Source organism: Mirounga leonina, unplaced genomic scaffold (genome assembly GCF_011800145.1).
Source record: "Mirounga leonina isolate KUSES-001 unplaced genomic scaffold, KU_Mleo_1.0 Mir_92, whole genome shotgun sequence".
Taxonomy (NCBI): Eukaryota; Metazoa; Chordata; class Mammalia; order Carnivora; family Phocidae; genus Mirounga; species Mirounga leonina.
Genome location: NW_023270852.1, coordinates 22,692,590 through 22,821,235, shown reverse-complemented (window position 1 = coordinate 22,821,235; position 128,646 = coordinate 22,692,590). Strand labels below are relative to the sequence as shown.

At 38.9% G+C, this 128,646-nt stretch overlaps 2 protein-coding genes across 5 annotated transcripts; one reads left to right on the top strand and one right to left on the bottom strand.

The window, feature by feature from the left end:
* Window positions 1-11,974: 11,974 nt before the first annotated feature.
* DDIAS (DNA damage induced apoptosis suppressor) lies at window positions 11,975-34,190 on the bottom strand. The gene is made up of 5 exons (XM_034995012.1): window positions 34,104-34,190; window positions 24,144-24,272; window positions 16,961-17,122; window positions 15,997-16,114; window positions 11,975-14,701 (listed from the first exon to the last, which is right to left on the bottom strand). Exons 2-5 carry the CDS (start codon window positions 24,254-24,256, stop codon window positions 12,203-12,205), a joined length of 2,892 nt encoding a protein of 963 aa, XP_034850903.1. The 5' UTR covers window positions 24,257-24,272; window positions 34,104-34,190; the 3' UTR covers window positions 11,975-12,202.
* Window positions 34,191-34,267: 77 nt separating this feature from the next.
* Window positions 34,268-107,478, top strand: PRCP (prolylcarboxypeptidase). Of its 4 annotated transcripts, none has more exons than XM_034995565.1 (10): window positions 34,268-34,294; window positions 35,370-35,552; window positions 73,836-73,976; window positions 77,552-77,653; window positions 82,759-82,940; window positions 83,172-83,329; window positions 83,898-84,070; window positions 94,234-94,398; window positions 95,124-95,311; window positions 107,048-107,478. In XM_034995565.1, the coding sequence occupies exons 2-10, from the start codon at window positions 35,385-35,387 to the stop codon at window positions 107,277-107,279; spliced, it is 1,509 nt and encodes a 502-aa protein (XP_034851456.1). In that variant the 5' UTR covers window positions 34,268-34,294; window positions 35,370-35,384; the 3' UTR covers window positions 107,280-107,478. The 4 variants fall into 4 exon arrangements, with proteins under 4 accessions (XP_034851456.1, XP_034851457.1, XP_034851455.1 ...); XM_034995566.1 differs by lacking the exon at window positions 34,268-34,294 and adding an exon at window positions 34,313-34,330; XM_034995564.1 differs by lacking the exon at window positions 34,268-34,294 and adding an exon at window positions 34,864-34,959.
* The last annotated feature ends 21,168 nt before the right edge of the window (window positions 107,479-128,646 follow it).

The following is a 128,646-nucleotide window of genomic DNA, read 5'->3' as shown; positions in this document are numbered from 1 at the left end:
GAGAATGCAACTTACAATCTTAGGTCAATTGGTCAGTTAGGGGACCCTGAATAATGGCTAACTTCCCAATATGTCCATAGGAATCTTTCTATGAGCCTACCATTTATATATGATAATCAATTTCATGAAGACTGTCTTGTAGAAATTGAGCTGTCATCACATAGAGAATTTCTAAAGTTCTCTGCATTGTTTCAAGGGATAGCTACAAACCATGTTGGAAAGGAGTACTCATTCAATCTTCTAAGATTCAATGAAGGAGCACTTTTAATATATACTTTCCTTTACATATTGACTGTCTTTAAAGTTTGGATTTTCCATCTTGAAAAAAGATTGTCAAATCGCCAAACCACCTGACTGTCCATTGTAGCTTAAGTTTTTATTAAGAAATAATTCATACTGAGAGTAAAAGTAAAAAGAATGTATTTTGTGTGCAAAGGATGAATGTATTAATACTTTTTATTTGTAAAAATTTTTTAAAAAGATGAATGGAAATTGCTTTCTCATGTACTTGTATATAAATAAACATTTCCTGTTACCCACATGTGGAGTATCATACGCTATCAAAGTAGGTAAAAGCAAATAAGCTTTAAGTACATGAATGTCCTTCAGCATGAGGTGGATTGTGCTCTGAATTTGGGCACCTGAGTTTGTTTATGCTCTAATTGGCTCTCCTCTGTATAATAAGGGACTAGATTAAATAATTTTAAGGCCTTCTGATTATAATACTAAATAAGGCTACTCTGCTACATTCAGGATATGAAAGTTACATGCTAATTATTTCTAATGGCAAGAAAGATGCTTTATCTGAAGATAATAGTGGAAGGAGTATTACACTGAGAAGCAAGAGACATAAATTCTAGTCCCAGTTCTGACACGGACAAGCTGTGTGACTTTGGGCTAATCATTTAATTTCAAGCCTTTATTTTCTCAACTACAAAATACACAGTAGATTAGATATCTTTAAGATCACTTCATCTAAAACACATTATATGGTTCTATATTCTTTAGAGACATCACTTAAGATCTTATCTTTCACAATTAGGAATGAAACTACTTACTTATCACTAATAAGGTATTTGTTCATTCACCCATTCATTTATTCACAATTTACTAGCATATGCTATAGGGCAGGTGTAGGAATCTATCCCCACATGTACGGCAGGAGTCATGGATTTGTTCTTTTTCTTGAAATTCATCCCCTCTCCAATCCTTTCCTCTTATCCTCTGTGTTGGGACATGCACTTGAAAAATGAGTGTCTTGGATTAAGAGTGAGTACAGTGGGTCATGGAACATGGTAGAGTTAAGAAGATAATGAATCAAATCTGATTTTGGGCTCCCTGACAAGTGTTCTGAGCATAGGCAATCTGTAATCTTACTTGACATTATCATTTAGTGTTTATAAAGTATTGAGCTTTACAAAATCACTTACTATAATTTTATGTTATTATCTAATTACAGCTTTTCTACAGTTGGTATGAGACTCTTATTTTTGCTATTTTAGCACCTTCATTAAAAAGATGTTTTGTTTTTGAATTTCTCTCCTGAATATACATGCTGTTTTAAGTATTCTATTATTAATTTGAACCGTATGAAATTTGTAAGTTAAAACCAGTCAGATATGACAATTTCATATCATTCTAATATGACCTAGTATGCTGTCAACTGCAAAGCTTGAGAGGCAAACACTACTAGCTAGAGGAGAAATTTTGACTCATGTGTTTATGGTTTTTTTTTTTAAGATTTTATTTATTTTATTTGACAGAGAGACAGCAGAGAGGGAACACAAGCAGGGGCAGTGGGAGAGGGAGAAGCAGGCCTCCCGCAGAGCAGGGAGCCTGATGCAGGGCTCGAACCCAGGACCTTGGGATCATGACCTGAGCCGAAGGCAGATGCTTGACGACTGAGCCACCCAGGCGACCCTCTTATGTGTTTTCATTCTATTTTGCTTTTTCCCACTAAGGAAATTTGGACAAGTTATTTCACCTTGAACATCGTTTTTTCCCATTAGTTCAATGGGATAAATTGCAAATTTGAATAGGATTTTAAAATACGTGTGCATGTACAAATAATCAGATCATTTTAAGTATGAATGTGGTTTATTCTCCAAATATCTAAATGCTTAGATCATTGTGCTTCTCATTTGGGGAATGTAATGCTTCAGGTACAGAATTCCTTGGCAAACTGAAAGTGGTGTTTTGAAAAACTTTGAGGATAACTATCCTTAATTGACTCAATTAGTCCACATCTGCTAACAGGCAGACTGTACCTCATATAAGCTATCTATATACCCCAAAACACATCTGCAGCCGAGAGATGAAACGGGGAGCTATGTTTAAACCACAGTCATGTGCTTGTACTTTTGGCCAGGTGCTCACCTCAGAATATTTCAATAACTGAAATATCTTATTTCCATTACTTACTTGCAGGAAACCACATGTTATTAACATAAGACAGCCTATCTAAATTTTCATACTTGGAATTTATTCAGGTTTCCTAGAAAATAGTTATATTTTCACATCTAGATAAAAATAAGCTTGAAGAAACAGGCTAGTCTGACTTTGATCTTAGAGATGAAACCACAAGAACTAACAACTATATGTGGCCTGACATTCTACAAAGTTTAATGATGCTCATATTCACATTTAATCCTCATGGTAACCTTGTGAAGTACTTTCTGCAGCTGGAGTAGAAAGTACACAAGTTCTGATGGAAGATAAATGTTAAGACCCTGGTTTGAACATGGGAAGCATTCCAAACAAGAGGAATGAAGAGGAGAAAAGCTTTAAGTCAAAGTATCTGTATTGCTTGGGGCAAGTTACTTAGCCTCTTTTTATCTTGCTTTCCTCATTATAAAATGAGGATCTCAATGCTTCAATTATTTGTCAAGCACCTGCTATGTGCCAAGAAATGTTCTAGTCACTGAAACTATAGCAGTGAACAAAATATAAAAACTTACTTTAATGGAAATTATAGCATGGGAAGAATAGAAAATAAAGAAATACATAGTAATGTCAGATGGTGATAATTACTGAGAAGAAAATAAACCAGAGCAAGGGAGAGAAGCAGTGATGGTGGAGTGTCACTCTTTTATACAAGGTGGTTAAGGAGAGATCTCAACGATAATGTCATTTGAAAATAGAGCTGAAGGAAAAGAGGGAATGGTGTGTCTATTTTGGTGGAAGTGTTCTAGGCAGAGGGAAGAGAAAATATAAAGGCCTCAAGGTGAGAGAATTCTTGTATGGCTAAAGCACAATGAATGAGTGAGGGTCAAGGGGAGATGAGGTTTGAGGGGAGTGGTGATATGGATCATAGCAGCCTTTGGAAGGTTTTGAGTAGAATAGTGATTTGATTTATATTTTAACAGGACCACACTGCTGCTGTGTTAAGAGTGGATTATATAAGGGTAAAGGTAGAAGCAAGGAAACCATTTGGAAGATGATTGGTATAATCCAGGAAAAGAAGATGACTTGGGCCATAGGAGTAGATGTGGAGATTGTGGGAAGTGTTCATATTCTGACTATATTCTATTTAACTGTTTTCGTCAATTGAGGTATAATTGACATATAACATTAGTTTCAGGTGTACAACATAATATTTGATATATGTAGATATTGTGAAATGAATACCACAATAAGCCTAGTTAATATCCTAAACACACATAGTTAACATTTTTTTTTTGGTTGTGATGAGAACTATGGGATTTTTTATTATAGAAAATACCAAACGTAAAGTAGAAGAGTAATGAACCTCCATGGACATACACATCACCCACCTTCAACAATCATCAGCTCATGGTCAATCGTGTTTCTTCTATATCCCCACTCATTGTCTCCATTCTATATTATCTTGAGGCAGGGCCCATACATTATATAATTTCATCTAGAAATATTTCCATAATTAAAATATGTGTTTCAAAAACAATCACAATATCATAATCATATCTAAAAAGTTTTCTTTGAAGATTTATTTATTTTAGAGTGGAGTGAGCAAGCAAGCGTCGGGGGAGAGGAGGGGCAGAGGGAGAAAGAATCCAAGCACACTCAGAGCTCAGTGTGGAGCCCATCTCAGGGCTCGACCTCACGACCCTGAGATAATGACCTGAGCTGAAACCAAGAGTCAGAGGCTGAACCGACTGTGCCACCCAGGCACCCCAATATCTAATAAATTTTAAATAGTTTTTAAAAATACTTAAATATGGATTCTGTATGTACTTGAAAGATCGAGACTATAGGTCTCGCTCAAGGTTTAAATGTAAAGAAAGAAGAGTCAAGCATGACTGCAAAGTTTTTGGCTTAAGCTGCTGGGAGTGTTTCATTGACATTTGCTCACATGAAAAACACTGCAGGAGGAGCAGTTTGGGTGGGTAGGGTGAACCAGGAGTTTGGTTCAGGATGTGTTAAGTTTGAGATGTCTATTAGATATCCAAATAAGAGATATTAAGTTGGTAGTTGTAGATATGTGCCTGAAATTTGGGGAGAGATTAGGCTGGAGATAGAAATTTGGGAGTCAGTAATACGGAGATAGTATTGAATGCCTTAAAATGACATCATCAAAGAAGTTAGTGTAAGTGAAGAGACCTGAGGACTGAACCCTGGGACACTCCAACATTTAGTTAGGGATAGGAAAGAACCAAGAATCAGCAAGGGCAATAGAATGTATGACCAGTGAAATAGGGAGAAGAGCAGTGTTCTGAAAATATTCCAAGGAGCTGTGGTCAACTGTGTCAAATGCTGCTGATCCGTTGAGAAAGATGAAGAGTAGGAGATGACCATGGATTTAGTAACCTGAAATTCACTGGTGACATTCACTATTATTTTAGTGGAGTGATGGGGATGAAAGAATGCCTTGCATGAGTTCAGGAGAGAAAGAAGAGAGGAAAAGGACAGTGACTATGGAATAAACTCTTTTAAGGAGTTTTTGCTGAATAAGGGGTGTTGAGGAATGTGAGGCAAAAAAAGTTTTGTTTTTAAAGCAGGATATATTAGTGCTGATGGGAATGATGATGGAATGATTCATGATATAGGAGAGGAAGATAGTATCTGGAGAGGTGTCCCTGAGTGCACAAGGGGAAGAATTAACTTTGAGTCATCACAAGACACTTCATATGAATGAGCAGGAAGGAATGCAGGGTCTCTGGGCACCTAGGTTGTATGAGTGAGACAGTGAGAATGTGAGATAATACACATGAGTACCTAACACATAGGAGGCATACAAACGTCAGTTCTCTTCACTTGGGCTTTTTTTTTTTTTTTTTTTAAGATTTTATTTATTTGACAGAGAGAGAGTGTGTACAAGCAGGAGGAGCAGCAGAGGGAGAGGGAGAAGCAGACTCTCCGCTAAGCAGGGAACCTGATGGGCTTGATCTCAGGACTCTGGGATCATGACCTTAGCTGAAGGCAGACACTTAACGACTGAGCCACCCAGGTGCCCCTCGGGGGCCTTTTTTTTTTTTTTTAAGAGTTAATGCTAACAACCTAGAGCCACAGATAGCTGTTTTTACTAATTAATGGGTCATGGAGAACAGAATTAGGTAGCTTTAAAAAATTATGAAAGGCAAAATGTAGGTGTAATACTGATACATATGGCATATTGGTTAGGATTACTTGGCTATATACAATTAAAAAAAGAAAGAAAAAACAAGACAGGGTTTCTTTTTCTCATGTGAAGTAAGTCTAGAGCTTGGCAGCCTGGGGCTAGTACTGTGGTTTCATGGTGTTGTCAGGGGGTATCTCTCAACTCTGGCCTCTATAATTTCAAGACAATGTATTGTCCAAGATGGCTGCTAGAGCCCTAGCCATCATGTCCCTGTCCCAGCAATGGGAAGGAAGGAGGAAGAAGGGCTTGATCCCTTCATTCCATGGAGATTTCTTGGAAGTACCATGCAACACTTCTATTTATAGCTCTCTGGCCAGAACTTGGCCTGCAAGGAAGGCCGAGAAACAGTCTTTCAACAGAGTATATTGCTCCCTTAGTAAAATAGGGGTTTTATTACAAAGGAGGAAGCAGAGAACTGATATCAGGGTAGACAAGAGCATGGTTTTAGGTGATTCCTGTTTGAACTCTAGCTCTACCATATACTGATTATGACCTTGAACAAGTTACTTTATCCCTGTGCCTCAGTTTTCTCTTCTCTAAAACTGAGCCAATACCACCTACTAAATGCTATTCTGAGGATTAAATGAATAATACAAGTAATGTGCCATAGTGTTTGGCATAATAATAGGCACATAATAAGTGATACTACCATGAAATAAAAAAATTAGTCAACTAGCAGGCCTCTAAGAGATACGGTCTTAGTCTTTTCAGGTCGCTTTAACAAAATACCATAGACTGAGTGGTGTATAAAAACCAAGAATTAAAGATTTCATTTTTAAGTAATTTCTTCAGCTAACATGGGGCTCGAACCCACAACCCCAAGATCAAGAGTCACATGCTCCACCAACCCAGCCAGCCAGTGCCCCAACACCAGAAATTTCTCACAGTTCTGGAGGCCAGGAAGCCCAAGATCAGGGTGCTTGTAGATTCCATGTCTGGTGAGGCCTTGTTTCCTGGTTCATAGATGGCTGTCTTTTTACTGTGGCATGACAGAAGTGAGGGAGCTCTCTGTGATCTCTTTTATAAGGTTACTAATCCCATTCATGAGGTCTCTACTCACCCGACCTCATCACTTCCCCAAAGCTCCACCTCCAAATACAATCACACTGGGGATTAGGTTTCAACATATGAACTGAATATTAGGGAGGGCAAGTGTTGTGATGAGCACTTGATGTTACACGCAACTAATGAATCGTTGAACACTATATCAAAAACTAATGGTATACTATATGCTGGCTAACTGAACATAATTAAAAAAAAGAAATAAAAATATCACATAAATTATGGGCACCTGGGTTGCTCAGTTGGTTAAGCAACTGCCTTCGGCTCAGGTCATGATCCTGGAGTTCCGGGACCAAGTCCCGCATCGGGCTCCCTGCTCGGCAGGGAGTCTGCTTCTCCCTCTGACCCTCCCCCCTCTTGTGCTCTTTCTCTCTCAAATAAATAAATAAAATCTTTAAAAATAAAAAAAAAAATCACATAAATTAAAAAAAAAAGAAACCTAATTCAATCTATAGCAGATGCTGAAGAGTTCAGGTTGTTGGCTGCTCAGTTACAGTTTTAATGTTAGAGGAACTGTATCAACTTCAAGGAGAGTTGGAACACACTGTCAAAGGCATTTGTTGACTCCAGTTAATGGACTGAAAATGACTTACGGTCTTTGGGAAAGGATTATAAGCATTGATTAGCTTTATACTTTTATAAACTAAGGGTGCATGGTGTAATTCCTAGGGTATAAACAAAAAGAAACAGCATTTAATTTCCAAACCTAGAAGAAAAACAGGAATGATAAAAAACAAAAAACAAAACAAAACAACAACAACAAAAACCAACCAGAAAAGAGAGAAGGAAAGAAACAATGAACAGGCAGGATAAATAGGAAGTATGAAAGAAGATAAACCCAAATGTATTTTGGTTACATTGCTAATGGACTAAATGTTCAGTTAGAGGACAAAGATTCTCAAACTGGACAACAATACAAAACCCAACTAAGAGTTTTATAGGATACACATCTAAGACATAAAGATACTGGGAGATCAAAAAGAAATGGAGAATAAACAAAGCCCCAAAACCTCTTGCAAATACTAACCAAAACAAAGCTAATGTAGTATAGTAATAACAAGTGGATATTAGCACATAAAAGCGTTCATGGTGGGGCACCTGGCTGGCTGTCCATAGAGCATGCAACTGGTGATCTTGGGGTGTGGGTTCAAGTCTCATGTTGGGTGCAGAGATTACTTAAAAAAAAAGTATTCATGGTGATGAGATGAGCTTTTCCAGATAGACTTTTCAGTCTATCGGGAAGATACAAAATTGAATTTGGTGCCTAATAATGCAATCTCAAAAAAAAAAAAAAACCACTAAAATGCAAAACACATTCACAATCATAGAGGGAGATTTAAAAATACCTTCTTCGATAATTGATAGAATGGGGGAAAAATCAGTACAAATAACTTGAACATAATTAACATATCTAGTATATACATACAAAATACTGTGTCCAGAAACTGCAGGATACATGTTCTTCTCAAACATACATGGAACCTTTACAAAAACTGACTATAGATGGGGCCACAAAACAACTCTCAACAAATTTCAAAGGACTGAAGTAATATAAAGTAAATTTTCTGACCACAGTGTATTTAGGTAGAAGTCATTCATAAAGAGACAACTAGAAAAAAAACCTTATGCTTGAAAACTAAGAAACACATTTGTATAAAACTCATGGGTCAAAGAAACCACATGTAGATTATTAAACATTTTGAACTGAATGATAACAAAAATACTAACATACAAGTGTGATCTCAGGAGAAAGTCTAGATAGACAGACTTTGGATTAAACAGCCTATGGGTGGTAACCATAGATAAGTGGATGAATTCAACCAGAGTACATGTAGAAGGGCCAATAACAGAACACTGACAGGCACCATCTTTTAAAGTGTAGGCAAATAAAAAGGCAAAGACAATAAGGGGAGATGATCAGACAATACTTCCAAGACCTGAGTATACAGGGATCCTGCCCCAGCACCCACGCTTCAGGGAGACTGGTGCTTTAGAGTGCCTTCCTCAAGATTTTCTAAGTTCTCCAGTTCCTGGAAGTAAGCAAGACACCCTGAGCCCAGATCTGGTCCCACATGGGATCTGGTTGCCGGAAGTACCTCTTAAAATTTTCCAAATTTCACTTTGGTGCCTGGCATAGGTATCATTTCTCCCCTTTGAGGTACTCTCCAACCCTCTAACTCATGCTAGGTGTGGAACACATGCCCCGAGGAGTCATGGGTCTTGTACCTCTGAAACTGCCTTGGGTCTGAAACAGTAGGCCATTCCTGCTGACTGAAGCAATATTTCTTTCCCATGACACTATGTGATTGGGCTGCAAGAATAGTGCTTTGTTTAGGTGATTCTCCTATTGGACAAACGAATTCCAGGTTCTGGGCTACCAAATGTCACCACTGACCGTTAGGATTGAGGTGTGTGTGGGGGGGGGGGGGGGGGGGGGCCCGTGCATTGGTTCTCACCCGTCTGTTTCACCTGTGGTGCCGTCTCTGGTCTGTAGACCCCAGGCTTGTGAGGGTGGTGGCGGTTGTTCTTCACTCTGTTCACCTCCTGCCTTTAGCACTAGGGAGATCACCTTACGCCTTTGCAGGTTCTGCACCTTGTGTCAGTCCAGGCCCTTCTCATCTGAGGCCTTTTAGGACTGTTGCTCACAATGCCAATTGTCCTTCTAATCAATGTCCTCTCTTGTTTCTTTTCTAAGATTTTATTTATTTATTTGACAGAGACACAATGAGAGAGGGAACACAAGCAGGGGGAGTGGGAGAGGAAGCAGGCTTCCCGCCAAGCAGGGAGCCCGATGCAGGACTTGATCCCAGAACCCTGGGATCATGACCTGAGCCAAAGGCAGACGCTTAACAGCTGAGCCACCCAGGCGCCCCTCCTCTCGTTTCAATTGATAATGACACTGTGCTCTTCAGGTTTGGACTTAAAGCCATGCTGATGAAGGAATGGACATTCCTTGCACAAATGAAACCACTCTTCTTGCTCCACCCCTGGGCCTCTTGCCTATTATTCCTGGGTGTGACCAAGAGATCACAGTCTAGGAATGCAGTAATTATAGCCTAAAAAGTTTAAGAGAAGACATGGTTGGAATATGTATTCTATGTTTATGCTATAGTAGTCCAAATGGTAAATATGACCAGAAAATGTATTATTACTCATTTTATATAAAGAATATATAAAGAAGATATAAAGAATCTTCACATGTACTGACTGAGCAATAAACATGTACTCTTTCTCTTATCATTTATTCTAAATCTTTATTGACAAAACACTCTACCTTATGTGGGCTCATGAATTTTTCAATTTACTTTAAAATCAAACTGTTATATAGACAAAGGCCTTGCAAAAAAAAATCTGCCCTGTAGGCAGCCATGATCAAAGAGGAGCAGAAACTAGGCAAAACCAGGAACCATGAGAATAGTAACTTGGAAAAGGAAGAAGGGCAAAGAGATCAAATAACGTAAGAAATGACAAATCCACTGGATTTCAGGGTTAGAAAACCACTGACACTATAGCCACTGGAGGTAGGAAAGACAGACTGCAGCAGGCTGAACAGTGAAAAAGTTGATAGTGACCATTTTTTAAAGGAGACTGGCTATGAATAAGAGTAACTAGCAGGGACGTAGCAAGTAGTATATAATACAGAGTGTCAAAAAGAATGAGTGCAATTGAATAAAAAAAAGGTACTTTTACAATAGTGAGATCTGGTAGGCAACAAATGAACCAGGCAATCTAATTTATTATCACTAATAGACAGTGACCCTGTCTCCTAATGTGATTCAATATGAAGTACACAACGTAACTCAGGACATATCTCTGCCAATACCTGGAAACTAATCAAGTCTTCAGGCTTTTCTTATAGGAAATACTGGGGGACAGAGTCAAGGTACTGATATTATAAAGAAGAAAACATACAAATCTAAGAAGTGGGACATTCTATAACACAATGGTCTGAATTCTTCAAAAAAGTCAATGTGGTGAAAAATAAAAGGTAAAGTTCTAGGAAAAAAAACCCCAAGAAACACAATGAAACACCATGGATGAAACTTAAATCCTGCTTAAACTCATCAACAATTATAAGACAATCTAGGGCAAGTAGAAAAATTTGAGTATTAGATGATGTTGGACAACGACTGTTATTTTTCTTTGGTATGATAATGATGCAATTATATAGAAGAAAAAACCCTTACTTTAAGGAAACTCAGGTTAAAGTATTTGGGAGTGAAATGTCCTATCTCTAGCTTATCTTCAAACAGTTTATCAAAAACAACTATGTATCTATCTATACAGATACAGTAAAAGCAAATACACACATATACAAAAGGCAAAGTGTTAAAAATGATTCAATCTAAGTGGTATGTATAGATGTTATATCATTTTACTATTCTTCCAACCTTTCTTTATTTGTAAATTTTCTAAAATAAAAAGTTGGAGACAGGGGAGAGAGCCAAAAAGTCCGTAGTAAGAAAGCAAAGATGGGTGTAATAATCAACAGCCCCAAGAGATTAGCACTAAATAGAAGGTGTGCATCACTTTCTGAGATTAAAGAAGCTGTGGATGATCTCAATCTTCTCCATGATGCATGAGGCAAGGAGAGTAGTATAGGTTGGAGGTATGAAGAGTAAAGATTTGGAATAGCTGCTGTGGCAAATGGCAAGACATAAAACATTTTATATTTTACATATGTAAAAGATTTCACAGGGTGCAGCTTAGATGCTGCTAAGGAGAGTCTAGACACTTGTTTTTGCTCCTCTAAGCTCTTCAAGCTTATCTCCTATCATAGAGCTTACCAGATGCTTACTGTTTACACTACTAGGCCAGGAGTTTCTTGAAGGAATGGGCTTGACTTTCATTTTTGAGTTCCTAGTACCTAGCCCAGTGCCTGGTATGCAGTAACCATTCAATAATTACTTACTAAATAAAATAATGACAGTTTCACATTTAACTCTAAACAGTAAGTATTTATTGACCTTTCTTGTCCCCAGCCCATAGATGTTGCTGGGTTAATTGATTCTCTACCATGCTCCCATAGCAACATAAATGTTTTAGTACCCATTAAAAACCTCTATCATTACATTTACTGCATTGTACTGAAACTGTCTATTATGTCTGTCTTACCCAGCAGACTAAAATCTTTTGAGATTACGGATCTTGTAGCTTTGTATCACAAACTCAGTACAGTAGTTAGCCCTAATACATAGCAGGCATTTTCTGAGCTGGGCAGAACAATTAAGACTTTAAGTTTTGGTTTGCAAAAGCTTTATTTCTGAATGTACATGTGATCACTTTTTAACAAGCAAAATTAACAATATTACTAAAGGACAATCAACAATAAGATAAAGTGCCAAAGTATTTGAACAAGGGTATTCTGGATAAAACACTGGGAAAAATAACGGCTTTACATTTTAAAAAACACAACAGTGCCTATTTTCTATTTGCTTCTGTTCGAGTTTTCAAAATTCCAGATTGCTTTCCATACTACAGGAGGCAAAAATTTCTAAACAGACTTACCTTTAAAAGCTTAACAATTGGGTTCAGGTTGACTTTTTATGAAAATAATTCAGGAGACCAATTGCTTTTAGTCTCAGGCACGGAAGGTGGCCAATTTTCTGAAAATGGAAAGCAACACTGGACTTCTGAACAAGATTCAAGTCCCAAAACTGACTCTTTGGATAGCCAGCCTGAACTTGTTGTTCGTTTGACACATTTCAGTTTTTTTCTTGGTAACTCTTTTTTATCAGGACAATCACAGGCAGCAGAGCATTTCCTTAGACCCACGGCTTGGAATCCAAGCATTTCTGAAGGAAATACTTTTTTTGTGGTAGGGGGGACCCACTCATTATCAGTTTCAGGACACTCAGCAATAGGACTGTTGTTGAAAATCTCTGGTTGTGTAATACCAGATTTAATAGGGCTTCTGAATTTCTGGCTGGGTGTCTTTACATTGTTTGGACAGCTAGGGATGGCTTGCTGCGCATCATTTTCAGAGGAAATCCTTTTTTTAGAGTTAACATCAAGCTCCGAATAAAAGGCAAGTAAATTTTTGAAAGCTCCTTTCATCCCATGAGTTGTTTGGTGGAATCCTGCAACTGGAGTTGACTGTGAACATGGAACAAAGTCTTGGCTATCTCCAAACTCATATTCTGAATCTGCCTGAAAATGAGGTGGAGAAGAACATGTTCTTGGACACACAGAGGCAGATATGCTTTGCAAAGATAACTTTTGTGAAAACTGGCTGGAATTCTCAGGAAGTGATCTCAGGGAGAAGTCTGATTCTGTATGATGACTTTCTGTCAAAGATTTTCCCCACTGTAACAAAATATCCAGTGACTTTTTGGTAGTTTCTGTTGTAATGTCCATTTCTTTAGCACTATCATCAAAGAGATCAGCAGAAGCATTGTAGCTACCTTCATGACCAGTAGAATAGTTCTGTGTTAAGTTATTGTTGATATGTCCACAAGGCATTTCTTTCAGTGTATTTGTACTTCTATTTGGACTACTGCAAAGTGCTTCTAAAGGATATGTAAGTTTCCTGCAGACTGTATAACTGTCACCTTGGTTCTTTGGCCACCTACAATGTTGTTGATTTTCTAAGTTGCAAAGGTCAGAAATACTATTATATCTCCTTGAACACAAAGTTACCAACTTTTCACTCATTTCTGAAAGTGATTTTCCTCCACATCTTTTGAAATATTTGCTATTGAGATAAGAATGGTCACTCTCTGAAGTATTGCACTTAAGTGAAATTTCAGCCCTATGCGGTGGAATTCTGGTAGACTTAAGAGTACCTGTTGTTCCTAAACACTTTGAAGATGGAAACAGAGCTGACAGATAAGCATTTGGTGGAAAATATTCAGAAATATCACTTCCATTACTACTTGTAGAGACAGCCTCTGCTGTGTTATTTGACTGTGACTCCTTCTGAACACTAGGACTTGGATTTGCTTCACAGCGGGAAAGGAAGTTATCTTTGCTACAGCTTGCTTTGACAGTTGCTTGAGATGATCTTAAAGCTATAGGCAGTGCATGCACGGCTCCAGTAGTTCTCTGGGAAGTCACAGATAACCTGCTGTGGTCTGCATGTAATCTATCAATGTCATTATCTAGATGACATTTCCTACTACTGGCATGTGTTTGGGTTATAGCAATTTCACTTTCAATAACTGCTAGAAACTCATTCAGGCTTTCAGAGAATGGCAGATCATCCCAAATCTCAGGGTCACAGTTCTGGGAACCACCAGCTATCTCTTCAAGTCTGAGTGATGAAGGTGGACAACATGTAGATCTCTCCTGAAGGCTATCGGCGTTATCTAAATCATGATACTGGTGACATGTTAGCTCCCGTGGGGAGAAATTTTTAATTTCCACTGCACTGTAGAAGGATTTTTTATTACTTGACTCCAGGGGTTCTTGCATTTTCAAAGGGAAAAAATTAGAGTCAGTAACTCTGATTTCCTGACTGCTATGGACTGCAGTGGGCTGATAAGCTTGTAAGCCAAATTCTTCACCCAACTTCTGTGCTGTACTCTTTTTATCCATGTATGAAACAAGGCTCCAAGAACCCTGAAAGGCATCGTGGCAGCTGCTGGAACCAGTGGCGTCTGCAAAAGAGATGCACTTTCTGTTCTGGTAAAGAGTACCAATGGCCTTGCTTTGTTCTGAAGCTGAAAAATCATCATTTGTTAGGTGTGGAAGAGTGGAACTGAGTTCAAGTGATGTCTGCCAGAATCTTGAAAAATTGTCTCTGCTATGGCACTTGAAAAAACAAGAACTGCTGTCAGGGCCACAGATGTTGCTGAGATCACTATTTGTGTGTTCTGAAGCAAGTAAGTGGCTATTTGATGCCTGAGAGCCACCATCAAGTTTCCTGAAATCAGAAATCTGCAAAAGCTGATGGAAGTAGTCAATGACAGTGAAGCCTGCAATACCTGGGTCTGGTAGAACAATCTGGCAAGCGACTAATGCTTTAACTTCTCTCCTGTGGTCAGAGCATTGCTTTAAGAAGTTACTGGAATCTGAACCTTGTCCATGTCGGTTTCCAAAATTCTGTGAAAGAAGTAAATGAATTTAAATGAGAACAAAAATTTCTTCCTTTGACTCAAAGGTGAAACAAGGGTGTAACATTAAAATAGACACAATTATAAGTCCTACCCCTATAATTTCAATTCCTAATAGGAGTGTTATAGGCAGAGTAGCATAAGTAATAGAAATAAACCTTGGAATAAAGGTTTTACTAGTGTTGGGGCTTTGGACAAATTATTTAAATTCTCTGAACCTTAGTTCTCTCATGTATAATATAAGGATAAATATGCAGAACTATTGTATTATTAATAACACAAGGAAAACTGCAGTGCTAAGCAAATAGTAGTTGCTCAGTAGTACCTACTATTATATTTCTCATTAGATTCCAGAAACTTTGAATGTTTAAGGGAAAGTTCTCACTCATTAAAAAAAAGAAATGAGGGGTGCCTGGGTGGCTCAGTCATTAAGTGTCTGCCTTCCGCTCAGGTCATGATCCCAGGGTCCCAGGATCAAGCCCTGCATTGGGCTCCCTGCTCAGCGGGAAACCTGCTTCTCCTTCACCCTCTCCCCCTGCTTGTGTTCCCTCTCTCTGTCAAATAAATAAATAAAATCTTAAAAAAAAAAAAAAAAGAAAGAAATGAACAAAAACCATCCCTAAGATTTTAACAACAAAAAGTTCTGTAGCTCCTGATTTCACTGTTACTTTGAGTTTTTCTCAATGTTCAGCTGTGGAATGCTCTATTCCCTCTTTTGAAACCTTGATTCAAGGGTGGGCAAAATTTCCATTTGTTCCCTTTAGCATAGATAAGACAGAAAACGATTATTCCTTCAGAGTCAGTATATTCTTATAACTTCTACAATCACTTTTGTAATTATTTTTGAAGACCATCCTTCCCACCTGTTCTTAGAGTAACCAATACTCAGATACTTTCCTTTCCATGTTAGTTCTCTCCTCCTTTTACAGATAATAGAATCAAACCGGTAAGAGTTGATAAAAGTTTTACTACAGAATTTAAACAAATTTTGGAGAGTGAAATAAACACCAAATATCAAAACAAAATATCTAACTATTCTGACTTTAAAATTAATTTAGATTTTTTAAGCTCTGAAAGCATTTTAACTGGGCTCTTCTGACTTTTGAAAGAGGAAGCTGTCACACATGGTGTTTTAACAGATCATGGTTAGTCTATTTTTACAGTTTAAAGGGCTTCTACAGACTTTCACATTTATGACTCCTAAAGCCTATTCAGAAAATTCAAATTATTTTAGTACAATGGAAACATTAGCAGAATACTAAAAAGAAAGCTAGTCTCAATTACCGTCACTCCAAAAATAAAGCTTTGTCCAACAAAGCAAATTTCAACTGCTTTAGTTAATAGGTTCCGAACTGCATCACTGTCCAGTGTTTCTGAAATTTCATTAGGATCCTGAATGTACCTTGATTGGAAAGAAAAGTAAAAACGTGAAGATAAAAGCTTTGAAATTTTAACTTGCCATAAAAAAATACAATTAGTTTGAAATGCAGCATAAACCTTTTGAATTACATATGGAAAAAAAAAAAACGACTATAAAAATAGGCATTTTGCTCCCTCTAGTTTCCATAGTTTAGAAAGTAAAAAAATGATCAAGTGTGTATAAAGTACATGCCTTCCTAGTAATCAGGCCCAGCATTTATTCCAAAAGTGGCAGTAGGAGTAGTAGTGGGATCTCTAGCCCTCAAAGCAGAGGGAAGTCTTTCCTCCTTTGGGTGACTAGGGGAGGAGAGTAGAAGATGGAACGGAAGAAAAAGCTTTAATTGCTTATATCATTCTTACATCTCAGGACACCTCAACAGGTCAAACTATGCAGGTGAAGTTGCAGTGCAAGTGAGAGAAATGACAATTTTCAACCTCTGATATGCAAATATTCCCTCAATGGCTTCTTTCATCTTAAAGGACTTTAGCTACTTGAATGCTAACCTCAGTCTGGATAATCCTTTAGTCTGAAACAATTTTACCTTCTTATCTTATATTCCTCTAATCTCGATTAGAGTATTGTAAACTGATATTTTTACGACAGCTAAATTGCCCTGAATAAAAGGAGCTTGGTTTAACATCAATCACAATATGTAATCAGGAAATAAATACCTTTTTATTTATTTGATTATCTTTTAAAGGAACTGATGAACTGAGGTCAAGTGATTATCTTTCAACTAAATGCATATTACCTTAAAAACACGTATCTTCAAATTCTACTGATTACTAAAAGAGTAGCTAGGGAAAAAAATGCTTTAAATATTCTTACCTGTGCAAACCAGTGGCTGTAAGACCAAAAAATGCATCTAAGCAGCTTCCAAATACAGTAATGCCAAACAATTTGTTTGATTCTGCAACTTTTAAGGAAAGTTTGTATCTGTAACTGGCATTTTCAGCTTCACCAGTAGAGCCACATTTTGGACAATGAGACCTGGAGGAGTGGAGGAAAAAAAGTATAGAGATGTTCACTAATTTTTTTTTATACTATGGAAAACAAATCTGGAAACATAAAGATTAAAAATAATATTTTGTGTACAAATGTACTTACATAACTTAAACGATTTTAGGTCAGCATCTTTTCAATTTCTCTATTCATAACAACTACTTTTACTGACTTAAATTAAGTAGCAGCAAATTGATAGAAAACTGAAGGAGTGCCTGGCTGGCTCAGTTGGTAGAGCATGCGACTCTAGATCTCAGGGTAGTGAGTTTGAGCCTCACACTGGATATGGCGCCTACTTAAAAAAAGGAAAATAAATAATGAGGAAAAACTGTGTGCGTGAGAGGAGAGAGAGAGAAAAGAAGAGGGAGAGGGAGGATAAGGAGGAGGGGATGAAGAAAGATATTCTTATTAGCTAGCTAAATTACCATTAACAAATTGAGGCATATATTAGTGTGGAATTGGGGGGCAAAGTAAACAATGAAATGAGGACCACACCAACAGAAGACCTGATGTTTAATGTATATCTTTTGTTAAGAGAACAATATCTGTTAAGAGAATGATAATCTTGAAACCTTTAATATTGATAATACAAAGCACCTAGTTTTCTTTTTCTCACCAATATAAGAATAACCTGTACTTTCTTAATTCTTTGGAATATGCTGAGAATTTATTAGGTTACCAAAATTAGGTGTGAAACATCTTTTTAAAGTTTTTTTTTTAATTTGAGAGAGAGGGAGATAGCGACAGAGATTGTGAGAGAGAGCATGAGCAGGGAGGAGAGGGAGAAGCAGGCTTCCTGCCAAGCAGTGAGCCTGATGTGGGGCTCGATCCCAGGACCCTGGGATCATGATCTGAGCCGAAGGCAGACGCTTAATCGACTGAGCCACCCAGGCGCCCCTTTAAAGTTGTTTTTAAGGCAATATATATTTATGGCCAAAGGCTTTCTTGGCAAAAACTACTGTGGTCAACTGTAACTCTACTGTTACATATGTACTAGTGGTCTGGTCTTGGGACACTTATGAAGTACTTAAACCTTGATTTTCTAATCTATAAGAAAAACGGGGTTGAAGAATAAAATGTGACAAAGTATAAGAAAGAAAATAAAGAGTGGCACCTGGGTGGCTCAGTCAATTGAGCATGGGACTCTTGATTTCAGCTCAGGCTATGATCACTGGGTGGTGAGATCCAGCCCCAGGTCCAGCTCCAGGCTCAGCCCGGAGTCTGAGATTTTCTCTTTCCCTCTCCCTTTGTCCTTCCCACCACTTGTGTGCACACGCTTGCATGCGTGCGTGCTCTCTCTCTCTCAATAAACTCTTAAAAAAAAAAAAAAAGTAAGGAAAGGATCTAGTGCAGATCTTGCCAAATTAGTAAGTGTCAGTCTGCTTCTTCTTCGGAATTACATTAAATACTGTGATGATTAATGTCATTTCTACCTAGTGTTTCCCTTTCTAGTTGTCTGCAATGTCTTTTAACTCTGATAGTCATCTTTCATGTTAATTTAGCAAACTGACCTCTTAATACATCTTATGGTAATGTTAATCCTAGGACTTTATTCTTCCTTCATGTCCCTAATGATCTGGCTTAAAAATGAGTGGCAAAATGCAAATAGAAAATAATGTTAGAGATAGTTGTGTAATTTTGATTACCGCCAGAAAGCCACTAGGGGGAGCTTAAAATCCATAGCTCACAAGGTGACTATTTTGAACAAAGATTAATCCTTTGTATAAGTTACTGATTCACCATCACTAGATCCATGCTAATTATTATTTTTTTTGCCACACTGAACATGGATCCATGCCAATCCATTCATCTAACCTTACCCTTATGTATTAATAATGCATTCAGGTCTAATGTAAAGCTCTTAGCAAATCTTAGAAAAATATGTATCAGCATTTTACAGTTTACAAATGTTTTTAAGCAACCCAGGGATTTCTATGCATATTAAAGTTTAAAAAGCTCTAGTCTATTACTCCATACTAACATTTATTTATTTTAATCCAGATTTATTCCTCTTGGATTATACATATTTATGTTAAATATTATAATGATAATATAAATATATTAAAGTATATATAAGTTAGTGTGCATGCATTAGTACTAATAAACCTAGTTTTTGTTAGACTATCATTGGTACTCTCTACTTGCAAGATAGTTCATCATTAGCCTTATAGTTCTTACAGTTATCATAAGACATCTTTGAGGGAAAAACTTCAGGCTAGGAATTGAAATCCTGAGATTTGGGTCATAAAATTCACCTCAATTGCTCCATTTGTAAATGGGGGTAAATACCTTGTTTACTTTGTTAAAATAAAGATTCTGATTCATTAAGTTTGGGACAAGGCCCAAGATTCTGCATTTCAAATAAGCTCCCAGATGCTGCTGATACAGCTGTTCTCAGACCGCGTTTTGAGAAGCAAGGGTAGAGACAACACATTCAAATCATAGTCCCCTGATTTAACTTCTAGAGGCACCCCTATTTTCCAAAATGTCATTTGTTACGGAATAGCAGTCTTCAAATTTTTTGGTCTCAGGACTCTATATTCTTTTTTTTTTTTTTTTTTAAAGATTTTATTTATTTGAGAGAGAGAGAATGAGAGAGAGCACATGAGAGGGGGGAGGGTCAGAGGGAGAAGCAGACTCCCTGCAGAGCAGGGAGCCTGATGCCGAACTCGATCCAGGGACTCCAGGATCATGACCTGAGCCGAAGGCAGTCGCTTAACCAACTGAGCCACCCAGGCGCCCAGGACTCTTTATATTCTTAAAAACTACTGAGAACACCAAAGAGCTTTTGTCTATGTGGCTAATATCTACCTATATTTTTAACTGAATGAGAAATTAAATGAAAATAAGAAGTTAAAATTGAGAAATCTAAAAAAATATTAATTCACTCACATAATAGATCCATTGCATGGTTAACTAAAAAAACTTATTTTTATGAAAAATAACTATGTGGGGCACCTGGGTGGCTCAGTTGTTAAGCGTCTGCTTTCGGCTCAGGTCATGATCCCAGGGTTTTGGGATCGAGTCCCACATGGGGCTCCCTGCTTGGCGGGAAGCCTGTTTCTCCCTCTCCCACTCCCCCTGCTTGTGTTCCTGCTCTCGCTATCTCTTTCTGTCAAATAAATAAATAAAATCTTAAAAAAAAAAAAAAAGAAAAAGAACTATGTGTTCCAAAATAAAAAAATTAGTGTCAAGAGAGTGGCTTTGTTTTATAGTTTGCAAATTTCTTTAAAGTCTGACTTAATAACTACAGCTGGATCCTCATATTTCCTTCTCTGCTCAATCTGTTGTGTACCTAAACAGTTCAGTCAGAGCTCCCTTACCCAGGGCATCTTAAGCTCTGGGAAAGAGAGGGGGCAGTGATGTCATTCTGGATACAAATTCCACTGCTAATGTGAAGGTAATATAATGATTATGAATGTAGACAGAGGGCAAATTGTTTAGGCTTGAATATGTTTCTTTTTTTTTAAAAAAAAGATTTTATTTATTTGCCAGAGAGATAGAGAGTACAAGTAGGCAGAGAGGCAGGCAGAGGGAGAAGCAGGCTCCCCGCCCAGCAGGGAGCCCAATGTGGGACTCGATCCCAGGACCATGGGGATCATGACCTGAGCCGAAGGCAGCCGCTTAACCGACTGAGCCACCCAGGCGCCCCTTGAATATGTTTCTGCCACTAACTAGCTAGCTGTGTGATTTGGGACATGTTACTTAACTTTTCTAAGCTTTAATTTTCTCCTTTGAAGGCTAGCATTAACAATAGCCATCACTCATAGGGCTACTGTATTAAAAGATATGCTTATAAAGCTCCCAGCATAGTGCTTAGCATATGATGAACATTCATTAATGTTATCTATTGTTATTACCAGGCTGAAGAGTCAACAATGGCAATATTGTTCAACAATATTGGAGTGGAGCTCTGAACTCCACCTGTAGGCTTTCCCACATTTTTACATATAAAAGATTTCTCTCCACTGTGAATTCTTAGATGCTGACTTAGATATGAACTGACTGAAGGTCTTCCCAGCGTTATTTTGTTGCAGATTATCTTGATAAGAAATGACTTGGTAAAAAACAAACAAAACAGTTTTAAAAATATTTCACATGTACTGACTACTGATTATTATTACAGAAATTCTAAGCATTTCATGTATATTAACTCATTAGATCTGTATATAACAACACTATGAGACAGATATTACCGTCCCCATTTTGAAGCCCAGATAATTCAAGTGACAGGGTTGGGAGTTTAGCTCCAGAGAATTATGCTTTTTAATCACCATGATATACTGTAGTAAGTATACTTATAAACACTACCATATTGTCATTTATTCATTCACTTAACAAACATTTTCTGTGTATTTTCTATGAACTAGGCCTTTAGGCTGGATGCTGAGGATTTAATGATGAATAACGAAACAGGGTGTTTCTGAGTTTACAAATGAATGCTTGAGAGAATGGCTCAATAAAAGAACAGTGATAACTACTAGAAGGATCCCTTAGTCTAGATAGGGGTTGGAACTGCTAATCCTTCCCCATTAAATGCTAACTTGACTATTTAAGAATATTGCTGGCATACTATTCTTACTTACATACTACCAAGTACTTACTGTATATTCTCTCCTCTAGGCAGAAAGTATTCTTTAAAAAAAAAAAAATTATTTATTTGAGAGAGAGTGCACGTGCCAGCAAGTGAGGGGAGGGACAGAGGGGGAGAGAAGAACTCAAGTAGACTCCCTGCATGACCTGAGCTGAAACCAAGAGTTGGACACTTAACTTACTGAGCCACTGAGGTGCCCCAAGTATTCTTTTATCTATTTATTTATTTGAGAGAAAGAGAGAGAGAGACAGCAAGCACCTGAGCACAATTGGGGGACGGGGGGGGGGGAAGGGGCAGAGGGACAAGCAAAATCCCCATTGAGCATCGTAGGGCTCCATCAGGACCCTGAGATCATGACCTGAATCGAAGGCAAATGCTTAACTGACTGAGCCACCCAGGCACCCCAGAGAGAAAATATTCTTAAGGAACTCCAACCCTAACCCTGACTTGTACTTTAAAAATCAAAGAACCTTAGACTTTCAGGTATAGTTGGCCTGCATCTTAGCACCACAATAAAGGATTATGTGTCAAGCTGCTGAAAGGTAGAGATTTCTCTAACAGTCCCTGTTTCTCGTAACAGTCCTGTTATGAAGGAATTTATTTATTTAAAAAAATAATCTACGGGGGTGCCTGGGTGGCTCAGTCGTTAAGGGTCTGCCTTCAGCTTAGGTCATGTGGGATTGAGACCTGAGACCTGCATTGGGCTCCCTGCTCAGCGGGAAGCCTGCTTCTCCCTCTCCCACTCCCCCTGCTTGTGTTCCCTCTCTCACGGTCTTTCTGTCAAATAAATAAAATCTCTAAAAAATAAAAAATAATCTAGGTATCAAGTGAAAATAAATAAATAATAAAAAAACAAAAAAACCCTACACCATTCCAGGGATATCCCATAAGTGGAATAAGTTTTTGCATCAGGATTGGATTTACTCTCAAGAAGTTATTTTTCTCTTCTAAAGCAGGTACTTAGCAAAGGCTTGGAGGTAACTTGAAACCTCCCTTTGGCACGAGAGTATTACCAGACAATTCTGTTCTGGATTTAAAGAACCAACTCAAGAGAATCTGTCCTGGTATATGGTGATTTTTTTTTTTTAAGGAATTTATAACTTTTATGTGATCTAGCTCTACAACTGATTAAACAAAAGTACAATTCTGTTTAGAGGTGTTTTCACTTTCAGCCCATTGGGCAGGCTCTTCTTTGCAATGAATTTTCTGATGTCTTAAGGAGCTCTGAACTCCACCTGTAGGCTTTCCCACATTTTTACATATAAAAGATTTCTCTCCACTGTGAATTCTTAGATGCTGACTTAGATATGAACTGACTGAAGGTCTTCCCAGCATTATTACACTTACAAGGCTTCTCTTCTCAATGAATTCTCTGATGCTGAACATGATGAGCACTCCACCTGAAGGACTTCCTATACTCATGACATTTGTAGGGTTTTTCTCCTGTATGAATCCTGATGCTGAATGAGGTTTGAGCTCTGGTTGAAGGTTTTCCCACAGTTGCTGCACTTAAAGGGTTTTTTCCCAGAATGAATTCTCTGGTGGATTATAAGGCATGAGTTATAAATGAAGACTTTGCCACATTCACTGTATTTATGGTCTTCCTTCCCTGTGGGAGTTATCTTATGGGTGACAATCACCTGCCTGAAATGTTTCCCCTGGGCAGGGGACTGCCTCAGTCTTTCCACTTTGGGATCTCTCTGTTGCTGCTCTAAAGTGCCCTCAACTTCAGAGGTAGCTTCAAATGTAGAGGTGCTAGTGGAGAGTTTTTCTGAGAACATCTGTGATTCCACTTCAGTAATGAGTGGTTGTGATGGTGATCCTTTGTCCCCAGACTCTGGGTCATCTTCACTCTCTGGGAAAGGCTGGGTCTCCTGAGATGCACACTTGAGCTAGGCCTCCACACTTGGTGCCTCCTCCTCCCACGGTTCTTCCTGTGCAGGTGCATGTGTAGGACCTGGGACCTGGAGGTGATCAGGCACCACCAGGTCTGTGTGGAACCAAAACTTCCAAGGAGACTTAGAGACTCTCTTCAGGGTCAGCACAAGATGAAGGAAGAGTAGCTAGAGTCTTGTTCGGGGTTTAAGGGTAGAAAAGACAGAGATAGAAACATACACTAACTGCTCTATCTTGCCTCAGAGAGATCTGAACTTGGCAACTCCCCCTATTGCTGTCCCTCTGTCCAGCCTAAAAGCCAGTGCTCTGGCTCCCACAACAGATCACGTGTCCCCTTCCCACCTGTAGTCCTGGTTCAAATAAGTCCTTTCCCTAAACACTCCAGCAGAGTTAGTCTCCTTTCCATTCTTGGGATGATGTCTGGAATGGTGAATTTAATCCTTATTTGCTGTTGAGCTGTAGGAAATCTACAGTGTACACATGTATTTCCTCTCTCATGCTTACAGACTTTACTTTTACCTTTTGGAGACCAGGATTATCCGAGAGAAGCACTTCTGACATGAAGGATATATAAAACTGGAATTCTGGAGAGCAAGAACTGAGGCCAGAAGAAATTTTCTTTCTCTATTCATATGTTCTCACCGTGGCCTGCAAAACAAAATAGTCACGGGATGAATGGCAAATGTTTAACTGTATGTATGTAATTCATTTCTCAGGAAAACAACTTAGTCTCCACTGTAAAGTGAATAGATGTCTTTTGTGGTAAGTGTCAAGGTATTGGAAAACTCATTTTATTTTTCTGCCTAATTAAAAATATTAATAGTAAGAAAATAAGATTTAAAACAGAGTAGCTCAAACAAATATTCTGTTTTTGAATAAATGCTGCATCCCTGTAATTTAGGAATGATATCATTTAGCCCTTTTCACATCTTTAGAAGAGGTATAAGAACTTGTTCCTTCCGTTAACAGGAAGGAACTTAAATAAACTTATGTGATTCTTTTAAAGAACCTAAATTGGGTAATGGTTCTTTTAGGCTGAAAAAAAAATCACTTTATTAGATTTCATTGTATATATTTTTATACAACTTAAAGAAAAAAAGACAATTCTGATTCTGCAAACAGAAAAATAAAAACATCACATGATCAAAAGAGTACAAAGTGCTTTAAGATCCTTGTATAAAACACTGAGAAGTAAAATAGCAATGTTCTCCTCTTTTTAACTTTCTTTTTAAAAATTCAAATGTTGGTTTATCAAAATTTAAAAAATTGATTAGTTTACTTATAGCATAATATAAATGTTCTGAAATAAGTCTCTGTATATGTTCAAGGTAGAACTATATCAATAAATTTTTCATTTGTAAACACATGGCAAAGGTTTCAATTTCTGAAAATGGGTGGAACTGTTTCTGTGACTGCCATCAGCAAAATCAGACAAAACGGAAGTTAGTTTAAAAATCATAAAAGAATCTTTTAGATATAGCTCTTCCTAAGGATGACCATAAATGTAGAAATGTGGTGACTATGGAAGGGAAATCTAAAGTGATACCAATTCTGTCAATCAAAACATTTCTGTGAAAATAAAATCTTGCTACCTAAAGCAATAAGATGAAAATTTGCAAAGATGAAACATAAAAGAACGTATATAAACCACTGACCTATGTTATTAAAGGGAACATAGAAAAAAATCAAAAGTCTAATTCTAATTCTTTGTTGTCATCTTTGTTTTAGGACCCTTAGGATACATGACTAGTAAGGTTCTACCATAAGAAGATATGTATTCCAGGGGCGCCTGGGTGGCTCAGTCATAAGCACCTGCCTTTGGCTTAGGTCATAGTCCCAGGGTCCTGGGATCGAGCCCTGTCTCGGGCTCCCTGCTCCACGGGAAGCCTGCTTCTCCCTACCCCCCTGCTTGTGTTCCCTCTCTCGCTCTGTCAAATAATTAAAAAAAAAAAAAAAAAAGATATTTATTCCAAGATTTGGTTGTCATCTAGGTCACATGGCAATCTCTAAGGACAAAGTAGAGGAGGTGAATGGAATACAAGGGGAAGACAGGAAGGCCACAAAATACTGCATTAGTGCTCCTAACCTCAAGTTTCTTTCCAACACAACAAATGATAGAAATGTAGGTCAGCAAAGGCATCTTCCCTCCCTCTACCATCTCCTCTAAAATCCAGTTTGGGGAAGGGTATAACATGGCGGTACACCTTCCTATGAGCTTTGGGAGATAAAGTATGGCAAAGCTCCCTAATGAAAAATGTCATTTCTTACCGGCTTAAAATTCTGCTATTTAGAATGAAGCCTCAGTTCCTTACAAGGGCGATGAGGCTCTTGGTCATCTAGCCCCACCTTCTTACCTCACCCTATAACACTCTCCTGCTTAATCTCTGCACTTCAATCCATGCTAGCCTTCTTTCTGCTCCTCAAACACATCAATTTCTCTTCTCAGGCTTTTGTGCCTTTCTCTGCCTAGAGTGTTCTTCAAATAGTTGGCTCATTCTCATCCTTCAATCTATAACTCTAATACAACCCCTCAGAGAGCCCCACTTAATCTCAAGTGGACACACCTTCCTCTTAGTTTTATGACATCACCCATTTTATTCCTTCATAGTACTAATCCTGCTTGTGATATATCCAACCATGAAAATGCATATATCATCTTATTTTTGCTTGTTCTACCCCTACTAGTCTGAAAGTTCCGGGGCGCCTAGGTGGCTCAGTCGTTAAGCATCTGCCTTCAGCTCAGGTCATGATCCCAGGGTCCTGGGATCAAGCCCCGCATTAGGCTCCTTGCTCAGCGGGAAGCCTGCTTCTCCCTCTCCCACTCCCCCTGCTTGTGTTCCCTCTCTGTCAAATAAATAAATAAAATCTAAAAAAAAAAAAAAAAGAAAGTTCCTTGAAGAAAGGGATGTGGTCTATCTTGTGTTCTACTATATATCCCAGTGCTTAGCACAGAGTATGTTCTTAATCAATACTGACTGAATAAAAAACTATAAGCAGCAGAATTTTGCAATTTAAGAAAAATTTTTATGAGTAGGTATATGCAACATAATAGGATTTCCTTCCTTTTTAATTTAAAGGTTCCTTTAAAAAGTCTTCCACTATTAACAAAGAGGTCTGACCATTTGTTTTCTTTATCTAGTCATTTCTATTTGGTTTTATTCTCCTTAATTCCTTTTTTCTTGGTTCTCTTGTTCTTTATGTGTTAGTAATTTATGCTAAAGAGAACACACAAAAATCATCTGAGTTGCATCCCTTGTTCTCTTCCCTACCCCCCCAACACTCCCCTACTACAATATGTTTTACATTTCTCTGCCTTTGCTTCTTCTTCCTCTGTCTAAAATTTTTTCACTTTCCTGGCTAATGCTTATTCTTCTTTAAGAAGTCTTCTTAGAGGCCTTCTCCAGGATGCTTTCCCAGGTAAAGGACCCTACTTTTTATTTATTTTTTTTTTTAAAGATTTTATTATTTATTTGACATCAAGACAGAGACACAGCAAGAGAGGGAACACAAGCAGAGGGAGTGAGAGAGGGAGAAACAGGCTTCCCATTGAGCAGGGAGCCCAATGTGGAGCTCGATCCCAGGACCCTGGGATTATGACCTGAGCCGAAAGCAGACGCTTAACGACTGAGCCACCCAAGTGCCCCAGGACCCTACTTTTTAATTTGCTACTTATCACATTCTATTCAGCTTAGCTGTTTAATGCTTTCTCCTGGAACCAGAGTAAGATCTTAGAAGGACCATCGCATTATATCCCCAGGGCCAAGCTCAAAAACCATCCATCTGAACTTCAGCTGTTAACTTCTTTCCTGATTTTCAGTTTGCTTCTTCCTAAGCCAATTTTATCATATACCATAAATATAAAACACAATTTTACCAAATCACAAAATAATCTTATATTTGTATATACATCAGAGGGTACAGAGTAGTTTCATATATAGTACCTTATTTGAAACTTATTTTAATCATTTGCATTATATCCTCATTTCCATTTTCCCCCCTTAATTGCGGTCATATAATGCGCAGAAACTATCTTCTTTAGGGCTCTAAAATAAAATTTTATTTTGTACCACAACTATATGGGCACTTATGTCAAATCATATTCTTCACACAACTGTTATCAAATTCAAACTTTAGGAAATGGATTAAACCTTAAAGATAACTAGGATATTGTGCTAAATGTTGTAGAGGAAACAATGAAAAATAAGATGCTTACTGTCTAATTGGACAGACAGCTCACCAAAAAATGAAAAACACAAGCAGAAATATTTGGGATTTTCTAAATTAATTGTGCAAGCACTAATTGCGATATTTTTAAGTAAAGGTGGTTAAATTGTCTTTATTTAAGGGTCTATTGCCCTCTAGTGCATCAAATAAGTATGTCTAAAAATACTACAGTATTTACAACTTAATGGCAAATTTGAGAACTAAAATGAAAAAGGTCAGTTAACTATTTTTACTATTTGTGTTTCACCTGGTAAGCTCCAGAAAATGGCAAAAAGTCTTCTCATTAATTGTCTAGAGGACAAAAATCCAGTAAGATCCTTTCAGGCAGTCACTGTTACTCTTTTTGCTGTTTTCATAGTATTTCCTTTATGACACTTGTGATCTAGTTTATCTCTTTCTCTACTGCTTGACTTGTAGTGTGGTGAATTCATGTTTGATGGAGAACTGAATGAAGCATCAGGAACAAGTAAATACCAAAGTTATGAAAACCTTATAATGGACTTGGGAACGATTTCATATGTAGTATCTCTTGCAATTTATTTTTCTTCTTGATTTTACTGGGTAGGATGGTGATAAAGCATTAATTTCTTTCAGCTCCATCACAGCCAGAAAATCATATTCCAATTCAATTTATCAGTTATCTGCTGTGCAGCTGCTAAATACCAGGTATTGGGGATAAGTGATGGGCAAAATGGACAATAATCACATAAAAAATTTAACTGATGTGCCAAATTCTATAAAAGAAATGTACATAACGCCATGAGAAAATATAATAAAGGGACTAATCTAGTCTTAGCTGGGAGGAGGGAGAATAGTTAGACAAATACATAATCTTTTTTTGAAAACTATTTTCTCAGAGTTGTCAGATTAAAGGTGATTTTTATTTTCTTTATATGTTTAAAGTATTTTGAAAATGTATTACATTTATACTTTAAAAAATCAATAAATATAAAAATACTAGGTAGAGAACTTAGAAATAACATACAAAGAAAACCCTGGATCCTCTCAGTCCCTCACACATAAAAGTAAAAACAAGGAGACTGAGATAGAAGGGGAGAAAAATATATGTTAGGATAGGTTGATGGGAACTAACTAGGGCCTCAGTTGGCTTTTGTTTTGAAGTCCCAGAAGATTTCCCAGGAATGTCCAAGAATGAAAAAGACTGACTTAGATTTATTAAAATACGTGGGGTCCAGTATTTAACACGGAATACTTACTTTCTTTCTACTCAAGCTATATGGGGATCTAAACCATATCCAAAGATGCTTTACTAATTTACCATGAAAAATTACAGTCACAGGGAAGGGACACATCTTAAACCCACATTTTCTTTTGGGTATAACTATGTTAAACGAAATTATAAAGAGAAAGTTGCTTGAAAAAGGGGCATTAGGTGAATTGAGTATTTTAATGGAATCAGGCTAATATAGCTGATGTGTTCTTTTTTTTTTTTTTTTAAAGATTTTATTTATTTATTCATGAGAGATAGAGAGAGAGAGAGAGGCAGAGGCAGAGGGAGAAGCAGGCTCCCCGCGGAGCAGGGAGCCCGATGCGGGACTCGATCCCAGGACCCTGGGATCATGACCTGAGCTGAAGGCAGACGCTTAACCGACTGAGCCACCCAGGCGTCCCAGCTGATGTGTTCTTTTCTCACTAGAGATGGTTTTGTCAATGGGCCCAGATACATAACTCATTAATTACCATCCATTTTCATACTAGCCAAGTGGTTCTCAAACTTCAGTGTACATCAAAATCACCAGGAGGGCCTGATAAAACGGATTTCTGGGCCCCAACTTGAGTTTGATTCAGTAAGTCTGGGATGAGGGCCAGAGAATTTGCATGTCTCACAAGTTCCCAGATAATGCTTACGGCGCCCACACTTGAAAATCACTGGCCTAGCTACTGAGGCTGTCTGATGGTAAACAACACTTGTGACTGTGGTTATAGTTAAATCATAAAGCCTGAGAGCATTACAGTCCCTTTCACATGACTTTATAAATCTTTGCTCTTTTTTTTTTTTTAAAGATTTTATTTATTTGACAGAGAGAGAGAGAGCACAAGCAGGGGGAGCAAGCAGGCAGAGGGAGAAGCAGGCTTCCCGGGGAGCAGGGAGCCCGATGCGGGGCTTGATCTCAGGACCCCGGGATCGAGTCCCATGTCGGGCTCCCCAGGGAGTTTGCTTCTCCCTCTGCCCCTCCCCCCACTCATTCTCTCCTTCACTCTCGCTCTCGTGCTCTCTCTCAAATAAATAAATAAAATCTTAAAAAACAAAAACAAAAACCATGCCCCTAAATGCACACACACTGACGTAATTTTTTTCTTCTTTGGGCTAGACTAGAAAATCTAGAATAATTTTTATTAAATGTTAGATCATGCAGAAAAGTTTAATTGTTTAACGTTATTGAGGACATGAATTCCTGTCCTCTTCAAGGTCCTTTTAGCTGCACTAAGAATCAAAATGACATGAGACAGATTAACAAGAAAATCAAATTTAGTTGCATGCATACATGCAGGGAATCCAGACAGACCTGAAAATTCCAGTCAGGCAAAATAAGGTACATACAACACCTCGAACTAAGTAGAAGTGGGTAGGGGTCCAGGACTTCCAAGGGAAGGCATGCAATCCTCAGAAAAAATAAAAAAGGAAAAATAAATAAATAAATAAATAAAAAATAAAAAAGGGTAAACATTTGGCAAACAAATGTTTGCTGGGCCACTCAGAAACAATGGGAATTAGAGAGGACTTTGATCAAACAGGCCTTGCTGGGTTTCTCCTTTCTACCATACTTTACTATATATCATAATGTAGATCTCTGTGGTGATAGTTCTCTTCTTGGATGAGGTCCTCTATCTAAATTCTTTTTAGGCAGTTATGGGGGGAAGTAAAGAGCTTTTCCCGAATCTGCTGGGTTTTGATTGCTTTTTAATTCAAAATAATCTTCATGCCAGAGTGGCCCATCTTGGGGTGTTCTCTATACTCCCAAAACTGTTCTTGCTGTGCAAGAAGATCTGTCACCTTGTTGCTCTCAGATTACCTGTTTCATGTTATACAGGCCGAGAGGCCTCAGCTACTTTGAGTTGTTCACTTAAAACTACCTAATGGTCACCCTCAAGGTGCATACTTTGTCTAATTTTTCTAAAAGTAGTCATAACAAGTCCTTGAGAAATGATTTACTAACATTAACATGAAAATTCTAGAAAGGGATGAGAAGGCAGGAGACAGAAAATTAAACAAATAAAAAACAAAACCTCTTTTATTTAGAGAAATATTGGTGAAAAATACTTTTAAAAACACTACCCAAGAAGGGGCTGGGGGCTGGCTCAGTCTGTAGAGCATGTGACTGTTAATCTCAGGGTCATGAGTTCAGGCTCACGTTGGGTGTGGAGCCTATTTAAAAAAACAAAACAAAACAAAACAAAAAAAACCCCTAACAATAATAACAAAAAACCCAAGAACCACCCAAAAAACTCTTAGTGAGTACAATAGTTTGTCCATTGAATTTGTGGTAGATGAAGTACTATTTTAGGGATGGGGAGGAGGACAGAGTTACAGATAAAAAAACACAGGCTGCTGTGTTCAAGAAATTTAGAAACTGTTGGCTAAGACAATGTGTAACTACTAAGGAAGTGACACAAAGGTACATACAATATCTGCAAGCTCCAGACTTTCACATGGAGGGGACAGTTATGGAGAGCCAACTATTTTGATGTCTCATAGACATCTCAAGTTTTAATAAGTAAAAAAACTTCTTAGTTTCCTCTTAAACTTCTTTGTGGAGACCGCTTTTAGACAACAGGCTTGAGCAGTGTAATGCAGAGCAAGGCAAAAGGGCCCACAGTGACCACCTGGCTGAATACAGACAAGCCCATCAGGCGACCTACCTCAAAATATCCATAGGCCCTAACAGACCAATGGGTACTTACAACCAGGAACAGTTACCAAAAAGTCCTGAAGTACCAAAAAGAAAAAATTCCATACGTCGCCATACCTCCTCACTTTCCCCCTTGAAATACAGCCCCACTCACTCTGTTGTGGCAGACGGTCTCTCCTTTGCTGTCCTGCCTGCCACTCCCTTGTGAGGTATTCAATAAACTTCTATCTCCTTTGTGCTGCCTTGGGTGAATCCTTTCACTGCCAGTGCCACTGGTTTCCACCTGGTCATTGCCCCACATCTGGAGGCCCCCATCCGATTGGACAGACACCACATTCTTTTCTTACAGTTTTCTCCATTTCAGCAAATACTCTCCAACCAGTTAAGTCAGGTCAGATACCTAGAAATCATCTTTCATTCCTTTTTCCCCTCAAATCCCACATTATACCCATCTGTATGTTCTTGGATCTATTTCCGTATCTAAAAAGCACCATCCACTTTCCCCCATAAATCTGCCACCCCCTTAATCCAAACCACCATCACCTGTTGCTTCTGCTGCTGCATTAGCCTCTTAACTGTGTGATCTGGTCCCTGCCCATCTCTCAAGGCTCATCTTACCACCTGTCCTTTCTGAATATGTTCCAAGAAGCACTGGTCTTTCCTTAAGTTCTTGAGCACTCAGATGCCAAGCTCTTTCCTGCCTTAGGACCTTTGCACAACCTATTCATTCTGGAATGTTCTTCCTTTTCTCTATTGCATGGCTGGGTCATTCTCATCTTTTAGGCCTTACTCTAAGTGTCAACTCCTTTGTTAAAAAGCAAACCACAGGTCCCAAACGGAGTCATTTAGGCAGAGGGCCCAAAACCGAGTCATTTAGGCAGAGTCCCCCAAATGGGGCTTACTACCTAACCTAACTGCAGTTTTCAACCTCCCTCAGAAATACAGAAATATAAGGGATTTCCCAGATCAACGCCAACAAGAGCTCTGTCCAGACCATCAAAGGTAATCAGCATGGTAAGACTCCCTGCTCTTCCCCCAGAGGGAGAGTGACCTTGCTTGGAACAATCCTTTCTTTTGCTAATAACCTTCTCACCCCACCCTCTTTCCTATAAAAACCTATTTTGTACAACTCTTCGGAGCTCCCCTCTACTTGCTAGGTAAGATGCTACCAGAATCATTTAATAAAGCTAATGAGATCTTCGAATTTACTTGGCTGAATTCTGTGTTTTAAGACCTCAGAGAGGCCACCCCAGACCAACCTAACTCAAACAGTTTCCCTAATTATCCTTTACTCCATCCATCAAAGGTTTAAGTTCTATTTGGTGAGGAATCTAACTTGTTCACCATTGTAATCCCAGTACTTAGTAATTCTTGGCAAGGGAGGCACTTAAAACTATCTGCAGAATGACTAACTACTGGGTACTTTGTGACCCAATCTTGCAGGGTCAGGAAAGGCTTCCTGACTTAAAAGGCTTAATAAACTGAAAGTTAAGGAAGGAGTAAGAATTGGCCAAGGTGGGGATGGGGTTAGAAGAGGTCTGGTGGTGAGGTGGGTTGGTGCATTTGAGGAACTCAAAAAAGACATTTCATTGGGCTGGAGTCTAGGGCTAGAGTGCTGAAAAACAGTGCCTGGAGAGGTAGGCAAAGGCTAGACAAGAAGGGACCTGTAAAATAGTGAAGGAGTTTAGACTTAAACCTGAGGGCAAATAGGAGGCAAGGAAAGGTTTTCAATGGGGAGTGCCCTGACTGCTACTTACCGACTTATCATATAGCCTGGCAATATGGAGACTGGATTGGAAAGTAACACGACTGAAGTAAGAGCCAGCTGGGAGGCCGGTCACCTACCTATGTGCAGTCTTGGTGTTAAAAGTGGCAAGAATTGTATGGTTTTGAGATATTCAAGAGGCTGGTAATGACTAGCTGCATATGAGATAAGGAAGGAATCTAGAAAACTTTGAAGTTTCCGGTTTGAGCACACTGATAGATAAGCACTTTCTTCTCTAGGCCATCAAAGCCGTTTGGAAAAGACCCTTTTCAGCACGCATTACTCGGCATAGCCTGCAAAATCCCTATCTCTGAGCACCTCAAAAGCTGGAGTAGTGCTTTTCCTCTTTCTATTACCGGTTTCAGACGCTCACCCACATCTAGCTCGATGGCGTAGTAAATGTTGAGTAAACGCTCGCTGAACTCTATCAACAGCGCTGCCTAACATTTAAATGACTGACCTTTTCCCTCTTCACTCCCAGGACCCTTTTACAGAAAAGACTAACTCCTGAAAAAAACAACATAGAATGCTCTAATTCTCATTTATAACGACACTGAGGACCTCGTTAGGAGTCTCGCCCTTTGCGCTCCCCGAGAATCTCTTCCCACAGCTCCTCACCTGAGGCAGAAGACCGAGACCTGCCCGGGCGACGCTCGGTGGCACAGACCCCCAGGACGTCGCGACAAGACCGGCGCCTTCCAATCGAATCTCCCGCGTCCTTTTCCGCCGGAAGTGACGTTTTGGCAGTGCTTCCTCACAGCCAATCAGAAGAAGGCGCCGCCGAGGGTGGAGATTGAACACTGCATTCTGTGAGTTTTGGGGAACGACCATTTTCGTCAAACTGGGTAGAGACAGGGTTTGGCGGATGTTCTTCTCTGGTGGAGTAGTGGCACAGTCTATAAAGTTGGTTTTGGGGGTAGCGTAGGGATCCCAGGAAGGGGTGGTAGCGCCCCTCCAGTCTGGGTTCAGCAGGGTGACTGGAAGGAGGAGTGGAAGCTGGGCAAAGGGGTTGGCGCGGTGAAGACAGAAGGGGGTGTGGAATCGGGGCCTGAAGCGGGCTACCCCGAGCCGGGTGAAGAAAGGGGGCGTATCCTGGAAGAAGGGACCAGGACCTAACAGGATGCGGGGGCTCTCTGGGCCCCGGCGACTCCAGTTAAGGGATGGATTATGTGGGCAACAGGGATGTTTGGGGTGATCCATGAACAGAGTACCACAGGAAGTGGTTGGCTGACTTAGTGGAAGTGGGGTGCAAGGAGCCAGACCGAGCGGTTTGCGGAGCCTGCACCCCTGCCTCCTGAGTGACCCAGTGCAAGTCCCTACACCTCTCTCGGGGCATCAGTTTCCTCTGTAAATGGGAGTAGCAATCATTCACGACACACAGATTGCTGTGATGCTTAAGTTAGATGAGTTGATGTGTGTGCCATTATGCCTAGCGATATAGTGACATGTAGAGAACGCTCAAGAAATTGTCATGGTAGCTATTATTATTATTATATGGGGTTTGCGGAGGGCAATGGGTGTGGCAATGGAATTGAAGCGGACAGGGAATGGCAGGAAAGGGGGGCTTGTGGAGCGCTCTAGGAAAGGATGGGATTCCGGCGGTCAGGTAGGAGGGGGTCCTGGGATGGTAAGGGTCGACTTGGACTGTGACCGCAGTGAAGCTGGACTCTAAAGAGGGGACTGCACGAGAGGAACATGAAAAGTTTTGGCTCCCTCGGGGTCGGGGGAGGTGTGGTTTGGGTGACCAGGTTTAGGCGGTGTTGCTGCGGGCGGAGCTGCTTTGGGTTTCACCGGGGAGGAGCTTATCTGCGGTGGGCGGAGCTGCGGGCTGGGCTCGGGTCTAGCTCCCGGCATCTGCCGGTCTCGTTCCCACCCGCACTGCAGCCGGCATCCTGGGCCATGGGGCGTCCCACCGTCCTGCTCCTGCTCTTGGCTTTCCTGACGCCTGGGGCCGCCATCCGTGTACCGCCGGCCATGAAGGCCCTCAGCAGCCTGCGTTGGTCAACCAGTTTCACATCCCGCGGTACTGTTGCCAAGAAGTACTCGATTCACTACATCGAACAGAAGGTAAGGCGGGGCGGGGTGGGCGTGGGGGACGACTGGGGTTTCGAAGTCCCCGGCCTAATAGACCCGAGCCTAGGCGCCGTAACCCACCCGGAATTTCAGACCCCTAATGCCTAGGACTTGTCCGATCTTTGGCTCACAGCTTCCAGGGGGTGGCATCAAGTCTCACTTCTATTTAAAATCTCTCCTGCCGTTACCAATAATTTAGTATCAATCCTGATTCCACACTCTCTTCTGTAATTGGCTATGACAGTCACTTCAACTTCTTCTCCTAGAGGATGCCCTAATTCAAATTCCCCTGACCCTCCGTCAAATGAAAATTATTTAATGCCAACTCTGCCTCCTACTCCGTGGTGACAGTCATCCTTTGTCCCTAAGCAGCCTCTAAATACACATTTCCAATATCTTACTAGATAGTATTTAGTATTCAACCTAAAACGCCAGCCTGTCATCTCTTGCTTAGCTCAAAGTTGATTCTGTAGCCCTTTGATTAAGAGTTTTTAACCATTCCTATTCTCCATAAGACTGAACATATGTGTAGCCCATGCTTATAGAAGAAGTTGTAGAAGAAAGTCAAGATTTGAGGGTGGGGGTTAGCATCTCTACGGTTCTGAAGCTTGAATTTAGAATTTTAAAATAGGCTTGATGCCTTTGTGCTTGGCTGAAGCATGAGGCACTCTTCTGACAAGCGTGGATAGAAAAGTACATCTTGTGTAAAATGACAGGATCTCTTACAGTTCTGTATTTCTGGGAGCCTGTATAAAGATAGGCAAAGATTAGGGAAAGGTGTGGATTTAGAAAGAATAAGAGTCTGAGGTTTGGCTTTTGGAGTCAAGTAGAACAGCATTCCACTCTGCTAGCTCTGTGACCTTGGGAAAGAGTACTTCTCTGAACCCAGTTTCTTGGGGCGCCTAGGTGGCTCAGTCGGTTAAGCGTCTGCCTTAGGCTCAGGTCATGATCCCGGGGTCCTAGGATCGAGTAGGGCTTCCTGCTCAGCGAGGAGTCAGCTTCTTCCTCTCCCTCTTCTCCTCCTCTGCTCGTGCTCTCTCTAGCTTGCATGCTCTCTCTATCTCTCTCAAGTAAATAAATAAAATCTTAAAAAAAAAAAATCAACCCAGTTTCTTGATCTGGGGATTTGGTGATGGTTAAATGAAAACAGATGACAAGTCCCCAGCAGAGTATTTGGCCCTGAATTTTGAATTTTGATAGAGGGATTGCATGAATTTGTAACATACAAGAAATTATTTTTAACCCAGAAATTTAAATTACAGTTTATGAGGAAGAGAAAATATTATTTCAGCAGAGGTACCAGGAAACAGGGGACTTTTTCTCAGACAACTTACTTAAATTAACTCTCTAGGGTACCATTTCTTCATTTGTAAATTGAGAGGGTTGAACAAGGAACAGCATATTACACATTCTACTGAGGAAAATTAAGGGCTTTTTAGGGAGCTGTCTGGTGGGTAAAGGCCCAAGTGGTGGGCCAAGTTAAGGTGCTCCAGTAACCCCTCTCTCCCTGAAATAACTTTGAGCCTGAGCATTATGCTTTGGTCTGTTTCATATATTGGGATTTTGTAGAGGATTATTTGCAGAGTTTTATTGGCACAGTAAAACTGAAGGGGAACTATTGGAATGAGGATCTCTGAAATCTCTTTAAATGTGATGAAGGGGCACAGCCTGGGTGGCTCAGTTGGTTAAGTGTCCCACTCTTGATTTTAGCTCAGATCTTGATATCAGGGTGGTGAGATCGAGCCCCACATTGGGCTCTCAGCTGAGCATGGAGCCTGCTTAAGACCCTCTTTCTCCCTCTCCCTTTGTTCCCTCCCCACAGTTGTGCACATGTACTTGTGCTCTCTCTCTCAAAAAAAAAAGAAACGATGAAAAAGAGAACTATCAGCAGAAAAGGGAGAACAAAAGGGGGGAAGAGACCAAATGATCTGTGAGCCCTTAATTTATATTCCTTCATTATACATTCCTTCCTTGACCACGTAACTATTTAGAAATATAGTTTAAGATCAGTTCTTTTTCCATTTTTGTTCGTTAGCTAAACCTGACTTTACTCAGTCACCTTTTGCTCTCTGGCTTAGTTTATATTTTAGGACACAGATTCCACATATATGCTTATTACTATAGTAATAATTTTCCTTACATCAACTGCAATTGAGTTTTATTTCATTTTTTTTTTAAAGATTTTATTTATTTTATTTGAGACAGAGAGAATGAGAGAGACAGAGAGCACATGAGAGGGGGGGAGGGTCAGAGGGAGAAGCAGACTCCTTGCCGAGCAGGGAGCCCGATGCGGGACTTGATCCTGGGACTCCAGGATCATGAACTGAGCCGAAGGCAGTCGCTTAACCAACTGAGCCACCCAGGTGCCCCGAGTTTTATTTCATTTTTTTGAGAAAACTTCCACATATGTATTTATTACATAATAATGATTATAGTAGTTGCCAATTCTGGACCATAGATTTTTAGTTGGGACTGACTATGTCTGTATAAACTCAACTTCCATTTTTTTTTAGTTAGAGGACATGAAATACTTTTGTGCCTTTTGATAATAGACATCATAATTAGAATTGTAAAGCTTGGTTTTTATTCAGGGTTGAATTTTTATCAAACTTTGTAATGATTTTCTTTTTTTTTTTTAAAGATTTATTTATCTATTTGAGAGAGAGAGAATGAGAGACAGAGAGCATGAGAGGGAGGAGGGTCAGAGGGAGAAGCAGACTCCCTGCCGAGCAGGGAGCCCAATGCGGGACTCGATCCTGGGACTCCAGGATCATGACCTGAGCCGAAGGCAGTCGCTTAACCAACTGAGCCACCCAGGCGCCCTGTAATGATTTTCTTTATCTGTAGTTATATCTGTCCAGTTGACCAAGCCATTCCCAGCTGTCCTTATATGCACATAAGTTCCATGAATGGTATAGGTATAAAGGCTTAGCCCATGGCCCTTTCCCTCCCCTTCACTCCTCAACACACACGTACACTTTTAGCAACATAGAACATAGACTCAATTGAATTTTACAGTGTTGGAAATTCTGTCTGGAATATTGCTCTCTTCTCCCCAAATTAAACTCATACCTGTATTCCAGCTGAAATGTCACCTCTTCTGTGAAGCCTTCTTGACTTTACGGCAACTTAGTTGTTTTTTTTTTTTTCACTCTGCACACTTACTATTTTATATGTGTCCCCTATAGCTAGATAGCACTCTCCAGTACCTAGAAGAGCCCATAAAAAATATAAAGTACAGAATGATTATTTGTTGAGGGAGTGAATGAATGACTATCCAAAAAAAGCCTAAACAAAGCAAAGTCTACCATCATTTAATTGACACGTTATTTTTTATTTTTCTTTTCATTTTTTACTTCTATTCTTCACTAATTATTTTTCCCCTTCTTTCAAAGTCTTCAAAGGTTGTTGATTTAGTAGGAATATTTTTTTTATTTGGTTTCTTGTATCCGAAGTAACTGAACCAGGAGACCAGACAAAGGATATAGTACATCACTTGGTTACATCCGGGCTTTGGGTACATGTGTGATGCCAGGGTTGTAAGGGGCTCCTTGGAATCTATGGCTTGTGGTTACAAGGTTTCCCTTCTTCTCATTACCCTCCATCTCTCACCCTAGCCCCTCAGAGTTGAATGTGAGTCCTGAGGGCATTTTACTGTGTGATGTAGTGGGAAAAGAGAATGGGTCCTTTGAGGCTCTCATTTTCCTCAGTGTTACTAGGAAACAATATTTACTGTATTAGAGTTCTCTAGAGAAACAGAACCAAAAGAATGTGTTTCTGTGTGTGTGTATCCCTCTTTTCACAGGGATTGATTTATTTTAAGGAATTAGTTCATATGATTATGGAGGCTTGGTAAGTTCAAAATCTACAGGGTAGACTGGCAGACTGGAGACCCAGAGAAGAGTTGCAGTTTGAGTCCAAAGAGAGCCTGCTTGCATAATTCCTTCTTGCTCAGGAGAGGTCAGTCTTTTTTGCTATTCAGGCTTTCACCTGGTTGGATGAGACCCATTCACATTTTAGAGGGTAAATCTGCTTTACTCAAAGTCCACTGATTTACATATTAATCTTTTCCAAAAAAACACCTTCCTAGAAACATCCAGAATGTTTGATCAAATATATGGGCACTGTAGCCCAGCCAAGTTGACAGATAAAATTAACCATTACTTCTACCAGTGTTGTTGTGAGGGTTAAATATGGTAACACATGAAAGCACATGCATAGTGCCTGGGAGATGGTAGGAACTTAAGGAACATAATAGAGTAAATGCTGGTTTCTTCCCCAATCTGTCCTAAAACCACAATCCCCATAGTGTTAGCATTTCAGATTGATCCAAATGCATGACAGTTGTGGTAATGCCTCTTCTAGAAACTTAGGGGTCAGTAATCTATACTCAACTATTCTTATTTAACTACTGACCAGTGTTTATGTTAGAACTCTGCATCTTGACCCAGCGTTAAGCTCATGGCCACTGATTTCTGCAAAGCCTTCCCACAGCTCCCTCCTTGTCTGCTGTGAGGCAATCACATCAGTGGGCTAAGCTATTTCTATTTATGTACATCCATTACGGTTCTTTTAGTTCCTACTCCAGGTTCCCCTTTTCCACTCATGCCACAGTGACCCTAATGTCTAGTAAAATATTGATCTTTCTCCTCCTCCTCTCCTTTTTATTTTTTCCCCTCTTCTCCACTTTTTGTTATTGGTTCATCTATATGAACCATCTATTGATGGCTTTCCTCTTAGGCCCAGAGTATATGTCACAAATATTATGTGACTTCTGAATTGATTTCTGTTTTTACCCCTAGACTCATTGCCAGAAGGGGTCTTAGAGATCATGTAGTCCACCCCTTAGATATGTTGAAGTAACTTTGATCTAAATTATGAAGAGTCAGGAACTTGATAGAGATTGATTACCATACAAATTTGAGAACAAATTCTGTTTCTCCCATTAGCTGAGTAACTTCAGACAGATTACTCTGAGCATCTGGTTTTATAATCAGCAAGATGGGGATAATTATACTGTTCATTTCATAGATCTGTTGTGAAATGAGCTAATATGTGTAAAGGACTTAATAGCACAGTTTATATATCACTTTACTCAAAAAATGATAAATATTTTTATTTTATCTTGCGGTTTCTTAATATATATGGCTTTAACTTACCCCCTCTCCACACAGAATAAAATATTCAAATCATCACTTACCATACCTAAAATAGTTATTCTGGAAAATACGAAAATTTGTATGAACTGTTTTCAGTTATTTAAATAGTATATATATTCCTTTTTATCAGTGGGGTATAATCTAATATACTTGTAAATAAGACAAAGAAATTAACTTTTTCCTTGTTTGAAATAATTTTCTTTCACACAAGACTGATCCATAATGAAAAGCATAGGAAGCTATTTCTATTATTTTTTTTCTATGCTATTTTGCGTTTTGGTAAATTGCGGCGGGGACATATAATGCATGTATCCTTTTAGATTTTTGCAAGTATCTTTTCTATTTTATAATAATACTAAATCTAACACTATCTTTCTGATAGCTTTCGATATTTTATAAGTTAATGCTAAAATATAATTTCGGTAAAGATTAATTTTAGGGTTTTGCACTGTCATATTTATATCTCTGTGCAGCATATTGCAAGGACTTTTTTTTTTTTTTAAAGATTTTATTTATTTATTTGAGACAGAGAGAATGAGAGACAGAGCATGAGAAGGAGGAGGGTCAGAGGGAGAAGCAGACTCCCTGCCCAGCAGGGAGCCCGATGCGGGACTGGATCCCGGGACTCCAGGATCATGACCTGAGCCAAAGGCAGTCGCTTAACCAACTGAGCCACTCAGGCGCCCTTGCAAGGACTTTAAAGCACTTAAGATATTTTCGAAGTTTGGGTTCTAGTATCAGACTTGTCACTAACTCATGGAATGACCTTGGGTAAGTTGCTTACCTCTAGATCTCAGTGTAAGATCTCTTACGTAAGATAAGAGGATTGGATCTGATGACCTGTGATGCATCTGTAATTCTGTTCACTGAGTGCTTCCTGTCTATAGGGCCCTGTATTAGGAGCAGTGGGGATTTGAGTACAAGTTTTGTTTTTCCCTTTGCCATTAATTGCCTTTGGCATAGCGGACCTAAACAGTTTTTCCATCTCAACTTTAAATTAGACACAGACTCATATCATGTAAAGGTTTTTTTTTTTTTTTAATTAATATTACTCAGCTTTACCATTAACAAAGTATAACATAGAACACTGTATTTATATTTATGATTTTAAAGTTTGCTTGATTATGGGTGGATTGGAGAGAAAAGAATCATGGGGAAGGAAAAGACCTTGATGACATGTCTTATCTTATTTGTCATCATATTGCTAGAGCATTGCACAGTGCCCTCTACATAGTAGTTTTTTTCTTTTTTAAGATTTTATTTATTTATTTGAGAGAGTGAGCGAATGAGAAAGCATGAGAGCAGGGGGAGGAGCAAAGGCAGAGGGAGAAGCACACTCCCCTCCCCGCTGAGCAGGGAGCCGGACTACGACAACGTGGGGCTCGATCCCTGGACTCTAGGATCATGACCTGAGCCGAAGGCAGACACGCTAACAATAGAGCCACCCAGGTGTCCCTACATAGTAGCTCTTAATAAAGATTTTTTGAGTGGAAAAAATTGGCTATAAATTAAAATGAATAAGGAGTAAGAGGAGGGAGAATAAAATGAAATATGTAGTATATAAATTATTGAATGCACTAGTGATGCTAATCATCTGCTACTGTTTATTGAAAGCTTTATATGCCCTAGGTTCTAAGTACGTAATAGACATTCATTCATTTATTTATTAAGATTTTATTTATTTGAGAGAGAGAATGAGAGAGAGAGAGAGAGCACATGAGAGGGGGGAGGGTCAGAGGGAGAAGCAGACTCCCCGCTAAGCAGGGAGTCCGATGCGGGGCTTGATCCCCGAACTCCAGGATCATGACCTGAGCCGAAGGCAGTTGCTTAACTGACTGAGCCACCCAGGAACCCTAGACATTCATTTATTTAATGTTCTATGAGGTAGATGCTATTATTGTTCCACTTTATAGGTGAGAAAACGATCATACAGGGAGGTTGAGTTACATGTTCAAGATGCTTATCTGTCTCATTTTGTTTTTCTGAAAATAAACTGTAATGAGTTTCTAGTTCTAAAGCAAATGTCATTACCTTGCTTATTGTACTAGTCCCGATAAGGCTAGGTTATGCTGCTGTAGCAGAACTCCAAAATTTTAGTGACTTAAACCCCCCAAAATATATGACTCAAACTGTATTTCCATTGGGGTGAGCAGAGGGTTCCCTCATTACATTTACTTAGAGACTAAGGAGCTTATGGAAGCTTTCTCTCAACATACACTTTCGTGATCACCATAGCAGTGAAAGAGGAACATAGAAAAATAATAAATGCTCCAGTCTGGAAATTGCACATCACTTCCTTTCATAATTCCTTGGCCCAAACTGGTTATATTGCTGCATCTAAGGACAGGGCAGGGAGACAAAAAAATACTGGCTTTGGAGATCCTAGAAGGAGAAACAACATTAATGACTACCACACTCAATTAGTCTCTTACCCACCCATCCACCTACTCAGTGTTCATCCACTTCCTTTTATATGTCAGGCACTGGACTAGGTCCCAGGAAGGCAGAGATGATTACATCCTGGAGGACTTCACATACTTGTTGGCCATTCCAGTCACACATACTCAAGCTTGTATCTGAAAAATATGTAAAAGGACTGACAAATGTGTAATGTCTTAGCATTATGTGGCTGCAATTTACAGATTGCTTCAAAAAATCCCTGAAGGTGGCACCCCTGGGTGGCTCAGTGGTTAAGCACCTGCCTTTGGCTTGGGTCATGATCCTGTGGTCCTGGGATCAAGTCCCGCATCGGGCTCCCTGCTCAGCAGAGAGCCTGCTTCTCCCTCTCCCTCTGCCGCTCCCTCTGCTTGTGCTCTCTCTCTATCTCTCTGTCTATCAAATAAATAAATGAATAAATAAATCTTAAAAAAACAAAAAAATTCCTGAAGTGAGGCTGGTCTACTTGATATTTTCTTGCTCAACTTATCATTATGAGATTTCACCGACCTGATGTGTATATACATTGAAGCATGTGATTAATAAAGGAATTCATTTATTCATACTGTCACTCAGTACTTAAAATAATTGTTTTGCCTGTCTTTTTCATAATAAAGGAAACAAAACTGATATAGAGATTTATGTAAAAAATCTGAATTACGCTTTGTAAGTGTCCATCAAAAGGAAACTTTTGCACTGACAATGTGTATGTTATTGGGGAGTTATAAAAATCTTTTTTTAAATATTTTTTTAATTCTGGTTCACAATTTAGGAAAAGTAGTCATTGTTGTTTATGAGCAGTGAATGAATAAACATGATTGTCTTATCTGGGCTAGGTATTATTTTAAACTCTTTTACATACCTGCTTTTAATTATTACAGTCACTTTTAAAAATAGTTGGTTTAATTGAGGTTCATAGAAGTCAAGTGACTTGATCAAGCTATTGAGGGACAATATATTTTAATCTTTTGCTTCCAAGATTTGTGATCTTTCACTCAGTTGACATCCTGATGCCTCTGTTTTCAAAACTGATGTTTCTGTATCTATTTATATTCCACATTCAGTCTTTAAAACAATCCTGTGAGGTAGATATTATGCTCATTTTTAGAGGTGAAACTATCAAGTTTCAGAAAGATCAAAGGAAGAAACATCCAAAATATCCCACTTGTAAATTTCCTGGTTTCTCAATCCCAAATTATAAATAATTTGTGGTACATCCATAAAATGAAATATTATTATGCCTTAAAAATAATGATCTTGAAGTATATCTTTTTTTTAAAGATTTTATTTTATTTGAGACAGAGAGAATGAGAGAGACAGAGAGCACATGAGAGGGGGGAGGGTCAGAGGGAGAAGCAGGCTCCCCACCGAGAGCCTGATGCGGGACTCGATCCCGGGACTCCAGGATCATGACCTGAGCCGAAGGCAGTCGCTTAACCAACTGAGCCACCCAGGCGCCCTTGAAGTATATCTTGTAATGTGGGAAATGTTCATGAATTACTGATAAATGAAAAAAGCAAAATAGAAAACTTGAATGTACAACATGTTTCCAAATTCATTTACTCTATTTTTGCTAAGTTCTTACTATTTGCAAGGCACTCTTCTAGGCTCTGGAGCAAGAGCATTCAAGGCATAGAGAAAAGCAAGTACAAAACCTGAAGGTAGATGTATACCTGGCAGGAACAACTCAAGGAGGCCAGTATGGCTGGAAGAGGGTAGCAGGGGATGAAGACAGTGAGGAGGAAAGAGAACAGAAATACTCCTCTAGCAGAGAAGGAAAGTAAATGGACTAGGGACTTACAGTTTGATTACCGGCAGCTTTGAAGTCTCATGCATGTTAGTAAGACCATTTGATAGGCTGTATGTTTCTCTAGCTACCTTTACTTTCTTGGGTATGAATGAAAAGTTGGTGGAGAGTTCTTTTTAACCAGGATTATCCTTTTGCCAAATCAGTAAAAGAAAGTGAGAGAGAGAGTCATGGGGATTCAGGGGCATATGCAAGGGAGTAATTTATTCATTGACCATGAAATTTAAGCCAAGTAAGGAAGGGAGTGAGGATGGGGTGAGGGACAGTGAAAGGTGGATTATGTGAGGTTGAAGGTCCTCCTTGCTACCTGCATTTAGCCCTCTACTGCAGTCCCCATGGGTCACATTAGTTACTTCTCCCATCAAGCACTCTTCTCCTCAGAGCCTGCAATGATTCCTAATTGTTTGCTTTTTTTTTTAAGAGATTTTATTTATTTATTTGAGAGAGAGAGTGCAAGAGAGTGCACAAGCACGGGGAGGGGCAGAGGGAGAGGGTCAAGCAGACTCCCCACTGAGCAGGGAGCCTGACACCAGGCCCTATCGCAGGACCCTGAGAACATGACCTGAGCCCAAGGAAGACGCTTAACAGACTGAGCCACCCAGGCACCCCAGCTGATTGTTTGCTTTATTTAGAACAAAATCCTGTAGTATTCAAGGCCTTTCACCCTGTGACCCCAATCCACCTTTTCAGTGTGCTAATCTATTCTTCACACATGCTCATTCTTTTCCTGTTTCAATGCTTTAGCCCACATTGTTCCTTTTGTCTGGAATACCTCTCCCAATGCCCTTCCCCCTTTTATCAATCCTATCCTTTTTTTCAGCCTCGTCTCAGACACCGCCTACCTCCTCCATGAGGTGTTTCTTAATCTCCTGGAAAGTGTGTGATCAGTCAGATCTGTCTTTGTACTTCTCTTCATGGCACATGTCTTATTCTAGCCTTGTGTTAAAATCTTTTGTACTCTTGTCTTACTCCCTTTTTAAAGCAGGAACTCTATCTTGTAAGTATCTGTACTCCATAGCATGCTGCCCATAGTTTTACATAGTTTTATAGTTCTAGAGTATCATTATTACAAATGTTTGTTGAATCTGTATCTTTCCCCCTCTCTCCTGCTTCCCTATACAATGAGATAAGGAAAGTGTGTGTGTGTGTGTGTGTGTGTGTAGGGTGGGAAACGGTATGGAAATTTGATTCTCAACTGTCTAAAATCCTTTTAGGAAACAATGTAGAATGCCAGGCAAATAAAAACAGGCCCACTTATTCACATTCTCTTATTCTGATGATCTGGAAACTGTAGCTAGTTGTCTGTACTGATCCTTCTCCCCACATATGTACAGAGAAAGAATCATGGGAAGGAGTACAGCAAAGTTTGCTCTTTGTTTTTTGTCTGGGTGAGGGCCAGGGAAAGGATAAAGAATGAAGACATTAGGAAAAATGTCCCCTTAAAGCCTACTCCTGTGGCATTTGTGTACTGCCCATATTTATTAGAGAGCTAAGGTAAATGCAGTACTTTTTATGGTTCATTTGCAAAAGGAAGCCAATTAACTATGTATATTTGTAAATCCTTACTTTCTATTATGTACATATGTCAGTTCCAAGTTGCCACACAGTGCTGCACCTGGAGAGGGTCAGCTGTCCTATCTCTGTCAAGCTCATGATGTTCTCTTTCTTGTTGCTCATGTTGTGGGGATGCCAACATGGGTTAAGAAAAGACAGATTTATTAAAGTCAGATTTCTTTAGGAGCTTTCTCTGAACAGCTCTGCAAGGTGGTTATATGATACAATGAAGTATCATTCTATTACAGTAGATATGATATCTAACATACAGTAAAGAAGCACAATTGTATGTTCATCCAGAAATATTTATTGAACTCTTCCAATGTGCCATACACTATGTTAATAGCTGGGGATAAGTGGAAAGCAAAGACAGACCTCATGAAGTTTACAGTTTAGTGGGAAAGAACATAGTGATAAGTAATTACAAGTGTGACAATGTGTGCTTTAAGGAAGTAGTTTGTTGTGTTCTACAATGGAGTCCTGAGTCTTGTATATTAGAGAATCCTATAGGCAGCAATGGATCAAAGTAGAGACTGGGAAGCTAAATAGGAATTAGCCAGGAGAATGGAGATGATTGAGATTTCTGCCCAGGTAGAGGGTGTATCCTAAGGTAGGAAAGAGCAGTCCATGTTGGGGGAACTGAAAGTTCAGTAATACTGGGACAGGGGGTCAGACTCTATGAGGCAAGAGGTGGGCACTCAACAGTACGAGGTCAGTATTATTACTATTTCCATTGGCACATGCATGGTATTCCTTCTCTGAATCTTTCATTGACTTTAAGAACATAACTTGGTGTTGAAGTGGTAAGGGGCAAAACACTGCTCTGCTCCCCAGAGTAAATGCATTCACCTTGTGACAGGTACAGCCTAAGTGCTCTTAATGTATTATCTTCCACCCTGCAAGGAGGTACTACATCTTTTTTATAAAAAAATAAAGGGCTCAGAGGTAAAGTGATATATCCATTATCACATAGCTGATAAATGATAGTGCCGGGATTCAAAATGAGCTCTGTTGACATCAGAGCCCTTGATCTATGTTGCTTCTGTACTAGCTGTATTTCTGGAATAGACAGAAGATTGTGTAATTCATGGCCTAAATTAGAGATAGTGTGGAAGTCACATTTGTTAAGGAATTCCAGATTAGACAGTAATAAAGTCAATTCTCTAACACCAGGCTGGATAATTTTGGAGAGAAAAAAAAAATCATAATGGAGGTTTTAACAATACAGAACTTTCTTCTGACTTGGCTTTTGTGTTTCAAAAAGAAGGCTTTTAAATGAATGCGCTTTAAATAATGGACCATATTAACAACAGAAGGGGACTATGAAAACTTCTAAGATACAGAGTATGAGATCTTTTTGGAAGGCTGTATACATTGTAGAGTAAAGGATGTCAAGAGACCTCCACTGATGATCACAAAAAGGTATTCTCCAAGAAATAAAGGAGGAGACTAAACTGGTGGGGCAGGAGTGAGGTCACTACTTTAGAAATTGTCCCCTTAAATTTGGTGCTCAGTACTGTTTACCCTAGTTTCATTAGGGAATCCTCCTTTTTAAGCTTTCCCAACAGTCTGTGTACAAAATTTGGCTTGGAATAAGTTAATTAAAGTTCATGTAAATGTTGCTCATCTATGCTGCATGAATTAGTTACTGCTATATATTCATCTTCTATTCATTTAAATGTTCCTCTTTTGTCCACTAACTCAAAGGAACAGAGGTCACCATTTGGCACTTGCTCTTGAAAGTCTACCTTGATTAGAAAGTCAAGTTCAGGTAAACATACCTATGTATTTGTTTTCTCTGAAAGCCTGGATAGTGGTCTCATCTTTTTTTTTAAAGATTTTATTTATTTTAGAGAGAGAGAAAGGGAGTGAGAGAGAGCAAGAGAGAAAGTGCGTGTGAGTGAGAGAGAACCAGCGGAGGGAGGGACAGAAGGAGAGGGAGAAGCAGGCTCCCCTTATGGGGCTTGATTCCAGGACCCTGAGATCATGACGCCAGTGGAGCCGAAATCGAGAGTCGGATGCTCAGCCAACTGAGCCACCCGGGCACCCCTAGTGGTCTCATCTTTAAACATGGTGCTTAGAATGATAGTATTATTCTTCAGTTTAATAAAGTATTATCATTTTAAAGGATATTAAACTGAAAATTTAAGCTAATCTCTTTAACTACTTTTACGAGAAACCTGGCTATTTGAACGATGAGTCTAATTATATTATTCTGATTCCCAAGAGGAAATAAGCAGTCCTTTGAGATGTGGACTCAGAATCTTCAGCATATGGGGTGATGAAAGTGATGCTACAGATTATTTTAAAATTCTTTAGAAATAAGATATTCAGTCACCTTTTATTTTTGTGATTTGTACCTTTCCTCAAAGCTACATAATTCATATAGTGATGAATGTGTAACTAAAGGTATATTGCACCGTCTGTCACAGCACTGGATAGAAAGTCAGAAGCAGGGGCACCTGGGTGGCTCAGTCGTTAAGCGTCTGCCTTCGTCTCAGGTCATGATCCCAGGGTTCTGGGATTGAGCCCCGCATCGGGCTCCCTGCTCAGCAGGAAGCCTGCTTCTCCCTCTCCCACTACCCCTGCTTGTGTTCCCTCTCTCACTGTCTCTCTCTCTGTCAAATAAATAAAAATTAAAAAAAAAAATCAGAAGCAAAAACATATCACATACCAGGCCATGTGATATTTAGTGTGTTAGAGACTTTCACTGTCACCAAGTCATTGCCTTGTTGCTGTTTTCAGTTCCATGATAACTGCAAATTTTCTTTTTTTTAATTTTGCTTTGCAAGGTCATATTGTTTTAAGCAAAAAGTTGGAACAAATTGCTAAAGTTTTTTTGTTTTTTTTGTGGGTTTTTTTTGCTAAAGTTTTATATCACTGGGATACCTGGGTGGCTCAGTTGGTTAAGTGTCCAACTCTTGATTTTGGGTTAAGTGTCCAACTCTTGATTTTGGCTCAGGTCCTGATCTCAGGATGGTGAGATGCATCCCTGCCTCGGGCTCTGTGCTCAGCCAGAGTCTTCTTGAGAGTCTCTTTCTCCCTCTGCCCCTCCTCCAAACTGCACTTTTGTGTGTGTGTGTGTGTGTGCGCGTGTGTGCGTGCAGCCGTGCATATGCTCTCTCTCAATAAATAAATGAATAAATAAATAAATGAAATCTTTTAAAAAAGTTTTATATCACAATTTCTTCCTCATAAGTAGTAATAGTAAACATATATCTTGTGTATGTTTTTGCATGTATTTGGCAGTGGTTTCAGATTTGGGAGGTGCATGCTAATAAAACATGCTCTACAAAATATACTAGTAACACATCAAGCTCTCACTTCCTTCAGATCCTTGCTAGGTACTTGCATGCATGTATTATCCTACTTAATCATCATAAGACCTCTCTGAGGGGTGCCCTGGGTGGCTTAGTCAGTTAAACATCTGAATCTTGATCTCAGCTCAGGTCTGAGAGCACCACTCAGGGGGGTGAATTAAGGCGTTGGGCTCCATGCTGAGGGTGTGGAGCCTACTTAAAAAAAAAAAAAGACCCCTCTGAGATAGGTACTATTTTTTTTTTTTCATTTTACATATAAGAAAACAAGCCCACAGACATGAAGTAACTTGTTCAAATTCGAATAGCTCTAATAGATGGCAGCATTGGCATTCAAACTCAGATCTGTCTGCAAATTCCTTTCTCTTTTTGCTACCTTACAGATCATTCCTTTGTGGTTTTCAGGAGAGAAAAAACAAAGTTTTTGAAAGATACCCTTGGTACTGATCAGATTTTATTAGTGCAAAAGTGTGTGTATGTGCACTTAAACCTTGACACTGGTATTTTTGATAAGTTTTCCTGATGGCTTATAACTAGCATGTTTGGCCTGCATCATTGTGATTTAATAACCTAATTTAAACAAGAACTACAACCCAAACAATGGCTCTGATTCAGCCGATAGGAAAGTGAGGAAGTACTTGTTATCATTTGTCAGTGAATTCTTATTTTTATACAGTTTGAACCGTGGGTCACACTGCAGACACTATCCTTTAAAACTGCCGGAAACCTCCGTCACTTCCTGAGCACTGATGGCCTCTTCCTTCGAGGGAGCAGCTCATACAACAATTTCTGAAAGCAGTGGTGATGACTCCCTTCTCCTTGGCCTAAGATTCCTCCTTTCTCTTAAACAATTGGCTTTAAATGATAAGGACTGGTGTGGCTAGTGCAGACCAAAACAGGCTTTCTGTTTGCCTTTTATGTAGTCTGATTTCTAGAAAATGACGGTAGTTTAAAAGAGAAGGTAATTACTATTTGCTGACCACCTGTCTGTGATCTCTTCAAAGGCAGCAACGTTGGGTCTCATTCATCTGTGGGTCTGGGAGGCTGCAGTACCAAGGTTTGTACACGTAGAGCTGTGCTGATAGAATGACCCTAGATGTCATGTTCTGTGTTATTGAAAACATTAAATGCAAATATCCAACATTAGGCAAGGTATAAAAGAGCTTCTTGCTGTTACTTACATAACCCCAGTGCTTTGGTTCATCTCTGAAGAATTTGAGTGTAACATGATGAAATGAATGTTGGCTAAGATGCCGGGGAAGTTACTCTCCAAAAAAATGGATCATGGTTTTTAAAGATTTCCAGAAGGGCTTTTTGCAGTTAAATTTTTAACATTGCCAAACCCTTTTATTAGTTTGAATTTATAGTCATTTTTCTATAATCTCTGTTCTCTAGATGATCTTTCTCCATTTCACACTCCAGACAAGCATATACATACATTTACTCTTGCCTATTGGTCTTCCTCTGAAGATTTATTCTTTAAATACTTCTTGAGTCTTCAAGGCATCTGGCCTGTTTAGCACTTGCTTGTTTCCTTCTGTTAAAAAATATTCCCCTCCAGGAAGCCCTTCTTTGTTAATTGGAAAAGTAGTGAGGTCTTCTGTTGTTTTTTTGCTCCTGTTTCACATTCCCACTTAATTCACTGTCCTTGTTTCATCTTTGCTTACACACATCTAAGATGTGCAGACAACTCTAGTTGATTTGTGAATTCCATGTGCTTAATTTTTAAATTCCCAACTGCCTCACCCATGCCTTCCAGGATATTTTGATTGCCCTATCCCTTGTTCAGCGTGTATAGGCTTAGACAAAACAAATGGATTTTAGGATCAGCCTTTAAAAACATAATCAGAGAAATAACTCTGCTAGAAAAGAATCTCTAATATTTTGTTATTTCTTATTGACACTGTGTGCCAGGCATTACACATTGGTCATTTCACTGTTTTGTACACACTGCTGGGATGTGGCTCAGACAGTACTGGTATCTCTCTGCTTTATTGCTCTCTGCTATGGTTTATCTTCCTCCTTTCTCTGCCTGGCACTCCTGTCCATCCTTCACGGCTCAGGTCTTATATCACCTCTGTGAAACTTTATGGGACTGCTTTGTTTCTCTTCCCAGGCTGTGTATTGACTAATATCCCCTTTGTGCCTTCCATTGCACTTTGTAAATACTTCTTTTTTACTACTACTCTGGATTGCAGTGATTTGTTTATATGTTGTTCTCTGTATTAGGATGTGAGCAGCCTGACTGCTGGGACAACACCTATCAGTGTATCTACAGTGTACACCCTCAACAGTTGTTTAAATGAATAACTGGCCCAAGCTGAGGTGATTATTCCCTTTTCTGAGTGCTGTTAACACTTGCTTTTGTTATATTTTGCCTAGTACTATCAATATGGCATACACCCTGCCCAATTAGAAGAGAAGCTGGTCATAGAGCTGAGGCCTTTTATAGTGCCATGGGTTAGTTCTTTAGACCTGAGGTCTGGAGAAGGAACTGAGACAGTGGGATGGGTGGGCATAGAGTGGGGGTGGGCATCACTCAAGGTGCTGAGATAATTATTTGCTAACCGGTATAGAAGGATTTCAATATTTTAATAACTGGCTGAGTATCAGCCTTGGTTCTTCCAAGTAGTGGGTGCCTTAAGAATAGGATGCTGCTTAAACTGGTTAGTATCCCTCATATGGATAGTTAGGTGCAACTGAGAGGTATGGGTGTTCAAAGCAAGTTAAACTTTTATAAAAAATATTAATGTCATTACATAATACTCCCTTCTAAAACTCCTTGGATTTTTTTTCACATTACTGTCAATGGCACTAATCTCCTCCTGGTCACCCAGGATTAGAGTATTTTGGAATCATCGGATTCCTTCACCTTCACCTCTATACCAAAGTCCAATTAGCCACCAAGACTTTTCCATGATTCCTTCCTACTTTATGCCCCTTCCTTTGCATTTCCAGGGTTACTAGCTTTTATAAACCCACACAATTCCAAGCTAAACTATTACAATAGCCTCTTCAGTCCCTTTGTTCTGTCAGCCTCAGGCCAGGCCAGCTGGCACTATGGTTTTTTCTCCCCTCCTCTTTTCCAGTCCAGCCTTTACTGGGCCCTGCTTAAAGCCCACCTCCTCAGGGTAACCTTCCCCAGTTGACCCATCCTAGTAAGAGCTATCCTTCTCTGGGCTCCGCTAGTACTTGCTGTCTGTAACATTCGTTAACTCTACATTAACTTTGTGAAATGGCTCTTGTTGCCTGAACTGTAATTACATCTTAGAATGTGATTTAGCAGGCAGTTATCTCTCAAGCAGGAAGCAAACATGCCCTAGAATTCATATCCTTACAGGGTCATAATAGTTCAGGACACTTACAGTTTTAAAATTTCCTGATTGACATAATTTAAAATTCTGTAGCCAGGTTGCTGAATAGCATGTAATTTTGTTTGAAAGAAATGCTGACTGTGACCCACTAACTTGAATTTATAACCATGAATGGATCACAACCTCCTTCTTATGAAACACTAATCTAGACTATATGGATCCTATAAAGATGAATGTTTCTCATATAATGGAGAGGTAAGGCCTGGAAGCAAAAATCTTTACTATAGGGTGAATGTAATATAGAGATATAGATATAGATATAGGATATAGATAATATAGATATATATAGATATCTATATATATAAAACACAAGATTTCAGAGGAGGGAGAATTGCATGGTGAAAACTACTTCCTATTGTAGGAAGATGATTCTGTTTGGGGGAGAAGGCAGTTGGTATCTCTTAACAGTCTTAGAAATTTTCCCTTGATAGTTAAATCATTCCTTTCAGAATTTTTTGGTTTTTGTTTTTTTGTGCTTTATTATTACCGTTTTTTTTTTTTTTTTTTGCAAGAGCACATAGGAATGATATACATTCATTTCCTTTTTCTTTATTTCAATTCTAGTATAATTAGCACACAGTGTTATATTAGTTTCAGGTGTACAATTTTAGATTTCAGGTGATTCAACAATTCTAGTGCCCATGTCAGTAAGTGTACTCTTAATTCCCTTCGCCTGTTGCACCCATCCTCCTCTCTGGCAACCATCAGTTTGTTCTCTGTTTTCTTGATTGCCTCTTTTTTTCTTTGTTCATTTGTTTTGTTTCTTAAATTCTACATATGAGTGAAATCATATGATGTTGGTTTTTCTCTGACTTATTTCACTTAATATTATATTGTCTAGATCCATCCATATTGCTGCAAATGGCGAGATTCCAGTCTTTTTTTATGGCTGAGTAATATTCCATTGTGTATATACACCAACTCTTCTTTATCCATTTATCTATCCACGGACACTTGGGTTGTTTCCATAATTTGGCTATAGTAAATAATGCTGCTATAAACATTGGGGTGTATACATCTTTTTGAATTAGTGTTTTTGTATTCGTTGGGTAAATATTCAGTAATGGAATTACTGGATCATATAGTAATTCTATTGTTAATTTTTTGAGGACCCTCCATACTGTTTTTCACAGTTGCCACACCAGTTTGCATTCCTACTAACAGTGCACAAAGGTTTCTTTTTCTCCACATGCTCAGCATCACTTGTTTCTTGTGTTTTTGATTTTAGTCATTCTGATAGGTGTGAGGTGATATCTCATTGTGGTCTTGATTTGCATTTCCTTGATGATGAGTGATATTGAGCATCCTTTCATGTGTCTTTTGGCCATCAGGATGTCTTTTTTGGAGAAATGTCTGTTCATGTCTTCTGCCTTTTTTAAATTGTATTATTTGTTTTTTGGGTGTTGAGTTGTGTACTTTAGATACTAACCCTTTATTGGATATGTCATTTGCAGATATCTTCTTCCATTCAGTAGGTTGCCTTTTAGTTTTGTGGATTGTTTCCTTTGCTGTGCAGAAGCTTTTTATTTTTATGTAGTCCCAGTAGTTTATTTTTGCTTTTGTTTCCCTTGCCATAGTAGACAAATCTAGAAGGATATTGCTATGACTGATGCCAGAGAAATTACTGCCTGTGCTCTCTTCTAGGATTTTTATGGTTTTAGGTCTCACATTTAGGTCTCTAATTCATTTTGAGTTTATTTTTGTGTATGATCTAAGAAAGTGGTCCAGTTTCATTCTTTTGCATGTAGCTGTACAGTTTTCCCAGCAGCATTGTTGAAGAGACTTCTGGTTTTCCCATCACCATTTGTTGAAGAGACTGACTTTTTCCCATTGGATATTCTTTCCTCCTTTGTTGACAATTAATTGGCCATATAATTGTGGGTTTATTTCTGGGCTCTCTATTCTGTTCCATTGATATATGTGTCTGCTTTTGTGCTAGTACCATACTGGTTTGATTATTATAGTTTTGTAGTATATCTTAAAATTTGGGATTGTGATACCCCCAGTTTTGTTATTCTTTTTCAAGATTGTTTTGGCTATTCAGAATCTTTTGTGGTTCCATATGAATTTTAGGATTATTTGTTCTAGTTTTGTGAAAAATGCTGTTGGCATTTTGATAGGGATAGCAGTAAATCTGTAGATTTCTTTAGGTACCATGCACATTTTAACAATATTTGTTCTCCTAATTCATAAGCATGGAATATCTTCCCATTAGTTTGTGTCATCTTCTATTTCTTAAATGAATGTTTTATGGTTTTCAGAGTATAGGTCTTTAACTTCCTTAGTTAAGTTTATTCTTAGTTTTTAAAAATTATTTTTATGCAATTTTAAATGGGACTGTTTTCTTAATTTCCTTTTCTATGACTTCATTATTAATGTATAGAAATGCAGTGGGTTTCTGTATATTGATTTTGTATCCTGTGACCTTACTGAATTCATTTGTCAGTTTTAGTAGTTGTTTTGGGGGAGTCTTTAAGGTTTTTTATATATATAGAATCATGTCATTTGCAAATAGTGAAAGTTTTACTTCTTCCTTATCAATTTGGATGCCTTTTATTTCTTTTTGTTGTTTGATTGCTGTGGCTAGGACTTCCAGTACTATGTTGAATAAAAATGGTGAGAGTGGACATTCTTGTCTTGTTCCTGACCTTAGGGGCAAAGCTCTCAGTTTTTCCCCATTGAGTATGATGTTAACTGTGGATTTTTCATATATGGCCTTTATTCTGTTGAGGTGTGTTCTCTCTAAACCTACTTTGTTGAGGATTTTTATCAAGAATGGATGTTGTACTTTGTCAAATGCTTTTTCTGCATCTATTGAAATGATCATATGGTTTTTATCCTTTTTCTTGTTGATGTGATGTATCACACTGATTTGCTTATATTGAACCATCCTTGTATCCCAGGAATAAATCCCACTTGATTGTGGTGAATGATTTTTTAAATGTATTGTTGGATTCAGTTTGCTAATATTCTGTTGAGGATTTTTGCATCTATGTTTATCAGAGATATTGGCCTGTAGTTCTATTTATTTGTAGTGTCTTTATTTGGTTTTGGTATCAGGGTAATGCTGGCCTCGTAGAATGAATTTGGAAGCTTTCCTTCCTCTTCTGTTTTTTGAAGTAGTTTGACAAGAATAAGTATTAACTCTTCTTTAAATGCTTGGTAGAATTCCCCTGTGAAGCCATCTGATCCTGGACTTCACATTCATTTCCTCTTTATTCACCATCTTGTTTTCCTTCTAAGTGTTTTGTGCTTGCATAATAGCAGAGCTTGTAATTGAGGTTTCCTGACTTGGACTGTATTTCTAAACATTAATGAGCAAAGCAGGATACCATAAGGGAAAAGATTTATTTCTTTTTTAATAGTCATGCATTTTGGGGACAAACAAAAATGACTATTTTTAAAATGGGAAGCTCTAGGAGGTACTAGGTTATGGGATGAAAATATTACTAATGAATAGTTTACCTTCTCATTGTAGGCTGCTTGGATTATAGTTTTAAAGGGTACAATGTCCTATAGCAAGTAGTGTTGGGAGGTTATAATTATTACTCCTGAGTTATATAATTACTCCTGAGTAATTTCCTTTAATGTGCTGTTTGTTTTTTATTGATTTTTCTTTTTAAATGAAATGAGCTCTCGAGGTGAAGCTTTTCTTGGTTATATTCTTTGTGGCAGCTCTTTTCTCTTATAGAAGATCCTTTATGTAAATGTCACCTTACATTATTTTTTCTGCTTCAATGAGGACAGAATTGTTCCTGGGGAAAATGTATCATCAAACTGCTTTTTAGGTTTCCCAGGGGTCACATGCCAAAATATCCAAATGGTTGTAATGTACTTGTGTGTGTGTGTGTGTGTGTATGTTTGAATATCACAAGGTGTAATTACTGATAGCTGTCAATTACCAGGGAGTATTTGCTATAATTCAATAAATTGGGGGCCTTTACTGTGGTCAGGGATTTATACACACACTGTTTTGAATCCTTGCAACCTTCTAGGGAAGATATTAGTACCCCTTTTACAGATGAGGCAACTGAGGTTCAGAGATGTGAAAAAATGTGCTGAAATTCACCTAGCTTGAAAGTGGCCCAATCGGCATTTCAACTCAGAGCTGTCAGGCTACAAAGCTGGGCTCTTCCCACTGGAGAAGCAGCACTCTCTTCTGGGCCTGGGGTTGTCCTGGAAAGCCCTACGGCGGGGGTCGGGGGGGGGGGTGGTGAACAGTGCTTCAGTGAACACATGGATGGATGGAGGATGAAATAGGGAGTTTTCTGTAATGACATGTAATGTCGTGTAATGTAGAATATTCCAGGTGGGGAAATTTCACATGCAGCAGCCTGGAGACTTGGGAAAGCATATTATGTCCAGAGGGTTTCTGAATTATGAAGTAGGAGAGGGCAAGTGATAGAAGATGAGGTTGGAAAAGAGGTGGGCAGGGCCCCAGTATAGGCATTATCATATCCTCTGAGTTTGCCTTCATTGGATTTTATCTCCTCTTTGCTGCTATAACAAACATTCTGTGCTTACCTGCATTCATAATGTGCATCCCTTGTGTAGAAATAGTTTCTTTGCCTGCTCATCTCAACTAGACTGTGACCTCTTTGAGAGCAAAGACTGTGTCTTTTATCCTTGTGTCCGGTGTAGCCAGGAGCATGCAACAGGCACTCGGGAAGTAGTGGGAGGATGAAAGGACCTTGTACTTGTTGAGAAGAATCAATATTAATCATAGTCACCTCTGTATTTAACACTCTTCTACCCTTTCAAAGTTGAGTTGGATTTTTAACTTGACAATTTTTGGATCTGTTCATATTTCCTGTGGCTAACACACCTGATAGATAACAGTGTCACTGGTGAGACAGGGGCTGAGAACAGAGTTAACTGGTATAATCCAAGTTCAGCTAGGACACTTGGTCTTCTGGTGTCACATTACACTTCTCACTTTTTCTACCCAGTTCAACTCCACAGTCATTGATGAAACAGTCCTATGCCCACTGTGCTTTGTACTGTGGGGATTCACATGTGAACAAGAGAGGGGAGGCAGTATGATGTGGTGGGAAAAGTCACCCTCTACACTTCATAGAGTTTCTGTGAAGAACAGATGAGAGGATGTACCTTTAGGCTTTAGGTGTGGCCCTTGCATTATTCACAGGGGCAAGAGGGACTAATACATATGATTTGATCAACAGATTCTGACATCTTATATGGGGTTACCTTAGTCTTGGGTTAATAACAGTATGACAGGTATAGGATATGTATATATATAAATAACTATAGTGAAAGAGTATATTTTAAAAATGCTATAATAGAACTAAAATTACCATGGAAGCACAAAGAAGGCAGGAAGGCCAAGGACCGCTTAGTGTAGGAAATGACATTGAATAGAATCCCCTGGACCTTTTCACACAATGACATACCTGATAGAAGCCTGTAGAGATTTTTTTTAAAGATTTAATTAATTAATTAATTAATTAATTAATTTAGAGAGATCTCAAGCAGATTCCCGCTGAGCATGGAGCCCAACGTGGGGCTTGATCTCGTGACTCTGAGATCATGACCTGCCAAAATCAAGAGTCAGAAGCTTAACCCACTGAGCCACCTAGGTACCCCTGAAGGCTGTGGAGATTAAAGGCTTAATTAACGATTATCTGCTCTGAGACCCCTTCTCTGGCCACTGTATTAAAATCAGATCTACCTTTGTATTCTCTGTTGGAATCAAGCCTGCACAATTGTGGTTTCCAAGCGTTTATTTGTGTATTTGCTTGTTTGTTGTCTGTTTCATTCATTAGACTATAAGCACTGTGAGGGCATTGACCATATCTAGCTTGTCCACTGTTGCCTCACTAGCACTTACCTATGGTAGGCACTCAAGAAATGCTTGTTAAATGAATGAATAACTATACCTATTCACTGCCACTTCTATGTACATCCTATTAACTCTGGGCAGTTGCTATAGAAGATGGTGACACAAAGGCAAAAGCACCTGCAAGTAATCAAAGAAGCGACTTGGTCATGTTTGAACTTGTCATTGTTCTGAGTTTTTTGGTTTCAGCTGAGGATATCCTTTTCCTTTCCTTTATCTTTTTTACAGTGTCCTTATCACTCAGACCGGATGAATGCTGAAAACAATGAGTGGACTATAGAGTATATTTTTAAGTTGATGATTAAAGGTCTCTAGAGGCCATTTTATAGTGAAATCAGGACTGAAAACTTTGACCTTTGGAGTTCCCCATGAGGAAAAAGCTACTTTTCTTCAGTTGCTTCCTTTTGTGGGTGATTTTCATATGAGGATTTCATGAAGTTTAATATTTTGAAATGCTAAAAGCGTTTAAAATCTTGTATTATTCAATGTGATAAAAATAATTCATTTTAAAGCAATCTCTAAAAATGAACTCTGTAGATTTTTGTTGCAGTGATTCTCACAATGTGATTCACAGAAGATCTTCCATGGGGGAGGAGGGGATGCATTTTAGTATTGTGTTGTAGTATCTTGTTCATAGGTACCACTTAAAAAAAAGATAGTTTGTTAATTTAACAGAGGTAACAAGGTAAAGATTGTGGTCCTTATGTCTTTTGTCTCATTAGAGAGAAACAGAGACTATAACTGAGAAATTTGGAGTCTCATTTGTACAATTTTTTAAAAGTAGTTTTTGGAGGAAAAAGATAGAAATAGGGTCTACTTTATTAACTTCCATTAAATGCTAAGAGGAGCCTGATGGCCTTCGAACTCTTGCCCCAGTTTAGTAGGGCTCTTACTATTTAGAATGCCCACAGTCAGGGTCAGTGCAGAATTAGTTATTGAAGAGCCGCAGTGGTGCTTACAGTTGTTCAAAAGACTTCCTTTTACTGATTGCTGTTGTGAACATACTGCTGATATTAATTATACACTGGGACCTTTTAGATTGTGATCTTTCCTGGGTGTAGTATGATTTTGGAAAGTGAACATTGTTTTATGTGTTATATATGTAGCAGTTTAAGTGACTTGGGTTGAAACTGAGCTTATTTATCATTCTTGCCATGATCTCTTACCTGGACCTTTCAGTAACCTTCTGTTTAATCTTTCTCCCTTTTTTAAAAGTGTTTTTTTATTTTTTAAATTATTTTATTTAAAAAAAAATATTTTTAAAGATTTTATTTACTTGTTTGACAGAGAGAGACACAGCGTGAGAGGGAACACAAGCAGGGGGAGTGGGAGAGGGAGAAGCAGGCTTTCCGCGGAGCAGGGAGCCCGATGCGGGGCTTCATCCTGGGATCATGACCTGAGCCAAAGGCAGACCCTTAACGGCTGAGCTACCCAGGTGCCCCTGATCTTTCTCCCTTTTTAAAACATCATCTCCTTCTCCAAGCCAGCCTCCACAGACAGAGTGATGTCTTTAAAACATGGATCAGAACAAATCTTTTTTTTTAAGAGAAGAGGAGAGAGGTGGGGGAAATAGGAAGGGGCAGGGGGAGAGAGAGAGAATCTTATCTAGGCTCCATACCCAGTATGAGCCCCAAACCCCTCATGAGCCCAAAGCAGGGCTCAATCTCATGATCTTGGGATGCAGGGCTCAATCTCAACCACCCTGAGATCATGACCTGAGCTGAAATCAAGAGTTGGACGCTTAACCAACTGAGCCACCCAGGTGCCCCTGGATCAGAACAAGCCTTAAAACTCCTAAGGCTTCCCATTTTCTTAATGTTAAATTTAAACTCCCTACCCTAAGCCTCATCCCATACTGTTCTCCCTTCTTTTGTACCATGCTCCAGACACTCTTGTCTCCTTTCTCTTTCTAACATGGTAAGCCCTTTCTGGCTTCTGGGCCTTTGTATTTCCATTCCTTCTTTCTGGAATTCTTCCCCTGGCTGGCTCCTTTAAGCTTTACTTCCAATGCCACTCCATGGAGAGTACTTCTGTGTTTGTTTCTTAGGACTGTTGTAACAGTACTACAAACTGGGGGACAGAAATTTGTTTTCTCGCAGTTCTGGAGGCCAGAAGTGCAAAATCAAGGTTTTGGCAGAATTGCTTTGTTTTGGGGGCCCAAAGGGAGAATCTGTTCCATGCCTTTCCTAGTTTCTGGTGGTTGCTGGCAATCTTTGGCATTCCTTGGCTTGCAGCTGCATGATTTCAGTGTCTCTTTCTGTTGTCACATGGCTGTCTTTGTTTTGTTTATCAGTGTCTTTTTTTTTTAAGATTTTATTTATTTATTTGAGAGAGAGAGCGAGAGCACGAGCGGGGTGAAGGGCAGAAGGAGAAGCATACTCCCTGCTGAGCAGGGAGCCCAGTGTGGGACTCAATCCCAGGACTATGGGATCATGACCTGAGCCTAAGGCAGATGCTTAACCGACTGAGCCCCCCAGGTGCCCCCATTGGTGTCTTTACATGGCCCTCTCTTCTCTGTATTTGTCTCCGTGTTTCTTCTTATAAGGACACCAGTTATATTGGATTAAGGGCTCATCCTACTCCAGTATGACCTCAACTTAATTGTATCTACAATGATCCTATTTCCAAATAAAGTCATATTCTGAGTTTCCAGGAAGGATATGAATTTTTGAGGTGTTGGGCAAGACACTATTCAACCCAACATGCTTTTCCTGAACTCTTAAAGTAGGCTGCATTAGTGGAGCTATATCTATAAACATACTCACAAATTATTTTCTTCTAGCCAGTGGTGAGCAAGACACTTCATTAGACCACATTTCATGCATTGCACTCAATTCTGGGCATGCCATCCATGAGAGGAACATAATTGAATTGGGATATGAATGGGATTATGAACATTTCAAAAATGGTGTTATATGGGTAAGAACCAGGGTTGCTCTGTTGGTAAGATCTGAGAAGTCCTCACAGCCCTCTGCAGGAAGACTGTCCCTTCAGAGGAGGGGAAATACAGAAGACTGGGTGGTTTTACATACACAACAGGGCTATAATCCTGTATTTGGAAAGCATGGTTTTGCCTTTTTAGGGGTAAGGGTGGAATCTTTATTTTTTTATACTGTACCTGATTCCAGTCTCCCATCTTTCAGAAGATCTGGCATGGTATACAATTATAACAGTGCTACCAGAAGAATATTTTGCATGTCCAGAAGCATTCAGAACAACAGAGTATAAAGGAAGAAAAATATTAATAATACATCATATTATATTTAACAAAGAGGAGAATATAAATGTGTAAAGCTGTGTTTGGTAATATACAGCATTATATAACTTTTATAAGATTACTGTTGAAATGCTTATGTACTGTATATATGAGTTCTGTCAGGGTTTTTTTACTCCATAAAATGGAATAAATATAGTCTAGATTCCCTTGCAAGTCAGCAAGTGGATTTTGGCAACGTTTGTCTATGGTGTAGAGGACCTCATGGTTCTAGGTATTCATGCTTGCATGGAGATCAGGAATGACCTCAGTTCCCTTTACCCTGGTCCTTCTGTCAGCCTCTTTATGGAATTCATGTTCTAGTTTTATACAGCCGTTAAATGTTTCTGCTCCTACCCCTGGGTTGTGGACCTCTGCTGAAGCAAACCTATAACTAGGCAGGTTGTTGTGCCTGCAAATCCAGCCCCCACCTCAGGGACCCTCTGGAGGCCTAAGCATCAGTTCCTTCTTCCATGTCATGCTTTTACTTCTGTCTTCAAATTGTTGCAACACTATGCTCTTTTAATAGATAGCCCTGCCCCCTACTTGACTGGTTAAAAAAGTTAAGGTGTTGTGTAAGAGGCATTTTAGCTAGAACCCCTTCAGTTTCTTCCCTTTCCACCTAGAAATGTAACTCCTCCTTCACTCATCTGTTACCCAGTGGAGGAGAGGTTCCTCCCCTTGTCCAAGTCAAGTCCCTCCATATTTGCTGTTGACCCCATTCCATCTTGCCTCCTCAGAACCCCCCTACATCACGAAATGCCTCCTTACCGATAGTTTTAACTATTCCCTCTAATCACTTTTTGCTCTTGGCTTTGATACCTTTTATGTGTTTCTTCCTTCTTTATAAAACTCTGTTGTTGAGAAAATGTATCTTAAACATTGATCAAATCAACATTTGGTGGCATATTCAGGTTTACCAAACACCAGTATGCTGCCAGATATATACATTTTATGATGATATACATTTTACAGGTAGCTGTCATTCAGGTTAGATAACTGTGCACTGGCTGAGAGCCACACCTTTAGATCCTTTCCAGCCCTAAAAACTGCGACTATACCCCTGTCACAAGTCAAGTATATTTTAGGTTATATACTTCAGAAAAATGCTGATTAGTTTTCCCCTGCCCCTCCATCCAGATGCTGGCTTTTGGTCTATATTAATTTCATAGTTATTTATCTTCCTGTTTCTACTCCCAGCAAAGGGCATGCAGTTCCTGTGTCCTCAGCAGCCTGTATAAGGCTAAACTGTTCTGAGTTGGTTTTAGATTTTATGCTTGGGTTCTCCCTTGGGCATGTGATTTGTCACTGGGCAAAAGACACAGCCAACCACAGGGTTGTGCAACTCTTCCAAAGTCAGTTACAGGCCCATGCAATAAATGAACCTACACAAACTTGCTCTTGGGCACTTTGATCTCCATTCTCATTGCTTTGAATCATGCTGGTCTTTGAAGCAATGTTGGGTCTTTTTTTTATACCAATAGCAGAGCTAGGATGTATGCATGCAATCATTCATTCCCTGTGTATTCACTGATCTTCTATTACGTGCCAGACATTATACTAGTCACTGGGAATTTCGAGGACAAACCAGATAAAAGTCTTTGCCTCATTAAGGCTCTATTTCTAATGAACCAGTTTCATTCAATGTTAGTTTAGAGAGGCAAACTCAAATTTCAGTTAGGTTTCTCTTGATAGGAAGATTTTCATATCTACATCTGGAGGCAGCCTGATGAATATAATCTTATCTCCCATTTCTTCCCCTCATAAACTATATACCTCCTGCCATAAAACAACAACAGTTCCTGAATATGCTTGTCCTGCACAGCTTAGCTTGCTCCCTTTGCTTGAAATGCTCTTCTGTCTCTTCTGTACCTGAAAAAAAAATTGTTACTCTTTAGGGTTCAGCTCGGATATTTCCTCCTTGGTGAAGCCTTGCAGGATTACCTCAAGCAGGATGGTAACTTCCTCTTTTGAGCTCTCACAGCACTTTGTAGAACTTAACCACACCATCCTGTGATTGTTTATTAGCATGTTCACCACTTCTGTTAAATTCAAAACTTGAGAGATGGAATACTATCTTAGTTCTCTTAATGCCTGTCATTTAATGAGTACTCAATACACATATTTTTAAATGAAAGAAAAATCTACTATAGATGTGATTTAGTGCAGTATAATTTACATACGATTATAGTGAAATAGAAATGTAAACATACATACATTATAAAATAATTCATATACCTTAAAGGAAATCTTAAAGGTTTATAAGTCTATTTTGTTGATTATCGTATACATATAGAAAAATGCACCATCCTAATTCTAGAATCTCCTCATTCTCTTTTAGAGTCATTTTTCCCCTACAAGAGTAACCACTATTCTAACAGTGTGAATTTTTGAACCCTTACTTTAAAAATGAAGGATGATGAATGCCATATTTCAATTATGTGAATATATCTTTTTTTAAAAAAGAGAGATTTAAAATAATTGGCATCTCTGTATCTGAGATTTTTTCACCTAAGAGTTTGGACTTCAGATCTAATCTGAAATTTTATGAATCTAATATTTAAAACTTAATGGTCTCCCCCACCTTTACTTCTTATACAACAGCGCCCTCTGATGGTGTAACATTTCCTAAAATTTATGTATTTAGTAATCACTGCTGCACTTTCTAATTTGAGAACTTAAAACTGTGGCCAGGTAATTCTAGTAGTACAAAGCTTCCTAAAGCCATTGGGAGTTGATCATGTGATTTATTGATCATGTGGTGCTTTGTGAAAGCCAACAGATGATGCCAGAATCTTCATCTGATGCAACACTTAACTGTTGTTGACAAAACATGTTATTTCTTGATTTACTGTAATGTTTTAGATGTTTCAAGGGCACGATATCTCTACCTCTGTTTTAGCAGTAGAGCAGAGAGTATTTTGTGTTTGTAGAATTTTGGTAATTTAGAGTGTGTTTTCCCCTCTGGGGCCCACGGTCTTTGGTCAGAGGAAAAGGGAGTTACTGAGCACTGCAGTTACTGGAGAGGGTGCATGAGTCCATTTTCTTGCCCAGCATATACTATTTTTTCAAATGTAATTAGATGCTATTGTATATTCATTTATACCAGTATTAAATTTATATTAGCTTCTCTTGTGTATTTTCTCAAACATGGACTATTAAAATAGAACATGCATGCAAATTCCAACATTAACAAAAGGATTTCATACATAAAAATAGGAGGAACCACTGATTAGAAGAATTGAACTGCATTCATTTAATAATTATTTATAAAGTATCTGTCTTATACAGGTACGCTTTGGTAGCTATTGTGTTCTTGCCTTTCTAACTATCCTTTTATAAATATAAGAGGCTGGATAGTCTAACTTTTTTCTACAGGGGACTCTCCCATATCATTTCTTTTCTACCCCCCTTGTCATTTTCTCTTTAAATAAATAATTTATTTCTTTTTTTAAATTTTTTTTAAAGATTTTATTTTTTATTTATTTATTTGAGAGAGAGAGAATGAGAGAGAGAGCATGAGGGGGGGAGGGTCAGAGGGAGAAGCAGACTCCCTGCCGAGCAGGGAGCCCGATGCAGGACTCAATCCTGGGACTCCAGGATCTTGACCTGAGCCAAAGGCAGCTGCTTAACCAACTGAGCCACTCAGGTGCCCAAATAATTTATTTCTAATAGTCTCCTTTTTAAGATTAGAGGTAGGTTACCAAAAATGTATAAAAGGAGGGAATACATTTCTCTCTCCTGGTTAATATGGACAGAGGGGTATGTGCAGAACAGTGTCTTACTACACAGAATGATAATTTCATTTGAAGGGTATATCTGAGGAAACGTCTGCCTTCCTTGTTAAAATGGAAACTATACCTGCTAAGGTTGGCAATGAAGAAAACAGCCCTGTGGGAAGAGAAGGACAGTCCTGTCTCTTAGACCCACCTTCTTCTTGGAGGGATTTGGATCATTTCCTTTGTCACTACCATACTGTCCTCGAGGGATATTGTTGCCCTTTTAATTCTTGAAGTCACATTTACTCTCCAGTCCTTTCTGTTTTCATAATACAGATAAGCAAATGTAGAACATTTTTTTTAAAGATTTCATTTATTTATTTGAAAGAGAGAGAGCACATGAGAGGGGGGAGGGTCAGAGGGAGAAGCAGACTCCCTGCCGAGCAGGGAGCCCGACGCGGGACTCCCATCCAGGGACTCCAGGATCATGACCTGAGCCGAAGGCAGTCGCTTAACCAACTGAGCCACCCAGGCGCCCCGCAAACGTAGAACATTTAAGCGGGATTTTCGCATGGCCTTGACATAATAAAGTGGAAATATCAGACTCATAAGATATGGTTTGCTCTCCCTTCTTGTTTTAGCTTTGGGCTACTCCTGTATGAGGGATAACTTAACTTAGTAGGACTCCATTTGTAGATATTCATCCTTCTCCAACTATAGACCTATGGCTTGCCTGAACCTTACCTTCCTTCCAGGTTTTGACTCCTTCTTTGAAAACTTGTATCCTTCTAACATGAGGGTATCTCCCCTTTAGGGGAGATCAACCTTGCCTAGAAGCAATGTGTCTCCATTTAGGAACTCTAACTGAATGTACTGCCACACTTCCAAAATTAATACAGGACATACATATCAAGTGGAAGAAAGTGGGTCTTATTTCTTTTTACTATCTTTGGATTAGAATTGGGAACCAGTGAGCCATCTTTCAAGGTACTTTGATTTATTGGAAGTGTGACTCCATTTTTTTTTTTTTTTTTTGGTCCTGTGTATCTCCGAGTATACTTTTCCTATCTTTAGTAAAATTTCAGTTAGCTATGATCATATATCTGGGTGCATAAATAAAACTAACTGTAATACTGAGTTTTCTAAAATGAAAAGCTACTGAGTAAGAGTTAGTGTGATTTTGTTTTTTATTAGTGCCTAATTAAATGAGTTAAAAATAGTTGTATAGTAACAGTTATTGGGTTAGGCCAGTGAAAAGACCAATATTTCACAGATTCTTCAGTTTAACTTTTAGTAAATGGCTGGGGGATATGTCCTTCATTTTACAAATTTGGAGAAAGATACTCTAGTGTCTCCTATTGAAGGTTGAAGTTGGTAGTCAGCTCTCTTTGCAATAGGGTATTATAGTGAAAAATCAGACTGGATTTTGTTGGAGGTAGGATTGGGTAGGGGATAAAAACGTGTGAAAAATTGTATTTGGGGGGGCACCTGGGTGGCTCAGTTGGTTAAGCATCTGCCTTCGGCTCAGGTGATGATCCCAGGGTCCTGGGATTGAGCCCCACATTGGGCTCCCTGCTAAGCAGAGAGTCTGCTTCTCCCTCTCCCTCTGCCACTCCCCTTGCTTATGCGCTCCCTCTCTTTCTCTGTCAAATAAATAAATAAAATCTTTTTTTTTTTAAAGATTTTATTTATTTATTTGACAGAGACAGAGACAGCGAGAGCAGGAACACAAGCAGGGGGTGGGAGAGGGAGAAGCAGGCTTCCTGCTGAGCCGGGAGCCCGATGTGGGACTCGATCCCAGGACCCTGGGATCATGACCTGAGCCGAAGGCAGTCGCTTAACCAACTGAGCCACCCAGGTGCCCCAAATAAATAAATAAAATCTTAAAAAAAAGAAAAAAATGTATTTGAGTTTTATTTATTAGTTATGTTATCTTGGGCAAGTTATCTGACCTTTCTGAGTATCAGCAACCTTTTTTAAAACTAGTGTAATGAAAGTGCCCCCAAGGGTAATTGGGAAGATGATGTGATCTGTATAAAGCACCAGCATGGTGCCAGGCATGTAGTTGGTGCTCTGTGTTATTTGCCTTCCCTTCTCCCCCGCACCCCCAAATTGCCAACCAAATTGTGTCTAACATGTGTAATGTTCTAATGGACATTTCTGAATATGACTTTTATTCTTGAACGGTTTTGAAGTCCAAATAATTATTTTTGCTACAATATATTTTATTTAAAGATGTTCTCTATGTTCCTTTTTGCCTACACATTCTTATGGATCTCTTTCTTCTCTACAAGGTGAAGGAGAGAAGTATTTCTTGAAATTTCTTGGACTACATTTTAGAAAGGACTACTATATGTGACTAGAGGTGTGTTTCTTTTTTGAGGTCATGTTTTGTTGCTTTTACAACACTATTATTTATTTTAGTTATTTCAATAAACCGAATTGCAAAAATAATTAAAAGATCCACTTCTGCCTCTAATTTGTGACCTTGGCAAAGTCACTTGACCTCTTTGAGCCCAGTTTCTTTAGTTGAACGACACAGATCAAATGGTTTATAAAGCCCTTGTCCCCTTTCCTGTTGTGATTTATAAAATCTCTTAATTCAGGAACACAAAGCTGAAAGTGGCATGTGGGTCTCAGTTCTCAACGGCAGAGGGCACACTGCCCCTAGTGTGCTGGGCCCTTAGGTATTGGAAACCTCTGTAGTTATGTAGCCTGAAGTTGATATCCTTGATGATAGGAAGGAGCCAAGGAAATTCTGTAAACTAATGTTTTGCAAAAGAGATTTTATGGCCTGTTTTCTAACTATTTACTATTTAGGTGAAACACTAAAAAAAAAAAAAAAAAAAGGAGATTTCGACATTCCAAGGGTACTTCTTACAATTATATGAAGAACTTCTCTTTTTCTTTTGTGAAGAGCTTTATCATCTCCCTCCACCTTATTTACCCCATCCAAGTACTCCATACTTAGGATTGGTTTACAAATGGGATGGAGAGGAGAACTAACATTTATTGAGTACTTACTATATATTAGAAATTATACCTGGTACTGTAAGTACATTTTCTCTAATTCTCACAGCAATCCTTTAAGTTGTGTGTTATCCTTATTTTATATAGGAAGATACTGGGCTCAGAGAGGTGAAGTGACTTGTGTGAGGCTTCACAGTAGAGATTCAAGTTCAGGTCTGTTAATTCACAAACTTGCTTTCTTTCTTTCTTTTTTTTTTTTTTTAAAGATTTTTTAAAATTTATTTGACAGAGACACAGCGAGAGAGGGAACACAAGCAGGGGGAGTGGGTGAGGGAGAAGCAGGCTTCCCATGGGGCAGGGAGCCCGATGTGGGGCTCGATGACCTGAGCCAAAGGCAGATGCTTAACCGACTGAGCCACCTGGGCGCCCCAAACCTGCTTTTTTTCTTCCATACCAGAGTTCTTCCTTTTTTCTCCCAATTTAAACAATTAGGGATGTATTACTAGGAGCAGGCATGGCCAGACAGTGGTCACACATAGAAGTTTGACTTTCTCTGGTTCTAAAGTTTTGGTGACCCTTATAATTCTAGATGGAAGTTTTTCCTCTGACAAGAATTTTTTACCATTTATGTTTAACATGCTATATACAAACACATACCCATGTTTTCAAATTTGAAAACTTTGGATTATTGAAATATGTTTTTTGTGGGCTACTTTTTAAGGGTACAGCAATATCTCATTTTATAAGAAGGCTGGGTTCTAAAGTCAGGTAAGGTGAAAATCACTACAGTGGAATAATCTTTGAGAATCCCATGGTAAGGCATCTTGTTAGAGAGCCATGTACTTCCTTTCTTTAAGTCCAGCACAGCCAGTCTTTCCTTCTTTGGTGAAACAGATCATGGTTTTTCCTGTTGAGCTTCAAATAATGAGGTTGGCTTGTATTTGGGGGTCATGTTGGGTGCAATGCACATCTTTAAACATCAGACTCTCATTCAGCATGGTGAGATGCTTATAGTATTAGAGGTATTCTGAAACCTAGATCAAAGGAAAGAATAGCAGAGTCATCTCCTATTTGAGGGCTTAGGCTAACTCAAAACTTCAGCTGTACATCAGAATCACAGACTACTGCATTCTACTCCACAGTTTCTGACTCAGTAGGTTTGGGATTCAGCCAGAGTATTTGCATTTTTAAGAGACTCGCAGGTGATGCTGATTCTGACTTCTGGGGACTTTGCATGTAGGACCGCTGTACTAACTGAATGTAGGCAAGTGGAATCCCTTGTCTTTCTTCCCTCCACTGTCTCTCTTGCTCTCTATTATTTTTAGGTGAATGGGTATAGTTGAATTCATTTAAATTAAATGTAGGGGGCGCCTGGGTGGCTCAGTTGGTTAAGCGACTGCCTTCGGCTCAGGTCATGATCCTGGAGTCCCGGGATCGAGTCCCGCATCGGGCTCCCTGCTCAGCGGGGAGTCTGCTTCTCCCTCTGACCCTCCCCCCTCTCATGTACTCGCTCTCTCTCATTCTCTCTGTCTCAAATAAATAAATAAAATCTTTAAAAAAATAAATAAATAAATTAAATGTAGGTGTTGTGGCTCAGCCAACACTTTATCCCATTGCTTAGCTTACTTCTTGGCCCAGAATAGGAACTTGGCGATTCAATAGACACTTGTTGAATGAGTGATTGATTATATATGTTGAATTAATATATAAAATGGGAGGGATTTTTAGCACATGGACATCATTATCATATGCGTGTTCTATACAAACCATTTATTATCCTGAGGTGTAGGCAGTGTTTAGATTAGAATAGCTTATATTTTAGGACTATATATAATGATGATCATGGACATCAGAAAGTATGTAATTAGTGCAGTTTTGAGAAACTTGCATTTTGGGACCTCTGGAATAATGTGAAGTAGATATGTGTGTATAGATGGAGCTGGGTGTGAGGAGTCCCATCTGTTTTAGAAGGGCTAGGGAAGTCTTGCAGAGCCTGGTTTAGGTCTGACCCAGACAGTCTGGAGCAGCACTGGGGCATCCGGTGCCAGATGCAGCACTTTCACTTCTGTCTCCAAAGTACTGGGGAAATTCAGCCCCATAATCCTAAAGGCTCAGTGGGGCTCTGTACTATGGATAACACTGTAAATTCAGGTAGTTGCACATGAATCTTACCATGTTGTAGGATTTGATAATTATATTTTAAATGGTGAGTTTATTAAGGAAAGGGTAAAAAAAATCTCAAAAATTTAAAGTTCGTTTTAAGCTTAAAATTATTGTATCATTTTTCTCATTTTGGACATGTTTTATATTAAGCCTTGCAAAGTCTCAGTATTCTGTGTTTTGTCTCTTTCAGTATAGATTAAATTTTCTTCCTTTAAATTCATCTGACTTTTTTATGCTGAAATATTTTCAAGTAAATTGCAGACAACATGACATTCTATCTCTAAATCCTTCAATGTACAGCTGTAAAAAATAAAAACATTTACTTATGTAGCCACAGTATGATCACTCCTAACAAAATTAACAAGTCATTAGTACTATCTAATACCTAATCCATATTCAGATTAACATAATTGCCCCTAAATTATCATTTGTATCATTTGTTTGAACCAGAATACAACCTGGAATCATGCATTGCATCTGGTTATTTTGTTCCTTAAAGTTTATTTATTTATCATTACATTGACTTACCATTGTCTTATCACACATTTAGATTTGTCTGATTGCTTATTCAGAGTGTCTTTATCTTGGTCATCTACCCTGTGTATTTCCTGGAAACAGGAAATTAGATCTAAAAGAAATTAGATCTGAAGGCTGGAAAAAGATACAAGTTGAACATTTTTTGGCGTGATTTTGTCATAGGTGAAATTTGCTTTTGTTGAACCACCTGAGGAGATGCATAATACATGCCTGCCCCACTGTTAGTGATGCTAATTTTGATCACTAGATTGAGGTGATGACAGCCTGATCCTTCCATTGTAAAATTACGTTTTGCCCATGTGACAAGAAGGTACTCTCCATGGTGTTCCTTTGGTACTAATATGAATCTTCATTTCCCTGTCATTCATTCTCCTAATGCTTTTAACACCATGTGGTAATTCTTACCCAAATCACTAACTTCATAAGGGTTTGCAAAACTATCATTTGTCTAATTTTGTCATCCCTTCTGCTTTAGCTGACATTTAATTGAACAGAGCTCTTTTTCATTAACTGGGACTGTTTGTTACCTTGAAACACAATTCTGCTGGAAAGGCAGGTTAAATGTTGAGTTCTTTACTTTTGTATTCCCAATTTTTAAGTTAGGAGTTGGTTTAATAGACACCTTAAATGGTTGCAAATGACTCTATACTTTGCTTTTTCCTTTTTGATATCCTTCTGAACTAGTAGATTTTTGTGAATTGAATGTTTCAATCAGCTAATGAAACTACAGATTGTAAGGGATATCTGTATTTTTTAAAAGATTTTATTTATTTATGTGAGACAGAGAGAGTGTGCACAAGCAGGGGGAGGGGCAGAGGGAAAGGGATAAGCAGACTTCCCACTGAGCAGGGAGCCTAATGCTGGGTGATCCCAGGTCCCCGGGATCATGACCTGAGCCAAAGGCAGATGCTCAACCAACTGAGCCACCCAGGTGCCCCAGGGATATATGTATTTTAAAAGTTAATGGATTCATATCTCTGTTTCCAATTTAGTTTTAACTACTGTGTTTTTAAATAGCTCCTTCATTTTTTTTTTTTTAAAGATTTTATTTATTTGACAGAGAGACAGCAAGAGAGGGAACACAAGCAGGGGGAGTGGGAGAGGGAGAAGCAGGCTCCCTGCTAAGCAGGGAGCCGGATGCGGAACTCGATCCCAGAACCCTGAGATCATGACCTGAGCTGAAGGCAGATGCTTAACAACTGAGCCACCCAGGCACCCCTAAATAGCTGCTTCATTTTATAATTGTTATCTCTTCTCTTACACTGAAAATCTTGAGTACTGATAACATTGTTTTTTTATTGTTTTCTTTTTAAGATTTTATTTATTTATTTGAGAGAGAGAGCACAAGCGGGCGGTGGGGAGGGGTAGAAGGAGAGGGAGAAGCAGACTCCCCACTGAGCAGGAGCCGACATGGGGCTCAATCCTAGGACTGATCATGACCTGAGCCCTGAGCTGAAGGCAGATGCTTACTTGACTGAGCCACCCAGGAGCCCCTGTTTTTTTTTGTTTTTTGTTTTTTAATTATGTTATGTTAGTCACCATACATTACATCATTAGTTTTTATGTAGTGTTCCATGATTCATTGTTTGTGTATAACACCCAGTGCTCCATTCAGTACATGTCCTCCTTAATACCCATCACCAGGCTAACCCATCTCCCCACCCCCCTCCCCTCTAGAACCCTCAGTTTGTTTCTCAGAGTCCATAGTCTCTCATGGTTTGTCTCTGCCTCCGATTCCCCCCCTTCATTTTTCCCTTCCTACTATCTTCTTCTTTTTTTTTTTAACATATATTATTTGTTTCAGAGGTACAGATCTGTGATTTTTTTTTTTAAGTAAGTTTCACACCCACTGTGGAACTTGAACTCATGACCCTGAGATCAAGAGTGGCATGCTCTACTGACTGAGCCAGCCAGGTGCCCCTAATATTATTTTATCTTACAGTATAAAGAAAGTAATTTCAAAATAACAGTGCCAATATTACTACTGCGACTAAAATCAAATGAAGTTTAAAAAGTTTTGTGATTATTTTTGTAACATAAGTTGATTTTAATAGAAGAATAAATTTACTTTTTTTGCTGATCTCATTTAATTACTTTCCTCTGAAATTTGTCTACTTTGTTTTTGTCATAGGTTAATCATTTTGGATTTGATGCTGATAAAACTTTTAAACAGCGGTACCTAATAGCTGATGAACAGTGGAAGAAAAATGGTGGATCAATACTTTTCTACACTGGTAATGAAGGGGACATTACGTGGTTTTGCAATAATACGGTATGTGCAAATTCCTATGCTCAATATGCCTTTTATTATGGCAAACTGGAAAAAAAATGTTTTGCAGTATATATGACCAAGTATTACTGTAACTAATTCTGAAGTTCTTTAGAAAATAACAGATAAAACTCACTAATAATAGAAAAATGGCAGAAGCATATGAATGGGCAGATCACAAAAGAATGAATACAGATATCCAATAAGCCTACATGTTCTGCCTTAAAGAATTATACATGAAAAGAATGAAATATTATTTTTGGACAATTGCATCTTAGATTTTTTAAAAATCCCACCTTATTTCTAGAGTGAATAAGGATATGAGGGACAAGGGAGTAAGAATGTTATTGCAGGGATACCTGGGTGGCTTAGTTAAGGGTCTGCCTTAGGCTCAGGTCATGATCCCAGAGTTCTGGGATGAAGCCCCACATTGTGCTCCTTCCTCAGCAGGGAGCCTGCTTCTCCCTTTGCCTGCCACTCCCCTTGCTTGTGCTCTCTCTCTCTGTCAAATAAATAAATAAAATCTTAAAAAAAAAAAAAGAATGTTATTGCATATAGATTTTTTTGGTTTTTGTTTGTTTTGATTATGGTCTCTAGAATGTAAACACAAGGGCATGAATTTTTGTTTGTTCAGTGTTGTATATTCAGTCTAAAACTGTGCTAGGCATATAGTTGGTGCTCAATAAATATTTGTTAAATGAATAAATGGATAAAACCTAAACAAAGCCAGGGCAAATAAGAAAAAAAAATACAAGTTTGTTTGTCAAATAGGATTTTTAATTTAGCTTTCCTGTTCTATTTTTCTTATATTTGTGAGGGTTAAAAAATTGTATAGATGTTAGCTTGCTTCCCTGACTATACATTCTATCATCTTTTATAATAACACTTAAATCCATTAACAACATTTAATTTAGAAGGACACTTGAAAGGAAGAAATTTTCCTTTTTTATGTTCCAAAGCTATGACTAGAGAATGTCAACTTTCTACCAAAAAGCTAACCTGTGAACTACCTTAAAGTGAAGACTGAATTATATTTTTTCCACTGCTAATGGTGCCTGGTATTCAGGAGGTCTCAGTAAATGTTTGTTGAACTAAACTGAACTGAAAGCAAAGATATGAACCCAATTATACTGTTATTGCATTTCCCATTTCTGATTATTTCCTTAGGAATGTTGAGTCTAAATATGTTAGTTGAAAATAAAATAATTCCCTGAGAAATGAGATCCTAGGATGTCTGTGTCTCTTAGATCAATGACAAATGAAGTTAAGATTTACTTTCCATCAGATTCCTGCTTACTTTTTCTATGGAACAACTGAGGCTGCTTTAGCTTTTTTTTCTTTCTCTTGTGTGACTTCCCATTTATGCCAAGGCCATGGGGCAGCTTCTCCTGCCCAGTTATTTTTCTAGCTCCTCTTCCTCCTCCTCCTCCTTCTTCTTTTTTGAGAGAGAAAGTGGGAGGGGAGGGGCAAAGGGAGTGGGAGAGAGAGAATTTTAAGCAGGCTCCACATTCAGTGTGGAGCCCAACTTGGGGCTCAGTCTCATGACCGTGAGATCATGACCTCGGCTGAAATCAAGAGTCAGACACTTTAAAAAAAAAATTAAAAAATAAGAGTAAATGAAAAAAAGAAAAAACATTAAAAAAAAAAAGAGTCGGACACTTAACTGAGCCACGCAGGTGCCCCCCCTTTTCTTCTTTATTATAGATAGGCAGCTGTTCCTGCCTCCACTGCTCTGACAGACACTGCAGCATAATTTAAGGCTTGCCTCAGAAGTGGTAGAGAGGAAGAACAATACAGTGTAGGAGCAGTTCCAAGAAGTGGCTAGAAGTAGATCCTTAGGAGGATCCTGTTTTTTTCCCAGCCCTAGACACCTCCCTGTACATACTAAAATGTCCTGGTTGCATAGTCACATATTCTGGACATTCACCTATTAAGAGACAGTGTAGCAAAATGGTCAGGAGTGATAGACTGATAAGGACTGTCAAGAATTGAATTCTGGTTTTGCCATTATGCTGTGTGACTCTGGGCAGTTTCTTCTGTGCCTCAGTTTTCTTATCTGCTAAATGGATATATTAATAATCTGGTTCATAGAGTTGCTGTGAGGACTAAATAAGAATTAGGAACTTAGGACAATGCTATAATATTATTAAATGCTAATATATTACATGGACCTCTTCTGAAAAATAAAAATACCCTGAAATAGATGCAGGCAAATAATCACTTATTATAATGTGAATCATTTCAATTAAATTGCTTCCTTTAAAAGCCTGAGGTCAGCTCCTCAGAGGTGTGGCTATTTTGATAAATGATCCTTACCTTTAAGAAGCTCATAGTCTGGTACGGTAAGACACACATTTAAGCAAATATTGCAACACAGTAATAGAGAGCTATGTCTAGCACAGTGGTGTTGAGAGGCGGGAGTGATCAGCGGTGCCAAAATAGGGCAGGCAGAAGAGGGCATCTTGAGCTGGTTGTTATAAGATATGCGGATAAATGGCAGGGAATGGGCAAGGTGTTAAGAGAGAAAGTGAGGGTTATTGAAACCATCACAGATAACAAGGTAAATTCTCCATCATCACATGCAAACAGATCTTTTAATTGTTCAATTATTGACCAAAATGAGCAAAACCTTTTAGAGGTTCTTAGTTGTTGTTAGGGAGCAGCAGTTCATTAAAAAACAGCAATGTGCCCTAGGAATGACAAATAGTTTTAATCTGTGCTAAATCTAAATCTAATCAATTGATGTTGGCTGCCTAGAGTGCTTTGTCAAGAAGGATTCTGAGGGCACCATTTGAGGTAAGTGAAAAAAATGCAGTGATTGATTAATTACCAGCATTAAGTGTGGACATAAGGAGGTCGAACAGCACTTGATGATTGTGCCGTGAAGCCAGACAGCCAGTGCTCGAATCTTGGCTCTGCTACTTTCTAGCTGTGTGACTGTCATAGGATATTTAAACTACTGTGTCTCAGTGTCCTTGTCTCTAAAATGGGGATAATAAAAGTGCCTATGTCCTAGATTGTTATGATAATTAAGTGAATTAATATATATGAAGTATTTAGAACAGTGCCTGACACACTGGAAGCACTCGATTATTATTAGCTATTGTTAGCTATTGCTTATTTTCAAGTAAATAAGATTAATATGGAACCCAAGGGAGTCCAGTATGCTTATTTGTATTGTTTTTTTTTCTTTTATGTTGTAAATGTTTACGAGTAGGCAGCTAACTTAGATGTCCTCAGTTCTTTCCTAGACTATTTGGTACACAGTGCAATTTGAAGACTAATATTTCCGACATAATATTGATTCTACAGCTAGAATGTTAGAATAAGGAGAGTTGGAATGACTGGTGTTTGAGTGACTTGGGCTTATTTTTAATTGTTTCACTCTAATATAGTGTGAGATTGATGTGCAACAATGAAACAACAATTTTTTTATCTGTAGAACAAATATAAATTCTGCGGCTTCTCAGAGCTCTTTTTGGTCTGGTTTAACATTCACTTCATATGAGTTGCCAAAAGGTTCAATGACTTTTTTCACATCCTGATTTTTATCCTGTGGATTTGTAAATTCTTCCCAGGGGTTCATGTGGGATGTGGCTGCTCAACTGAAGGCTATGTTGGTGTTTGCAGAACATCGATACTATGGAGAGTCCCTACCTTTTGGTAACAAATCATTCACGGTAAGTACAGGCATACCTTGTTTTATTGCATTTCACCTTACTGTACTTCACAGATCATGTGTTATTTGCAAATTGAAGGTTTGTAGCAACTCTGTGTTGAGCAAATGTATCAGTGCCATTTTTCTAACAGCATTTTCTTTCTTTGTGTCTCTGTGTCACATTTTGGCAATTCTTGTAATATGTCAAACTTTTTCATTATTATTATATTTGTTACGGTGATCTGTGATCAGTCATCTAAGATGCTCACAGAAGATGGCAGACTTAATTGATAAATAATGTATGTGTGCTGACTGCTCCACCGACTGGCTATTCCCCCATCTCTTTCCGTCTCCTCAGGCCTGCTTATTCCCTGAGACACAAAAATATTGAAATGAGGCCAATTAATAATCCTACAATGGTCTCTAAGTGTTCCAGTGAAAAGAAGAGTTGCATGTCCCTCACTTTAAATAGAAAGCTAGAAATGATTAAGCTTAGTGAGGAAGGCATGTTGAAAGCTGAGAGAGGCCAAAAGCTAGGCCTCTTGTGCCAGTCATTCAGCCAGGTTGTGAATACAAAGGAAGAGTTCTTGAAGGAAATTAAAAGTGCTGCGCCAGTGAACATACAAATGACAAGAAAGTGAAACAGCATTATTGTTGATATGGAGAAAGTTTGAGTGGTCTGGAAAGAAGATCAAACAAGCCACAACAGGCCCTCAAGCCAAAGCCTAATACAGAGCAAAGCCCTAACTCTATTCAATTTGATGAAGGCTAAGGGAGGTAAGGAAGCTGCAGAAGAAAAGTCTGAAGCTAGCAGAGGTTGGTTCATGAGGTTTAAGGAAGAAGCCGTCTCCATAACATAAAAGTGCAAGATAAAACAGTAAGTGATGATACAGAAGCTGCAGTAAGTTATACAGAAGATCTAGCTGAGATAATTCATGAAGGTAGCTACATTAAACAATAGATTTTCAATACAGACAAAACAGCTTTTTGTTGAAAGAGGATGCCATCTAGGACTTTCATTGCTAGAGAGAAGTCAATGATTGGCTTCAAATCTTCGAAAGGACAGCCTGACTCTCTTGTTAGGGGTTAATGTAGCTGGTAACTTTAAATTGAAGCCAATGCACATTTATCATCCTGAATATCCTAGGGCCTTAAAGAATTATGCTAAATCTACTTTGTGCTCTATAAATGGAAGAACAAAGCCTGGATGACTGCACATCTGTTCATAACATGGTCTACTGAATATTTTAAGACCACTGTTGAGACCTACTGCTCAGGAAGAAAAAAAGTTCATTTCAAAATATTATTGTTCATTGACAATGCACTGGGTCATCTAAGAGCTCTGATGGAGATGTACAATGAGATGAATGTTGTTTTCATGTCTCCTAATACAGCATCCATTCTGCAGCCCATGGATCAAGGAGTAATTTTGACTTTCAAATCTTATTTAAGAAATACATTTCGAACGGCTATAGCTGCCACAGAGTGAATCCTCTGGTAGATATGGGCAAAGTCAATTGAAAACCTTGTGGAAAGGATTCACCATTCTAGATGCCATGAAGAACATTCATGATTTGTGGGAAGAGGTCAAAATATCAACATGAACAGGAGTTTGAAAGAAGTGAATTCCAACCCTCATGTATGACTGACTGTGAGGGGCTGAAGACTTTAGTGGAGGATGTAACTGCAGATGTGGTGGAAACAGCAAGAGAACTAGAATTAGAAGTGGAGCCTGAAGATGGGACTGAACTGCTCCAATCTCATGATAAAACTTGAATAGATGAAGAGTTGCTTTTCATGGATGAGCAAAGAAAGTGGTTTCTGGAGATGGAATCTACTGCTGGTGAAGATGCTGTGAAGATTGTTGAAATGACAACAATGAATGTAGAAAATTATATAAAATTAGTTGGTAAAACAGCTATAGGGCTTGAGAGGATTGATTCCAGTTTTGAAAGAAGTTCTGTGGGTAAAGTGCTATTGAACAGCATCACATGCTACAGAGAAAGCATTCATGAAAGGAAAAATCAATCATTATGGCAGACTTCATTGTTGTTTTATTTTAAGACATTGCCACAGCTACCCCAGCCTTCAGCAACCACCAACCTGACCAGTCAGCGGCTGTCAGCATTTAGGCATGATCCTCCACTGGTAAAAAGATGAAAGCTCAGAAAACTCACTGAAAGCTCAGATGATGGTTAGCATTTTTTATCAATGAAATATTTTTAAATTAAGGTATGTACATCTTTTTAGAAATAATACTAATGCACACTTAATAGACTACAGTATGGTGTAAACATAACTTTTATGTGCACTAGGAAACCAAAATAGTAATTTGATTCACTTTATTGTGATACCCACTTTATTGCAGTGGTCTGGAACTGAACCTGCAGTATCTCTGAGGTGTACCTGTATACTTTTTATTTTTCAGTTTAAAAGTTTTTTTTTTTTGAAGTTTAGGAATTACCTGTTCTAATAACATGTCCCACTCTAAGAAAGAAATGATAGCTTTAATTTGAACAGCTTGAAAAATTTTTATTTAATCTTTCCTTTTTATATGCAATTGAACAGATTAAGCCTTTTTAAAACCATAATATTATCACTTATAACGTTGGTCAGTCTAACTCCGTGTGATGAGATTAGCTGTCACCAGCGAAATCTTAAGGTATGGCTGCAGAGACTGAAGGGAACTTCACATTGTTTCAAAAATGTCAGTAAATAATTCTGCTTTATAAGTTATACACTTAAATTCCTGGGTCTACCACTGGAAAAAATACAATCAGCACTCAAATATTTAATAAGGTATTTTTCAGTAAAATGAGGACAAATTATCCCTGGTTCAGTGAGTCCAACGGGCCACTTGGATTCTCTTCTAGCCTGTCCTGATCTCACAAGGAGCTTTGGCCTTGACTTAAGACTCTACACCTAATAAAAAGGATACTTTTTCCGCAACTAAGTCACTCATGTACTACCTTTGTGATTCTGAGTGTATGAATTTGCCATTTGCGTTATTATTTATGTAATGTTTTTCTTTAAACAACTAACTTTTCAAACTTTGCATTACCTTAACAAGGGCTTAATGTACTAGTTATGTTTTTTCTAAATGACATTAAAACAAGTATTAAATTAAAGAAGATTGTGCATTATACTAAGACCATCATGCATACTACCAGTATACACATACCATCTTTTTGGGGAACTCTGAGTTAGAAGAGCTTGGGGACAGTAATTTTCTAGGCTGCCTATTTTGAAAGGAGTTTTAATTTTTGTTCCCAGAGATTTTATTAGCTCATATTATAAATAAATAAATAAAAAGTCCTTGTGTTGTAAATGAAAAGCAGAACAATTTGCTAATAGTTGTTGGGCTGCATGGGAAACTCTATTCTTTAGCTTATTATTCTGCATAATTATCTGATTAGGAGAGTTGATAGGTCCTGAAACCACTGGGAAGTAGTCAGCTTGTTGCAGACAGAAATATAATATCCTTTTCTAGATCCCTTCGGTTCATACTTTGTTAGCAAAATGGAGCAGAAGGCTCTCTTTGATATGCTTCTTTCTCTTCATGTGCTCACAGAATTTGTCAGTAGCATGGGGGATAATATTATAAATATTATGCGAGGATTAGAAAAAAATCGCACTCAACTATATGTAGTGCCATGAAAATTGGAAGTAAAAGACTAGTGACAGACAATAAGAAAGAAGGTGAGAGGTCAGAAGGTATACATCTTGGATAAGGGGGAAGGCTAAAGGAGTAGGTGACATACATAGGAAAGAGGAAAGATGGGAACTGTGTGGTTTTGGAATGTGCCAAACGATGGAAGAAGTCAAACAGAGTGGTGAGACCAAAGCATGAAGATCGAATAGGACAGCCTAATAGGTATATAGCCGTACATACCTATTGCTATGTAACAATATACCTCAAACCTTAGTGACTTAAAACAGCAATAAACATTTATTGTCTCATAGTTCCTATGGGTAAGGAATTAAAAGTGGCTCAGCTAGGAGGTTCTTTTTCGAGGGGTCTCATGAGGTTGAGATGTTAGCTGGTGCTAACAGTTATCTGAAGGCTTGACTGGTGCCAGAGAACCCTCTCCTTTATATGGAGAATCCACCTGAGTGACAAAACATTGCTGGATGTTAGCAAGAGGCTGTAGTTCATCTCTTCCAGGGTTTCTCCAAAGGCTTACTTGAGTGGCCTCATGACAAGGCAGCTGGCTTCCCTCAAAGTCGATAATCCAACAGAGCAAGGTGGAAACTGCAGTGCTTATTATGACTTAACATTGGAAGTCACATATCACTTCTGATACATTTTATTGGTTAGAATCAAGTCACTAAGTCTAGTCCAAGTTCAAAGACAGAGGACTTAGGCCTTGTCTTTTAAAGGGAGATACTTTATTAGCCTCCTTAGCTTAGCAGGATCCTGAGCTCTACCTCCCTATGTTGAAGTGAGGCAGTTGTCTTTAGGCAGAGAATTAGATGATCATGGAACTTACTTTATGAGTATCCTTCTCTCAAGGATCAATGTCTTATGTTGCCTGTTTTCTAATGCCTGAATATAATTGCTCTATTGGTTTTTGTTTTTAACTCTAATTTTATATTGTTTACAACAGGGTAATTTCCAGTTGTTGGTATATCAGACATAATAATTATCTTTCTGATTAGAGAGGATGAAATTTATTTTTATTGATGATTCTTCAGTTTTTCACAGGATTCGGTCTACCTTTGCCTGTATGGTAGCCATTTTAAATGTTTCAAGTTTTAAAATAAAAATTATAATACAGCAGTTGTCCGTTAAGCTGAGAATTGTATTCTGTTACATTTGCTGTTAAATGTTACAGTTTGTTTCTGTTGTTTCTACAACCTCAACAAAATCTTTGGTAAATAGCATTTAATAGAAATTACATTTAAATGCAAAATACATTATGTTTGTCCCACAAACTTAAAATCATTTTTTTTTAATGATTTGTTTAAATCAGCATTGCTATTATGTTGACTGGTTATTTTAACTCAATTGCCTAGAAATTTTATTTGGAGAAAAGCTTATCTGACTGGCTTTTTTCCTGGATCTGTGCTATGCCTAAGCTGCTATTATGTGCACATTTATACGTGTTCTTTGTTACTTTTCTTTAGGATTCCAGACACTTGGACTTTCTGACATCAGAACAAGCTCTGGCTGATTTTGCAGTGTTAATCAAACACTTGAAAAAAACAATCCCAGGAGCTAAAAATCAACCTGTCATTGCCATAGGGGGCTCTTACGGTGGCATGCTTGCAGCCTGGTTCAGGATGAAATATCCCCATATAGTGGTTGGGTAAATACATTTATGTTGGACATGAGCACTTCTTAATGATTATCAAGGCATACCTAGAGATTTGTTTTGGGTAAAACATGTTCTGTTGTACTGATATTTCTACTTTCTATCTCATTAACAACTGTAATTTTTCTCGCCATTTTTGTTCAGTATCAGTTTCAATTTTAAAATTTGAATTCAGTGAGTTACATTTTTTCTCTTTTCTTCTTTCTTATTTTTCTCACCATTTAGAGCTCTTGCAGCCTCTGCCCCCATCTGGCATTTTGGTAATCTGGTACCTTGTGGTGTATTTATGGAGATTGTAACTAAAGATTTTAAGAGAAGTGGTCCAAATTGTTCAGAAACCATTCGCAGCTCCTGGGATGCTATTAATCGATTCGCAAGAACAGGTAAGCTTTAATTAATAGAATGGAATCACAAAGTTTTTTATCCTTCACTTGTTAATTCAACACTTCTCAGTTTTTCAGTAACCTTTTTATTTAAGTAAAACATACAAAAATGTACACAAAATATATCACTTGATGAATTTTTACAAGGGAAAACATAATCAGTATGGTATAATAGTATACTCATCATCCAGTATAATCAGGAACACAGTGTGTATGTTTTGTGTCTGCTGTTTTTTGCTCAGCACTATGTCAGATACATCCATTTGTTTTATTTAGTTGTGGTTTACGCATTCTAATTGCTCTCTAGTGTTCCATTTGTTTACTTTTTACTTATTTCAATAGTATCTTTGAAACAGGGAATACTTCATATAATTTCTGGCAGACTCCATGTGAGGATAGACAACTTATTTATCATGGGATTATCCAAATGCTCTAAAAGTATTTTATTGAATGTTGAAAAAGCATTCTTGGAGAAATGGTGTAGAAGATTGAGTTTTCTAAAATACCAATTAAAGCCTTCTGTCAAGTAGTGCTTTTTAGATTCCAAACAATGTGATTCTGTTCTCAGGTGCTGGCTTGCGTTGGCTTTCTGAAAACCTTGACTTATGTACCGCATTAACAAATATTCAGGATGTCCAGCATTTGAAAGCCTGGATCTCTGAAACCTGGATAAATCTGGCAATGGTGGACTACCCTTATGAGTCTGACTTTTTACAGCCTTTGCCTGCTTGGCCTATCAAGGTAACAGGAAAATGTCCTTTCATCACTTTTAATACAAACTTCTCTCTCTCTCTCAGTGTACTATTAGTTTCAGGATTTTGTTTTGTTTTTTAAACTGGTACTTTCTGTGACTTTTAGCATCAAAGGACTCTCCAGTGACAAAGGGGCTCTGGGTTTGACTAACCTGGGCAGAAATCCTGGCTTCTGTCACTTTCTGGTTACTCACCTTGGACATCTTACCTAACTTTTCTTTCTTTCTTTTTTTTTTTTTTTTTAAGATTTATTATTTTTTTTTTAGAGGGGGAACGGGTAAGGGAGAAGGAAAGGGAGTCTTAAGCAGACTCCATACTGAGTGTACACAGCCTGATGCGGGGCTCATCTCATGACCCTGAGATCACCACCTGAGCCCAAACCAAGAGTTGGCAGCTTAACCAACTGCACCACCCAGGCATCCATTATGTAACTTTTCTGAACATCAGTTTCCTCTCATTTGGATAAAGGAGACAGAATGTATAGATTATAGAGTTGTATGAATTGGAACTAAGACTAGTAGTTGCTGCTAATGGAATGATTACTATGTGCCAAGTCTTGTGCTGTACACTTTGCATGGACAGTTTACTTTATTACTTCTTTGTGATGTATGTGAGACACATAGACCTATGTCATATATGGTTAGTGCTTAATAAATGGCAATTGCTATCACAGTGCTATGATTCAGTCAACTGCTAATGTGTTCTGAGTGCTACACTTATCATAAAGGAGTGATCTCCATGCAGCAGGGTGGAGTGGAAAGAGTACTGACTCTGGATCCTTGATCTAGAACTACCATTTACCAGCTGTGTGATCTTGGGTAAGGCTGTCTTCTTCTGAGCTTCCATGTCTTCCTCTGCAAAATGAGATAATTATACTTATGTTCTCTGTAGGGTTGTGCTTAGGATCAAATAAAATATTAGATGTGAAAACATTCTGGAAAGTGTGAAGACACATTACATCATAAATTTTTAGGTTCTTTACACTGCAAAATTCTTTATTTTGTATCCTCTTTTAAGCATTTCTTTGTAAAGAACATTCTTCTTAGTTTTAAAATCAAAGTTTGGCCAACTTGATGGTTAAGTTTAGAGAATATAACTGATTCTACAGCTAGAATGAGTGCTGGAAATGTAAATAGACTGATAATATGAGAACCAGTTTTCAAAAGCACTTTTAATTTAACACAGTCCCTTTGAACTTAATATTAAATGAATATTTTGCTTAAAACTTCGTAACCCAAATGGAACAAGGTCATTTGCTATTAGAGATAATTTTCTTCATCTAAGAAGTAGAATGACAAGTGGATGTCTTGTACATAGCAGGCCAGAGGTGAATGTGTATTGAATTAAATTGAATTTAGACAATACAGAATTATTTAAAAGAGCTGATCTCTCTCATGGTAAGAAAACCTGGATCAAAATAATGAGAAAAAACTAAATTTGAGTTAGTTGGCCTCCTTATATGTCTTTGTGCTAATAATCCCTTAACCAAATTATTTTACTATTTGCAGAACACTTTCATATATTCTATCCCATTTAATCCCCATAATAATATAATATTCTATATGTTAATATAGGAAATAATATATATTATTTATATATTATTACAATAATATAATATAGGAAATTATGTAATATAGGAAAAAGAAGTACAATGGAGAGGAAATTTTTGGAGTTTTTTGGAGAGGAAATTTAAGCTCAGTGAAGAGTCGGTGAAAGTGGGATTTGAACTTGGGTCTACTATTGTTGAGAGCCTCTGATCTTCTACCATATTGCACTGGATTAGGAGAGGATTTGGCTGAAGTTTTGGGTGGATCAGTAGTCGCATTGTGACAACTATCAGATTTAACTGTATTCTCTGTACAAAGTGAGAATTACGTTTGCATTTTTGTGCCCACTTGAAGAACAAATGAATTGTCAGGTTATAAAAACATATGGGGCATTCCCTTGTTATTTAGAACAAAGACTGGCAAACTTTATTTGTAAAGAACTAGATAGTAAATATTTTATGTTGTGTGGGCCATTCGGTTTCTGCCGCAATTAGTTCTGCAGCTGTAGCGAGAAAGTAGCAATAGACAAATATAAATCAATGAGGAACACTGTGTCACAATAATACTTTATTTATAAAACAGGCAGTAGCCTGGATTTGGCCTGGGGGCTATAGTATGCTGACCCCTGATTTAGAAAAAGCCGGAGGAATACGGCTTTTTAGTGTTCATTTGTTTATGATTTGGAACAAGGAACACTAACTTTGCTTTTCTCCCCATTTCTTTAATGTTCCTTTTGAGATATTTTGCTGTTGCATCTTAAATGTAAATATTCTATCCTTTCTCTCTCCTAAATATTCACTCAAAGTTAGTGGAGTATATCTCAAATCTTTTGTCATCTGTTTTTGATTTAGCACAATCCTTCTTTTATCTTTTGTATATATACATTATAAAAGTTTATTTTTAAGACAAGGTAACTTGTGTCTTTGCCTGACAATCACCTTTTACTTTTCTTCAAGACTACTTCTTGTCATTCTCTTCAGTTATTTCTTACTAGTTTTATCCTTTCTTTTGGCATATTAAGGAATTCTTGATTTCTTATAATATATTTATGACTCTGTTTCTTGCCTGCACCCCAACCAAATTGCCCCCTGCTTGGGAAATTTCCATTGCCTCTATTTCCAGTTTTATCCTATATGATTTCAGAGTATTTCTACTACATGTCTCCCTCCCAAACTTTTAGCTTCAGATCACTTTCTTTCACTGTTCATTCTATTTCTCCTTTCTTGACCTCATCTCTGTTCTCCCAACCCACTAATCCCAGGAACACTACCCAGTTGGGGACCGCTCTTTCACTTGGATAGTTCCATTTAAGCAGGACTCCTCCTCCCTCTGATACACTTCCTCCTTTTTAAAGGGCTGACAAACAGCCGTCCTTTTCTAAGTCTGTAACTCAGGCTTAGGATAGTGAGATGTGTAACAGTTGGGTTATGAAAAAAAGTAGGTGATTTCCAATTCTGCCTGGACGTTGTATAGTTCTGAAGGATCCATAGGCAGTGATTGAATGTCTTTTCCGTGTCAACTCAAGTATCATTCTTTTTAATTGTTTGTGGGCTTTGCACACTCGGACTCCATTTGCTTTTGTTTACTGTTAACAGAAGCTGCAACATTCATGCAGAAATAATCATGGACTTGGCTGAGGGAACACAAGAAAGAAGAGAAAAGGGAAATAGAAAACCTCTCTGTCATTTGACTGCTCTGTCAGCATAAAAACTACTAGGTCTATTCTCAGCTTAAAGAGCAGTTTTTAAGGATACTATAGAGGTTGTTTATTTTGAGTAAGTTTTTAGCTGATAACTCACCAAATCTTTTGACTTAGCTTTCTGAGCATGCAGATAGATAGAGTGAAATAATAAGACATAAGATGGAAAATCTCTTCCGTTTGTCTTGGTGTTTGATAATGTATGCGACCTCTCTGGGTGGTTTAAGCGGTTTAGGTGCATTCTATGAAAAGAGAGCTTTTAATGACAAAACTAATGTGATTATCTGTGAGTGTGAGAGGGGTATTGAAACCTTAGAGAAAGAAAATCTGTTAGAAAAGCTGAATGTATCTGCTTAATCCTTTCTCTAATGTGGATGAACCATGCTTTCTGAGAGCAGGTTGGTCTTTTTTTTTTTTTAACCTATCTTCTTTCCTTCTTTAAAAAAATTCTTTGCCCCCTTTTTCTTTCTCTTATTCAAATGCTTATCCTTATAGGTAAGGGGACACATAAAGTTTTTAAACAAATAATTATCTTTACTTTCTCTAGTGTATGTGGGGTCAAAGGGCAGAATCTAAATATTTGGGTGCAGAGCTAATTAGTTTGGTACTAAGATTGGAATATTCTATCTATTTCTATACTCTTTAAAACCAGAATTCTTAAAATGGATGTGTAATGCTCTTTTTAGGTTTTTTTCCTGAACGTTCACCTTTGTTCTAGGAAATAGAAAGTAAATTAAGTATTTCATATGTTGATTTTTGAGCCTCATATTAATTAGTATTTTAGTTTTTTTTGTTGCATAATAAAAAAGTTGTATGATTTTTTTTTAAAGATTTTATTTATTTGACACAGAAAGAGAGAGAGAGAGCGCGTAAGCAGGGGGAGCAGCAGCAGAGGGAGAGGGAGAAGCAGGCCCCCCACTGAGCAGGGAGCCCAATGCGATGCGGGGCTTGATCGTGACCTGAGCCGATGACAGCCACTTAACTGACTGAGCCACCCAGGTGCCCCAAAAAAGTTTATGATTTTTATATTGCCACAGAATCCCTTTTATTAAATTTTTTTTTTAAAGATTTTATTTATTTATTTGACAGAGAGAGACACAGCGAGAGAGGGAACACAAGCAGGGGGAGTGGGAGAGGAAGAAGCAGACTCCCTGCAGAGCAGGGAGGCTGATGTGGGGCTTGATCCCAGGACCCTGGGATCATGACCTGAGCTGAAGGCAGACACTTAACGACTGAGCCACCCAGGTGCCCCCTTTTATTAAAATTTTTACCTAAGACAAATAAACTTAGAAAAATATAAAGATAATCTAAGAATAAAAAAATTTGCTTAAAAAATTAAGCATGAGACTACAGGTATATTTAGGCACCGTTTGTGTTGTTATTTTTCTCTTATACTACAACTTTGAAGTTGGGTATGTGTAGTGTTGGTTATTACAAATGGAAGTTCCAGAGTGAGCCTTGCATTTGAATCCCAGCTCTGCCACTTCCTGACTATATGACTTTGGGCAAGTTTCTTAACCTCTCTGTGCTTTAGTTTCCTCATCTGCAAAGTGGGGGTATAGTATTTGTAATGCTTATTAGGGTCATTATGAGAATTTAATAGGACCCCGTGTATAGTAAGCACTAAATTGATACTAGTTATATAATAATAACAGTAGCTATTGTTATTATATAATAATAGAGGGACAGTGTTATGCCAGGACTTTGTGGCCAAAGTCTGGGTTCAGAACTTATATTCATAGTTTTAAGATTGTATATCTGTAGCCAGACCTCTCCGAGCTTGTTTTCTCCTCTGTGATATGGGAATGGCCTTATGTTTTTCCCTGGGTCATTGTAGAGAAAGTACCTGACCTCAAGGAATATTCAGTAGTTGTACTAGCAGCTTCAGTCCCGGATGCCCTCATATCAGTGAATTTATGGCATAAGTAGAAATGCTATACCTTATGTAGAAATTGTTTGGAAGAAGCTAATTTGATAGTGTCCACAAAATAAATAGAAAATATAGTACAGAGGCTACATGGGTGGTGAGTATTCTGAATGGAAGTGGTTGGCAGAGACTCTTTCCTTGTTGTCTGAGTAGATCATAGCCCCTAAATAAACAATCAGTAGACCAAGTGCTTGTACTCATCAATTGGCTAATAACTGCAAATTATCAGGCTTACGGTGAAGTGGATATTAGATGAGGTTGAACCAAAGAAGCTGATATCTGACTGTGTTTGACTTATAAACATGGCAATTTCATGTGGTTCCAACTTAACATTTATGTTAAGTGTTTTGTGCATTCTGTGGATCTTTAATGAAAGTACATGATTATCTCCTTTTATTCTTTTTTTGTTGGTGTTTTGTTTTTGAAAGATATTTATTTATTTATTTTAGAACTAGGGGAAGAGAAAGACAGAGAAAGACAGAGTGCTTGTGCGAGTAGGGTGGGGGGAGAGGAGCAGAGGGAGAGGAACAAGCAGACTCTGTGCTGAGTGTGGAGCCCAACACAGGGCTCGATCCCACAACCCCAAGATCATGACCTGAGCTGAAATCAGGAGTCTGACACTTAACTGACTGAGAGACCCGGGTGCCCCATAATTATCTCTTTTTGAATAAACATGGAAACAGTGCTGAGGTTTTGCTAGTATAACTTCAGTATTTTTTTGAAAACGTCATTCATTCTTTACTACCATAATTGTTAAGAAAGTACATAGAGATATGTAGAGATTGTGTTCTTTATGCTAGAAGATGATGCTTTGACTCACAGAAGTTTTGAGCTAGAAAGGAACTTTAAGAGCACTAAAATAATAAAATTCTCTTAGTAAATTTGTAAATATTTTACAAAAAAATTTTGAGTGATTTTTTTAGGCCTTCTATTATCTAGCATACCAGTAGAATTATAAATTGGTACTTTCTTTCTATAAGGCAGCTTGACAGGATGTAGCAGAGGCCTTACAAGTATTTATTTCCTGGGGCACCTGGGTGGCTCAGTCGGTTAAGCATCTGCCTTCAGCTCAAGTCATGATCCCAGGGTCCTGGGATGGAGCCCCGCATCAGGCTCCCTACTCAGCGGGGAGCCTCTTCTCCCTCTCCTTCTGCCCCTCCCCACTGCTGCTCTCTCTCTCTCTCAAATAAATAAACAAAATCTTTAAAAAAATGTTTATTTCCTTTGAATCAATTAGCTCAAGAAAACAATTAAGGGTATATGTAAAGATTTAGCCCCAGGGTTATTTATTGTAGCCTTTGTAGTATGAAAGATTGGAAATTATACAAATGAGCAATTGTAGGATTGCTTCAACTTTTCCTCAACTCCCCATCCTGATTTCTCTGTTGGTCATTGTTCTTCTTAAAGTGTGGTGCTCAGAACTGGACCCAGTACTCCAAAGGAGCCCTGACCTCACAGAGGACAGTAGACCCAGGAGTGGCCTTAATTTGGACATGGAGTTTCTATTAGACGCCAAGTTTCTGACCATGATGTTCTCTCTGTGTAACTGGGGCTGCCGAAATCCAAGTATTGTCAGCTGGTGCCGGTCCCCAGCCATGCTTGTGTCTTTTAAGGAGTGACAGTAACTGCTGTTTGCAGAGATGGCTATTCATGGGGACTCCTTTTCTTTGCCTGACAGAGGGCCAGTGTTCTAGCTCTGAGAGGGGATCTGATGCCAGCATGTGAGTCACACTTAACTTGCTACTCTTCTTTTCCAGAGTTTTAGGCTACTTGTTTATTGTTGCTCATCAGTACTACCTTTTCCTCCTGCCCAGCTTACATTGTCATCCTGCCTCATCTATCGAGCTATGCTTGAACTTAATGCTCTTCTATGCATCTCATGGGTCCATTCCATAGTTTTATGCTGCATTTGGAAAGAGCTGAGTCCACTGTTAGTGTCCACAGTCAAGATGGAATGCTGATCAAATGTTGGCAATAATTAGTTTAACAAATTCTGTGATTGGTTCTTGATTTCCATATTTTCTTGTTTCTGATTGGCATATTTCTTAGGAACATGTTCTGAGAAAAGTGCTATGCAGGGGCACCTGGGTGGCTCAGTCATTAAGCATCTGCCTTCGGCTCAGGTCTTGATCCCAACGTCCTGGGATCGAGCCCCGCATCGGGGTCTCTGCTCCGTGGGAAGCTTGCTTCTCCCTCTCTCACTCCCCCCTGCTTGTGTTCCTGCTCTTGCTGTCTCTCTCTCTGTCAAATAAATAAATAAAATCTTAAAAAAAAAGAAAAGTGCTATGCAAATATTAGGTATTTTTTGACCTACCATGAATAATTGAAAGTTGTCAGAATAGTAAAACACTATTTTGCCTTTTTTCTTCAGCTTGCATTTTCTTATTCCTTTAGGCTTGATAGGTTTGCTCAATTCTGTTTCTTTATGTACACCTTTTCAGGTGTATATTATTCTTATGACCTCACTGTTACTTTTTTAAATTTATTTTTTAATTTTTTTATGTTCAGTTAGTCAACATATAGTACATCATTAGTTTTTGATGTAGTGTCCAATGATTCATTAGTTGTATATAACACCCAGTGCTCATCACAACACATGCCCTCCTTAATCGCTGTTACTTTTTTAAGGTATATCCAAGTTATTTGGACATCTTAATTTCTGACTTTTCTTTCACTTATTATTTCCAAAACTTACTGGGAATAGTGCACACTCTGTCTTCCTTTTGGAAAGCCACATTGCAGTTGAGCATGTTAAAGGCCCTGAGGAACCCTGCAGTCAAGTAAACTGTTCACATTTGCCAATATAACATTTCTTAAAATTATTTGATTATGAAACCTTTTTTTCACAAAGTACCATTTAACATTTTACAAAAATATTTTTGTGCTGAATGCATTTGGAGAGAGACATTGAATTTTCCCTGATTCATTTCTTCTGCCTTTTCACATTTCCCTTTTTTATCAGAAAGGTGTTGCTGTAGGGGCGCCTGGGTGGCTCAGTTGTTAAGCGTCTGCCTTCGGCTCAGGTGCTTCTCCCTCTCCCACTCCCCCTGCTTGTGTTCCCTCTCTTGCTGTGTCTCTCTCTCTCTGTCAAATAAATAAATAAAATCTTTAAAAAAAAAAAAAAAAGAAAGGTGTTGCTGGAAACTGGTCCTAAGCAAAACTGTGATGAGAGGCTGGGTTTGCTTTCTGCTGTTCACTTCCTTTCTCAGTGTCCTCCTTTCCTGAGTGGGAGCACGTCTCCAGCCCAGGCCTTGTGGCTTCTGCTGCCCAGAGTCTCTCCCTGAAGTAGAGTAACTAGACTCTTTATTTCTTGGCTTTTTCTTCTCTGGACGTCTCTCTCTCTCTCTTAATCAGAACTTGCCTACTGTATACATTTTTTCCCTATGAAATGAGAAAGGACCAATCACTGACTTCTTGTCAAGGTGTTAGTAGAGGATGCAAGCTTAATGAATGTGTTTTCCGTGCCATCGTGGCTATTTGCAGTTTTACAAGGGATGCTTTCTAAGCTGTGTAGCATAATGAATAAGATGTGTATTTCATAACTAGAGAGATCTGGGGTTGTATCTAGATCTTAACATTTACTAGCTGAGGGACCTCGAATAAAGTGGTTTAACTTAAGATTCAGTTTCTCTATGTAAAATAGTGGACGATAATATATCTGATAAGATTGTTTGAGAACTGTATGATATAATGGTTGTAAACCCAGAACTCAGTAATTAATAGCTGTTGTTTTTCCACTGTGATTTCATTGCCTGTGATTTCCCCCCAACATTTTATTGTGAAGATTTTCAAATATAGAAACATTAAAATAATTAGATAGTGAACAACCATAAAATACCACCTAAATTCTAGAAAAGTATTTCGCTGTATTTGATTTAGCACATATATATTTGCCTAGCCATCCTTCTATCCTTCATTCCATTTTATTTTTTAAATGCATTTCAAAGTAAGTTGCAGATATCAGTACACTTCTCTTGAACACTTCACCTTTATCATCATTAACTAGAGTTCAATATTTGTTTATGATTTTTTTAGATAAAATTTATATACAGTGAATTGCACAAATTGCAGTAAACTGTTGTATGTTGTATAACTGTTTGTTGTCTATGAGGATATGGAATATTTCCCTACCCCTGAAAGTTCCCCGTGCCCCTGTCTAGTCACTCATGCCTTCACTCCTGACCCCGAGTATTGTCTATGATTTTTAATACTAGAATTTCAGGTGCTGATTATAGTCTAGTGATAGCAATATTTGGAAGCTGGGTTGCTGCCTGGTATGCTTCTTATCACACCACAGACGTTGGAGCTTGGTATCGTTTTTCCATGAGAAATTTTATAAATTTTGCAGTTTCATAAAAATGTATTTAGTTACCAGATATTTTGCTAAGTGCTGAGTGAGATGCTCTGGAATCAAGTGAGTACAGTGCCGTGTTATAGGGGCTCTGCTAGAAACAAGTACATGGCATAAGTAGAAGCACAAAGGGAGTGATTTAGTTCTTTCCAACTTGAGGGCATAGCTAATGATGGCCTTATAGAGGAGGTGATACTTGAGCTAAATATCATATAAAATGAATTAGTGTTTGCCAAACATTAATGGAGTGGGAGAGTGGGAAAAAGGTATTTCAGGGTGAGTAAAGGCAAAGAGGAGAAAAAGAGCCTGGTGTGGTGGTATGGTTTTGCTAGACTGGAACAAAGGATAAGGCTACAGTGGTAGATGTGGAGGACTTCGCATACCATGCAAATGACTTTAATTTATTTCTATAGCTAAGAGAGTAATTTAAATTTTATACTTGCAGAGTAATGGTTTATTCATTTATGAACAGGATTATACTCAAGAGATAAAAATTGTCAAGCAGTGCTGTTAGATGTTTAAGATTGTTTTATAGGCAAATCAAAATCATATTCTTTTTTTCACTAAAAATTATGATTTTATAAATATATCCTGACTCTTCTTCCTTTACATCTCTTTAAAATGACAGGTAGTGTGCCAGTATTTGAAAAATCCCAGTGTATCTGATGCACAGCTTCTGCAGAATATTTTCCAAGCTCTGAATGTCTATTACAATTATTCAGGCCAGGCGAGCTGCTTGAATATATCAGAGACAACAACTAGCAGTCTGGGAACCCAGGGTTGGAGCTATCAGGTAAGTGTGTATTATTTCCTCAAGTAGAACCCACTTTTCACTGATATGGTTGTACTGTAACAGAGTTCATGAGATTTTGTCACTAACCTGGATCCAAATCTGGGCTCCATTATCTTACACTGTGAGACCATGGATAAGTTAGTCCCTCCCTCCCTCCCTTCCTTCCTTCCTTCCTTCCTTCCTTCCTTCCTGTATTTAATCATCACCAAATATATTCTGGGTACTTACTGCATGTCAGACAACATTCTAGGCTGCAAAGGTACGAAGATAAATAGGACATGATCTCTCTTTCAAATATAGCTCAGTGAAAAAGATACTTATATTACAATAGATCTTGGTAAGTCCTATAAAGGAAGCATTTTATGGTTACAGAAAAGAAGGGCAGTCTAACTTGACTCTCCCTGAGCCTCCATTCCTTCATATGTATGAGACTAGTAATAATACTTTCCCTCCAGAGTTGTTTTGATGATTATTTATGATAATAGATGTGAAAGAAAGCAGTTTACAAAGGAAAAATATATAGCCCTAACTTTTGTAACTTCTCAGCTGAGCCTTTCCAGGAATAATGAGAGGTGGTATGACAGAGGTAAAGAGCAGGTGCTCTGGAGTCAGACTGCCTGAGTTCAAACCCTAGCTTTGCTACTACTAGCTGTATGACTTTGGATAATTTATTTAACTCTGTGCCTCATTTTCTTACTGGATTCCCTTTTGGTTTCCTTTTTTAGGCCTGCACAGAAATGGTCATGCCTTTTTGTACTAATGGTATTGATGACATGTTTGAACCTCACTCATGGAACTTGAGGGAATTTTCTGAGGACTGTTTTAAACAGTGGGGTGTAAGACCGAGGCCTGCCTGGATCATTACTATGTATGGAGGCAAAAACATCAGTTCACACACGAACATCATTTTTAGGTGAGTTTTTACTGATGCAAAGGAAATCTTTGGTTGATGGAGACATTTGTAGAATAGCTGAGAAGATAGAACAAGAAAAATGCTGACAATAAACAATATAGAATGCAATAGTGGTATTCATCATGTCTTTCCTTGAAAGACAGAGGACTCTGCGTAAGAGATACAATTTTATATTCTATTACCAACATGCTTAAAGGCTTAAAAAGAATAATAGCAACAAAATTTAAATATTTTATTAAAAAAACGCTAGCACAAAATGAAGCATCATCTGCTGCTCTCAATTTGTGTTGCTGTTGTTACTATTGTTATAACAAATACTTTTGAGGTGCCTACTCTGTTCTGTTTCAGGCACTATGTGAGGCACTTTAAATAAATGGCCTAATTGAATCCTCACAACAGTCGTGTGAAGTAGTTGTTATAGTCCCCTTTTTACTGAGGAGGAAATTGAAGGTCACTGTGTTCAGTCACTTGCCAGACCTCATCTAGCTTTGTTGTAGTTACTAAGTGATAAAGCCAGATTTCAACCTTGGCCTGTCTGACTACAAAACCTGTGTTTGTTCTTCTGTGTTACACTGCTTCTTTAGAAGGGATGTATTTGGTATTGGCTCATGTCAGACTTAATTGAGTAGACTCCTATATGTATCTGATTGTGACTTTAAAACTTCCATATTTTGGTTTGAACACTAGGCTCTCAGCTCTTAAGATAACAACAAATTACTCAAAAAATTTCCCCAAATCTACATGGAAATAGTAGAGAGATAGCATATATACTTCTTAGCCTGGAGCCATTATTTAAACTGTAAATGTCATTCTTTTACAAGCTCTTTAAAATGAGAGTCAAATTTGGCCTTCTGGACATGGCCAATAGCTGAAGGATCGTTCTCTAGATTTAGGGTGGTGGCACTGCCCACTTTGCAAAAGAGCCTCTGTCTTATTAGATTCATGCTGTTTGCTCACCCAACAGGGTACCTGCCCCAAATAAAAGGTGAAACATTTAAATGGGAAACTTAAAGATTCTTTCATTTAATTTCTTTAAGTTGTGTTTCTTGTTCTCAGTAGGATTCTTCAAAAGTATACTCTTCAACTTCAACCTTATAAAGTGATGGTTGAGCAAATAAATCTATATAAATATAGATTATTTAAGGAAACTGTGCCAAAGTAGGGTGTGTGAAATCAGGAAAACATGAAGGGACCTAGAGGACTATAAAAGGCTTAAACACAACTTTGGGTGTCCAGGTTCATTTTTGTTCCTCAGAAGAGGAAGTACTTTGTCAATTTCTTGTTTTTCTTTGGTAATTTATCTCCATATAGTATTTAAATGGATTTTGGTAGCATGCTGGTACTTTAAGCTCATCCTTCCTTGCTTTGACCTTATAAAGCTGAAGTTCAAGTTGAATTGTAGAGTCTTTAAATCCTTGTATGAAGGTTTTAATATATGAGTTTTGGTTAAATCCTTTTTTACTGGATTCAGCCATTATAGATGTGTATTTTAGTTATCTGTTTGCCCTTTTATATTATTTTGCTTAGGCTATCAAAATCATCATCATCATTGGGGAAGGGGGCATATTTTGTGAGAAAAGTTTGGAGAATAGAACTGAAGCCAAGAAATGTAAATTATAACTGTTAGAAACTTTTAACTGCATATTAAGGTGGGACTTTCTAACAGAACTGTGCAAAGTTCGAATGAGCTGTTTTAAATAAAACTACTTAAGCTCTTGGATCCTCAGTCTTTTTTCTGTAAAATGCTAATAATAATACCACTCACCGCACAGTGTTGTGTGATGCTTAAGAGTTAACCCAAGGAGGGGCGCCTGGGTGGCTCAGTCGTTAAGCCTCTGCTTTTGGCTCAGGTCATGATCCCAGAGTCCTGGGATCCAGCCCCGCATTGGGCTCCCTGCTCCGCGGGGAGCCTGCTTATCCTTCTCCAACTCCCCCTGCTTGTGTTCCCTTTCTCGCTGTGTCTCTCTCTGTCAAATAAATAAATAAATAAAAATCTTAAAAAAAAAAAAAAAAGAGTTAACCCAAGGAAGTATTTGGCCCAGATTTGACAAATACATATGCTCAAAAAATATTTGTTGAATAAATAAATGGAAATACACTCTCTGCCTTGTACTTATGTCCTAGCCACAGGGAACTTTTTGTCTTTGTATGTCCTTTCCCTTCCTCTTTTTCTCCCTTTCTTAAGACTCAGGCATCCAAGAAACCTTCCCTGAGTCCTCCAGGAAGGTTAGATTTCCCCCAATCCCTTAGGTCCCTTGGTCTGTGAATATCACTTAGCACTCTGTATGGAAATTATCTATTTGTGTTTCTTTCTGCCCCATGAGATTGTAAACTTTCTCAATGACAGAGACTTTGTCTTAATCATAGCTGTGCCTTTAACACTTACTCTGGTGACTGACACATATTGGATGCCCAAGAAATGTGTGTGTTGATAAAAACAAGGAAGAAAATACAAAGCTTAGAAAGGCTTTGGAGGCATATGAAAGTTTAAAGGCAGGACTATGTGAAGATACTGGTTTATCTTTTTGCAGTGGCAAGTCTATTTTTAAAAAAGAAATCTTTATGCTGCTAGGTGTCAGAAATCCAATGTAAAAATTTTAAAGTAAAAAATTTAAAAATTTCCTGCTTTTCTGAAGAAAACACATTCCCAAAGTAAAGAAACAGCCTTAGGTGTCTCTGTTCTGTCTACTTAGTGGCTACCAGCTAGAAAAAGGTTTTGGTTGATGAGTAAGTAAATGTCCAAGGAACCAGGTGTAAAGTATCTTTGTGTCCATGCCTCTCTCCTTAGGTCATCTCACACAAATCCAGTTGTGACCGCTTTTCTGAATGGAAATTTCAGTCTGTGTTTATCAGATAGGAGGTTTGTCAGTTAAATGAAAAGTTTGGGCTTTTAAGTCAAGGAGACCAAGTTAGCTGTATAGCCTTAGGCAAATTGCCAATTTGTTTAAGTTAGTAAAAATGACTACGAAACAGGGTTATTTTAATGAGTAAATAGATTATCATGGAAGTAAGCACCATGAGGGCAGAGATTTTGTCTGCTCACTCTTGAATGCATCATACACACTCGGTAAACATTTGTTGAATGAATGAGGACTTAATAAATAGTAGCCATTAATTGTTTCATTTCAGTAATTTTTTTTATTCCACAGTTGTTTTGTTAGAAGGATTTATTTTTCCCCCAACCCCAACTGGTAACAAATTATCTTACCAATGGTCATACTCAGTTATTTAAATATAAATCCAAAAGGGAGTCCCTGAGGAGCTGGTTAGTTTAATATCATTTCTCAGGCAAATTAATTGTTGCCAGTGATTAGAAGCTTGCTGTTGGGAATTTTATCCAGGCATCTAGACTCTCATGAAAGCCGGTATTTTTTTTTTTTTTTTTTTTTTTTTTTTTGGTAAATGTCCCAGTAGCTGGTTTAGCTTTCACGTGTCTAGGACCAAGAAATTCAAGTCCATGTGCATCTTGGGTCTCTCGGCAACTCCAAACACTGTTGCTAAGCCACTGGGCTGATTCAGATGACCTTTTAAATCAAATGCAGTTTGCTTATTATGTGGCTGTTGGGATGGCTTTTTTGTTTTGCAAATAATGGAGAGTTTCCTATCTGGGTTGGTCCTGTCAAATTGGAATAATGATAAAGGCTATTTGTTCACAAAAGAGAATCTAACCCCTTGTAGTTTATTTTAAGAATTTATCTGGTAGTTGAAAACTAAGGCTGCTATTTTGCATGTGAGTTATCCTTTTTGTTTTTAACAAAATCAAAAATCTACATCTTTGGAGTGATTTTTTTTTTCTCCCAAGAATGAAGTTGTTAAGTTGCAATTGAATTAACTTTGTTTCTAAAGAGAGGTGTGGTGAGAATAGAACAGGACCTTCTTTTTTTTTAAAGATTTATTTATTTGAGAGAGAGAGAGTGAGGATATGAGTTGGGGGGAGCATATGAGTTGAAGATAATTCCTTCTGAGCATGGAGCCCATGGTGGGCTTGATTCCATGACCCATGAGATCATGACCTGAGCTGAAACCAAGAGTCGGACACTAACCCGACTGAACCACCCAGTCGCCCCTAGAACAGGGAGCTTAAAATTGTATTTCAAATACACATATACACACACACACACACACACAATGTACCTAAGTGCCTCTTTTCTTATTTTGTTTGTACATTTACCTGGAAAAAGTTGATCACATTACTTTTCTGGCCAGATTTCTGTGAGACATGCTTTCACATTCTTTTTCATGATTCATTTACTTCTCAGAAGTATTAACTTTTCATGCTTACAGAATATGATAATAATAATTATAATAATACTGTATGTTTGTGTATTATTTTATAGTTTATACCTTACTGTCACATTATTATTTAACTTGAACCTCACAGTATTTCTGTGACGGAGGGACATTATCTTTTCTTTAAAAAATTTTTTTCGGGGGGCGCCTGGGTGGCTCAGTTGGTTAAGCGTCTGACTTGGTTTTGACTCAGGTCATGATCTCATGGGTCAAGGGATTGAGCCCCATCACGGGCTCTGGGCTGAGGGGGGCGTCAGCTGGAGATTCTCTCTCTCCCTCTGCCCTTCCCTGCTGCTTTCTCTCTTCCTCTCTCTCTTTCTCTTTCTCTCTAAAATAAAAAAAATCTTTAAAAATATAAAATGTATTTCTTTGTAATACATGTGGGAATTAAGGTTCACAGAGGTTAGATGACTTACCCATGGTCATGGGCTGGTAACGGTATAAAACTTAGATCTTCTTAGTTAATTGTTCTGGCCACTACCACACACAGGTGAAGGTCAGTCTCTCTATATTTATATTAATCACTTATATTAACTCTGATTTCCCATGTAAAAAGTACTGAAGTGATTTCATGTTCCTGAACTTGCATACATATATTTATAGATATCTTTTTTTTTTAATTTTTTTTTTATTCTGATGTTAATCCCCATACATTACATCATTAGTTCTAGATGAAGTGTTCCATGATTCATTGTTTGTGCATAACACCCAGTGCTCCATGCAGAATGTGCCCTCCTCAATACCCACCACCAGGCTAACCCATCCTCCCACCCCCTCCCCTCTAGAACCCTCAGTTTGTTTTTCAGAGTCCATCGTCTCTCATGGTTCGTCTACCCCTCCGATTTCCCCCGCTTCATTCTTCCCCTCCCGCTACCTTCTTCTTCTTCTTTTTTTTTCCTTAACATATATTGCATTATTTGTTTCAGAGGTACAGATCTGAGATTCAACAGTCTTGCACAATTCACAGCACTTACCAGAGCACATAACCTCCCCAGTGTCTATCACCCAGTCACCCCATCCCTCCCACCCCAACCCCCACTCCAGCAACCCTCAGTTTGTTTCCTGCAATTAAGAATTCCTCATATCATTGAGATCATATGATACATGTCTTTCTCTGTTTGACTTATTTCACTCAACATAATACCTTCCAGTTCCATCCACGTCGTTGCAAATGGCAAGATCTCATTCCTTTTGATGGCTGCATAATATTCCATTGTATATATATACCACATCTTCTTTATCCATTCATCTGTCGATGGACATCTTGGCTCTTTCCACAGTTTGGCTATTGTGGACATTGCTGCTATAAACATCGGGGTGCACATACCCCTTCGGATCCCTACTTTTGTATCTTTGGGGTAAATACCCAGTAGTGCAATTGCTGGATCATGTGGTAGCTCTATTTTCAACTTTTTGAGGAACCTCCATACGGTTTTCCAGAGTGGCTGCACCAGCTTGCATTGCCACCAACAGTGTAGGAGGGTTCCCCTTTCTCCACATCCCCGCCAACATCTGTCGTTTCCTGACTTGTTAATTTTAGCCATTCTGACTGGTGTGAGGTGGTATCTCATTGAGGTTTTGATTTGGATTTCCCTGATGCCGAGCGATATTGAGCACTTTTGCATGTGCCTGTTGGCCATTTGGATGTCTTCTTTGGAAAAATGTCTGTTCATGTCTTCTGCCCATTTCTTGATTGGATTCTTTGTTCTTTGGGTGTTGAGTTTGATGAGTTCTTTATAGATTTTGGATACTAGCCCTTTATCTGATATGTCATTTGCAAATATTTATAGATATCTTTGTAGGGCATTTAGTACAAGGCCACAGACAACTAGACACTTACATTTATTTTTTCATTCATTCAATAAATATTTGACTCTTACCATGTGCCAGGCCTGGTTCTAGGCACTGAGGATATAGTAATAATCAAAAGAGACAAAATCCCTGCCCTCCTGGAGTTCTAGTTGGAGAGATAGGTAAAGATTGTACCTATAAATACGTTAGAAGGAGCTAAGTGCTAAGGAGGAAAAATAAACCAGGGGAGAGGCTGTGAAATGTCTGGAGGAGGGAAAACATTTGCAATTTTATTTTATTTTATTTCTTTTATTTACTTAAGTAATCTCTACAGTGAATGTGGGGCTCGAACCCATGGCTCTGAGATCAAGAGTCACATGCTTTTCCAACTGAGCCAGCCAGGCGCCCCAAGTTTGCAATTTTAGGTGAGAGTTACCAAGGAAGACCTCACCAAGGGGGAACTTTTGAAAAATGAACTAGTGGAAAAAGAGAGCCATGGGGTTGGTGGAGGTAAGAACACTCTAAACCGAGGAGTAAGCAAGGGCAAAGGCCTTGAGAGGTAAATGTCTTACCATGTTCTCTTCCAGGTATAGTAAGGAGGTCAGTGTGGCTGGAGTGGAACTAATGAGGGAGAGAGTAGCAGGAAAGAAAATCAGAGGCCACAGAGGGCCCAGATTATGTAGAGACATGTAGATCCTAGTAAAGATTTTGGTTTTTAGTCTGGGTGAAATGGGAAAACTCAAGTGTTTTGAGCAGTGAAGTGACATAATCTAATTCAGGTTTTAACCAGATCAAATTGGCTGCTCTAAGCAGGGAGATAAGAATAAAAGCTGGAGGATCAGTTAAAACACTATTTAGGCTAGAGATAATGGTGATTTGGGTCAGAGTGGTGGCAGTGGGGGCAGTGAGAAGTGTTGAAATTCTAGATATATTTTTGAAGATATAACTGACAGGAATTGTTGACCCATTGGGCGTGAAAGAAAGAGAAGGTTAAAGAGTGACATCAAACTTTTTGGCCTAACCAACTAGAAGGATAGGGTTGCTTTTTTTTTTTTTTTTTTTTTTTAAGATTTTATTTATTTATTTGAGAGACAGAGAGAATGAGAGACAGAGAGCATGAGAGGGAGGAGGATCAGAGGGAGAAGCAGACTCCCTGCCGAGCAGTGAGCCCGATGTGGGACTTGATCCCAGGACTCCAGGATCATGACCTGAGCCGAAGGCAGTCGCTTAAGCAACTGAGCCACCCAGGCGCCCAGATAGGGTTGCTTTTAACAAAGATTGGGAAGATAGTGAGAGGGCTGGTTGGGAGTTGGGAGTATTAAGAGCTCTGTTTTGGACCTGGTAAGTTTGAGGTGTCTAATTAGATTTCCATGTAAAAATGTCAAGCAAGATTTTGCTTTTCAAGTTTAGGGGAAAGGTCCTTGCTAAAGATATTATTTGATAGTCATCTGTGTATAGATTGTACTTAAAGATGAGACTTTTAAAAATGAAAAAAAATGATTATGTAGATTATCTGTAATGTGACCCTAAAGATTTGTTATTTCAGGCTTTGTGTCAGCAAGATGGGATGTACATGAGACAAATGTCAGAATGTACATAAAAATGTTCTGTAAGTGAAATCAAGTGATATGTAGATAAAGATATACCAAGAAGTGCAGTACCAGGGGAAAGTGATCTTAAATCCAGGAATTTCAGTCTTTGTTTTATATGAGGAATCTAAACTTCCATGTGATTAGGAAGGAGAGAAGCAGACCTAGGAATGGAACCCAGGTGTGTCTAATCCCAAAGTTCATGCTCTTCTTACTCTACACCACACAAGTCAAGAGGATATGTGCTGTTCATTTCCAACCTGTATCCATGAAATGCAATGTAGTATAAGAGTGAGCATTGGACTGGTTACAAGGCCTGAGTTTGTATCTCAGATTTGCCATTTCTAGCTGAATGATTTGAACAAGTCTTTTCATTTGTCTGGATACTAGTTTTCTCATCTATAAAAGAGTTGTAACCTCACACAGTTGTTATAATGGTCAAATGTGAAAGGCTTTGTAAACTCTAAACCACTCTATGCAGGTGTGGAGTTAATGCTAGGGAGCAATTTGATTTACGATAGCATCAAGAATAAAACACTTAGGAATAAGTTTAACAAAAGAAGTATAAGACTTAATACACTGAAAACTACAAAACACTGTTGGAAGAAATTAAAGATCTAAATAAATGGAAAGGCATCTCATGTTCTTGTGGAAGAGGTAATATTGGTAAGGTGTTAATATTCCACAAATTGATCTACAAATTCAGTGCAATCTCTATAAAAATCTCAGCTGTTTTTTTCACATAAATTGACAGAATGATCTTAAAATTAATATAAAAATATAGGGGACCCAGAATAGCCAAAACAGTCTTAAAAAGGAAGAACAAATTCGAAGTACTCATACTTCCTCATTTCAAACTTATTATAAAGCTACCATAATCAATACATTATTATACAGTCATAAAGAAAGACATACAGATCTTTCAAAGAGAATTGATAGTCCAGAAATCAACCCTTGTTATGTGTATGGTTAATTGATTTTCGACAAGGGCCAAGACAATTTATTGGGGAAAGAATAGTTTTTTTTACCAGAAATGATGCTGGGAAAAAGGATATTCACAAGCCAAAGAAAGAAGTTGGATCCCTATTTCATAACCATACAAAAAAATTAACTCAAAATGGATCAAATGATTTTAATTGATAACTCGATTTAAAAACAGTCAAGGATCTGAATATATATTTTTTCAAAGAAGATATATACCTGGCCATTCAGCACATGAAAAAATGCTCAATACCATCAGTCATTTGGGAAATTCAAATCAAAACCACAGTGAAATTCCATTTCACACCCACATAGGATGACTATAATCAAAAAGATAATAGGTATTGGCAAGGATATAGAGAAATTGGAACCTTTATATTAATGGAGGATAGTCGGAAGAAAGACAGGCAGGGGAAAGGGGGGCCCTGTTCTAAGAGGAAACTACTCTTGGTTCAGGGTCCTCAGGTGGTATGTAGCGTGACTGAGTGGTCTAAGGTGCTGGATTAAGGCTCCAGTCTCTTCAGGGATGTGGGTTTGAATCCCGCCACTGCCAAAACATTTTTTTGGGCGCCTGGGTGGCTCAGGTTGGTTAAGCGTCCACCTTCAGTTCAGGTTACAATCTCAGGGTTCTGAATTTCTATGACATTTATGATATTTAAGCAAAGAGCTTGATCTGGTGGCCTGCGACTGACCAGCATGCCTTAGGGCAGTGGCGGCTGCAGTCCTCTTGATCCCTAAGGCTTCGAACACCACTCTGGAAGGAGCCCTCCACTCTTTCCCACATGAACAACTACCTGATAGGTAGATGAGTGCGTGGACAAAAACTTGATAGGGTGACAGGTGCGTGGAGGGTTAATCAGATTAAATCAACCTGCCAGAAATCTCATAAAAATGCCTGGACTTAGAAACTCTGAGGGCAATCCTCTCAGGTGCTCTCCCTCTTTGCGAGCTTTGTGCTATCAATAAACTTTGCTTTGCTGCCCACCACTGTTTATGGGGTCTACCTCTTCATTCTTTGAAGTGGTGTGACCAAGAACCATGGGCACTAAAGGAAAAGAAACAATATGTTGCTAGTGGGAATGTAAAATAATGTAGCCACTTTGGAAAAAGTTTGACAGTACATTAAAAGGTTAAGTCACCATATATCCCAGAAATTCCATTCTTAGGTATATACCCAAGAGACATGAAAGCCTGCACCCATGCAAAAACTTGTATACAAATGTTCATAGAACCAATGTTGTTCATAATAGCCAAAAACTGGAAACAATACGCATGTGCATCTGATGAGTGGATAAATAAAATGTGATATATCCATACAATGGAATATTATTTGGCATTAAAAAGGAATAATGTACTGATATATGATACAACATAAATGAAACTTGAAAACATGCCAAAGTGAAATAAGTCAGTCACGAAAGACTACATATTATATAATTCCATTTATATGAAATGTAAATGTAAAGGCAAATTTATAGGGGTAGAAAGTTGATTAGTAGTTGTCTGGGGCTGAGAGCGAGGAGGTATGGGGGAGGGGAATAGGGATTGACTGCCATGAGTATGGGTTTTGTTTTGAGGTGATGAAGTTTTCTAAAATTGATTGTGGTGATGGTTGTAAACTCTGAACATATTAAAAACCATTGAACTGTACATTTATGTAGGTGATTTTTGTGATGGGAATTATATCTTAACAAAGCTGTTAACAATATTAAGAATGCTATCAGTGGAGTATTGGGTTTTTACTCAGCTAAACTAAATAGCCAGTTTTAATGACTGATCCTGTTTACATCATTCTGAAATGTTGTGTGAACCAGCCAAGACTAATAAAATACCATTTCTTTAACTTAAAAGGTAATATAAAATGAAGATCTTTGAGTAATACCCAAAGTTTCTGATTCCAGATCCAGGGGAATTTTTTCAGTTCTACCATCCTATTTCCCAAAGTACTGTACTAAGAGGAAAATATTATTTAAAAAGAAAAAGAGGTGCCTGGGTGGCTCAGTCGGTTAAGCGTCTGCCTCTTGGCTCAGGTCATGATCCCTAGGTCCTGGGACTGAGCCCCATGTTGGGTTCCTTGCTCAGCGTGGAGCCTGCTTCTCCCTCTTCCTCTGCTCCTCTCTCCTGCTCACTCTCCCTCCTGCTCTCTCTCCTCTCAAATAAATAAATAAAATCTTAAAAAAAAAAAAAAAGCATTTTTTTTTTTTTAAAGCTGAGATAAGTAGCATTTTTAAATATGGGAGGTTTTTTTGTTTTGTTTTGTTTTTAATCATTCTGGTAGTTGGGTCCTAGAAAAGAAGGAAACCGGTATTAATTGAAGGACTCCTCTGTGCCTGACACTTGTGCTTATTCAGTACAACCACATCTACCATCTGGTTTAACCTTTATAACACCTTAGGAGGTCGGCCTTATTATCTCTATTTAAACAGATGAGGAAACGGAGTCGGGTAGCTTGTGTGTCATCTAGCATTTGAAGCTGGGATTGAAATTCAGCCTTCTGAATTCCAAGTCCTAGTGTAATCTGGGTTGATTCATGGAGCACCACCTTCAGCCTTCTCTGATTCTGTTTCTTGCACCTGGCTGCAGAAATGTTATAAAACTCCAGCATGAAGCAGCTTTTTATATGACAGATTAGATCCTCATATCAAATACCCCAGGTTATGAACTTGTAATTTTAGATGTTATGCATATAATAGGTTTCTCCTATCTTATCTGGGTGTAGTTATGAAAAACTAACCATCTTATTTTTTCTTCTTTCCCTCACTTAGCAATGGTGAACTAGACCCCTGGTCAGGAGGTGGAGTAACCAAGGATATCACAGACACCTTGGTTGCAATCACCATCCCAGAAGGGGCCCATCATCTAGATCTCCGAGCCAGAAATGCCTTTGATCCCACGACCGTGCTATTAGCCCGCTCCTTGGAAGTTAGACACATGAAGCAGTGGATCAGAGATTTCTATGCCAATCAGAGAAAGAAGCACTGAACAATTTTGATCATTTTCAGTTTCTTCTTTTATGTTCATTCTACCCATGTTCCCATTCACTTTGGTTTTCTGCATGTAATTACTTTTCCTTGTTTGTCATTAGATTTGGTGGGGCGAAGGTTGAGATAGAAGAGAGGGTGACGGTGGTGACGGCAGATATCCCACATCCCGGGTCCTCGCCATCTTCACGCCACCTCCAGGAAGAATCTCTTTGTGACAGCTTTCCTACACCATCAGTGGCCCTCATAACTGGAGCAGAGTTCCTGACTGCCTTTCACAAGAGGGAGAGTCACTTCTTTTGTTTCTCTGCAAGCAGGGCTTTCTCTTGGTTTTGAGGTTAAAGTCTCTTTGGTCCATTTGTCACTCCCCATCCCTCCCCCCCAAAAAAAGAAAAGCAGAAAATAGATAAAAATGATGTAATTGCAGCTGGTAGGAAGGATGTCCGAGCCAATCCAGGAAATGGAAGCCATTTCTTTTGTACTTGATTTAATGACTTTGAACTGTGCTATAAATAAAGAGTAAGGCTGGACCTTATACCTGTGTGTTGCTTCTGAAGCTCACTCCAGCTGTTGGGAATGCTGTGTACCCTGGGCTTGGCTGCTTTTGGAAAGTCCTTTAATTTTCTCTCTTCTATTTGGCAGCTTTTCTCTGTTCTGGGATATTTGCCACTGTGGTACTGCCAGTAAGAAATCTGGCCTTTTTCTGCTCCATTTCTCTTTGTTCCTCAGGTCAGTTTTGTGGTAATTTGGTTACATTTTGCCAGTTTAGGAGAATGACTCTGTTTTGCTTTTGCTTTTACATCTGAGGAAGCTTTTATATACTGCAGTCACTGACAATACTTCAGTGAGAAGCCTTTAAAAATTGGTGAATCAACTATTTAGAAGATAGAATGTAGTTATATTCAGCATTTTGTTTTTTAAATTTTATTTTCTGGTGGTTGTTACTGCTGTCATTAAAGTCAGAAGTGTCAGGGTGCTAAGAGGCAGGTGCACGAGAACTTTTCTGTATGGCTTCCAAAAGACAAGCTGACTAATTCATGCAGGCAGCATATTTGACATTAATAAATGGCCAAGCCATTCCTATTTCCAAGGGGTTGGCTTCTTTCAAGCAGTTCTTACACTGAGACCTTTCTTCAGAAGAGCTTTTCTAGGATAACAAATAGGGTTGGATCAAAACCTTTCAGGAACACAGAGAGAGACTAACAGTTTCTACTCTGTTGAAAGATTTCTTCCCCCTTGTTTCTTTTTATTTTCTCTCAGTAATTTTTTTTTTCTTCACCCTGCCTTGGGAACATTTTCTGCTTTTCAAAAACTGTACCTTGAGCTCAGTCATTTCTAAAGCACTTAGTTTTTTAGAGTGCAGATATAGAGTGCATTCTTGGGTGGGAAACTGAAATATTTCCCTTACTTTCCCAGCATCTGGGAGATAGAGAAAAAATCTTTGTCTGGTTTCGGAAGCCTTCAGTTCTCATTGTAATGAGTTGTCCATCAAAGCATTTGGTCACTATTTTTGTTTCAGCATCTAAGAAAAGTCTGCTGGAGTGAGAGTTTAAGGGTCAAAACAATACTAGTTTTTATTCTGTATCAACTAAGAAGTTATATAATGCAGGGTTTAAGGGCTTAATAGAGGAGATGCCTACTATTTATTTTAGGTACTATTGATTTTGTGATATTTTTCTTAAAAACTTATACTTGTTTAAAATATTTAAAATATTTTGCCATTTGATTTAATATTATTTGGATGAGTTACATTTTTGTGAAGAGACGTATTGCCAAAAATTGCTATATTTTTCTGCAGGTATAATTTGGTCTTATGTACATGTTTTTCAATATATGTTTCATTACAGAAAGCAACCTTAAGTTAACCTAATTATGCTAGAATTTAATTTTAAGTTGAAAAAGAATTGGAACAAGAAATAAGCCTTATTTAAAGCATTTCTCTCATCAGTAGATGATGCTTTTGAAAGACATGGAAAGAGAAACCTAAAGAATTGGGGTGTTTTTATTTCTATTTTTGTTACTTTAACTACCTGGAGTCAATAGATAGAACTAAAGAAATAGGAATCTTTCAGGCACCTGGGTGGCTCAGTTGGTTAAGCAACTGCCTTCGGCTCAGGTCATGATCCTGGAATCCCTGGATCGAGTCCCGCATCGGGCTCCCTGCTCGGCAGGGAGTCTGCTTCTCCCTCTTACCCTCCCCCCTCTCATGTGCTCTCTCTCATTCTCTCTCTCTCAAATAAATAAATAAAATCTTTAAAAAAAAAATAGGAATCTTTCTTTTTTTTTTTTTTTTAAGATTTTATTTATTTATTTGACAGAGAGAGACAGGGAGAGAGGGAACAAGCAGAGGGAGTGGGAGAGAGAGAAGCAGGCCTCCCACAGAGCAGGGAGCCCAATGCGGGGCTCGATCCCAGGACCCTGGGACCATGACCTGAGCCGAAGGCAGACGCCTAACGACTGAGCCACCCAGGCACCCCGAAATAGGAATCTTTCTTAAGGGATCTGTAGGATCAAGAGATTACCCAGAGGAATCAATGTCTAGTCTAGTATATTAGAAGGCGAGGGCACTCAGCTATCATCCAGTCTAAACCCATCATTCGTAGGTGATGGCATTGTGGCCCAGAGAGACAGGACTTGTCACAGCTTATTTCTGGTAGAACCAGGTCTTGAATCCAAGTTTTGTTTTGTTTTGTTTTGTTTTGCTGTTGTTTTTAAAATTGATATAGTGAAATAGTCTGTTTGGATAAGCAACAAAACCTCACCAAACCAGCTTAAGCAAAAGAGGGAATTTATTGAAACTATGCAGGAATAGCTCCAGGATTTGAATAAAACTAGGAATTGTGAGGGAGTGGAACCAGGGTCTAGCAAGTCATGAAAAGTCAAGACTGCTACTTTCTGTTTCATCTCAACTTTCAACAGAGGTCACCAGCCTATGGATGAGATTTTTATAATTTGGCCAGCAGTATAAAATGTATATGAGCATCAGAGTTACCTAAAGCGCTTGTTAAAACACTGAATGCTGAGCCTCACCCCAGAGTTTGTAATATGTCATGGGGGTGGACCCTGGGAAGTTGCCTTTCTCACAAGTTCCTAGGTGATACTGGGGCATCATACTTTAAGAACCACCAGTTGAAAGAATTGTGAATTTGAGTATCTCGAGACAGGAAATGCCCCGTCAATTCACCTCACTCCTGTTATCCTGCCTGATCCCATCTGAGTGTGGGATCCTCGCCTAAAGCGTCTCATCCCATGGTTGCTTCATTCTTTCTCTGCAGACGAGCTTCTCTGCTGGTACAAGGCCCATGACAACTTCCCAGCATGATGTCCTCAGGCCCCTGTGGCTGCACCATCTCACAAGCCCACGACTCTCAGGTGTTTAGGGAGGGATGAGGTTATAAAACCATGGCTTTAGAGATACACTGTTTAGGATGGAGAGGAAGCAGTTCAGGCAAATATATATATATGTATATATTTGTCTCAGAGTGTTTTCCAGAACATAAGTATCCAACAAAATGCCAATACTTATGTAGTAGAAAGATCCACAGTTAAGCTAGTTTGAAAAATGATGGGCTAAACAAAGTTAAATACTTGTTCTTTTTTGTTTTTAATCTGTAAATATGCATTGTGACTCTCCAAAATGGTAATGGAGAATGCAGCTTTTCCTGTTCTTACAGAGCAATCTACAAGGCATAAGGCATTCTGGGACTTGGAGAAAACAATAGTGAAAGAGCAAACACAGTATCTGTTCTAATAAAGTTTATGTTCTAGTGGTAGAAAGACATGAAATGTCAAGTTATACAATGAGTTGGTATAAGTGCCCTGAAGAGTGGGGGTTATTAGCAGGGAATCTGAGCTAGTCTACAGGAAGAAGAGAATGCTACTTAGAGATGTGATGTTTTAGCTGTGATCTAAGTGTGAATGGAAGCTATATAGGAAGAGGAGTGGAGAAAATGGCATGTGCGAAAGCCTGGAATGTAGCATATTCCAGGAACTGAAAGAAGGCCACTGTAGTAGGATAGCAGACCACAGGGAAAGTGACATAAGATTAATCTGCATATTTGGGCAGGGAGAAAGCTCATTCAAGTAGACGATGATTAGGAGTCATTATAAAGAATGAGAAATCAATGATGGTCCTAGGTCGGGAGTGACATGAACACATTTTCATTTAAAAAGGTCACACTGGAATATGCATTGTAGGGGGCAAGCATGTGATGTAGAGACCACATCATTTTTGCATTTGTCCAGGTTAGAGAAGAGGGTAGCTTTGACTAGGGTGGTAGGTGGCAATGAGAAATAGATGAATTTGGGAGAGATTTAGTAAGGAGTGTCAGTGGGATTTGATGATGTATTCTCTGAGATATGAGTTGGGCAGGTGTCAAGGATGATTTTTGGCTTATGCACTTGGATGGATGTGGTGCTGTACACTGGCAAAAAAGCACCAGAGGGTAGAGGGTGAGCAGGTTTGGCAGGAAGAATATGGGTTCAGTTCAGTTTTGTCAGGCTGAGTTTTATGCAATTTGAAATAGCCACGTAGAACTAGCTGTCAAGTAGGGCTGTTGGATGTAAAGATCTGGAATCCAGTCTGGACTGGAAAGCCTTGGTGAATAGATGGCAATCAAAGCATGGGATGTCAGTTCAAGGAACTAGTGTTCAGGAAACTTCAGGAGCCACTACCCTATTGTATCTACCATGTTACATTAATTAAGCCCTAAACATCTTAATTCTACACTGTAGTACATCTGGCTCCACTTAGCCAACTACCACTTGTGCTGCGGTACAGCCATGGCTTAGATTGGGATCTACCTCTCTGCACTCACTTCCCTTCCTTATTTGCCACCTATTACTTCCCTTATGCCCTGACATTCAGTCAAATCAAATTTCCTCCGACATTCCCTTCCTAGCATTACCCTCCAGTATGTTTTCACTGACAAACTTTTGTGCATCTTTCAAAGCCCAGGCCAACTTGATTACTTCCACTGTGAAGTCTTTCTCAGTTTTCCTAAAGGGAATGAATGGTTTCCTTATTTATGCTCTCAAAGAACAAGGTTCATACCTAGTATGTCAGTGACAAGGTAAGCTCCACCAAGGTAAGGATTGTCTGTTTTATTCATTTCTGCATCTCTAGGACCTTAAACGGTACCCAACTACCTCTAATTTAGTACATATATCCCAAATTGTGATATTTTGCTAAATGTTCTCACTGTCTTTTTAGGAAGACCAAGCTCTTTGAGAGCAGGAACTACGTCTTATTCTTTCTAGTAATCAGCATCTAGAATGGGGTCTGGCAGCCAGGTCTCAGTAGGCCCTCTGTAAATTTATGTGAGTAGATACATTTCAGGGTGGAAAGGCCAAGCTTTCTATCCATTGGTCTCTGTAGCAAAGGACCTTTCACAGCTCTTTTTTTTTTTTTTAAAGATTTTATTTATTTATTTGAGAGAGAGAGAATGAGAGACAGAGAGCATGAGAGGGAGGAGGGTCAGAGGGAGAAGCAGACTCCCTGCCGAGCAGGGAGCCCGATGCGGGACTCGATCCAGGGACTCCAGGATCATGACCTGAGCCGAAGGCAGTCGCTTAACCAACTGAGCCACCCAGGCGCCCCCTTTCACAGCTCTTATGTGCATGTGACCTCCTGTCCCAGGCTTTCCTAGATTTTGGAAAGGGGATGTCTTAGTACTCAATACCCCTAGGACTCAGACTTCCTGATTTACCTTCTCTTCAACTGAGTGTGCTGTTGGCTCCCTCTCCCACTCTGTCAGCCTGGCACTCTTTGTCACGGTGCTGAATGTAACTCTGTCTTGAGGTTAGGTGGGAACTAGACCATTAGAAACAGAGACATGCAAGTGGATGGATATCTCTGAAGCCGTTTTTCAGTGCAAAGGGTTAAAGAAAGGGCTGGTTCCAATAAATTTTGTTACCTACTAATGGAGATGGGAGGATGGAAGCTTCCAGTAGCAGAGCGTGAACTCAGTCTTGGATTGTTTAGTTCTACATGTGTGTTTAATGTGGCTGACACCTTTAATAAGAAGCTCAGGCCTGGAGTGTAGAAGTTACCTGCCCAAGGTCATATAGCTAACATGTTTATTTAATATTAATTTTTAAATTTTTGTTACATCTGGTTCTAAAGGTGTTCTAAAGATATACATTAAACACAGCAAGAGTGGGACAGAAGAGATTTAAAAGGGATAGAGATGTAAAATGGATCTAGGGAAGCAAATCATAAAGCAGCATTTATCAAATAGGTTCCACAGAATGCTAATAAGGCCAGATGTTAGTGGGTGTTTCATCAAGGAAGTATACATGATAAAAATGTTTGAACATGGTTGAAATAAATTTAAACAGATTATCTTTACTACAGAATCTCTCAAACTTTGATACGCTACGTGCATTGTGAAGAATGCAACATTTTCCAAACTTATTTGATCCAGAACCCCTTTTCAATATTTGAAGAACTAGTGCTTTGCCAAACACTCACTGAGAAATACTGCCATGGAATTCTATATATTTTTTAAAGACAGGGGCCAAGAAAATTTAGCTAAGTTTTCTAGCAGCCATCTGCAAAGAAGAAGACAAAATCAGTTAAACAGTTCACACTGTGCATAAAATAAATCAGATCAATCAACCTGGAGGACCCAGGCAGGAATTTCCTGATGGAGCCTCATAGAGGGGGAAAATGTGGTGAGATATTCATCTTCTTTACACATATTGCTAAATTTCATTGTATTCATCCTTACACAAAACTTTAGTGTAGAGGAAAGGCTTTATTTTTTTTAAAGATTTTATTTATTTATTTGACAGAGAGAGAGCATAAGCAGGGGAAGCGGCAGGCAGAGGGAAAGGAGAAGCAGGCTCCCCGCTGAGCAGAGAGCCCTTACATGGGGCTCGATCCCAGGACCCTGAGATCATGACCTGAGCTGAAGGCAGATGCTTAACTGACGGAGCCACCCAGGTGCCCCTAGAGGAAAGTCTTAACACCATACTACAATTATTCTATAATGAGCTAATGAAATACACTACTGGAATATATATTTTTTGCTGATCTGGCTTAATCTAGAAATAGATTCTACAGTGTTTGGAGGAACACTCTTAGCCAAAATTTTGCCAGATAAACGTTTCTTGGCCAGTTTCTAATGCCTTAGTAGACAGTTGAAGAGGGAGAAGGAATGATGTTTTATAACACAAATGAAGTAGTTTGAGAAAAACAAGCCTCAGACATGCGAGTATACTGTGAACTTACTAGGGACCAATGGTAGCTCACCAGCCATGTGGAGGCAGAGCCCAGACAAGGAATCAGGTGCTTCTTCCACTGCAGAGATGTTTACGTCTGTTATCAAACTTCCTCTGTAGCTATGGGGGATGATTTTAATGAGTATTTTTCTTTCTTCTGTAGCTCCTGAAATCTATAGAGATAAATAGACAAAGAAAGATTTACAGAAACCATCAAGTCAATAACTTCAAGGTAAAGTCTAAATGAAACTTTTTGCTCAGGTGCTATGTAAAGTGCTATGATACTGAGGGTGTACAATAAGTGCCCCTGAATATGTGTAATACAGTGAAGTAGCTAGATGACTTGATAAATAAAAGGCTCCCTTCTCTCATCAGCAAGGGCTATCTATCAGATTCCTGTTTCAGAAATCTCCCTCGTGGGGCACCTGGATGGCTCAGTTCATTAAGCGTCTGACTCTTGATTTTGGCTCAGGTCATGATCTCAAGGTTTTAAGATTGAACCCCGTGTCCAGCTCCATGCTCAGTGGGAAGTCTCCTTGAGATCCTCTCCCTCTGTCCTTCCCCACACACACATGCACACTCTCTGAAATAAATAAATTAATCTTAAAAAAAAAAAAGAAATTTCCCTTGCAGTTGACAGAAGATGTTTTATATGTTACCATGATGTTAGTTCATTTGGTCAAACTTCCTACCTTCAGAATAGAAGGTACAATATAAATCAGCAAAATAAACCATGTGCTTTATCTTTAAGGAACTTATGGTCAGAGTTCCACCATCTCTTTTGTCTGATGCCACATAAACCCTCACCTGCAGGAATTTAGTGCTTAGGTATAAGCAAGTGGTTTTCAACTGGTATCAATTTTGCCCCCCTAGGGGACATTTGGCAATGTCTGAGGGTATTATCGGTTGTCACAACTTGGGGTTAGGCTGGTATCTAGTGAGTAGACCTCCTACAATGCAGAGGACAGCCTCCCACAGCAAAGAGTTATCTGACTCAACATGGCAATAATGTTGATGTTGAGAAACTAGTCTAACCTTTAATCTTCTCTATTGTAATTTAAGTCCCTTCCCTCAAGTTTTACCCTACAAAGGAGATGAAAAACATCATTAATCCAATTTACCTATCAGTCTTACATTGTAAATAATACAATAGCACAATGTTTAGTACAGACACACTCCTCTCTAAAATTTAATAACTTTTATTGTAGAGACTGATTCTTAAGTTACTCCTTGAATTTACCTTTCCTGGGCCAAATAACTGTAATTCTTTAGATCGTTTGTTTATTTATCATTTGTTCATTGAAACATTTATTGAATGGTAACTCTATGCAGTATAGTGTTAGATAGTAAAAATTCGAAGGCAAAGGCAGGTTGTTTTCAAGAAGCCCAGTGTTAACAGGGGGAGGTGGTCACAATGTCAGATGATGGGGCTAAGAATTTGTGTTGCATTCAGGATGCAGTGGAAGCCTGAAAGCACATGTGATGAATTCACCCTGCAGGTTTGAGGGAGTCTTTAAAAGAGAAGTAACATTTGTATGGAGACTTGAGGGATGAGCGTTTGCAGGGTGGATGGAGCTTTGTGAGAAGGGCAACAAAAGCATTATTAAAAAAAAAAAAATTCAGTACACATGTACCAAGCATTAGGCACCAACCATGTTACTGTGAAAAAAAAAAAAAAAAAAAAGAGACCTAGTTTCTATTGTTAATGGGGTTCATAAAATGAAAACCAAGGGAAACCTCCCCTGTAATGCTGGTGTCATACTTTATAGATCTCAGAACTCTGCTGCCTGTCTTTTCTCATTTGAGTCCCTCAACATCCCTGGGCCTCTGGGAGGCAAGGCAGATATTACCTCCATTTTATAAAGGAGGATCATGAAGCCAAGAGAAATGACGTGACTCTTCCACCCCCAACCATGGCCCCAGATCTAGTAAGCAACAGTTGTCTGATTTGTCTGATCCCAAATCTTGTGCTTTTCTACTCTTCCTTGGTTCCAAATGCAATTTTCTGTGCATAGAGGCAAGCATACTTCTTTCTACCCCCTCCTTGCCCTACTGTCTTCATCTCTGTCTTAACTTTTGTTTTCTGCTGGCCTCAATGCTGAAGGAGTTTTCCGGTCTTCCCAGTTCCACTGCCAAGGGAAGGGAGGAGTGAGAATTGTTGCCCTGCCACTGTCTATTTGAAAAATCATCTCTTCCTCTATTTCCCAAAAGTTTTTGAGGAATAAGGAAAACTGAGATGTGGAACAGAAAATCCCTTTTGTTTGTCTTGGTGTTTGATAATGTATGCAACCTCTCTGGGTGGTTTAAGCGGTTTAGGTACTTTCTATAAAAGGGAGCTTTTAATGACAAAACTAATGTGATTATCTGAGTGAGTGTGAGAGGCGTATTCAAGGCTTAAAGAAAATCTGTTAGAATAGCTGAATGTATCTGCTTAATCCCTTCTCTAATGTGGCTGAACAATGCTCTGGGAAGCCATTGGTCCGTTCTTTCTTCTAGTAAATGCCTGTCTCCAGAGGTAGGGACTGTTTGCCACTTTTGATACCCTTACGCTTCACCTTCTCAGCTGCACAAAAGCACAGGAAAAGTCTAGAGGAACCCAAAGGACTGGCAGAATGCAAGTGTTTTCTTCTGAATGCTGAGGGCAAAATGTACAACACATGCCTACTTTCTCCACAGCGTGTGGAAAAGCTGAGGCTGTGGTCATCAGCAGGAATGGTATCTCTGAGAAGGGCCCAGGTCTTAGCGCCTGCTTTCATTGAGTGCTGGGTGAGGGATCACTTGTGGAAGCTTAACATCTTACACCTGAGTTAAAGAGTGGCTTAGCTGCTCCTTTTTTTGAGGGCCAGCATGGGGAGATGGGTGGGAAAGGGAAGCTTAAGAGAAGAGCAAAGTGATACAGGTTTGGATTCTGCAAATTGCTCTGTTTACTTTGGGCCAAAATTAGATCCCTCTGAGTCTGTTTCTCTAATCTGTGAGCTCGGGATAATAATGCCTGCCCCTTAAAGTCACTGTGAGAACCATCCTGAAAATGTGAACATAAATATGAAAGTGCCACAGTCAATCTAGAATATTGTCAAATAACATTGTACACTTTTTATTTTATCTTACTTTATTTAAAGTATTATTTTTAATTGTTCTTTTAAGAATTCTCTTCTAAATGTATAATTCATTTTAACTCAACAAAACATTTGTTGGCTACTTACTATATGCTGGGCATTATGCCTAATTCTGAGAATACATATATGAATAGGTGTGTAACCCTTAAGGAAGTCACAGTCTTGTAGGGGAGGCAGGCATGTAAAATTCAGCTTGATAAATGTGCATCAGAATTGATTATTTCAATAATAATAGCTAACTCTTACACAGTGCTTTTTATTTGCCAGGAGCTTAGCCAAATGCTTAAGTTACTTCATTCAGTCCTTATAGCCCTGTGAGTTAGGAACTGTCATGCCCATTTCACAGATGAGGAGGCTGAGGCTTGGTCAGGACCTCGAAGTCACTTTTCCACTGTGATAAGTGCTGAGCCAAATTAGAGTCCCAGATCTGTCTGACTTGAAAGTCTAAAGCCTTACTCATTATGCTGGGCTATGCCTCAAATCAAGAAAGACTACCCAGAGGAATTAACCATAGCTGGGTTTCAAAACAGATCTAGAAATTTTCCAGTATACAGAGGAGAAAGGGCATTCCAAGCAGATGGGATAGCATAGGTAAAAGTACATTGGCTAGAAAAGCATTTATGCCGTTCGAACTAGAACTGGAAGCAGTTTGTGATTAGTCGTGGAGTGGGCAGGTTGGAGGAGTACATAGGAGCCAGATTATGATCTCTCACTCTGTACCTTTGTGAAAAAAGTAGGTAAATTATTTATTTTAATTAATTTCTTGATTTATATTATGTTTATCAAAAGAGTTTTGCAGCAGAGTGGCAACTCTTGCCATTTTATGGTGCAGAAGTACAAAATATACTTCAAATTTTGGAATGAGAAAACTTTCAGAATAGGGAGCACATAATGTAAGAAGAAATCAAGGCTGACTCCATACAAAGGTCTTTATCCAGGTTATAAAGCAGTTTAATCAGCTGATCCAGGAATATCTATGTTTTTTAGATGGATTATGAAGTGAAAGTAAACATTTAATTAGAGTTACAAAAAAAATACAGGATTATCTTCAGGTGCATTTATAGAAATTGGTAAATTGATGGGATGCCTGGGTGGCTCAGCTGGTTAAGTGGCTGCCTTCGGCTCAGGTCATGATCCTAAGGTCCTGGGATCAAGTCCGCTTCGGGCTCCTTGCTCAGTGGGGAGCCTGCTTCTCCCTCTGCCTGTTGCCCGCTTTTCCCTCTGCCTGCCACTCCCCCTGCTTGTGCTCACTCTCCCTCTGATTTAAAAAAAAAGTAAATTGAAAAGAGGGAGAGATGTGTAGTAGATAATTCTGGGGGATGGGTATAATAAAGTCCTTGACTGAAGCTATAGTTTCCCCACTGGGAAACTTAATAACAGCCATCTTTGGAGAAGTGTGTTGGATATGTAAGTGAGTATCTTGGCTGAAGTGACACTGGGAATCAGGTTTGTCTGGAGGAAAGAATTAGGGGATACCTTCCTATGTCTATTTATTAATTTTCTTTGGCTACTTTAAATGGGGGCCCTGCAGAGATGTGGTTTGGTTCTTGTTCTTACTGAGCTCATAATCTGAAAGACAGGACAAGCAAGAAAACAGGTTATTGCAACCAACTGGAGTTAGTCCTATAATAAGGCAAAACCTTTCGTATGGCTATGGCAGTCCCAAATGGGCATGAGTTACCGGACAGTGTTACGGATGGGTGAGGAAAAGCTTTCTGGGTTGAGGGAGTGACACTTAAAATAAGACCTGAAAGATGAGTAAGAGTGTGGTGAAGGTGAGGGCGAAGAGTGCTCTAGATAAAGGGAAGAAGTGCTCAGAGGGGAGAGACTACTGCATTGGGGAACATTAGCTTGAATGTGCTGTTCCCATTTGGTATAGCTGACGTGTAGTGTGTGAGGTGGGAGTGACATGAGATGCTCTTTCTCTGACTCTCCTTTCCCCAATAAGCAAGATTACATAGACAGGTAGTTTACTGGAATGTGTCACAACTCTGACAAAAAAGATTGGAAAACATTTGGGGTGCCAGAGAGAGCAGGTGCTGACGTGCTGCGGGCATACTAAAAGATTGCACAAAACAAAACCTCCAATGTTCCCCCTTCCTATGTCACCACACTGACCTGAGAACTAGTCTCCTCAAAGAGGCTACTTCTTACCTCTAAGATGGAAAACAAAAGGCATGAAATCAATGCTCTGAATGTAAACTAGACAAATAAATGCCAGGGCAGCAGGAGGGGAGAGCAATAAAGTGAGCAAGCCTGAGTGATGGCGGTAACCTGCTGAATTCCCAGGTCACAGAGTAATTTACTGACTGGTCCTAGGCCACTAGATAATTACCCAGACAGGCCCAATTCTGGTGCAAAGACTCCTGCTGCTCAGGTTATTAATACCAGCAGCAACCAGCGGGTGTTGGTGGGAGCAGAGAGGAGCCAACTGAGCCCCCAGGCTGCTGAGTGAACGCAGAGTCACCTGCCAGGGCCCTCTGAGCTGGACCTCCCCAGAAATGCTGGCTAGCTCCAGCATTTAGCTCTTAGCCCAGCTGCTGCATGGTCCCCAGGGAGAGTCTCTCCAAGGATGGATGAGGGCTTGGGCAAAGGAAGAAGACAACCAAGTCCTGAAGTTTGACCAGCTTGTGCCAAAGAAAAATCTGCTCTGTTTCCCCTTGGAGCTGACCGAAAAGTGATTTTGAGGCCTCCCCTGAATAACTTAAATTAATATCCATGGAGTAATGTCAAATACTCCTCTTTGACATGGCGTGGGAATTAGACTTCACTGTGCTCAAATGGGGCAGGAAAAATGATGGTGTCTGTCCTAGGATTAAATCATTTGGGAGCTTGACCTCAGGTAATCCGGAAGGGATTTCTGGGGGCAGGTGGTGTGGGGGTGGGTCTCTCTTATCCCATATTCCTCTTTAAATTATGGTAATATATGTAGTGGTCAGCACTTTGTAGATGTTTTCAACCATCGTGAGTACACTTCCTTCTTCCTCCTATAACATTATCTGGTGAATGGCCACCTGAATGGTCTTTCATCTTCTTTTCCCTTTAGGACAGTGGTTCTCATCAAGGGGCAGTTTTGCTTCCCAGAGAACATTGCCAATTTCTGGAGAGACATTTTTGGCTTTCATAACTGAATTCTACTGGTACTTAGTAGCTAGAGGCTAGGGATATTGTTAAACATCCTACAATGCACCGGATGCTCTCCCACAACAAAGAATTAACCAGTTAAAATATCAGTAAGTGCCAAGGTTGAGAAAACCTGCTTTAGGAGATTTTACACACTATAGCCATGGTAATTCTTTTAAACACAAATCTTAAATCACTTTCTGGCTTCAAAAGTCCCAAATGGTTTAGCCATCATAAATTCATTCCTAATTATTCACTCAATATGTATGGAATTCTGTTCTGTGGTAGACACTGTGAGATTACAGAGATACATCTGCATAGACCCTGCCCTTGAATTCATGATTACAAAACACTGACTTTGTGTCATCTCCAGGATTTAGTCCAATCAACTGAGGATAGAGACAAGATGTAGGCAAATAGAAAATGAGAACTTGGTTTTGGGACACGAGGAGTGATTCTGCTTGTGAGACATCTCGGCAAATTGGACAAAAAGGACAAGAAATACCACTCTAGATGGAGCAGAATGTTCTACAACCAGAGGGCTGAGGGTAGGGTATTATTTCTTGTTTCAGTAAATAGAACTTCCACCTTCTCAGGTCCCGAGCCTGAAACCTAGGCTTTCTTCTTGACCCTTCCCTCTTCCTCGGCTACTAAATCTTTCTCATGTATTTCATGAAGGAATTATGCCTCACTGCTTAAAGTATCCATTGTGTGTAATGAATTAACTTTTCTCCATTGCATCTAGAAATGGTCCTAGCTATGCACCATCTTTAGGAATTAAAAAAAAAAGTAGTTCAAAATATTTTCTGTAAGATTTAATTTCATCAGGGGATTCTCATTGAGAAAGATTGCCAAGTATCATGTCTCTATGGCTTGTGTTTTAATTGAAGATAAGATATCATGATCTTTAAATATTTTTCTCTTGGAGAAATGTCTATCTAGGCTTTTTTTGTTTTGTTTTTGGTCCGTTGTTAATCAGGTTATTTGTTTTTTTGCTATTGATTTGTAAGAGTTTCTTATATATTTTAGATATTAACCCCTTATCAGATATATGGCTTGCAACTATTTTCTCCTATTCCATAGGTTGCCTTTTCATTTTGTTGATTGTTTCTTTTGCTATGCAAAAGATGTAGTTTCTTTGATGTAGTCCCATCTGTTGATTTTTGCTTTTATTCCTTGCGCTTTTGGTGTCAGATCCAAAAAATCATTGCCCATTGCCAAGGCCAATCTCAAGAAACTTTTTCCCTGTATTTTCTTCTAGGAGTGTTATAGTTTCAGGTCTAGTGGTGATGAACTCCTTTAGCTTTTCTGGAAAACTCTATGCATATCTCCTTCAATTCTGAAGGACTACCTAGTTGTAGGTGTGCCAAGACCTGGCAGTGTCCCAAAGGGGAAGATCAGATTCAGTGTCCAGATGAAGGCTGATTAGAAGCTGGAGCAGCTACTGGGCAAGTATGCATTTAACCCCATTCCAAGTTTTTACTTGCTTCCTCTGTGCTTGGCCCAAGTGTGTAGCCACAGGGGTGTACTCCTGCACTCATTAAGAACTGTGTCTTTGCTACAGTCCTGTGACAGTTGTGAATGCAAGCCCTGTTGGCTATTAAAGGCAGATGATATGGGAACCCAATTCTTGGGTGGTGGCTGCAAAAACTGGGCACAGACATGTGTATATACCCTTCCAGTTTAATACTGGTGACTTGGAGCAGGCTAGAGGGAGAAAGTGGGGAAGGTGTCCACTGTGGTAAATTAGAAGCCTGACCCTTAGGCAGCAGCTTTCAAAAGTATACAGATAGACTCCTTTTGGGGAAAGACTGGAAAATGGACCTTTTTTTCCCTGTTCCTTCTGCATGGATCCCTGGGGGTATAGCTGTGGTGAGTAATTGTGCACCCATTAAGAACTGCTTCTTTATTTACTGTAGTACTGTGGGACTTGTGAATGCCATCCCTGTAGGCTTTTAGAGCTAGGTGTTTTGGGGACCCATCACTCAGGAGTCTTAAAAGTTAGAGCACTAAAAATGGGATCCAAACTGTGCACTTTAGAGAGAAGCCAGGACTTGGGATTTCCCTCCCAAATGCATGGCACTGCCCTGGGGGTAGAGTCTACAATAAGAATGTATCTCAGCCTTTCCTACCCATTTCAATTTGGGCATTTTTTCATCTGCCTTATGTGTAAGAGTTGCTCAGCTAGTTTCTGGATTTCTTTCAGAGGAAATTGCTCTGAGTAGCTGTATATTCAGTGTGTCCATGGGAGAAGGGGAGCTCAAAAGCCCCTCTGTTGCCATCTTGGTCAACCTCCTGAATGTCTTGAAGGTTTAAAAAAATGGATGTGATGTGAGGGGAAACATGTATGTGTGTATTTTGACTGGAAGGTGAAGTGGTGTGTGTGTGTGTGTGTGTTAGGGGAAGGGGAAGAGGAAGATGCTAGGTGTGTATAAAAGACTTCCTTAGAGGTTGTTGTGATGATAATAATGGTTTTACCATACTTTGGAAACTGTTAAGTGCTGTTGAAATGTAGTTGCTGTTAGTGTTAGTGCCTTGGAGCAATATAATCCAGGCTCTTGGAGGTGGCACCACATTGAGCCAAGCACCAGGATTTTCTCCTCTAACCCCTTCAAGCTTTGTTTCCTCTGTACTACCTTCACAGGGCTTTTCTTGGCTTAGAAGCAGATGGGATGTATAGAAATTATACCACCTGTCCAAGTCAAAACAGATTAGAGAGGAAAGCAGAACTTTGTACTGTTCATGGTCTCATTCTCCTTCCCCTTGCAGCAGGGAGTGAGGACCCGAAAGAGGCTTCTTGGTAGTTTGTATTTGGCCCAAACTGAGATGAGACATCATGTTGGTTCTAGCCACACAGATACTGCCAAAGGATATTGCCTACTTAAAATGCATAGTAGCCAGGCAGTGAGCTGCAAGATAAAATGCTGCTTCTCCAGATACAGTTATAGACGTTTTATTGTCTCTGGAGGGATCTCAAAAGTGAGCACTAGCCTGGGTGTCAGGACACCTGAACTCAAGGCCAAGCTTTGCCTTTTCCCAAGTATGTGACCCTGGGGAAGCTCCTTCATCATTTTGGGCCTCAGTTTCCTTAAGTGTGAAATTAGGGAATAGGATTTAGATTTTAAGGGCAAATACAAATTAAAAATAAGAGACTTAATTCTCCCTGTTGAGAGTAAAAGACTTTCCTTCTCTTTTTTCTTAGAACATTTTCTTTAGACAACTTATAAATTCTTTCTCAGCTTTCTCAGACCCTTTCAGATGTATTTAAATCTTTTTAAAAGCGTCCTGCCAGTTTTACAACCCGAAAGTCTTTCTCAAGGGCTTCTCCTTTTTTTTTTTTATTGTGGTAAAATATATATAATGTAAAATTGATCATGTAGACCATTTTAAAGTGAATGGTTCAGTGGCCTTAAGTATGATTCACATGGTTGTGCGGTGACACCACCATTGATCTTGTGAACCATCCCTTTGAAACATAATCATCAAGGGAGATAAGATAGCACCCCTACATCCCAGTTCTATGGGAAAGGTAGGAACCTAACTTCAGTGGGTGCCCAGCTCCAAGTTGTAAAACTACCTCCTTTCATAAAGATAGGAAAATTATATTTTAATTTTTTTAAATAAAGCCAGTTAGCCAACATAGATGCTCACCTCAATTACTAGGTGAATCTAGGACGAATTATGTGTGTGATAGATGGTGCTGTCAAGTCCTCTCACCTGAGGACTAGTTATTGTTTATCTTGAGAACATGTATGAAATGGATTGCATCTGCTTGGCTCTTGGTTTGCTAGGGCTGCCATAACAAAATACTACAGACCAGGTGGCTTAAAGAACAGAAATTATTGTTCTCACATTTCTGGAGGCTGAAGGCGTCAGCAGGTTTGGTTTATTCTGAGGCATCTCCTTGGCTTGCACATGGCTGCCTTCTCACTGTGTCCTTGCATGACTTTTCCACTGTGTGCACATCCCTGATGGCTTTTTTTGTTGCAAATTTTCTTTTCTTAGAAGGCTACCAGTCAGCTTGGATTAGGGTGTTCCCTTTAACTACTTCTTTATTTTTTATTTTATTTATTATTATTATTTTTTTTAAGTAGGCTCCATGCCCAACATGGGGCTTGAATTCATGACCCTGAGATTGACAGTCACATACCCTACCGACTAAGCCACAGGTGCCCCTTACCTTCCTCTTTAAAGGCCCTATCTCCAAATGCAGTCATATTCTCAGGTGCTGGGGTTATGACTTCAACATATGAATTATTAAGGGAAAAAATTCAGCTCATAGAAAACTATATAAAAGGGTAAGTTTTCTTTCTGTCTTTGTAATCTCTTTGTGGATTGATTTCCCCTGATATGCATCATACTCTGGTTTAATGCTTATTCGATAATAAAATTGTTTTCTTTCTCTTCAACCTTTGTGGAGAAGTTTTCTGGGTTGGGAAGAGAGTTTGTTTTTAATTTTATTTCCCCAACAGTATAAAAAATACTGAGGTGGGAACCAGGGTCAAAGTTTGAGGTCTGGCTCCTATGGAAAGCTGTATGAGTCACTTCCTGTTTGGGGCCTTGGTTTCCCAATCCTGATGGGCAAGTGGAGGGTTGTTTTTGGTTGGGATTCAAGTGATTTCTTCAAATTCTATGTCTTATGGAAATAAAAGCTCTCAATTCTTTTTCTTATGAAACACATTGGTGATAGTGGTTTGGGGAGAGTGGGGGAGGGGGAGAAACCCAGAGCAAGAACAGCCTACGGGAGCACAGTCTCTGAAAGACAGCAGTTCCAGTTGCCTCCAGACCCCTATTGAAATATCTGGGTGAATGAAGCTCTTCTTATTAGCATTCTTCAAGGGGCTCTAAGACTCACACAGATTACCCTGGGCCTAAGGAGTCACTTGCTGTAAGATGGCCACAAGTTGATCTCTGAACCAGTTTCCTACTTTCTATCCCTTTTTGACAGAGCACAGAGGGGCGGCACCTTTTTTGTTGTTTTTGTTCTGAGTTGCCTTATTCTTCCTCTTTTGGTCTTCCTACTGGGTCAAGTATTCATTTGTGCCCTCCTTCATCCAATGCCATACAGTACATGGAGGACATTAGATGAAAAAGAGGGGTACAATGCTAAGAAGCTGTATTGTATAACAGTTAGCTAACCTTGGGTTCTGGAGCCAGAATGCTTGTGTTCAAATACAACTCTGCCACTTCATGGTTGTGTGACATTGGGAAAACTATTAAGCCTCTCTGAGCTTCCGTTCCTCATTTAAGAAAATCGGGATGCTAGATAGAATTTACCTTATGGTGTTATTATGAGGACCAAAAGAGTTAATTTATGTAACATGCTTAGAACAGTGCCTGACACATAATAAGTGTATAAAAAACATCTATAACTCACTGAGGCAAACCTCAACAATCAGGATATACAATTTATGAATAAGGAACAATCCACTTCTTGGGCTTTATTCTACACACTGTAAAGTACCAGAATATTTATATAAATATATACCAGAATATTTAATAAAGACTTTTTTTGGTAATGCTAAAATGGTGAAAAAGAAAGAACAGCTCTTTCTATAATGATATGGAACAATGTCTAAGGTAAATTGCTAAGTGGAAAAATACAGGTACAGAACTGTGAGTATAGTATAATAACATTTGTGTAAATAAAAGAAAGTATGCAAACATGCTTTTATTAGTGGAGAATATATTTTCCCAGGTAATATATTCTTTTTAAAGATACACAGGAAATTGGTAGTTACCTCTGGAAGGGATTAATGGGAATGGCTGGGGGACAGGTAGATTTCCTTTCCATTGTAACCTTTCATACTTTTAGAATTTCTTTACCATGTGCATGTATTTTCTAGCCAAAAAAAAAAAAAATGTACAAGTGGTCAAAAAACTATCTGTAAAAAGTAATTTTTGTAGATTAACTTTACATAGACCTGATTTTTCACTGGAAAACCATTTGACTTTCTAGTTTCAGGTGTTTTTGCAAAATTCAGCAAACTAAATCCCTGGATTTTAACTCAAATATAATCAGTTAAGTCACTTAAGTCAATTCATTAACAGACCTATAGTTTTTTCAGTTAGAGGCTACTATTGTTCCAGCGTTGTCATCTCTTTAAACCAACAGCAGGTGTGCTCACCCGGTTGACAGGGTTGCCAGAGGAATATCTGATAAGGGTTTCAACAGTAATTCATACAGGTGATGGAGTTACAGAAGTGGGGTCTGTTACAATTTAAGGATGTTGGGCAAAATTTAGCCAAGTGTCCTCCCTCCAGCTCATCAATTCCAGAAGCATAAAAGCATCTAAATTATCCCATTGTTGTGGTTTGTGGATCTACTCAGTCTGCTCTTTCCTCTTTACCCTGAATGAGCAACTCTGTCTTGTTTCTTGTGAGATTAATTTGGAGCATCACCATCTTCCTGCCACCAAGCCCACCCTCAGCCATCTTTGACTTCCTCCACTGCCCTCAACCCATGTCCAATCCATTGATAAGTTCAGTGGCTTCTGTCATGGAATCTCTTCATCTGTTATGGAATCTCCACTCATACAGCCCGCAATAGCTGCTTGATGTCCTTTCACTGGTCCTCCCCCTCAGATGGTCCTCCCAGCTTCCTTGACTTGGTGAATTGTTACTTGATTCTCAACACTCAGATCGAATTTGGCTCTTCATTAAATCTGTGCTGAAACTTTCCCGTGAGGGTTACTATTCTGTGTACACTCTACTTCATACTTATTTTGTGCACACCTTTTGTAGCCTTTGTAATATCACAAAATGCAATGGACTGAATGTTTTTATCCCCCACCCCCAAATTCATGAAATCCTAACCCCCAATGTGATGCTATTAGGAGGGTGGAGCCTTTGGGAGGTCATGAGAGCGAAGACCTCGTGAATGGGAACACAGAAAGAAGGTGGTGGTCTGCAACCCAGAAGAGGGCTCTCACCAGAATCTGATGGTGCTGACACCCTGACTTTGGACTTCCAGTCTGCAGAGCTGTGAGAAATAAATTTCTGTTGTTTATAAGCCACCAGTCTATGCTAATTTGTTATAGCTGCCGCAACTGACTAAGACACAATAGGACTACTTGTTTATCGTATTTGTTGTTTTCCCTAGACTGAGGGGGCTCCAGACAGGGACTAACTGCCCTTCCCCTTTCTAAACTATCATTTATTGATTAACTTCTATGTACCAAGCACATACTATATAAGAATTTTGCCTATATTGTCTCATTTCATCACTCCCTCACCAACTCCTGGAAATAGATATGAAATCCATGTTAGAGGTGAGATTCTAAGAGCAGAGAGTTTAAGTGACTTGCTGAGCTGAGATTTGAACCTTTCCTTTTTACATTCTGTGCCATCATCCAGCTCCATGACCAGGCATGTGACAGATGTTCAATGCTGAGTTATAAACTAAAATTCCTGAATGTAAGCCTCGGTTTAGATACCACCCATTCTAGGAATCTTTCTGTAACCTAATGTTGCCTCTTAACACACGAACCCTGATCAGGCCTCTGTTACCACACTTATCACTCTGATTTGTGATCTTTCACCAGGCCAGTCAGTTTTCAAAGTCTGTTGAGTGGACCAGGTGGATTTTGCTTCTCCTCTGGTGAGAGTGAGCGGGGCAGGAATGGGAGGCTGGCCTGCTGAGCCAGCTCAGGAAGAAATGCTCCCAGAGCACCCAGGGCTGAGGCAGTTAATTTGCCCCAGTGGTGAGGAGGAAATTTCTTGTAAAAGCTAGCTCCCCTCAGAACAATGTGGCCTTTTATTTTTTAGCTTTGGAATGGAGCCTAGCTGTCCATGGAAACAAAGAGAGGAGAGAATCACTGAACCAGTCTTGCACATAAAAAACTGACCATGTCTGTCTTTGAAGTCTCCTTTATGTCGTTTAGAAAACTTTGGATTATAGGGGTGTTTTTTCCTCCTTTTCTTCCTCAGTTCCTCACCCACCCCAATTTTTTTTTTTTTTCAGAGAAAAGAGAGAACTGGGTGTAAGGGAACCTTTCTTTGAAACAGGGCAGAAGTCATTAATTAAGGCTCCCATTCATTCCTGCTGACACTTGCTCATCAATCAGATTTCCGCTTAGCATTCTGATGACCCTGCTGACCTGGTGTCCTCCATACTGTCTGCCAGACAGAATTGCAACTCAGACCACACACCAGAACAGAGGGAGTGGGCTCTGGCTCCTGGCTTCCTGAGATTGAGGAGAAAGAGTCTGGGGACAAAGCTGGCTGATCAGGAGCTCTTC

Bases quoted from the DNA above. Each gene is read 5' to 3' on its own strand.
- DDIAS (XM_034995012.1), bottom strand. From the start codon at position 24,256: ATGAATAGAGAAAGAAAATTTCTTCTGGCCTCAGTTCTTGCTCTCCAG. The intron at 16,115-16,960 runs GTAAGAATATTT...TTTCCAATCAAG, and splicing joins ACAGCCACTGGTTTGCACAG to GTACATTCAGGATCCTAATG. The intron at 14,702-15,996 runs GTAATTGAGACT...CTTCTTTCACAG, and splicing joins GCTTTATTTTTGGAGTGACG to AATTTTGGAAACCGACATGG.
- PRCP (XM_034995564.1), top strand. The intron at 35,553-73,835 runs GTAAGGCGGGGC...TTTTTGTCATAG, and splicing joins TTCACTACATCGAACAGAAG to GTTAATCATTTTGGATTTGA. The intron at 83,330-83,897 runs GTAAGCTTTAAT...TTCTGTTCTCAG, and splicing joins TAATCGATTCGCAAGAACAG to GTGCTGGCTTGCGTTGGCTT.